The sequence below is a fragment of the Symphalangus syndactylus genome, chromosome 17, assembly GCF_028878055.3.
Source record: "Symphalangus syndactylus isolate Jambi chromosome 17, NHGRI_mSymSyn1-v2.1_pri, whole genome shotgun sequence".
NCBI lineage: Eukaryota > Metazoa > Chordata > Mammalia > Primates > Hylobatidae > Symphalangus > Symphalangus syndactylus.
The window spans coordinates 66,667,549-66,811,727 of NC_072439.2; the positions used below are offsets into that span (position 1 = coordinate 66,667,549).

Below are 144,179 nucleotides of genomic sequence, written 5' to 3' on the forward strand. Positions count from 1 at the left end.
ATTTTGATGTTGACAGGTGTGGACCATCAGGAAACTGCCTCTCCCTGGCACTGCCAAATTATTTTCAGAGAGGTAATTTGATAATTGCCAAACCATCACCTGACATTCTAGTGGGTTGGGAGGGAGCTCTTTCCTGCCCTGCTCATGCCTAACTACCTGTAACAAAATTACTAAACTCAAGAAGGAAAAAGGGGGCATAACTACTGACATTATAGCAAGAAAATAATTAAAAGGAAATACTAAGAACAACTATTTCTCCACTATTTGCCAACCTCTCGATAACCTAGATGAAACGGATAATTTTCTAGAAAGACAAAAGTGACAAAAGCTGACACAAAAAGAAAAAGAAAATCGGAGTAGACCTCGTATTAGTACATTCTCATGCTGCTATTACAGACATAACTGAGATTGGGTAATTTACAAAGGAAAGAAATTTAATTGAGTCGCAGTTCAGCATGGCTGGGGAGGCCTCAGGAAACTTACAGTCATGGTGAAAGGGGATGCAAACACATCCTTCTTCACATGGTGGCAGAAAGAAGTGCCAAGAAAAAGGGGGACAAGCCCCTTATAAAACCATCAAATCTCATGAGAACTCACTCACTATCATGTAGCAGCAGCATGGAAGTAACTGCTCCCATGATTCAATTACCTCTCACTGGGTCCATCCCATGACACATCAGGATTGTGGGAACTGCAAGTCAAGATGAGATTTGGGTGGGTACAGAGCCAAGCCACAACAGACCTATAAGCTGTAACAAGTAAGAAGTAAGATAGTAATAAAAATGTTACCCTCAAAAAAAGCTCAGGCCTAGATGGTTTCATTGGTGAGTTCTACCAAACATTTGAACAAATAATACCAAATCTGCTATAATTTGTGTATTTTTCCATTGCAAACTCACGTTGCAATTTAATTCCCGATATAGCAGTATTGAAGTAGGATCTTTAAGAGGTGATTTGATCATGAAGGCAGAGCTCTCAGAATAGATTAATCTATTTATCAAGTAATGGATTAATGGGTTATCATGGGTGTGAGACTTGTGACTTGATAAGCAGAAGAGAGACAGGAGCTAGCATGCTCAGTCCTCTTCCCACGTGATGCTCTGTGCTACCTCAAAACTTCAGAGTCCCCACCAGAAAGAAGACCCTTAACAATATGCCGCTCATTGATCTTGGAGTTGTCTGCCTCCACAAATGAAAGAAGTAAATTTATTTTCTTTATAAATTACATAGTTTTAGATATTCTGTTATAAACCATGACTAATTTGGGTTTCTCCCAGGAATACGATTGTTTAGCCTCCAATAAACAACCAATGTAGTACACCATATTAATAGAATAAAGAACAGAAACCATATGATAATCTGAGCAGATACAGAAAATGCACTTGAGAAAAATCTCTTAAACTTTTATGGAAAAATACTCAATAAATTAGGAAAAGAAGGGAAATTTGTCAACCTGATAACGGGCATCTACAAAACAAAACAAATGCTAATAATTATCCTACTTAATAATGAAAGTCTGAATATTTTTCCCTTCACAGGAGGAATAAGGCAATGATATACGTTCTTAACCACTTCTATCAATATTGAAATGAAGTAAAATTATCTCTATTTGCCGATGTCATAATCTTTTTTGTAGAAAACGCTATTACTTCCAAGAAAACTGTTGTAACTAATAATATACAAAAATCAATTGTATTCATATACAGTAGCAGTACATAATCTGAAAATGAAATTAAAAGACAACTTATTTTACAGCAGAATTAAAGTGAATAAAATATCTTAGACTAAAATTAACAAAAATAAATTGAAGATTTATATACTGAAAACTACAAAACATTGTTGAAAGAAGTTTAACACTTTTAAATAAGTTGAAATCCATCTTACGTTTATGGACGGGAATGCCTAATATTGTTAAGATGGCAGTACTCCCGCTACTGAGCTAAAGATCAACACATATTCTATCAAATCCCACCTACTATTTTTATAGAATTTTACAAGTTGATTCTCAAATTCATAAAAAAATCAAGAGACACAGAATAGGCAAAACTGTTTTGAAAAAGACCAGAATTGGAGGACTTGTACTTGCTGATTTCAAAACTTAACCACAATGCCAGAGTAATCAAAATAATGTGGTACTATCATAAAGGTGGACATACTGTTCCATTGAATAGAATTGAGAGTTATTAAATAGACCCATTAATTTATGGTCAATTGATATTTAAAATTGTGTTTATAATTCACACATAATAATTGTACATGTTTATGGAGTACAGAGAGATATTTCAATACATATATACATTGTATAGTGATCCAATCAGGATAGTTAGCATGTTCATCACCTCAAACTTTTATTTCTTTGTGGTGGTAACTTTCAAGATCTTCTTTTCTAGCAACCCTGAAACATGCAGTTGATTATTATTGGCTATATTCACTCTACTACCTGATAGTACACTAGAACTTATTCTTCTTATCTAACTGTAAGTTTGTACCTGTTGACCTATCTCCCTTCATACCCCCTTCATTTCTCTCATTCCTAGCCTCTGATACCCACTATGGTACTCTTCATTTTTATGAGATAAGCTTTTTTTTTTGTATTCTCTTAATAAGTGAGATTATCGAGTATTTGTCTTTCTCTGCCTGGTTTATTTTACTTAACATTATGTCCTCCAGGTTCATTCATGTTTTCACAAATGACAGGATTTCATTCTTTTTCATAGCTGAATCATATTCAGTTGCATATATATACCATCTTTTCTTATCCATTCATCCATTATGGCCATATAGGTTGATTCATTCTCTTGGCTATTTTGAATAGTGATGCCATAAACAAAGGGGTATAGATATCTGTTTGACACATTGATTTCAATTTTTTTGGACAACCAGTAGTGAAATTGCCAAATCATTTTGTAGTTCTACTTTTAGTTTTTTAAGGACCTTCCATATTGTTTTCCATAACTGCTATACCAATTTATATTCCCACCAACAATGTAAAACGTCCCTTTATTCTGTATCCTTGCCAGGATTAGTTATTTTTTGTCTTTTTTATAACAGGCATTCTAACTCAGGTGAGATGATATCTCCTTGTGGTTTTCATTTGCATTTTCCTGATGATTAGTAATGTTGGACATTTTGTGATATATCTGCTGGCCATTTGTATGTATTCTTTTAAGAAATGTGTATTCAGGCCTTTTGCTCATTTGTAAATTGGATTATTTGTTGTTTTGGTATTGAATTGTTGGAATTCCTTGTATATTTTGGATGTGGACCTATTGTCAGATGCATAGTTTGCAAATATTTTCCCTCATTTTGGGGAATATCTTTTCAGTTTACTGATTGCTTTCTCTGCTATAGAGATAATTTTTAGTTTGATATAATTATATTTGTCTCTTTTTGCTCCTGTTGGCTGTGCTTTGAAGGTTCTATCCAAAATGTCTCACTCAGACCAATGTCATAAAGTGTTTTTCCTATGTTTCCTTCAAGTAGTTTCATAGTTTAACTCTTTAAGTGTTTAATTATTTTGAGTTCATTTTTATGTATGCAGAGAGATATGAATCTGGTTTTATTCTTCTGCCTGTGGATAGCCAGTGTTCCCACCATTTACTGAAGAGACTGTCTTTTCCTCTGTGTGTGTTCTTGGCACCTTTGCCAAAAATCAGTCGGCTCTAAATGCACAAATTTATTTCCAGACTCTATTCTGGTCCATTGGTCTGTGTGTATTTTTTTTAATGTCAGTACCATGCTATTTTGGTTACTACAGCATTGTAGTATATTTTGAAGTCAGGTTGTGTAATGCCTCTAGCTTTATACTTTTTGCACAAGATTGCTTTGGTTATTGGGGGTCAATTGTGGTTCAATACAAATTTTAGGAATGCTTTATCTATTTCTGTGAAGAAAGTTACTGGTATTTTGATAGAGATTGCATCAAATCTGTAGATCACTTTGGGTAGTATGAATATTTTAACTTATTTTTGTATTCAATTTATAAGCATGGGATATCTTTCCACTTATTTGTGCTTCCTCAATTTTTTTCATCAATGTTTTCTAGTGTTTCTTATACATATTTTCCCCTGCTTGAGTAAACTTATTCCCAGAGGTTTTTTGTTGGTGGTGGTGGTGTGATTTTTATGTGTGTGTGTGTGTGACTATTGTAAATGGGCTTGTTTTCTTTTTTCAGATAGTTCACTATTGGCATATAGATATTCTACTAAATTTTGCATGTTGATTTTGTATCCTGAACCTTAGTGCTCTTATAAAAAGAGACATGAGAGAGTTTGCTTCCTCTCTCTCTGCCATATGAGGATACACAAAGATAATTGTCTGTAAGCCATAAAGACTGCCACCATCAGCACTGGATCTGCTAATGCCTTGATATCAGGCATCCCAGCTTTCAGAACTGTAATAAATAAATGTTTGTTGTTTAAGCCACCCAGTCTATGATAAATTGTTATAGCAGTGCAAGCTAAGACAATTTCCATTAGGAAAATAAAGACAAAATGCACATTTTATACACTTACATTTTTTATTCTCTTTTTCTAATTAAATGTACATACTAAGAAATAATTAAATCTTGAGATAATTGTTGTTACATATGTTAAATCTGCTAAACATTGAGAAAAATATAGTATATAATTTATAATTACATAAAAATTTTATTTAATTTAAAAATCACATATTTAAATTATATCTTAGCTATTTACATACATGTTTAGTAACTAGTTTACAATTGTAGCTGAAACTTAACGAGGTTAAATAAGGCTATTCAAATTTTGTTAAATATGCCTTAAAATTGAATCCAAGTCACATTACTATAATAAAATTAGCATTATCATTGATGTACGCCATGAAATAGCTTTTCAATGTTATGAAAGCTATACTTTGTAGAGTACAAGAACCAAGTGAAGAGGGAAAGTTCTAAGTGCTGTGAAACTTAAATCCTAGTGTTTTTTCCCATTGACAACTAAAATTGATGGTGATCTTCATGACCAGTTGATTTCTATTGGTTCTTCTAGAGTAACATTGTGCGTGGTCAGATCAATATCTAATATCTAAAAAAGTAAAATGATAATTAGTTGTTTAATCGGAACATTTTTCTTAGTTTAATGAATGCTATTTCAAAAAAGTTTTCTAATAAATAGTATATACCTTTATTTTCTTTTATATCTTGAGAAATTTTTACTCTCAGAAAGTTTGCAACCATTTCAGCAACAATTTCACCCAACCTATCCATTTTACCTAAGGTTAAAATAAATCTCAGAAAGGTGAAGTTGCTGTCAAAAGATACTGAAAAACCCAAAACTCTCAGCCAATTTTATTGATTTCTATGACTTTACTCTTTTCACATAATGTCGAAATATGGAGTTATTTATAACTGCACTGCATGAATCTCAATGCGTCCCTTTGTCAAGTATTATCCAGTCATTTTCAGCCAAAGTTTAGTTTAAAAGTGTTATTTTACCTCAATCAAAAAAGATTTTATGATGCTTCATTTATTGCCAATGATTCAATTTTGCATGTGTTACTGTATTTCACTGGAGATAATCTGAAGTAGACTCTAGAGAGATTATTATCTCTGTCATGGAGATTATTAAGTTGCTGTAGTCAAATGATCTTCTGTCGTAGTTTCACGATACGAGGATTTCAGGAGATTTTACCATTGCTGCTTTTTGTCCAATGAACTGACAAGATTTTCTGTGCTTTAGCTCAGAAAGTTTGGATTCAGTCATCAAATACGCAAGAGAAGGGGAGGTGAATCCTTTACTGCCTACCACATACCAGGCCCTTTCATAAGGGCTTTATAAAATTTAATCTTCCTTAAAGCACAGCACATTTGGATTGATTTACCACATTTGATAAATTAATTTTAAAAGTAATAGTTAAATAATTGAGTATTCGTTAGACAGGTTCAAAACAGATCCATCTTATAACAAAACCTAAACTATTTTTTTAACTTAAATGTAGAAAGCAAAAATACACCACATAGATTTTAATACTTTTTACAAAAGTTAGCTGGACATAATTGTTACTAGAAAAATATTTTTACAATTATATTGCTAGAGCAATTAAATAATCTCTTGCATATATTAAAGGACAAGGAGGGTGGAGAAAGAAATTGACCATCTTCTCTTCCTTTTCTATGTGTCTATGAAGGCTTGGAAAACTAATTGCTCATAAATATTGATTTTACTTAAATGCACTTAGAAGGAACTGCCCAGAGTTGTTAGTTAAAGTAAATATATATTTCTTCATCACTGAGGTAATGAAACACTGTCAAATATTTGTTCTCAACACTTAAAATTCTTTGTGAATGTTTTTAAAGAGAATAGAAAAAAATGATTTTTAATGGTTTGTTTTTATGCCACATATTTGATAAAAACGACCTTGAAATAACACACCCAAATATTAAAATATCTTATTTGGCATTGTTTATTTACTTTATTTTTACCATAAAAGTTGTGAGCTTAATTTTCACCATTGTAATAGCAAATAAAAGACAAGATATTATTTAAGCCAAACCATCTTTTCTTTATCTGATTGAACATTGAACTGTGCAAAAAAAATGATTTCTAATTGTGATTGATAACTATTGAGTAGTTATTCTGGGGAATTAATTTCCTTCTTTGGGGACCTAATTTCTTTGTCAGCTACATAAGACTACTGGACTAAATCAGGTATTCTGGAATTTTATAAACCAGTCAAATTTAAAAATAAAAATAAGAGTGTAAGGCACTAAGATATTAACTTTTATTTTAGCGAGGAAGGACATTAAATATGTCAAAGTTGGGAAATTATATTTTATATTTCCCATCCTTGATATAGTTTTAAGAAAAATAGCAAGTTGTAGTGCAAAAGGAGTAGGGAAAACATACATATACATATATATATATATATATATATATATATATATATATATATATATTTTAGGTTCAAGTTAGTCGAACAACTGACAATTTTAGAATTTAAGTTCATCTAAAGTGACTGATTAAAGGCTCTTTGTTTTTATCCAAGTTTAAACAATTAAGGGTGGGTGCACACAAATTTACACAGTTTTAGTAGTGCATAAGTAGGCTTAAACTTAAAATGATCACCTAAAACAGTTAGCTGTTTTCTAGAACATGTGTTTGAAATTCACCTTTGCAAGCCATAAATTCACAGAATTTAGAACTGGAAGGAACTTAAGGGATTGATCATTTACTTGCATTTTTTTATTCAATTGGATAGAATAATAGGCCTAAAATTTTTTGTTCAAAGTAAAGAGCTAAATACTGGCAGCAATGATGCTTTAACACAAGAGTCCTGACTCCTTGTGTAGTATCTGTATCATATGTATCACACTCCTGTATTAATGGTTGCTGACAGTTTTATTAAGTTTGCAAGAATTTTCAAATACATTTTCAAGACATAGTCAATGTGTAAATGCAGATATCTTATTTTTAAAAAGTATTTTCTGAGGCACTTTATCATATAGGGATAACAGTTATTTAAAGTTTTACTTTAATTTTGCTTTGATTGTATCATAATAAGAATAAAATAGATGTCATTAGATTGATTCGTATGACAGTTTACTAAGGATAATAATAAGGAAATAAATATGGAGGCCTAATGAAAAGGAATATATGAAGAATGTCATAATTGACTCATAATTATGTTTCTTACAGATAAGGGATATAAGAAGTCCATGTAGATGTTTTAAATACGTACGCTTTTGAAAAATGTTTTCTTACATTACTTACCGTCTTGGTAGCGTCTTCACTAAAAGGAAGCGAATTTTTATTTCCGTTATACGTTAGAGTAACTGCGTTGACAGTAGTAGTTCCTTTCCCCCATACATGAACGTACCCAAGCCTCGTTTCACTTTTATTTATGTAACCTCTTTTCAATATAGTGCTTGTTATGGTGGTCTATAAATAAAGAAAAAGGAATAACATAAACACTTTATTTGCAAAAGCAATTAAGTCTTTAAAAATATGTCTGTTAACCAAAAATGTATTTCATAGTATAATAAATTGTTTATTTGTGTATTTGATATAAGGTATTTTATATAATAAACATGAATAAAACTTCAAATATTCTTCCTTTTTTCCTATGTATCTATTTATTGAGACAGGGTCTCCTTCTGCCACCCAGGCTCACAAAGTTTGGCTTCAGTCATCAAATATGCAAGAGAAGGGGAGGCGAATCCGTTACTGCCAGGCTGGAGTGCAATGGTGCAGTCATGGCTCACTGCCATCTCGAACTCCTAGATTCCAGCAACCCTCTAGCCTCAGCCTCCTATGTAGCTGGGACTACAGTTGCATGCCACCATACCTGGCTAATGTTTTTATAGAGATGGGGTCCCATTATGTTGTCCAGACAGGTCTTGAACCCCTGGCCTCAAGCAATCCTCCCATGTCAGCCTCCCAATGAACTAGGATTATAGGCATGAGCCACCCCACCCAGCTGTGAACTTCAAATATTCCTTAACAGAATTGCATATAAATAATCTTACATACCTGGTTTAAATTAAATTGTACAGATAAATATAGGTCTCTTTCATAGGTGTCTGTAGACAAAGAAAAAAATGTGATATATTTTTATTTCCAAAGAAGAACCATAGTAAATACCTGTATACTTTGCTTTTCTTTCCCAGTATAAAAAGTAGCAAATAGTATCAAGATGTACCTATTTTTTCTCTAAGCCTATTTAACTAATTCAGATACAATCCAAGGAGCCTTGGAAATGAAGGATGAGTCACCAGGTAAGGTCCTAAGAGGACAAGCTAGGTGGTGTATGTGTGTGTAGGGGTAATGATAAAGCAGTAACAGGTTGAAAATCATTTTCACACACAACACTGGGAAGGTGGCAAGAAGTGCACAAGTAGTGCAAGAATAAACAGAATTCAGTGATGATAGCAACCGACACTTACTTGCCACCTTAGTGACTGACAAAATAATATAAAGGAAAAAAGAACATGGTAGCAACACATTCTAGTGTCATTTGAAAAAACAAATTCAATAGTTGGAGATTGTTACAGGTCAACTAAAATTAAACTGGCAAAATATAGGTTTATAGCCACCTCTTTAAGGTATAATCATTATTTTTTAGTTTTTATTTTTTTGAGACAAAGTCTGGCTCTATTGTCCTGGCTGAAGTGCAGTGACACAATCATGGTTCACTACAGCCTGGACCTCCTGGGCTCAAGCAATCCTCCCACCTCAGCCTCCTGAGTGGCTGGGACTGAGGTCATGTGCTACCATGCCTGGCTTTTTAATTTTTTTTATTTTTGTAGAGGCAGGTTCTCCCTGTTTCCCAGGTTTGTCTTGAACTCCTAGACTCAAGTGATCCTTCTGCCTTAGCCTTCCAAAGAACTGAGATTACAGTCATGAGCCACCATCACCAGTTTAAAGTATAATCTTGCCATATTTAAAACCCATTTTAATGATCATCCTAGAGGTAAAACTCGTTAAGTGCTTACTATTTGCCAAATTCTAAATACTTTATCACTTTACTCTAAAAGATATTTTATTATTATTCCCACTGTATAGAAGAGTAAAGTGACTTTTAAAGCAGTTAAACAAATTGCCAAAAGTAAAAAAACAAAAAAGCTAATTACTGTCAAGGTCTAGAATCAAGCCCAGTTTTCCTTGACTTCTAACATTGTGTTTTTACATAAAAAAACAAATAAGCATACATAAGATAGAAAGAGCAAAGTAGAGACAAATAAAAGAAGTATTGGGATAACATTGAAAAAGCAATATATTTTTATTCCCTTCTCTACTTATACATATCAGGGCTGTATTCATTAACCCACTAAAATTAATTTGCTATTGATTTTACCTATACTAAAATGGATATTCTGCTTAAGAATTTTTTGTGTATACTAATATATGTATGGCTAATTTAATATGTATTACAAGACATATTAATGTCAGTATTCCTTAACCATTTTAGTTCTTATTTTCAAATATACAATTACAACTTAAGTTTTCATGAACAATCTTTTAAGTATAGAATTCTGAGTTAAAAAAGCAAAAGTGACAGCTATTACGAAGATATGGGTAGCTTTGTTGTTTTTAATAAGAGGAAGAAAGATCTCACATACGATCTTGGTCAAGGACACATATATAACTATTTCATTAAGATAAGTAGAAAAATTAACATTTTACTAAGCTATAACTTTATTAATCAAGAATGGTTAAAATTTACTTAATGTTAACAAGTTTTAGGAGAAGTTCATTTTGATTTACCTTTAATTATTTCAAGATAATTTGTTACCACATTATAATATATCACAAAATTTGAACATATTTGTTTAAAAGAAAGACATCATTTCAGATTGGATGTCCATCAACTAGATTGTTGTGTTTGCTGTGAGAGAAAACCTCTTCGGAGATTCTGATCTAACAAATCCAGAGAATAAGTTTTTGCTATATATGGTTTTTGCTGTTAACTCAGGAAATTTCAAGGGACTATTTAAAAATATCTATACTAAATTATACCAAATATACTGATATTGTGAAACATAACAAAATAAGTAGATCCAATTGGCAAAAAACAATTTTTTATACTTGCATGAGGAGATCATAGAGAAATATTTGGATTACGCTCAGGCACTTTCCAGTGATTACAAAAAGTCTGCCATGAAACTTGCATAGGGTAAAGTCCACACCAAATGTTTTCATCGATGCTGCAGTTGGATAGGAGGAGCTGGAGAAAATTCTAAGAGAAGCTTTGTCTACCTAACTGATGAAATGAATTAACTTAATTTGTTAATTATGAGATTCAAAGATCCCAAGTTGCATACTTAAACTCTACACCCCTGGGAAATTGTAGGTAAATTTCCTGCTGGACACAAAGGGAAAGGCTGAAAACTTCATAGACCCTCAGTCATTGCGGTAATGAAGGTCAGAGCTCTAAAAGCAAAGGACTAACTTGTGTTGATATCTTCATTTTCTAAGTCACAAAATGTTAAAAAGAGGGATTTATTTTTCCCAAGAGTCTTGCTCTCTAGCATATAATTCTTATGTCAACTTTATTACACTTATTTACTAATGGATTATCTCTTATGGTTGCAGAATATTAACTATGATTTACCTTAAAGATAAAAGATGCATGTCTTTGCTATTAATGAAAAAACTATTATCTTCGGATAAGTTATTTAAATTGCGGAGAACTGTCAACTTCACACAGATGTCAGTTTTTATGATTAAAGTTTGTGTCAAGAAAACGTTCAGAACGCTCATCTAGTAGTACTGACACTATTAAATGGCAGTCAGTAAACCTATCCTCTATCAGTGTTTACATACAGTATAAAAATATCCTATGGGAGATTTCTGAGTTTCTCCTAAAATTAATGAAACTTGAATGAGTCCTATAATCTGCATTCTTAGCAAGCTGTCCCAGGGGTTTCTGATAACAATTGTTAATGGACTTCACATGGCTAGTTTAGAAGTTTAGTATGGTCTTGAGGAACAGTTGTGAATGGAATAAGCCTAGATCTAAATTAAAATATATCTCCTCATGTAAAAAAAAAATGCTAAAAACTAATAACAAAAACAAGCAAAAAAGCAAAAAGGGTAGATATAAAAACACAGAAACCAAATTTACTTGAGATTGGTTTCTGGACTACCTCCTTGTTGTAGAGGCACCACTTGTACATTTTGGGGGCTCAAAAAGTGATTTCTCAAAATAAAGGTCCCAGAAGCAACACTGGAAGCAAAGTTTCTCTCTGACCTCCTGCCCTGCCCTCCTGTCTCTTCCTCCTTATTCTCTAGTTATAGAAACTAGAATTCCTTTTCCCAAAGGCGAGTCACAGAAACTAGAACCCTTTTCCCCAAAAGCTAGCTATAAAGCCTAGAAATGTTACTCTCTTTTCCTGCTTTTCTGTGTAACAGCTGGCCATGAAGAAGTTAACAACCTCCTTCCAGAGGGGTCTTACCCCATACCTGAGAGGAAGAAATGCTACAATTAATAGGCCAACAAGAATCTGGACAGGCCTTGCTAGATTTCCTCACTCAATCTATTTCCATTAGCTTATACCCTTTTTGTCCAATCACATTTCTACATGGCAGTTCCTGTTTCATTGAACCTAGGAATAAAGCCTGAGAGCATTCTCTGTATCTTTGGGCCTTTATTCTGAAGGTTCCTGTTTTACATAAAACTATGATTACATATGTTTGTTATGCCTTTCTCTTGTTAACTTGTGTTTTGTTATAGAGGTGTTGGCTGTGACCCTTATGATAAATGAGGAAAAGCATCACCCCTTTTTGTCCCTATAGCATCAATATTTTGCACATATAAAAATGTGGTTATTCAGCTAAGTTAACTTTATATATATATGCCAAGTGTCTATTATGTGAATAGCACTGTGCTAGCTTCTGGAAGTACAAAGATAATAGATACATAATTCTGCCCACACAAATTTCTTACCTAGACACTTACCATAGGCATTGACTATATTTAGGATAAGAGAAGTCTTTAAATGTTTTTGACATTGTTTATCTATTTAAGTTGATTCAGTGAATTTAGTAAAATCTTTTAGCCTTGAATAATATTAATAGCTTTGTACTCAGTTTCCAAAGAACAATAATAGATAACATAAAAGTAATGTGATAGAATATGTCATTAATTAAATTTATCTACTAAATCGAGCACTCACCTATACTCTCTCCATCATCCCAAAACAAAGAACCCTGTGCCATCTGATTATCATCTGCAGCAACAATGAGCTTCATGTATTTTTGTCGACTGTAAGAAAGAAAGATATAATTTTACCCATGTCTGTAGAATAGCATATGTCTAGTTGTGATATGACATCCACATAAGGATCTACAGGAACCCAAGCATTAAGGAGTGTGCAAACTGACTTAGACTAAGAAAATTAAAGCATTTCCATTTTTCTAAATTAACAGGAATGATATAAAACAATAAAATTTTCATATTTAGGCCGGGCATGGTGGCTCACACCTGTAATCCCAGCACTTTGGGAGGCCCAAGGCGGGTGGACCATGAGGTCAGGAGTTTGAGACCATCCTACCCAACATAGTGAAACTCCATCTCTACTAAAGTACCAAAAATTAGCCGGGCGTGGTGGCAGATACGTGTAGTCCCAGCCACTTGGGAGGCTGAGGCAGGGCAACTGCTTGAACCCGGGAGGTGGAGGTTCCAGTGAGCCAAGATTGTGCCACTGCACTCCAGCCTGGTGACAGAGCAAGACTCCATAAAAAAAAAAAAAAAATCTTCATATTTAATAGGAAATATCATGCATGTCTTTGGATCTCAAGATTTCATGTAATGTCACAAATCAGAAGTGGCCTCATTGAAAGTAATTAAAACCACATTAATTTTATTCATATATTTACTCATGCTTCTCTTGGGTAATCCTGTCATTAACCATTAAACATGAAACAATTTTAATAGCATTTTTAAATCTTTTATGACTTAAGCCTTCCTCACATTTCCATACATAAATCATGGAGTTATCACTGGTTATAATTAATAAGAATGTATAAAGTAGCCTCCAAGTTCTAAGTTCTATCTTTGTAATATAGAATACCTTTCAATCATGTTCCTGCATAGGGCTATTTGTGAACTAAATGCTTGCTTCTATGTTAAATCTCCAGCAATCTTTGAGAAGCAACTTGATTTGGCAGCCTCATATTGTTTGAAATAATTTACCAGACCAATTGTTTTAGCTGTCTGCCTTTTCTAATCACAAATGTTGAAGAATGTATAGCCATGGAAGTCTCCTAAAATTTCCAGAATCTCTAGGGTTCGAATCTCCACAGTAATTAGATATTTTCAAGTGAAATATATTAACATACCTTACCATGAATATGTATATGAATTTCAGTTCACAGTCACTGGGGTTTAAATATAATTTAGAGACATCAGAAATATGACTTAACCTGCAATTTCCCAACATATACTAAAACTTGTGATTAGAAAGAGTTTTACAACTCTTTCATGTCCTTTGTAGGGACATGGATGAAACTGGAAAACATCATTCTCAGTAAACTATCGCAAGGACAAAAAACCAAACACTGCATGTTCTCACTCATAGGTGGGAATTGAACAATGAGAACTCATGGACACAGGAAGGGGAGCATCACACTCTGGGGACTGTTGTGGGGTGGGCGGAGGGGAGAGGGACAGCATTAGGAGATACACCTAATGCGAAATGACGAGTTAATGGGTGCAGCAAACCAACATGGCGCATGGATACATATGTAACTAACCTGCACATTGTGCACATGTACCCTAAAACCTAAAGTATAATAATAAAATAAAATAAAATAAAATAAAGAAATGAGATACAACCCAGGTATCTCATGGAGGAAACTTAAATGCATATAACTAAGTAAAAAATGTTAAATTGAATGTTACATACTGTATGATTCCAACTATATGACATTCTGGAAAATACAATATTATAGAGATAGTAAAACATCAGTGGTTGCCATGGGTGGAAAGAGCGATGAAGAGGTGGCACACAAAGGATGTTTAGGGCAGTAAAACAATTCTAAATGACACCAGTGGTGGATGCGGGTCATCATACATTTGTTTAAACCCAGAGAATCTACAACATCAACAGTGAACCCTAATGTAAACTGTGGTCTTTGGGTGATAAGTGTTAGTGTAGGTTCAATGATTGTAACAAATGTGCTACTCTTATGGGGGTGTTGAAAATGAGAGAGGCTATGCATTTGTGGGAGAGCAGGGGGTAAATGGGAAATCTCTGGACCTACTCAATTTTGCTGTATAAAACTGCTCTAAAAAATAAGTCTTTGAAAAACAGGTTCATAAATATTTCATGTTTTCATAAAGTGATCTTCATAATACTAGATCTTCCACATGTCAGAAGCAGAAAAGTAGGGTAAAAATCTTGTTGAGGCAGCCATTCAAAATATAAGACATTAATTTGTCATTACTTCTGCATATTATAGACAGAGATCATAAAGTTTTCGTTTATATTTTTATCTGGGAAGCTTTCTTACTTTAAGAGGGAATATCCTGTTGGAAGACAGTTTTCCATGGGTCTCTTGCATTTTTATACGTCATAGGGAGAGGCATTGACAGCCTGTCTTCTGTGCTGTCTTTTCACGGATGTTTTAAAAATGAATTGAGTTCATGTCCTTTGTAGGGACATGGATGAAGCTGGAAACCATCATTCTCAGTAAACTATCACAAGGACAAAAAACCAAACACCGCATGTTCTCACTCATAGGTGGGAATTGAACAATGAGAACACCTGGACACAGGAAGGGGAACATCACACACCGGGGCCTGTTGTGGGGTAGGGGAGGGAGGAGGGATAGCATTAGGAGATATACCTAATGTTAAATGACAAGTTAATGGGTGCAGCACACCAACATGGCACATATATACATATGTAACAAACCTGCACGTTGTGCACATGTACCCTAAAACTTAAAGTATAGTAAAAAAAAAAAAAAAATGAATAGCATTGGACGGCAGGGTTTTTTAAAAAAAATTCTTAATATTTCCTTTTACTATCCAATATGAAAAAGATAATATCTTTTTTTGAAGCAAATAATGGATAGATTTGTTTGTAGTCTTATTAAAGACAGGGTTTTCCTAAACTTGGGGTTCCTTATTTGTGACACAGACCTCTTACATGTGCAACGTCTGCCTGGGTTGCTCCATGTCATCCCCATGGGACTTGGTGGAAAAGAAAACCTGATGCTAAGATAAAGTTCCTGTTTCTTGCTATGCCATAAACCACAAACAGTTTTGTCTCTGACCTGGCATTCATGGTACTGAGGCAGGCTAATGTACTAGCTTGGCGATGGGTTAAAATTTCAAACCCTTTCTATTTCTTAACAATGATAGCATGATGTATCTCAAAATTTAACCTGAGCTTTGTAAACAGTTCATTTACCTGTAAAATGTGTTTTGAGCTGGCTCTTGACATGGTAGGATGTGACCACCACGAACATGTAGGTTTATTGTCTCATAAGAAGCATTAAATGTTTGAAATTGTCCTCTGACACCAATATCTATGCCCTGGAAATGAAAGGGATGGAAAGAAGAACAGGTAGAGTAAGAAGTGGAATCATCAGCAACATTGGTACTTGAGGATATACATTTTAAAAAATCAAAGGATACACTTTTAAATTAAAAAATTAACATTTATTCAGAAAATCTTACTTTGTTTCACTATAGTAACCATTTTATTATATATATATATATATATATATATATATATCTCATAACATGATGTTGTATACCTTAAATACACACAGTGAAATTTATTTCTAAAAAAGCACATCTTTAGAATCTGGTTAAATATAAGTCTTTATGATAGCTTTGAAAATCATTTATAGCATTGTTTTTGTGGTGCTCACATGCCTAAAGTGTGTGGATTTTTGAAAGGTCACAAAAGCTCTGCTTGACTTGCCATGTATATTATTCTTGGAAGGACTGCACTACCTTTAATGATCATTTTACATATCCAATAAAAGACAATTATCTTTTTGTGTGTAATGTGTAATTACCATGTTTATTTGCTAAAATAAATCAATGACTACATAACAAACTGTAGCAGAAGAAATTAACTCTCTTTCACTGTGGATTAATTCAATTCAGGTATAATTTACTAGAAATATGTTACTTTCCACTCTTTTTAAGTAGAAAGTAAATCCAACATACCATTAATGAAAAGGCTAGGGCCAATTACCCATTTCTGTTTAGTCAATTCCCCAGAATTCCTTAAATACTTACTGTATGGTAGTTAAACCAGCGAGCATTGGGGACATAGGCATTTACAGTTTCAACATACTGGAATGTAAATAAATAGCCATTAGTTGTATATAAACCAAAGAAAATTTTGTAAACAAAAATATGTGGTAAGACTTACAGGTTCTAGTACTGGGGTAACCATAAATGCTGGACCCCATAAGAACTGCTTGAATATATCCCAGGTTGGTTTTTCATCAAAGAACCTTGACAAAATGATCACAAATAATTAAATTAAAACAAATAACTTTCTTCTGAATACCATAAAATCATTATTCAAATCACATTTTGTAGTATAGACTTTTGTGGATTAAAATAAAAACAAAACTGTAAAAAAATTAAAAAATATATCAGTTGGAATGTAATAGTACAATGCTCAGCAGTATAATACCTTATGAGTAAATCTAGACTATGACTAAATTTCCTGAGAAAACAGAGAATTGTTATGGACATGTAACATCAACTAAATGAGCAATTACTTTGGAAAGGAACTAATAGAGGTACAAATATTACTTTGCCTAGTATATGATCAACAAGTTAAAAAACATATTAAAAACACTGGAAGAAAATTGTGAGACATACTGTAAGAATTTTAATTCATTAATTTTAAAAAGAGTTTGCTTATCTTACTTAATAAACTCTCTAAATAGTAGATTTACATGTTCCTAAAGGTTCTGTAACATGTTAATGGATTTCTGAATTTGAGGTATAAATGGCTAGGCAAAACAAAGTTTTTTTTGTTTGTTTGTTTTTAAATGGTTTAAGAGCCACTACTAAATGTTCACATTTCTTCTCCAGTTGAAATGAAAAAGAAAAGCTGATTCTTAAAATTTGTTTGTTCTTTTGTTGTGGTTTTGTTTTGCCTTATTAAAAGCTGAGATTAATGATGAATTGGAAAGACGGGCTTACTCCTCCATAAACTCACGAAAGTAGAAACCCAGGTATTCTCAATAGAACAACAGTCTATATAGTTAATAATAATATTTCTGACTAGTGATTCAGCCCAGAGCTGATACTCCATTATCCTGGGAAGCAAATAGGAATAACAAACAGGGGTAAAGTCTGTAAATAAAAAGGAGATCAATAAAATGTTATCAGAAATAAAGAAGGGAATATGGTAGATGATAAATTAATAAAGCAACCAGAACATAATTTGAATCCAGAAAGAATCTTTTGTTGTTGTTTTAGGAAAACTGGATTGCTTATCCTATCATCAAAAGAGAAGGCATACCAATTTACTTCTTATTTTGGTAAATTTACTTTGGGTATTGTTTTAATTTGGGTAAATATTTACCTCTTTTAAATGGGCTTATCAATAGTGAAATCTAACAAATAATCTCAATCAATTACTCTGGTAATATAGGGTGCTCAAAAAGCTAAATATACTGTGATTATTCAGGGATTTTTTGTTTTTATGTTTGATTGCATGCTTTGCTTTTTGTAATATCTACAATAAAAATTTGGTTGTATTCAACTTAATAAAATGGGTGAAAATTTTTGCAAATATGCTCTATGAAATAGAAATTTTAAGATTTGGTCATATATAAGTTTGAGCTTCCTTAAGAGGTGAATCCGAAACAAATTTATAAGGATAATGTTGAAACTGTTCCTGTGTATCTTATTGGGATACATCAAGGAAAAGGTGGAATAGTCTTCAGTAAGACATCTGTATATAGTAGATTTACATAACAGCAGTAAACCTTGATTAATTAAATCATGAGGGGCATTACTTATCTCCCTAGAAATGTTGAGAATACTCAATGTAAGCACACATACAAAGCATGTAGAACAATACCCAGTATACAGTAATTATTCTGAAATAGAATAATTACTTTTTAATAACTAATTAATGTGGTTCATTCTTTAATGGCTTATGCTAGTCTATTTATTAATGGACATATTTGTGTAAATGCTTTATTAATAAAAAATGTATGCTAATATAACAATGGAAAAATTGCCAATCTAAAATATTTTATATTGCACTATAAGAGATCATTGGGTAAATTAAGTGAAAAGTATCTCTCTGTGATAAGAGAAAACAAACTTTGTACTTACTCATGCAAAAGGGGTCGGATAACAGTGCCACCATGAGCATGAATTTCATGCAGTTGTGTGTAGAAATAGGGCAATAAGGTGTATCTAATATTTAGAATATTCCTTGACATTTCAGCAAAAGTTTCATTCCAGGAAGCGGGATCTTGTCTCTGAAACAAAGCAAAATAACATAGTTATAAGCTTTGGTCCTTGTTTAAGTCATAATATTCATATTCATATTTGAAGAACTAAAAAGTAAGAAATGATACTAACTGATTGTCATGTGCCATGTACTTTCTTCCCAAAATCTTACACAATAATATTTCTATCACATGATAAAGAGAAAAGGTACACAATGTTTTAATAAGAGAAATTCAAATTAAATCCATGGCTTGATTTAGTTTAAGTGAACATACCCAAAGAAAAGTTCGCATTTTAATGGATGACAAATATATTTTCAATTAGGTGATAGTCAGTGTTAGAATGATAAGTATAGGAGATAAATGAAATGATAGGCTATCCAAAGTAGATTGAAATAAACCCAGACAAGCAGAGCAAATGATGGTGACCATGCACATTGTGGGTCCTCAGGAGAAATGAACAGATTATGGTACTAAAGAATACTAAAGAATACATAGTACAGATAGAAGAGAAGGCATAAAGTTGAATGACAGGAAATAATGTGCCTGAGTGTGCTCTGGAATGCACACTCCAGCTCAAAAGACCAAAATTTTTAGTCTAAAATTTAGAGTGGAAGATTTAAAGTCTACAAAAAAGTTCTTGCACATATTAGTTAAAAAATAATAGGCAAGAAAAATTATTACTATTTTATATTTTGATTTGCACCAGGGGAATAAGCAAGGCTACCACAAAGCTCGAGGTAACATTTAAATGTTTTTCGTTGACATCAGCATGACTGGGGCCCTTTATAGTTGTGTCATATCGATGATGATTCCAATTTTTCTGTATTTTAGGAGTAAGAAAGTTTGAATGAAAATTTAGTGTCACCGCTGTTATATGCAGTATTAGAATACAGGAAATCTTGAAAGTAAAAATGGTCCAAGAACTGTTAAGCTGTATGTAATCCTATTGCTGGTATTTCCAAAGTTAAATAAGAAGAAAAAAGGCAAAGATCATATCTGTTGCTTATTGACCTCATTAATATGATTTTAGTTTTAACATGTTGATACACAAGCATCTAACTCTAAACCATACAATTCGAGTAAAACATTTCAATAGTTCATTTGTACCAACTCATATTTAAACTTAAGTAGAGCTTTCTATCCTCTAGATTTTTATTTAGAAATACTTCCTCAGTGTTTCCCTCCTTCTGCATTTGAATTTTCCTTAAAAACTCCAACCACATTACAATCATTGGGTATTTTACTTTGTTGCTCCCATGTGGAATTCTCCACACATTTATATTGGTTACTGTTCCCCACACCCATCTCTGCTCTAGTATTCCTTCATTTAATACCTTTCTGAGCACTTTTCCTAAAGCAGAATCTCTATAAAACTCCATCACTTTAGCGTAATCTATTTTCCCTTATAGACATTTATTTGTATCTGACCTATTACATATACAATGGTCTATTATTTATATCCTTTTTTGGAATATATTAATCATTTGAGCAAGGACTTCATAAATATGAAATAGTATACTCTCAATAATGAATCTCTGTCCAAGCTTTCATTGATTCATGCTCTACTTTCCCAATATTACAGCTTTCTAAATTGCATTATTGACAGCAAATTTTCCTGTTGAGATATTACTGTTTCAAGTTATGTCTCTATTGTCCAACTTTCAAATTCTTTCAAAACACGGTTCCATTCTGCCTACAATCTTTGTATTTCAGCATTTTCTAAAATAAATCCTACTCTCTATTTCTACCCAAGTTTCCAGTAGGGGGGGCCATATAGATTTCACAGCACATCATGAGCTCTGCCATTTACTTACTATAGGCAGAATACATCTTTAAAAGACCAGCTCTGTCTTCAATCTTTTCATCATGTGCATTTTTCTAATTTATCATTTTTCTGTATTTCTTCACTGGAAGCATCATGAAATTTAGTGCTTATTTAGATATTGGCTCTAACTGTTCATACTCTTGCATAATTTTTAGTAATGTCTCCCCAGTTACTCAAAAAAAGTTCCTCTAGACAATTTCCTCACTACTACAAAATTATATATAACATCAATAAATATGCCAGCTACCCAAACCATGTACACTAAAGTATAATGAAGCGTAGCCCAAGTAAGAAAATATTGAAAGTAAATGTAGTAATTACATACCCTAGTATTTGCAATGTTGTGATTCCTTGAGTATGGATAAAATGCTCCAAGTTGCATCCAGCGGGTACAGAGATGATATTCTGAGTTGTTGAAAAAACCACAGATGTCTGCTCCAGTCTAAAATATATTGCTATATTTAGTTAAATTTGAATAGTTTATGAATATTTATAAATTATGAAGATAAAAGGAATAAAACTACTTACATATGATATTCCAAAGAGACTAAATTCCATCATACCTGAAAAAGTTAGAAAAAATATCTTAGTAAGTTATTATTTCATGTATTTTAATATTGCTTTTATTTCTATTTATGAAGATGTTCTGTTTTTAATAACCTCCAAACATGAAACATTTCTCAGATTATTAATATAATTATCTCATAATGCTTCTCATAATGCTCACACATTTTGACTTTGTAGAATTTATGATATTTACAAAACTAAGATACTATAAGCTTCCTTGACACTTGCAAGGTAACATATTCAGAGAACAAATATATTATAAACACATTATAGTGTGAGAAGAAAGTGGTGTCCACAGTTTCATTTTTGAAAATAAAGATACTATTTCTGCAGTTATTTAACTATAGGTCTCATTGAACTATAGGTTCAATTTGTTTCAGACTATCATTTGAAACAACTTGAATCATTCTTATTAAACAAATTCTCTAAGGAGTAATCAATTCTATAAAATAGAATGAATGTGATTTCTGAGCTTTTATTTTAAAGGAATATTTCTAAGAATTAATTGTTTTCCTTGAATTTATTTATCCATGGTGAACAAATTTTAAGACTAAACATAGAGCACAAAAGTATTGCCCTATTAAAATGATAATGTCTTATTTAGCATTTATTCAACTATTGTCACAAATTTCTTTCCAAATTTGGTTTGAAATGTTTCTTTTTTTTTTAGCATCTATCAGTGATTTATATTCCCTAGAATCTAGGATCTTTTAAATTTCAGTTTCAGAAGTACATTTGCAGGTGTATTGCTTAGGTAACTTGCTTGTCACAGGGGTTTTGTGTACAGATTATTTTGTCACCCAGATAATAAGCATAGTACTTGACAGGTTGTTACTCAATCCTCACCCTCCTCCCACACTACAACTTCATATAGGCCCTGGTGTCTGTTGTTCCTTTCTTTGTGTCCATGTGTACACAGTGTTTAGCTCCCAGTTATAGGTGAGAACATGTGGTACTTTGTTTTCTGTTCCTCTGTTAGTTTGCTTAAGATAATGGCCTCCAGCTCTATCCATGTCCCTTCAAAGGCCGTGATCTCATTTTTTATGGCTGTATATATTCCTTGGTGTATATGTACCACATTTTCTTTATTCAGTCTACCATTCATGGGCATTTAGGCTGATTCCATGTCTTTGGTGAATAGTGAATTGGTGAATTCCATGTCTTTGGCGAAGAGTGTCTTTTGTGAATAGTGTTGTAATGAACCTTCTTGTGCATGTCTTCATGGTAGGATAATTTCTATTCCTCTGGGTATATAACCACTAATGGGATTTTTGGGTTGAATGGTCATTCTGTTTTTAGCTCTTTGAGGAATCATCATACTGCTTTTCACAATGGTTTAATTAATTTATACTACCAACAACAGTATATGTGTCAACTTTTCTCAACAATCTTGAAAGCATCTGTTATTTTTTGACTTTTTAATAATAGCCATGAAATCTAGAATTTCTATTCATTTCTCTTTATTAGCTCTAGATGTTATCTTTGCCAGCTCCTGCCCTTTTCAGCAAGGAAACTCAGGCCAATAACAATGACACTATTTCCTCAAAATAAACTAGTTGCAGATGATTAGTTTCTACACAGCAGCTTCAATCCAGCTTCCTGGCCCACTGTCTTTTTCTGATGCTATATGTCATAAAGTGTGATGTGAAGAACAAAATTCTGAGGACTTATAAATTTTATGACCTAGCACCAGCAAAAGTGAGTATCTAATAGAAAACAAAAAATAATAATAAATATGGTGACTTTCACTTACCAATGATCGATTTGTCCATGTTGTCCCATCGTGCATAGTTGTCTCCAAGCCAGTGTCCTCCCCATCGTCCACTAGTAGGATACGTGGAACGAGAAATTACAATCCCTCTTTTTCCGGTTGTCTTCTGCAATGCACTAATATAGTAGAGAAGTATTTTTGAGTTTTTACATGAGATATTTTCTCCAAATATATCTACTTATGACTACTTTTGTAAAAAAAAAAATAGTGATTTGTGGTGCTTATATTGTCTCTTATTACAACTGGCTCTTGATAAGTTTGTCTTCTCTCATTAAATTATAAAATCCTCAGAAGCATAAAGGACATCTTTTTCCCTTTCAACATTTACCAGAGTGACATGCAGATATTAAGAGGCCTTTATATATTCCTTCAATGAATACAAGTTAAATCAACTATTAATTGAATGAAATCAACAAATTCATCACATTGAGCTTTTTATTTTACTTTAATGTATTTTTAATAAAGGCTTATACTCTAACTATTCATTGCCCCAACGCCTCTCAACTATAACATATCAACACTTAATGTACATATTACTGTGCAGACAATGCCTACTATCATACTCTTTGCTTTAAAGGTTGAATTTGAAGAGGGCAAAGTATTCTTGGGTCTTAAAACTAAAAAGAATTGCTCAATTTCAAGTGTAGAATCTATTGGAAGTAAGATCTCAACAGAATGGGTTGTGTAAATGAAATCATATGATTTATTTCCCTTCTCAGTCTTTGGAGAATGAATTTAATGACATGCATGTTAAAATATGTTCTAGTTTTAGAAAAAAAAAATTATTTTTATATCATCTTCATCTATTTTCCTCTATCTCCCTTTCTTTTCCCTCTGTCTTTCTCTCTGACTGAACACAGATTACATTATAAGAGTATTAATAACATTTTACTCTAATATTAGTTGGAAATAAAAATTTTATTTTTATATTACTCAAATAATTTGAATATGAATAAGAGCTGCAGAACTATCTTAGAAGAAGATACCACAAATACATAATTAGGCAGACTTCACTGGGCACTAACACATTATCAACAGTATTGAATCATTTCCTTGTTACAGCTAGATCCTACGTTTGTATGCATATAAAGCTCCTTCCATGACACCTTGAGATTCCTAAAATGAAGCGCTATACTTTAATCTTCCTTGCATCCCTTATATCTAATGCAATGCTTGGCATGTAATAGCAGCTCAAGAAAGTTCAGAATTAACAAATGTCTCAAGTCAAAAGTACAGGAAACTAAAAATGTATTAAACAGACATAATATATTGAACCATTGCTTGCTAATAAAGGCAATATTGTGTTAGTTAACTTAAAATTTTCTACTTCTAAATTGTCACTCTTTTAAAAAACCAGTAAAAGAAAATGATCTTCACTGCTTTATTTTTTCATAACAAATATAAAAGGGCCATTTAGGAATATTAATCTTTTAAATATATGTTACATATATTTTGTGAAATTTAATAAGAAATAAATATATAAATATGAAGAGTAATAATTGGTGATAATTCTATAAATCTATATGAAAATGTACTTTTGGAGTTTAATTCATTTGGAAACAAAATTAGTTTAGTTTAATATAAAAATTATTTGCAAGGACAGGGTTGTCAAAAATTCTTCATGTGTTCACATGCAAGAAAATTATGTTTCTGGAGGATTTTTTTTTCTCTATTGTATACTTTACACTTGAAAAAATTCTTTACTGGTGCTTTAAATTAATAGCTGAATATATGCTTATCAGGTTGATAAGGATTCTACATAAAGTAGTTTCACACAATGGGTACAAAGTTACAGTTAAATAGGAAAAATAAATTTAGCAAGATGACCATAGATAATATATTGTATATTTCAGAATAGCTAAAAGAAAGAATTTTAAATCTTCTCACTACAAATAAATGATAAACATCTGAGAAGATAAATAAGCTAATTAGCCTTATTTGATCATTTCACACTGTATAATGTATGAAAACATCACAATGTACTCCATATTTACTATTGTTAATTGTAAATTAAAATAAAACTATAAAATAAATGAAGTATTTTCATAATAATTTTCTCTTAAGGTAATTCTAACCTCTTATATAAGAGGAATCTCCTCTGTAAACCCTCACACAGAATACGTATTTGACGACACTAAAGATATAAAGTTCAAACACGGTAAATATATTCTAATTATTTCCAACAGTGTTTCAATCTTACAAATTGTACAGTCACAATTAACTTAGTTTAACTTATTCTTGAGAAACAACTTTAAGCCAGAAGAGTTTGTTCTTTGTTACCACTTGACATTGGAGAGTTCAGCTTATAGGAAAGAGATATTTTTGTTGTGTGTTTATTATTGCCTACATGAGCATTTTCTTGAAATATATTTTAAAAATCAGAATATATCTTCAATCATTATAAAAAAGTTTTTTATAGAAGTAAAACCAGAAACTCTACATGTATATTACAAAAATGAAATCTGTGAAGAGAATACTAAATTTATAAATTTAAAACATTTTTAATCTTCCTACAATAAATTAATATCTTTATTTTAGTCATAGTTTCTAAAAGAAAATGTTAAATTAATTAATGTGACTATTATCTTTAATTACTGATGAAATCAATTTATAAACATTTTCCAAACACTTCTATCTCATGATTGGACGATGTTCTCATGATTGGATGGTGTTAAATTATTTTAGAATATAGACTGGTGTATAGTAGAGAAAAGAAAGTTATTACAGAATTGTTATCCTCAATTTTATGAAAACAACTCTTTGAAAAATCAAAGATATTTTATTGAATTTTTTTGAAGGCAATATATTTAGTATTATATATTTAGTATTTATTAGAAATATAAATTTTCCCAAGTCACATTTCAAATAGTCACCATTAGATCAGAAAATGTAATATCTGTTTTAATTTTGAAATTGGATAACAAGTATTTTGTAAGCTAAAATATTTTAATTATGTTTTAGTATATAAAAAATTAATGAAACTTGAAATTTCCTTTAGCAAGAAGACGATGTGAAATACTATATCATGGAAAGAGTTTTATAGATTCATATCTCAAATTTTATATTTTGATATAACAACTGTATCAATGTTCTATTCATCTGTATCATTCAGAATCTCATGTCTGGAAGACATGCATTTACTATCTGGTCTGGAGACGAACAGCTGATTAATAGAAAGTTACAGCTATAGCTTAAGTAACTTCTAAATTAGTGAATGAGGTGAGGTATACTGTGTTTGTTTTTTCATAGACTAGTTTTTGTTTATTTAAAAAAAAATACAAGAGACCACTTCCTATAGTTTACAATGCCCCCACTTCAAAAAGGCACTCTTATTTTTCCAGAAAGTTACATTAAATATAATTTTCCAAGTTGCAAATTATCCCAGTTTATAAGAATATCTGCAAAAATAATTTATAACTATTGACTTTTTCCATTCGATTCTATGATTACAAAACTCTTGGGCACTTATTTAAAAATTACATATTAAAACACAACCTAAGCATTCAGAGGGAGTCAAAGATGTTTAATTTTCTAAGTCCTCTCTAATGAATAGTATGTACTAATCCCTAACGTCTTTAAAGCTTTTGGTAAAAATGAAAATATAATATATGTGTAATTACATAATCCTTGAATATTTGTGTGAAATTTGAACCCATAATCTGAAGTAGACTTTTAAATGTATTTCTTTCTACATTTAAAGAATAGGCTTTATTTCAGTACAACATTGAATTTTAAATTACAAGAGATGAGAGCAATTGAAGACTCAAAACTTTTTGTGCGGGATTTCTAAATGAAGCTTTTTTTATTTGCCATTGGTGACCATGATTCTTTGTGTAAAACTATCTGCAATTTCTCAACATGATTAAATCCCATTTCTGAACCCATGCAAGCTATTCTTTTGTTGGGTTTCTTGTTTGTTTCATGTTAAGTGAAAGAGCACAGTAGCAAGAAACAGCTAAATGTCAAATATGTGGCAGTTTGTAAGACAGAAAATAAGTCACTAAAAAACAAAATGCTACGGTCTGTATAACTTGAGAAAAAAACGTGTGTTTATAATTTGTTCAGTTTTCCTCAATGATAAACAGAAAGACTTTACTCTTCATAATTTGCTTAAATGTAACATGTACCTTATTTATAGTGTTCTTTTACATTTGTCAAGATCTTTATACATGTAATTAATTATTTAATCTCTAAAATTTTCCGAGTTCAACAATTTTTTGTAACTGAAAAAATTAAAATATTAAGAAAGTATCTGAAACATATGAAAAATCTAAGACTGTATAAATTAGGCTACTTAATACTTAATCCAATTAATCTACTCAATTTAAGTAATGTCGTTGAAACTTGCACTGAAAAGTTTTATGAACGAGAGCAAAATCAGCACTAATAAGTATATGTATATTGATTTCATTTTCAAGGATATTCCATGGAAGATTGTGCTGACTTCCTCCTCATAATTTTACTTAAAAGTGGAAATGGACCTTACATATGCTTAAATATCTCTGCATATGGACTATTTGGAAATTTACCTGTATCTACCTTGAACTTACCAAAACAACTTTGATACCTGTGATTATAACAGGATAATGATGAATTTATTTAAATTTACTAAGCATCCACAATGTGTCAAGAATCATGTTTGACTCTGTAATGTGCTTCAGAAGTATACTTATTTCCTGTCTTCTGTGGAGAGGAATTTTTTTTTCAATTTTTGTTAAGCTACATAATTTCAACTCAAAGCACATAATTTTTCCCAATAAGATCATCAGCCAACTTTCAATATTTTTGTTCTTTTTAATGTCTACAGTTTTAGTTAAAGTAAATTTAGCTGTGGATAATTATGCCCCAATACTGTGTTCCAGAAGGGTTAATCAAAAGTAACATTTGCCCCAGTGAAAAGGCATTGTTCAATGCCAGTTTGTTCACTCTTAAAATTACTTAGTGTTTTATTTTTGGATTTGGTGAACAAGTAAGTTTTTGGTCATACATTCATCTATTCTCAGTTGATTAAGAGTTAATTGCTCGAAATAAGATAAGTAGGTTTTACTAAGTGAGAAATTTTATCCATACTCTTTACTTCAAAATGCTTTTTATTCTTTTATCAACTTCAGTTATTTGTTAGAACAGAGGTTTTCAAGCCTGTATGGTCATTAGAACTGCCTGGAAAATTTTTAAATAGTCAGATGCTTAAGCTATAAAAGAGACCAATTAAATAATAATTTATTTAAAAATCACAAGCCTTCTGGTAATTGCAAATGAAAAAACATACAACAGATATACAAAATATAAAAAGCAAGAAATCAAATAACACCAGAGAAAAGGGAAATAAGAAGAAATGAAAGAGGAATGAGAAGACCATTAAACAACCAGAAAACAAATAACAAATGGTGGGAGTAAGTCCTTACTTATCACTAATGAAATTGAATATAATTGGATTAAACACTCCAATAAAAAGACACAGAGTGTCTGAACAGATTAAAAATCAAGACTCGATGAAACAGTCAACAAAGTGAAAAGACAAACCACAGAATGGGAGAAAATATTTGCAAAATAATCATTTGACAAGGGATTAATGATCAGAATATATAAGGACCTCAAACAACTCTATAGGAAAAACTTCTAATAATCTGATTTAAAAACGGGCAAAATATTTGAATAGGCATTTCTCAAAAGAAGACATACAAATGGCAATCAGGCGTCTGAAAAGGTGCTCAACATCACTGATCATCAGAGAAATGCAAATCACAACTACAATGAGATATCATCTCACCCTAGTTAAAATGGCTTTTATCCAAAAGAAGCCTGTAACAAATGCTGTTGAAGCTGTGGAGAAAAGGGAATGCTCTTTCACTGTTGGTAACAATGTAAATTCATACAACCACTATGAAGAGCAGTTTGAAGTTTCCCCAAAAACCAAAACCAGAGCTACTATATGATCCAGCAGTCCTGCTGCTGAATATGCATCCAAAACAAAGATATACCAAAATGGTATCTGCCCTCCCATATTTATTACAGCACTGTTCACAATAGCCAAGTTTGGAAGCAACTTTAGTGTCCATCAACAGATGATTAGATAAAGTAAATATGGTACATATATAAAATGGAGTCCTATGCAGCTATAAAAAAGAATAAAATCCTGTCATTTGCAATGACATGTAGGAAACCGGAAGTCATTAAATGTTAAATGAATTAAGTAAGACACAGACAAACTTCATATGTTCTCACTTATTGTGGGTGCTAAAAATTTTAAAAAAGCAAAACATTGAATTCATGTATATAGACAGGAGAAGGATGGTTACCAGAAGCTAGGAAGGGTTGTGTGGGGGTGAGAGGAAAGCAAGTGTTATGGTTTGGCTTTGTGATCCCACCCAAATCTCATCAGGGATTGCAATCCCCACCTGTCAAGGGAGCGACCTGGTGGGAGGTGATTGCATCATGGGGGTGGTTTCCCCTATACTGTTCTTGTAATAGTGAGTTAGTTCTCATGAGAGCTGATGGTTTTAAAGTATGGCAGTTCTCCCATCACTATCTCTGTCTCCTAAAGTCATGTAAGATGCACCTTGCTTCCCCTTCACCTTCTGCCATGATTGTACGTTTCCTGAGGACTCTCCAGCCATGCAGAACTGTGAGTCAATTCAACCGCTTTAAATTGCCCAGTCTTTAAATAAACATCTTTAAATTACCCAGTCTCAGGTAGTATCTTTATGGAAGAGTGAAAATAGACTAATACAGCAGGGATGGTTAATGGGTGCTATATATATAGTTAGAAAGAATGAATAATATACACTATTTGATAGCACAACAGGATGATAGTCAACAATAGTCAATAAGAGTTTAATTGTATACTTTAAAAAAAACCCTAAAAGTGTAATTGTATTGTTTGTAACACAAAGGATAAATCTTGAGGGGATAAATACTTCTGTTTTCTATGACGTGATTACTGTGTATTGCATGCTTGTATCAAAGTATCTCACTTACCCAATATATATACCCACCTACTATGTGCACATGACACTTAAAAAAAATCTAAAACCTAAAAAGAAAATCTCCAAGTGATTATAATGTGTAGTCAAAAGCCAGGGATCTACAACTGCAGTGTCTAATATGGTAGCCACTAATTATCTATTATTTCATATTTAATTATTGTATATTACTTACTTAAAATTAAATAACTTTAAAATTCCACTCTTGAGTCACACCAGACACATTGTTCCATGGCCATATATGGCTGGTGAGTACCACATTGGCACCCAGAATTATAGACAATTTCTATGTATTTATTTATTTTTTCAGATAGGTTCTTGTTTTGTTGCCCAGGCTGGAATGCAGTGGTAGGAGCACAGCTCACTGCAGCCTCAACCTCCTGGGCCCAAGTGATCCTCCCATCTCAGCATGCCAAAGTGTTGAGATTACAAGTATAAGCTACTGTGCCTGGCCAGAAGATTTCAATCATTGCAAAACTTGTATTGGAAAGTGCTAATAAAGAATTGATTTTCAGTGAATGGTCTGTATTCCATCATCATTGGCCTTACATAAAAGTTTGTTAAAAATGCAGATAATCAGTATGATCAATAATATTTGAGAAGTTCATTAAAGTGCTCTAATTTATTAATAATGAATTTATTTATTTTATGTTTTTATTTTTATTTCGAAACAGAGTCTCGCCCTGTTGCTAGGCTGGAGTGCAATGGCACAATCTTGGCTCACCGCAACCTCTGCCGCCCAGGTCCAAGCTATTCTTGTGCCTCAGCCTCTCGAGTAGCTGGGACCACAGCTCTGCACCACCACTCCTGCCTAATTTTTTGTATTTTTAGTAGAGATGGGGTTTCGCCATTTTGGCCAGGCTGATCTTGAACTCCTGGTCTCAAGTGATCCGCCCGCCTCAGCCTCCCAAAGTGCTGGGATTACAGGCGTGAGCCACTGTGCCTGGCCTGACAATGAATTTAAATAACAGATTTAGCCAAATGTTTGATGCTTTATGTCTTAATGATATCAAATTATATGTTATTAATTCATTTATTAATATTAATCCAATATTATTTATTGAGCACCTACAATTGGCCAGGCACTATGCTAGGCACATAGAAACAAAATAAAAATGGTCTAGGATTCATTTTGAAATAGTATAAAAATTAGAATAATAACAATAAAGATATTTAGATAAATTAGATAGAAAGAAACACATTTTTTCTAAATGCTATGAAGGAAGAAGTTACAGAGAACAATTGGGAAGTAAAGAGACGCAAGAGAAGATTGTCAGGACTGTTAAAATGATAGCATTAAATGTAAGATCCAAAGAATAAAAGAGTCAGAGAGGATAATTCAGAACATTGCTTACTCATGAGTAGGTTTCATTTGTGACCATCCATAGAGATTGTGAACATCGTAATGCAAAACTGATGTTCCATCACTAAGAATCTGCTCAGCTTCCATGCAAATTGTTCTGAAATGTAATCCATCGGTTCTTTTTGTGAGTTCTGGAAAGAATCAATGAAAATATATTAATATATTATATAGTGCCGTACAATGAAACGTGTAACTCATAATTATGTATTCCTTGACAAAGAAATTAATCAGTGTTTTATAAAACCTATGTATATTTTAACCATTTGTATACTTTGTGTGAGTTAATTATCAACTTAAAATGGCCTGAAATTGCAACTGAATTACATGAATTAATAAAAACCTGAAAAATAAGTACACTCCTCAATGTCTACTCTTTCTAGTGCATATAGATGGAAAACACTGATTAGAGTTTTATTAAAAATTCACTTGGTATCATAAAGCCCAGAGTTTAAGGGTTAGGCAAATGTTATAACACTGTCTTTTGATCCACATTTTCTCAGTTTAAGATTTTTTTCCAGAGTTTTGCCATCACTTTATATACTAATAGTTTCTGACGTTTTCTGCCTGCATAAGAGAATGATGATGAATATGAAACATCACATTCATCTTCATTTCCTTCTATGTCAAAGGTAAACAGAGAAGTGTTAGTATTCTTTCCCTTATCCTTAGTAAAGAAACACTTGTAAAAACTTCCTTTCAAAATAATTTTATTTTTTCTCTTAAAGAGTATTTAATATTTTTTGAATCTGGGAAAATTATTAAGCAAACCAAAATAACAACTTCAAACAAATCTAGAATTGTGTTAATGTAGATAAAATATATTCCTTGATTTTTTTCTCAAAATAGTGTTAAATAATATTGGTAATGGGTCAAGGTGTGGTCCAGTGTGTGGGTGGGTAGTGAAAATTGGGTATGTGAATCCTATTCCCTACATTCTATATATATCAAACTGATTATATATATATATATTCTATATATAGCTAACTGACATATATCAGTTTATATTATATACCTATTAATATATAATAATAACATGATAATATCAAAGGCATACCAACAATATTGTACCTGGGAAATAAGGTGGATAATTTAGTGTCTGATTTCTGCATTCATTAGTAGTTGTTCCATTTACAAAACTTGATGGCTCATTCATATCCTTAAAAAAAGATGACAGAAAAAGGTAAACAAAAAATAAATTTACAACGTATATTCTGAAAAGAGTTAGTTCAAAAAGTAAGTAGGTTAACATATTTGAACAATGTTATATATACTCACTATTCTAAACAAACAAAATTGTGAAACATCTCAATGATATTAGTTTATCTCATTGTTTGCTTTTTTCAATCAGTTTCCTTTTGAAAAATAAAATGTTCTATTTTCTCTGTATTACGCATTATACCCATAAAAATTGTTTATTTTCATATCTTTAAGACATAGCATTATAATAATATGTGCCCTATCATCTCCTTCCCCTCTACTCCTGCCCTGAGCCTGATATCAATTGCTTTTATTGCTAAAAGTACAAGATATATTAATAGTTTACAAATGCAGATATTTCAAGAAGTATCTCTATTGAGTACATATCTCAGAATCTCAGTAGTCATATTTAAAAGAATCATGATCTAAATAAATAAGTCAGCTACCATTTAAAATGGATTGCCTCCACCTGAAAAAGATAATTTTCTCTGGATCCAGATGTCATTCTCAGGAATATACTTAAGAGAATCCCTTATAGTATACCAATTGATACATCTAATAAACATAGATGTTCCATGAATTTCTTAACAAAATATATGCTTTATACAATCTTATATCTACAAAGTTTCCACATAGTGACAACTGTATAAAGCTTTCTTCAATTTAAAAAATAAGTAAATTAATGCTTTACACTGGAAAAGTCAACAAAGTAAAAAATTTCACCTCCGGAAATTGAAATATATTCTATAAAATTTTCTGTATTAAGCATTTACTTGTGGCAAAGTAAATTATTTTTATGCTATCTCAAAAAATATATTATTAAATATCTTACGACTAACATTTTAAGGTTACATCAAAAAAGAAACTTTAAAAGGCAATGTTACCAAATTTAAGAAATTTTTATTTCTCATACAAAGGACTAATGGTTATTTAAGCCTGAGACTTATTCCTATATTAAATAAAAGTGAAATAAATATTTACAAGGATTTATTAATATATAGAATATTTTGCTTTTTGAATTTTGCAAATTGAAAAAGTCCAGGAAATAGCATCCATACACATAAATTTAATTTTTAAAACTTAACTTTAGCAGTCGTTTGCATAAGAAAGTTCTGTGGGAGAAAAAAGTGGACTAGCTTTCAAATAAAATATTTTGTTGACATTATTTGAGCCAAGTACTAATTTTGCATAATCACTGCACAATAAATAACTTAAAACATAGATTGTTCAAAGCTTACTTACAATCCACAAACCATCAAACTTCATCTTTTCATTGTAAAAGTCCACAATTTCTCTGGCCCACCACTCTGCTGTGGAAGTCCTGAAGAAATCTGGGAACGCTACATGAGCTCTGGAAGCCTGTAAAACCAAAATTTAGGCTCACATGTGGAAAGTCTTAAGAGAGATTATATACATACAAATCTGAATGTATCTGACAGATTCACAAGTCATGTATGACTGATAATGAAGGAAACTGACATCAACCTTAATTACATAAATGTGTGTGGTTTCTTCCTCAACACTTTAATAAAGTAAAGAGGGACATCGGTGGAGATAATAGAGCCATCTTGGAATCCTACGTGAATTATAAAAGAACAGTTCAGAACCCACAAAAGCATTATTTTTAGTGCTTCCTAGAGTAATGGGGAAGCTTTTTTTCTCTGTTACTGCAGAGCCCATACTTCAGGTTTACCTTTGTGAAGCACAATGAAAGAGCAAAGGGCCATAGTATAAAGCCTGTTTTTATATAGCTTTCTCAATTCCCAGAACCATCTCACCACCCTAATCAACTGCTTCTTTTTTTGTCTCTCACATCTAACCCTTCCCATCCCAGCAGAGAAGAGGTGTTTTATTCCAATCTCTACTAAGAATATTCCCTACTTGCCAGTCGAAACAAAAGTTCCAGCGTCAGAGTAACCGTGCGTTAGCAAAAGATTGACCCGCAGCTAAGTTAATTGGGTATGTCTCAAAAAAATGACATGACAACCTGGATGCTTTTTTGGCACATGTTAAGATTCTGTTGTAACTGCCTTAACAGTCTTCTCCATGAACAAGATATCGGAGGACATAAAGAAAATGCAGAGAGTAGGGAATACAGAGATTTACAAAATACGTATGATGGATTTTTTTTTTTTTTTTTTTTTTAAGATAGAGTTTTGCTCTTGTTGCCCAGGGTGGAGTGCAATGGCACGACCTTGGCTCACTGCAACCTCTGTCTCCCAGGCTCAGTGGATTCTCCTGCCTCAGCCTCCAGAGTAGGTGGGATTACAGATGCCCGCCACCACGCCCGGCTAATTTTTTGTATTTTTAGTAGAGACAGGGTTTCACCATGTTGGTCAGGCTTGTCTCAAACTCCTGACCTCAGGTGATCCACACGCCTCGGCCTCCCAAAGTGCTGGGATTACAGGCATGAGCCACCGCGACTGGCCTATGATGAATGTCTTTAAGAGTAGAAAGGGACTTAATTTTATCATCTTACCCATTAATTACATTTTACTCATAAGGACAGAAGGCTTGGTGGGATTATATTGAATATCATCTCCCGCATGATAATTAATAACAAATGGTAGCGCCAGATCTTTTTTATTAATTTTCACTTTTCTGCTCTTTACATAATTCATTTTTTAGTTTAACTTATTCTACTACGTAGCTGCTTCTATCCCTTAAATAAAATCATTGATTATATCCAGAAAATCAATCAGGTACATGTAATCCAACACTGTTGACACCTTTTGTGGAAGAGAATCCCAAGGGATTCTGCATAAGCCATTCTACATAAATTGACACTGTCCTCCAACACCTATATACAAATCCATGCTTTTCTCTCTAATGGTACACAGTATTTCTCAAGAATAGTGGGCAGAACTCAAGTTGAAATAACACATTTTTCCTCAATGACATAGTTCAGTAGGTTCAATTATTTGACTCCGTTTTAGAAGTAGTTTTGGTAAGTTTTAAGCTCCCAAACTTTTCACACTTCCCTAAACTTGTATAATTTAATGATTATAAATTCATCTGGCTAAAAGAAGGATCACCAACTCTTAGTTTTGTTGATAGTTTCTATTTATTTTGTATTTTTCTTTTAATTTTTACTCCTCTAATCTTTATTTTCTTCCCTCTACTAACTTTAAGTTTATTCTTTTTCTCATTCATTGAGAGGTAATGTTAGGTTATTTATTTGAGATTTTTATTATTTTTAATATGGGTGTTTCTTGTTATACACTTCTCTCTTAGTACTGCTTTTGCTGCATCCCAGAAGTTTTGCTATGTTGTATTTTTATTTTTGTTTGTCTAAAGAAATTTTCTAATTCTCTTTTGATCTTTTCATTGTTCCACTGGCTGTTCAAAAGTGTGTTGTTTAATTTCCATGTATTTGTGAATTTACTTATTTCCCCTCTTTTTCTGATTTCTAGTTTAATTACATTGTGGCTGGAAAAGATAAACGGTGTGTTTTCTATCTTCTCACACTTTTTAAGACTTGTCTTGTGACTTAACACGTGATTGCTCTTAGAAAATGTTCTATGGGCACTTGAGAAGAATGTATATATGGCTGCTTTTGGGTGGAAAGTTCTACTTATGTCTGTTAAGTCCAGCTGGCCTACAGTGTTGTTAAAAACTGCTGTTTCTTTGTTGATTTGCTCTATGGTTGTTCTATTTATTATTGAAAGTGTGGTAACAAAGTCTTCAAATATTATTGCACTGCTGCTTCTCATTTCAGTTCTGTTAATGTTTGCTTTAAATATTTAGGTGCTTTCATGTTGGGAGCAAATATTTATAATCATTGTATCTTCTTAATGAATTGGCCCTTTTGTCATTATATAATGACTTCTTTTGTCTTTTTGTGACAGTCATTGACTTAAATTTTATTTTCTCTGATATAACTATAGCCACTCCTGTTTCCTTCTGGTTATCATTTGCATTTAATATCTCATTCATTCATTTTGCTTTCATGAATGAATGTTTAGGATGCTATACTGAGTGAAATAAACCAGTAACAGAAAGACGAATGTCATTTGATTCAACTTACATGAAGTATCTAAAACAGTTAAACTCATAAAAGCATAGGGTAGAATGGTAGTTGCCCAGGACTGTAAGTGGAAGAAAATAAGGGCTTGCTAAGAAATAAGCACAAAAATCTCAATTATGCAAGGTAAATAAATTCTAGAGATCTGCAGCACAACATTGTCCCTACAGTTTACAATGATTTATTATATGAATAAACATTTATTAAGATGGTAGATCTAATGTTAAATGTTATTACTGTAATAATTTTTTGTTGTTGTTGTTTTGTTTTGTTTTGTTTTGTTTGAGATGGAGTCTCGCTCTGTCGCCCAGGCTGGAGTGCAGAGGCACGATCTAGGCTCACTGCAAGCTCCACCTCCTGGGTTAACACCATTCTCCTGCCTCAGCCTTCTGAGTAGCTGGGACTACAGGCTCCCACCACCACGCCTGGTTAATTTCTTTGTATTTTTAGTAGAGATGGAGTTTCACCGTGTTAGCCAGGATGGTCTCAATCTCCTGAGCTCGTGATCCACCCAGCTTTGCCTCCCAAAGTGCTGGGATTACAGGCATGAGCCACCGTGCCAGACCATAATTTTTTAAATAAAAGAATGATTGCTTGGACTAAATAAAGCAAAATATAAAATTGCTTAATAGGCTAACTGATACTTTGTTATTTAGGAAAATTAGGTAAATTTGATCTAAATATGGTCTGATATAGATAACTTAAAATGGTCATCTATTTTTAAAGAAAAGCATTCAAATTTAGTTACTGATTAAAATAATCAAGTCTAAGTTTTGAATTTATTTTCATTGTATAGTTAGCCCATGTAAAACTTACATTAACAGCTTCATCTTCAGTTAGAGTTTTATCTATTGTTATGTTGGGCAAATCTGGCCAAACCTACAAGAGACAAGACGAGGAAAAGCCGATCAAAACATAGTCAGCATGATATGATTGCTATGTAAATGAAGTGTAATGGAGTATTAGAGGCATATTATTAACTCAAAGTCTTCAGATCTGTAATCCCTTCAAATATCATTATTATTGACACACATATCATTTGCAAACTATTCCCATTTTCCATGTTAGTCTACTCTGTAATATGGCAAATACAAAATAGCATTGTCAACCTTTATGGTAGTTAGTGATGTTGAAAATAATACACATAACCAAAAGGTTCTGGTCAAAAACTAATATGAAAAATATAAGTTAAATGTAATGTAATGTAATGTAGTATGTTAGAACTATTTCTAGAATTACTCCAGGGTTAAAAACTAAAAACAATAAATCTTTTTGTTTGAAAGGAAGAAAAGATCTGACTGAATAATGTCATGCTGAGTCAAACATCCCAATGATTTTCAGAATTAGTTCTAAATCCTCCTCTCCCTTCATCCCACCACTATTCCCAGCCTGACCTCATTGCCTACCAACACTTTTTTTCCTTCTACTCTGACCAGAAACACACAAAACAGAGATGAAATTCAGTTTGCTGAAAGCTCTGGAAATTTGGATCTATATTGTAGAAGTTAGAAAGTCATATATAAAAATATAAATAATCCATTAAAAAGGAATTATTTACAAGGGATTAGCTGATGGTAGAGAATAGTGCTCTAAAGGAAGGGGAGAAATGGTAGAAATCTGACAAAATGTGTAGAAATACAGAATGAGGAGAAAGTAGGAAGTTAAAAAGAAAAACCTTGTGGATTAATATGCCTCTCAAGTAGCTGGGGCTACAGGCATGCACCACCATGCCTAGCTAATTTTTAAATTTTTTGTAGATAACAAAATCTCCCTATGTTGCTCAGGGTGATCTCGACCTCCTGGGCTCAAGCAGTCCTCCTACCTCAGCCATTCAAACTGCAAGCATTACACGCATGTGCCACTGTGCCCAGCCCTGTCTATATTCTTCACTCAGCTTTCTCTAATGTTAACATGCTATATAACAATAGTGAACTTATCAAAACCAGGAAATTAATGTTGATACAATACAATCAACATTTATTGAACATGTTTGCATTTCGCAGATTTAATCACTAATGTCTTAATTTTGGCCCAAGATTCAAAAAGCCTCTCACATTTCATTTAATTGTGTCTCTCATCATAGATTTTTTTTATTTTTTTATTTTTTTGAGATGGAGTCTTGCTCTGTCCCCCAAGCTGGAGTTCAGTGGCTCGATCTCGGCTCACTGCAAGCTCCACTTCCAGGGTTCACTCCATTCTCCTGCCTCAGCCTCCCGAGTAGCTGGGACCACAGGCGCCCGCCACCACGCCCATCTAATTTTTTTGTATTTTTAGTAGACACGGGGTTTCACCGCGTTAGCCAGGATGGTCTCGATCTCCTGACCTCATGATCCTCCCCCCTTGGCCTCCCAAAGTGCTGGGATTACAGGCGTGAGCCACCGCGCCCAGCCCTCATCATAGATTTTTTTGAGGGTTTTATCATTGTTCATTCTAGTTTTTACTTTGAGATTTTTTTTCTCGATTGCTTTATATAAAAGCCAATTCAAAATATTTTTGTAATATATTAATATATCAGGTCTGAATATACTTTCTTATATAAAATACAGTGAATTATACTTCATGATCTAAGTTTTAACTAAGTATAGCTGTCAAAACATGTTGTTGCTACTATTAACAATATGTTTTTAAGAGAAGTGAACATTTAAATAACTTGCAGTACAGAATAATGAATAGCCATCTTACTAATGGTAGTTTTATAATAAATTACAAGTGGTACCAATAAATATAATAAAATATATCTTAAAGATGAAACAAATCATATTTGGACATGTGACTTATATGAATTCTTTCTTTGTGTCTAATAATTTGGATTGAACCAAAGACTATACATTATTTTATTAGTTATTAAATCATTACATTTCTGTATAGCTCTCCTGAACATTTTTAACTTTTACTAATTAAATTGAAACTTTCATTGAAATATAATTTTTGTATTTATTCTATTTCAAGATATCGATTTAGTACCTTTGCCCAACAAATGTCAGGAAACTTTCATTGAAATATAATTTTTGTATTTATTCTATTTCAAGCTATCGATTCAGTACCTTTGCCCAACAAATGTCATTGGTGTTTGGCCATTTGACAAAGACATCATTCTGCTGTCCTCTTTCAAATGCAGGGTAAGTCTTTGTTTCATTTCCTGAAATTGCTGGATCCTAAAATTAAAATGAAATATAAACAAGGTACACAGGAAAAAAGCATAACTACTTGGACAGTGATTATGAAGCATAAGTTTTCATTACTACATTATCATAATAATGTGCTCTCACATGAAATGACAAATGATATAAAGATCAGTGTTCTAGCTACATTACCCTCCAAATTTCTTAGAAGGAAATTCTAAGGACTCTTAGAAATGCATCAGCTATCATTTCAAGCAAGATTAGTAGAGGGTTTTATTTTGTTTTTATTTCTATGGTGAGATATCTGGCTACCTAGCTTACTTCCTATAAGATAGTGATAAAAAATTATCCTCACTGAATCACCAATCTGAAGGCAAATTTTTAAATATGAAAAACATCAGAAGCAATCCCAGAGAATGAACTAATAATTGTATAAAAATAGAAAATCTACCATTACATTTTGATAACTCCCATAAATAGAGGCCAATTTGTAACTTGGATGATAACTAGAAAACAGCTTGCCTTTAACTCAGCTTGGTTTTAAATCTCTAGGGATATACCTAAATACAAACGTAGCTGATCACAACCCATACAAATAAAATGAACTGCTAAAGGAAGAGAGTTTTAGATTTGTATTACCCAAAATTATATACTTTCTATTTTGAAACATTCCCCCCCCCTTATTTTAGGTGAATTAATGGAAACAAGAAATAAGACTCAGATAAACTCCAAGTACCGACCAGGATAATAATGTATCTCATTCCTTCTCCTCTTATTTTGTCAACAAACTGAGGAAGGTCCTGGAATGCTTCACCAATTGTAAAGTCTAGCTGCCTTTCCATGTAGTCAATGTCTGTGTACTGAACATCCTGAAATATACAAAAAATCATCACAGTAGGGCAAAAAATACAAAATAGTAAGTGTATCATATTTTATCATACTTATAAAAGTAACAGCCATATGAAAATTTGAGTTCCTCCTCACTAGATCCTAAAAAGAATTAAGTGGTTTAGTGTTCAAGGAATAAAAGTAGCATGTAAAGATGTAAAGTATTCTAAGAACAACTTTCTGTAAATGTTCTGTTTTGTCAACAGTTCAGTTAGTCATTTTGATTTAGAGGTAAAAATTGTTCTAAATTGGTATATATTATGTGATCCTCAAAGGAAACAGAAAGAAACTGAGCAATAGGATTTATGATACTATGAAATTAGGTTAAATGACAAATAGGACTTTTGTACAGTATATACAGAAAGAGATGTTGCTGTTTCTGGGAACTATATAGCAAATATTGGATAATTTCAAATAATTCTAATATTCGCAAAAGGAGTATTACCAATTACATCAATTACTATAATCTTGTTCTTGTAATATCCATCAAAGTCATTTTTAGGATAACAGCCCTGCTTATATAAGCAAGAATTGCTTTAAGATAGGTAATTGCAAGTATGTTTAAACCAACAAATATTTGAATTATATCATGGAATATTCAATTTAAGCCTAAATACAAAATTTGTTAATTATTTTCTATTATTTGACATTATCTCAATTTCTTTTCTATGTGTTATAGAAAGTATGGTCAATAATGTATATCTCCTTTTAAAAGTAAATTTCCACTTGCATGTTTCTGTATTGTCAACATATATAATTAATTTCCTATACTAGTTATTCAGGAACCCTATATTGGACCCTACTATAAATACCAATGTCTTATAATGAGGTTTTTCTGATTTTTCTTAGAATAAACTGTTATATATCAAGCCTTCTATATTTTAATGTTTAGGTATTATCAGCAGCATCCCTAGGATCCCTTAATTTTGCTCAAAAATGAGGAAATTCAGAGATTGATAATTTCTGGATACTTTGGAATATTTAGCTTCCTGAATATTGAGTGAATCTGTATTATATATTACAACTATTATCTATTCCAGGGCAAAAAAAAAATTAGTTCCACCTCCAACTTGTTCTCTGGTTGATGATACAGATTTCTTATCTTATTGACGATACATATTTCTGTGTACTTTAACATGAAGAGAACATAGTGACCGCCTGTACAACCCGGAGTTCGTGAGGGGAAATCAAGTGCACAGTGACTTGTTTAGCACAACAATAGCGTGATATAATTAGGGAGGGAAAAGGAAAAGGAATGGTATTTCTTCCTCTCCTTTATCAGTCTGACAAAGACACTGTATATAAATCTCATATCCAATACATAGGTGCTAGTAAAAAAAAACTAAGCATTATTACCAGCTGCTTAAATTAATTTTAAAGTACACATGTTTAATTATTTCATTCTACTTTTACATATTCCATATTTAACATTGTTTTAAAATTGATATACATACATAGGGGATCTTAGCAGCCACCATAGCGTCATATAATTCCTGAACCTCTGAAGTATTTGCATATCCATAACGACATAATTGGAATCCCAAAGCCCAATAAGCTGGCATGACTGGATAGCCAATTACCTTGAAAAAAAAATTCATGTGTGAACTAGAGGATTACTTTATGCTATAAAAATTTTTAATTTTTTTAAAAGAAATATACAATCATACTTCATGGTATTGCTTTGTTGCAACTTCTGGAGTTGGGCCCAAAAACATATAAAAATCCAAGATTCCTCCAACTGTACGGTAAGTTAGAGCAGGAGTTGGCTGGAATGTAACATCTGGAAATCCAAAATAAGATTCCATTTTTATTTATGTATACTAGTTTATGAAAAAGTCACATAAATAAGAGACATTCAGCAAATGATTGTTTTACCCATTGCATTGCTGTTGAGTAAGAAAACACCATGAGCATTGCCCTCCTCTTCCAGAGCCATGTAATAGGGATGAAATCCATAGGAATTAAGTTTGTACTGAAACATGAAAATTAAACACAATATATTTTAAGTAACAATAGCATGTGAATTTAATCAATGTTATTTTAAAATTTATTATATAATCGAGACTTGATATTTAAATTTCCCTGTTTCCCAACCTTAAACTATGCTTCAGTTAAAATAAATGTGTCCCCCTGGAAAATAATTGTTTAAATTTTTCCTGCTTTCGTGTAGTTTACAAATATGTTTCTATAATATTTGTATATTAATAGAAATTAATATACAAATATGTACATATTTGTATTAACATACAAATATGTAACAACTACAAATGCTTGCACATTAAATGATATAGAATACTATTGCCATTAGAGTAGTTTGGTTTATTTCCAAAGGTTATATGTTTAACTTATCTATAAATTGGTATTTTTTCCATAGTAAAATGTTCTAGAAATGATAAAAGTGATGAATACAATTAAACTGTCCAGAAAATATCTTGTTTATATATTTTATATTTATAAAACATTTAAAGTTTTATATTTATAAAATATTTAATTCATTGTTTCATACTGTAATCATAGTCAGATTTTTTTAGATTATATACTTTTGATTCTTAATATATATAAAATTACCAGTGAAATAGATTTTATAGTAATTTATTTCTAGTAATATACAAAATTACTAGTGAAAGTAATTTTAGATATCAAGAATCAAAAGCATATTAGTCTAATAATATCTGTACAAATGCTGAAGGGATTTTAAGAAATCAGTTTTGGCAAAACGTATTATTTCAAGTTAGTGTTAATAGAAAACAGCCTTCAATAACCTAAGTTTGGAGTATTATGATATAAATGCAAGCTGTTTGAGCACCTAACAATAAAAAATGCTTACAACAGTTCACAGACTTATAGTATGGTACTGAGTATATCCTTTTAAGTATACATCACATGTGAAAAATACAAATAGAATAATTTTTATTAAAATATATTTTTATGATACGTTTGGAATATTATAGATAACATTATTTGTTGTACAGTACATTAAATATTCATAAAATGTGTTGCATTAACAAGGCAAATCTTTGGAAAAAGTGTCATGAGTATATAAAAACACATTGTAAAGATGTAATTAGCAGTTTGGCCACATAAAATTACACAACTGCAACTGTGGGTTATAAAGGGAAAAAAGATCAAATCAGTACCTGAGAAGTAAAAAACAAGCAAGGAAAACTTTAGGCAGTTGTTTTCTAAAAGCTGGAGTAAAGGTAAACTTGACAGGGAATACAGAATCAGCATACTCTTTGTATGCATTTGAAAGAGTTAAGGTATTGAGTCAAAGCTTGGCTTCTCACAGTAGTCAAGCAAATTGTTATCCATCCACTCCTCTACTTCCACCTGTAATTTATGGTGACTTTTTGGGTTTGTTTCTCAGAAAATTGCTATAGCTGCTCTGGAGATCTCTAGCTAATGCCTTTGTCATTACTTCAATCCTAAAGCACAGGCCTATAAAGAAGTGGCTTGGATTCTACTCATGGTCTTAGTTGCCTCGTGGAGTGGTCACATGTTGGTACCTACACCAGGGGGTTGGTCTCTTGTAAACATTCCCCAAGTATTCCAGTTCAGATCTCGCTTAAATGCTGTATGTTCCACTTCCCCAAAACCATATATATATTCTGATGGCAGGCGAGTCGATATTTGAATGAACTGGTCATTAAAAGCAAATCCAGGCAGCCAAGAATCCCAGCTGAAAACAAAAGAAAATAAAGCTATGTCTGTCAAAATATATGCAAAGTAGTATCACAAATAATAATGGTAATTCTTTCTTAGATTATCTAAAAATCAATATTTTTTTCTATATTCCTAATTATACCCAGGTACCAAATGGAAATAGATGATTAATCTAATACATTTTTTCTTTTAGCGAAGTTAAGGAATATGTAAAGTATGTTTCATATACTTACAGGAGAATCATAATATAAATAATATGATTGTACATGTTTTTCTTTAGACAAGTATTCCTTTTAAAAATAAAATTAATATGAAATCATAAATGACTTAGTAATGTGTGACCTAGAAATTAAAAGTTCTCAATTTTCCTGCTCCCTTGAGATAATCACAATACATTTTTTTCTACATATGGAATAAATATAAATCAATATTATAATGAATTTTAAGTTTAACGGATATTCAAATGTTGAACTCTCTCCAATTACTACTCCCAATTGTGTTTTTCTTCCTTTATTTTATGTTCATAAAAATAGCTGTGCATGAAGAAATGTGTTACAAGAAACATATTATTATTCAACTCACTTGCAAGAAGAACATAAAGAGGAAGGAAAGTAACATTGGCAAGGAGAGGAAGCATAAGTATTACAAGTAATCTGGGCATATTTTAACTTTTTATATTTATTATTTTGGAAAACTAATCGAGAATAATGCTTGTTAAATGACAATAAATAATGCCCTTGCACCAGGATATTTTTATAAAATGACTTAGCTTCCCATGTTTTTGAACAAAAATATTGTCATAACAACAAAATTATTAAAATAATCCAGATATAGTTTTAGGTATTATTTGTACATATCTTGACAATACCAGAAAACATCCTGATAACATCATCTAAGGAATGGCATGGCAAACTTAAATTACATAAAAGTATATTTTAATATATTATAGTTTATAGATCTTTTGAATAAAATAAAGACTACAATTTTAAAATTAAATGTATTCATCGTAACATAAAAATATATCTGGACTTACGTGTTGTAACTTATTTTCACTAATACCTGGCAGATAAATTATTAATTCTATCAGATTCAAGCACCAATAAACTATATCAACAGTTTTAATAAAACATTTACTTCACTTGTTTCCAAATACTTATTTTTGCCAACACTCATCATGCTGTTTAAAAGAGGTTTTGGTTTTGGTTCTCAACTTGATTAGAAGAAGAGTCTGATGCTAATAGTGAAATTGAACACCTCCAAAGTGTAGATAAAATTATGGGCCAATCCTTTAAAATAGTCCCATGGACTATGTTTAGCTAGAAATATTAAAATGGGCAAAGTTATTCAACACGACTTAATTTTTTTTGTGTGATGCTACTCTAGGACAGTGAAGGCTGTTAATCATTTTACTTTTCCCTTCCTAAGCTAAAATTAAAATATCCTTTATATCAAATAATTCAATTACTTACATGACTCTTCCACTGCTTCTCCGTCGAATCTGGATGCCAAAAGGATTTTCCTTGATTTCAACATCATAAAGTCTGTCTTCATAAGTACTTACTGGGGTGGTTGGAATGTTTAACGGTACTGGTACTTCATATCTCTTGTTTTGGGGATCATAAATCTATTGAAGATAAGTAGGAAAAAAGTTTACTCTGCTGACATAGCATGTACATATCATGAACTAATTTAAATAATGGCTCAAACAAGAATATTTAGAATTTTTATCCATATAATTTCTAATTCTACATTCATGGTCCACATAACCATATCAATATAGAATTCCACATACACATTTATAATGGGTCCAAACTGAGTACTGCTTTTTTGAACCTTTAAAAAATGTATTGTGATTTGTTTTCTATATAATAAGAAATCAAAACAAAAATTTTAGAGCTAAATATTCTATTGTATAGGTATACCAAAATTATTTCATGGTTAAAAACAGAAGTTGTTTCAATATTTTTTGTCATACATATGATTATACAATAAACCCTAATGCTAATTTATGTTTATTTATGATTTTATTTCTTCAGCACATTTCTTAAATACCACTAGGGTCTGAGTATACTTACCGTTTTAGGGTCTTTGATAACTATTGACAAACTGCTTTCCAGAATTTGTTTACTGATTAATATTCTCACCAAAATGTGTACTCTAATGCTAATTTATGTTAAATTAAGAGCATTTATTTTTCGTTGTTAATCATTTCATTTCTTACTTATGAGGTTTCATCTTTTTCTACATTATTATTCAGCATTTATGTTCCACTGTACTTTAAATTGCATTTTGCTCCTGGAATTTTTAATGAGTGTAATTATGTTGATATTTTAGTTTCTTCTGTTAAATGTCTTCTTATGAGAGGTCTTGATATTTTTTCTTGATTACATGAGTTGAAATTGCTTTCCCTACGTCACATCTTTATCAGATATTTACCCACTTTTGTCCTCTAATTGTTTATAGTGTTTTTTGATGTGAAAACATATTTTATTTTTATGTTAGAAAATGTGTAGATTTTTACCTATGTCACTTATGCCTTTTTATCTGTGGCTTGAAAGGCCTTTGCTAGCCAGATACAAAATAAATATGCAGCTAAATTTGTTTTAGGCTTATGTTTAGTTTTCACATGGAACTCATTCTAAATTTTATTTTATCATATGATTAAAAACAGACATTTTTCTATATAAATTATTAAATAACCTACCTCTTCATTATTAATTTGCGAACCTTTCTTCACACACACACATCTTCTATGCTTTTGTGCCATCACACACACACACACACACACACAATCGTCTATGCTTTTGTGCCATCACACACACACACACACACACACACAAACAATCTTTCATGCTTTTGTGCCATCTTGTTTCAATAAACAATCAGGCAATGCTATCTCCAGTTCCACACTGTTTTAATTATATGAATTTTTATTCTTTACCCCTTGCTGAATTTTAACAATTGCAAGGTGTTTATTTTTTCAGACAAACTTAAAAGTTATTTTATGAAGTCTCAAAAGATATTTCACTAAGATTTATATGAAAATACTTTAAAAGCAGCAACTGAGCTAAAGTGAATTAACATTTAAAATATTGTTTACACTTATTTTTAATTTTAAAACACTTAATATGAACATTTTTAATAGTTTTTCTCCTTATAGATAGTCCACTTAGTCCTATAGTTTTTGATGATTTATTATTTGATTTTTTCATCTGAGTTTGCGAATGAGATTTGTTGTCATTTCTGCTTCTAAATAGTGAGCAATAATGTACAAGAAAATATCCTTGGAAATATAATTTTACATCTAGTTATTTTGTTGATATTTTAAATTTCTAATACTATTCTTAATGGATTCCTCTGGATTCCTAAGTTAAAAAAAAGGTATCTCTAAAAGTTGAATGAAATTATTGCTTTGGTATGTCTTATTGCATTGGCCCGAAAATTAAGACCACAACTAATAATAGAAACAGTAGGCATCCAATTTTGTTTATTTTAATGACACTATTAGCATAGTTTGATAATAAATGACTTATGTGTTTTGCAAGAATTTAAATTTATTTTTAAAATCGTCTTTGTATTTATCACAAAGTTAGCAAGAATGAGCAGTTTCATTTATTGGGCACCTAGCTATGAGTTGTGTAGGAAAAAATATTTTTATAGAATCAAAATATTATCAAATATGTTAATAACCTTTAATATTACATTAAATATCAATCACAGGATTATTCAAAATCTCGTCTCAAGAGATGAGTTAAGCTTTTGGGTAGTTTATATCAAGCATACCTTAAACTGCAACATATCATTTTTGTGATATTTCACCTCCACGCGAAGAGTTGAGATGGGGTCAGAAGGTAACTTTATTCTGGCATTTGCAGTATTTAGTTGGAGGTCAGCTGTTATACCCATTGATGAATAGCGAGCTGAGTTGACTGAATAAGAGTTATCTTGTCTGGGAAAGTAACACTCAGGTGCTTTGGATAGAGAACCCTGAAAACACAATTCACGTTCATTGCCAGAAATTACAAGCCTCGTAATATTTGACTCTTTAAAATTATACTGATGTTTAGTCACACATTGTATGATTTACAAGTTTCATTAATACAAAAATGAAATAACAGTTATAACACAAAATATATTTTATGCGATTTAGGATCCCATGTACTAAAATTTTATACAAAATATTTACATTTACACTCTAGAGAAAGAACAGTAGAGCAGAAGGATCAAATGTCATACATTTTTTAACTCAAAAAATAGCATTAAATTGTGTTGTCTGCAAAAGCAAGTCTATTACTAATAAATTTTGATTCCATGTTTGTTCTTACTCTTCATATTGATTGTTGATTATTGTGTATAAAATGGCATTATAACATGCCTCTGAAGGGCAAGTTCTAGAGTCCTTTTACTTATAATGAAACTCTCAATCCTTCTCTTTTTAACTTGTTCTTATACTGGCCAATTACATCCTGACCTGGACTTGAAATAGGAACCCTGGCCAAGAATCAGAGTTGATTGGTTTAACATAGAAGTGAGAGATAAAACCTAAGAAAAAGAATTATAAACTGTGGCAATGATGGCTGGTTGCCTTACCACAATCCATTCTCCCTATCTTCCTTGTTTATTAAATTATTATATTTTGCAGAGAAATATTATATTTATTTACATTTCCAATTTCCTTTTAAAGAAGTTGTGTAAGTCCTCATAAAAGCTCTTTAAAAGAAAGGGGCCTAAGCTGACTAAATTGAGATACTCTGTTTGACTCATCTTCTTGAGGGTGTACTGTCTGGCTTCTATCTAAAGTGAAAAATTTCATCTGTGTATCCTATCCCAGGCCTCCTTACCTATAAAAATATTTCTCCCTCAAATCTCCACCCTCTGTCTTGCATCAATAATATTTCATTCATTATGTTATTTTTAACAGCATAAACTGATTTTATTTCTCTCATTTTTTTAAAGTAAATGTTACCTCAGTAACTTCTCTGACTACTGTTCTATTTTTTCTGCTTTCTTTACAACAAAACATAGAAGTGTTCATCATACTCACTATCTCTAATTTGTCCCTTGATTTTCTCTTGAACTCACTCTAACCAGGCTTTCATCCCTAGTACTAAATCTAATGTTTGCATGTCAAATTTACCAAAGACATCCATGTTGCCAAATCCACATGTCAGTTTCCAGTCCTTATCTTACTGACAAACAATTTGCATAGTTGATCATTTCTTCCATTCTAAATGCTTTGCTCAATTGGCTTCCAGGACCCAGCATGTTATTTCCAACCCAATACTTGAGCTGTTCTTTCTAAGCCTCCTTTGTCATTTCCTCCTTGGCTAAAGTTTGTAATCGCCCAGGGTTTAGTCTTTGAACACTTCTCATCTATTTAAGCTTACTTCATTGATGATATCATCTTACCACATGGCCTTAAACACAGAAATGAAAGTCTCAGCAATAGAATCATACAGGCAGAGGAAAGAACTTCAGAGCTTGAAGATGAGGTTTTTAAATTAACTGAATCCAATAAAGACAAAGAAAAAAGAAGAAGACAATATGAACACAGCCTGCAAGAAGTCTGGGATTATGTTAAATGACCAAACCTAAGAATAGCTACTGTTCCTGAGGAAGAAGGGAAATCTAAAAATTTGGAAAACATATTTGAGGGAATAATCAAGGAAAACTTCCCTGGCCTTGCTAGAGACCTAGACATCCAAATACAAGAGAGCTCAAAGAACACCTGGGATATTCATCGCAAAATGATCATTGCCTAGACACATTGTTGTCAGGTTATCTAAAGTTAAGACGAAGGAAAAAATCTTAAGAACTGTGAGGCAAAAGCACCAGGTAACCTATAAAAGAAAACAGCAGATTTCTCAGCAGAAACCCTACAAGCTAGAAGGGATTGGCGCTCTATCTTCAGCCTCCTTAAACAAAACAATTATCAGCCAAGACTTTTGTATCCAGAGAAACTAAGGTTCATAAATGAAGGAAAGATATAACCTTTTTCAGACAAACAAATGCTGAGAGAATTGTCCACTACCAGAATCAGTCCTACAGAAACTGCTAAAAGGAGCTCTAAATCTTGAAACAAATCCTAGAAATATATCAAAACAGAACCTCTTTAAAGCATAAATCTCACAGGACCTATAAAACATAATAAAAAAAAACAAGGTATACAGGAAACAAATAGCACAATAAATGGAATGGTACCTTACATCTCAATACTGACATTGAAAGTAAATGGCCTAAAATGCTCCACTTTAAGGACACAGAATTACAGAATGGATAACTGTTCACCAATCAACTATCTGCTGCCTCCAAGAGACTCACCTAACACATAAGGACTCACATAAACTCAAGATAAGGGCGTAGAAGAAAACATTCCATTCAAATGAACACTGAAAGCCAGCAGGAGTAGCTATTTTTGTATCAGACAAAACAAACTTTAAAGCAACAGCAGTTAAAAAAGGCAAAGATGGACATTATACAATGATAAAAGGCCTTGTCCAACAGGAAAATATCACAATCCTAAATATATATGCACCTAACACTGGAGGTCCCAAATTTATAAAACAATTACTAATAGACCTAAGAATTGAGAGAGTCAGCAACACAGTAATAGTGGAGGATTTCAATACTCCACTGACAGTACTAGACAGATCATCAAGCTGGAAAGTCAACAAAGTAAAAATGGATTTAAACCATACCCCAGAAAAAATGGACTTAACAGATATTTACAGAACATTCTACCTAACAACCACAGAAGATACATTCTATTCATCAGAACATGGAACTTTCTCCAAGATAGACTGTATGATAGGGCACAATAAATTTAAGAAATTTGAAATTATATCCAGCACTCTCTGAGACCACACTAAAATAAAACTGGAAATCAACTCTGAAAGGAACCTTCAAAACCATGCAAATACACGCAAATTAAATAATATGCTCCTGAATGATCATTGGGTCAAAAATAAAATCAAGATGAAAATTTAAAAAGTCTTCTAACTGAATGACAATAGTGACACAGCCTATCAAAACCTCGGGGATACAACATACACAGTACTAAGAAGAAAGTTCATAGCCCTAAATGCCTACACCAAAAAGTCTGAAAGAGCACACATAGACAATATAAGGTCACACTTCAAGGAACTAGAGAAACAAGAACAAACCAAACCAAAACTCAGAAGAAGAAAGGAAATAACGAAGATCGGAGCATAACTAAATGAAATTGAAACAAAAAAATACAAAAGACAACTGAAACAAAAATCTAGTTCTTTAAAAATATAAATAAAATTGATAGATCATTAGCAAGACTGATCAAGAAAAGGAGAAATTCCAAAAAAGCTCAATTAGAAATGACATGCAAGATACTACAACTGACACCACAGAAATACAAAAGATCATTCAAGGCTACTATAAACACCTTTACACACATAAATTAGACGACCTAGAAGAGATGGATAAATTCCTGGAATGACACAACCTTAAATCAGGAAGAATTAGATAACCTGAGCAGATCAATAACAAGAAGTGAGATTAAAATGGTAATAAAAATTACCAACAAAAAAAATGTCCAGGACCACATGGATTCATAGCAGAATTTTACCAGACATTCAAAGAATAATTGGTACCAATCTATTGACATTATTCCACAAGAAAGAGAAAGAGGGAATCCCCCCTAAATTGTTCTATGAAGCCAGTATCACCCTAATACCAAAACCAGGAAAGGACAACCAAAAAAGAAAACTACAGACCAATATCCCTGAGGAACATAGATGCAAGAATCCTTAACAAAATCCTGGCTAACCAAATTCAACAACATATCAAAAAGATAGCCCAACATGACAAAGTGGGTTTCATACTAGGCATACAGGGATGGTTTCACATATGCAAGTCAATAAATGTGATACACCACATAAACAGAATTAAAAACAAAAATCATGGGATCATCTCAATAGACACAGAAAAACATTTTAAACATCCAGCATTCAGCAAAATTGGCAAACAAGGGACATACTTCAATGTAATAAAAACCATCTATGACAAACCCACAGCCAACATAATACCGAATGGGGAAAAGTTGAAAGCATTCTCTCTGAGAACTGGAACAAGACAAAGATGGCCATTCTCACTTATTTTCAACATAGTACTGGAAGTCCTAGCCAGAGCAATCAGACAAGAGAAAGAAAGAAATGGCATCCAAATCAGTAAAGGGGAAGTCAAACTGTCGCTCTTTGCTGATATGATTGTTTACCTAGAAGACCCTAAAGACTCCTCCAAAAAGCTCCTAGAACTGATAAAATAGTTCAGCAAGTTTGTCGATACAAAATTAATGTACAGAAATCCATAGCTCTTTTTTAAACCAAAAACAAGCAAGCTGAGAATCAAATAAAAAACTCAACCTCTTTTACAATAACTGCAGAAAATAAAATAAACTAAAATACTTAGGAGTATACCTAACCAAGGATGTGAAAGACCTCTACAAGGAAAACTGCAAACACTACTGAAAGAAATCATAGATGACACAGATGGAAACACATCCCATGCTCATGGAGGGATAGAAAGAATATTGTGAAAATGACCATACTGCCAAAACAATATACAGATTCAATGCAATTCTCATCAAAACACCATCATTATTCTTCACCAAACTGGAAAAAACAATCCTAAAATTCATATGAAACCAAAAAAGACCATGCATAGCAAAAGTGAGAATAAGCAAAAAGAACAAATCTGGAGACATCATATTACTTAGTTTCAAACTATACTATAAAGCCATAGTCACCAAAATAGCATGGTACTGTATAAAAATAATCACATAGACCAATGGAACAGAATAGAGAACCCAGAATTAAACCTTGATACTTAAAGCCACCTGATCTTCGATAAAGCAGACAAAAACATGAAGTGGGGAAAGGACATCCTATTCAACAAATGGCGCAACGATTATTGGCAAGCCACATGCAGGAGTATAAAACTGGATTCTCATCTCTCACCTTATACAAAATTCAACTCAAGATGGATTAAGGACTTAAATCTAAGACCAGAAAATACAAAAATTCTAGAAGATAGCATTCTAGAAATTGGCTCAGGCAAGGATTTGATGACCAAAAAAAAACCGCAAATCCAATAAAAACAAAGACAAACATCTGGGACTTAATTAAACTAAGAGCTTTTGCAGAGCAAAAGGAACAGTCAGCAGAGTAAACAGACAACCCACAGAGTGGGAGAAAATCTTCACCATCTATACATCTGACAAAGAACAAATATCCAGAATCTACAACAAACTCAAATAATTTAGCAGGAAAAAACTAACAATCCCTTCAAAAAGTGGACTAAAGGCATGAATAGACAAATCTCAAAAGAAAAGATGAACAAATGGCCAACAAACATATGAAAAAATGATCAGCGTCACTAATGACCAGGTAAATGTAAATTAAAACAACAGTGTGATACCACCTTACTCCTTCAAGAATGGCCATAATCAAAAAATTAAAAAAAAATAGATGTTGGCGTGGATTCAGTGAAAAGGGGACACTTCTACACTGATGATGGGAATGTAAACTAGTACAACCACTATGGAAAACAGTGTGGAGATTCCTTAAAGAATTAAAAGCAGAACTACTATTTGATCCAGCAATCCCACTACTGGGTATCTACCCAGAGGAAAATACGTAATTATACAAAAAAGATACTTGCACGTGCATGTTTATAGCAGCACAATTGCAATCGCAAAAATGTGGAACCAAACCAAATGTTCACCAATCAATGAGTGGATAAAAAAACTGTGGTGTATACATATACATATATATATATATATATGTAGATATGTAACATTAGCATTATATATAATGTTATATATATAATTATATATAAAACACTAAAATTATTTAATAGGAAAGATAAAATTTCATGTTTTCATGTTTAGAAGATATTTATTCTTTAGTAAAATGAATTGTTCCCACCTGTCCTTTATATTTGTTTTGATAAAGTTAGCATACTTTGAATGCAAAGAGGAATGGATGTGGATTTGGCTGAAAAGAGGCAACTTGAAGAGAAGGTTTAGAGAAGTGAACCTCACTATTTGACTTTTATTGATTTTAGAATCTTCTCCTCACTTTTTCTGTTCTTATATTCTTCTCTATTCTTCACTAGTGATACAGATTATGTTGCTTTAACAATTAATGGAGAGAAATTGAGATAATTTCTCTGGAGGCAGAGATTCTATGCATCTCTTTATACAAATGTAAATGTCTCTGGGAAATTGCTGACAAATATGTCTTGACTTGCCTCAATGATATAACAAATGCATTTAATTATTTGGTTATATTAAATAAACATATTTGTTGACAAAACTCAATGACGTAACGAAAAGCCCAGAATTTGAAAAACAGGCATAGCAAGAGGGAATGTTTTACAATGTCTTTCCTGTGACATTGGTAAAAACACCTGCCATCCTCAGCCATCATCATTTTGTCAAAATGAAAGCCAAAATAACTGGCCAGAGATTATCATCCTTAGTGGAAGAGAAGTAGCCCATTACTCAACATCATATGTCTTAATAACTTGAGACAATGCTTTCAAAATAGTGTCCACTACTGGCATATCTTACCCAAATGAGCAAATCAGCTACAGTCAACACCAAGTAGAGTGTAACTCTCAGACAGAGTATTATTTTATTAAGTAAAGTTACACTATCCAAAGTGCCTGGAAAGCAATTTACACATCAATTCAGCCTGGCATTTACTAAGATATGTCTTTGGATAACTAATTAAGATAAAAGTGAATTGCCTGTCAGAGATGCTAACTTCAAATTCCAAATGATTATCTAATTGAATTTAGTTTATATGCTGCAGATTTAAAATTATAATATGTAAATTTGCATCAAAATGCTTATGTGAAAACCATATCATGAGTAATAATTAAAATTATTATTACCGTTCGCCATACACAGCCACGTTGTAAGCATTTTTGTTCAGTCGCCAAATCTGCATCTGGATAACAATTAAATGTTTCATTTTCCGAGAAAATTTGATTCCATTCAACACTAAAGTTTCTTCCAAGATTAAGGCTGAGACCTGCAATTAGGAGAACCTTTGAAGACAAAAAAAAAAACAAAAAAACGCAAACAAACAAAAACATTAAACACTGTATCTGATCACTGGATGATTTAAAAAAATATTTTACATTTCACAAAAAGTGGCAACGATGGCAATTCTTCAAATTAAATCATTAATAGTTTTGATAAAATACTTGAAAAACAGAAAATATATATGCAATATATATGTGTGTATTTATGTATATACATACATATATGTACACATGTCACACACATAGAATTGTGTCTATAATTGGGATGTCAAAATTATGTTTGATTATTGCTTATATACCTTGGGAATAATGTGAGCAAGATTTATCCCACACCTAGATTTTCATCGGCATAGCTTACCTTTTGATACCCACCAAACATAGTTGCAAAACTTTACTTTAAGGAATGAAAATTCATACAAAGATCAATCTATGCACAGCAGAATTATGAAGGTATACACAGCAGAATTATGAAGATTATATATATAATATATATATTTATAAGCATAAAGTGGACATACAAATAGCCACAGATAGACCTTTATATTGCATACATAACCAATACAATTATTTTTTGTTATTCTCTCTTTTAATCTCTATTAGAGTCATAAAGTTCAAATAAGCTTGTATTACTTAATTTATATCAATTTATTCTTATAGTGCTAGGAAATATAAATCATAATATGCCTACTAAATAAAAAATAATTGACCAGTACATATTTTCTGAAAATTAATAGTTGAAAAGCCCTGGGCCAGAGATCTATGAGTTGGACAAAAATATTATAAGACAATGTTCTATATCTTAAATAATTTAGAAATTATTTATGGTAATATTACTAATAATTTAGTATTATATAAATGGAGAAAAGGTAAATGACAAAAATAATTGCTTTCTTGTTTTTAAATATTACAGTCTCATTTTAATACGTCAATCTACTACCCAAAGCAACATTATGATTGAAATATTACATTTTGCAAATGAGAAAGCTAAAATAATGAGAGATTTATTTAGTGTGTTTAGAAGCAGAGTTAGCAGAGCTGGAATCTGTGCATCCAATAACAGTGCATCCAATTTTGTTATTCTTTTCCCCTTTATACTACAACTGTAAAAAGAGACAAAAATCACAACATAAGGAAGGCTTTCTACAGGAGAAGGCAAGTGTAAACACAAAATTAAAGTCAGAAAAGTACAAGATATATTTTGAGGACAATGAGACCTCACTAAAAAAGAAACAGGAGAAAGACTAAAGAAATGAACTAAATCAATATGTTGAAGAGTCTAAAGCAGCTAAAACATTTGGGATTTTCTTTTGTGTGCAATAGGTAGGTTAGAGTTCAGATTTGAAGAATTTTTATGGAAAATATTAGAAAGGCCTATATAATTAGAATGCATGAGAAAATGAAATGTATAGAGAGAAATAGCAAGGAATTCCCTTCATATTGATATCTAAATACAAATTGGATCGACATAAATTGGAATATTGTTCAGAAAAAGTGAAGAAAAAAATGAAGGGAGGAAGGAAGCAAGGAAGGGAAGAAAGGAAGACACATTGTGAGGAGAAATAGGATAAGTGCCTGAATGGTTATATAATGTTAAATGTGAGATTATATGATAGCTAAAATATTTTAAAAGATTGTAATTACCTGGTTAGAAGCATCGTAAGTGAAATTGGAATGAGCGCTCACTGGTTGATTATTTTCCGCCACTCTAACTTCTGTAACAGTGTCTGTCAACCCAAGGATTTTTACAGTCTGAAATGCTAAGGTAGTTCCTTCCTGATATGATGAATGCGTGCACACAATATCTAATTTGTTCTAGGAAAAAATAGTGTAAGATATTATGTATTAGGTCATCAGATACAAACCTGAAATAACAATACTGATATGAAATAGAAAAAAAGGTCATCATCTATATCTCTATCCCCACCAGCTCTCCTCATCCAAGTATCACATAGAAATATACTCATTAATAACTATTTTCATTTTTATGTATATGCCAGAAAATTTTATTTTCAGAGATAACCTTAATTATTCATAAGCAACACATATATACTCATTCTTATTCTAACCCTAACATTGATGAAGAATAATTTAGCTTTGCTAAAAAAGAACGTATGAAAAAACCCAATATGTATGAAAAAATCATTCCTATTAACTAATCAAAATTTAATAAACCAAAATCCACACCAATTATTACTGTGACTAATTCATTAAAACATTTTCAAATATGTTGAAATTGTTTTCCTAGGGCATGTTGCCTAAAAACAAACATAACATGTCAAGAAGTCAAAAGGTTTCTTTGCATCAATTACATGGCCTCAAACTTTATAAAATTTTAAGGTAACAATTTGTTTAGAATTTAACAATTTAAATATAACAATGTAATTGAACAATTTATTTCATTACATTCCCTTAAAATCTGTAGGCAATGTAAACACCTTTTCCAAAAAATTCATCATAAAAGAATAACCTAGGTATGAACAAATTATACGTTTAACTATATGTACAAAGAGAGTGCTTACATTAGAAACTGAAAACGTATATAATATGTAGTTGTCATTTTGTATGGTATCTGAAATAAAAAATACCGTGATCAGTACAAAATGCAGTGTTAAATTCTCTGCTCTGGTTTTACACTTATATAACACTTAAGAAATTTGAACAAATTAGATTCTGTTTATTAATGAAGCATCCCAAACAGATTTTCTTTTTAAATTTTTTAATTGTCTCTAAATAATATAATAATGGTATTTTATTTTCACAGCAAGTAGAGATAATGAATACATATTTGCCTTGTTTACTTTTTCAAAGACTACCAAGATTTTTCTGGAAATTAAGAGAAAGCAAAACGTACAGTAAATAATATATAATTGAAAATGTATTATTTTGAATGATATTCTCTCCCTTGTAAACCTCATAACAGTAAATTTTTCTTCGGAAGGCATGGCATACTATAACATATTTTGCATCTTTTTGTTTATTTTTTTCTATTATTTTTGTATTCAAGGAAAAAATAAATCTGGAGACATGTTGAAGATTGAAATAAACTTTAATCTGTAATTTAAATAAACTTTAATGAGGAAAATGGGTGAATACAATGATTCTGTACCATATAGGTAATGCAACTTTTATTCAACATATCTCTTTAAAAGAAAAACTGAAGATAAGCACTGAAATGGTTTGTCATAAACAGTGTTAAAATATAAAGAGAATCCTAGGATTCATATAATATACTTTCCATAACATTAATTTTCTTAAAATTTTAGTCCTAGGAAACAAAATTATATTCAGAACCTGAACTGAAGATCACTTTACTGTCTCCATGTTTGCTTACAAATCCATTAATCAGAATTCTGGTTTTCTTTTACTTTTTAAATGCACATAGCTACATAGGTATCATATTAGATAACTGATTGAATTATATTATTCATATGCTTAACTACTTATATGAAAGTAAGCGGCCGGGCACGGTGGCTCACGCCTGTAATCCCAGCACTTTGGGAGGCTGAGGCGGGCGGATCACGAGGTCAGGAGATCGAGACCATCCTGGCCAACATGGTGAAACCCCATCTCTACTAAAAATAGAAAAAATTAGCTGGGCGTGGTGGCAGGCGCCTGTAGTCCCAGCTACTCGGGAGGCTGAGGCAGGAGAATGGCGTGAACCCGGGAGGCGGAGCTTGCAGTGAGCCGAGATTGCGCCACTGCACTCCAGCCTGGGAGACAGAGCAAGACTCTGTCTCAAAAAAAAAAAAAAAAAAAAGAAAAAAAGAAAAAAAAAAAGAAAGTAAGCTGTTCATATGCATCTCTAGCAGTAGACAGTATGTTATTGGAATGTTTATATAATTTGAATAATAAGAGCAATCTTATAATTGCACCACACATGCTATCGATGGAGGTGTGATCTCAACAACATTGTTTGATTGATGACTACAAATAATGTAAGTTCAGCTGAAATCCACTTTTACAAAACTTCTATGTAGTAAGTTTTGGCTTACTACATAAGCCAGAGAATAGGTTTGGAATCTAATCTCACAGGAGAGCTCACCCTAGTGTGCTTACACCCCAGGGTATTTAAGAAAGAGCAAGAAGGTTGGTGTGCTAAAATTGAATGAGAAATAGAAAGCAATACAGGATAATATGTTTGTGTGTGTGTGTGCGTGCGTGTGTGTGTGCGCATGCACGTGTGCACATGTTAAAGCACAAATAATAAGCTCTCTAGGTCTCAATAAAACTCTGTCTCCTAACTGAGTAAAATGGAGGATCATTAGAAGGTTTTGAGAAGAGATGCAATTACTGGAATCACCTTTTAAAATTATTACTCTACCTGCTGGATTGTAATAAAATTTAAAAAGGGGTTAAAAAGAGCTACAGGCCAGTTAGGAAGTTATTGCCCTAAATTAACATGAAAGATGGTGGTGACAGTGGGGGAACTGATGAGAGGCTGCAGATCAAAGTAGAACCAATGAAATCCTTAGGTTGTGAGAGAGAATAGCCCATTCCAAGGTGCTGGCATCTGTAGCAATGAAGTTACCATTAACTGAGAAAGGGAACACCATAGATGGAGTAGATATATGGTGGTAAGATCCAAGTTCTATCTTGGCAGATTATGTTTTAGATTTTTATTAGACAAACAGAGAAGTACATAGAAGACTGGTTTGGAGATATAAATTTGAAAGTCAGGTAAATGGTATGAAAGACTACATTTATCAAGGAAAGGACTACCGGTAAAGAATAATAATAATTAAAAGACAGAATATTTATAATTAATAGCTGTTAATGATACAAGTAATTCATAGCTTGCTTTGAGAAAATCACCCAGAGAATAGATCTTTCCTTAGAATGAGTTTGATTGCTAATACATTGATATAATGCCATAAATAAATGTAATTTATTTAAATGAATGTTAACTGAGGGTGAATTTAAGTCTTAGGAGAGAATTATAGAATCCTGTGGTAATTTTTAAATATACACATTTTCAAAAATAAATAAATAAATATTCACATGCTTCATATACACTTAAAGGCATTTAGGATAGTCTTTTTCTTCCTGTTGTCCTTCCTGTATTTATCTGTAACTCTTTAAAATTTGTACAAGCATATTCCTTAATATACCTGAGTAGTTAATTAAAATAGAAGATAAACTATAATTTTTTATACTCATATATAAAACACATACCTAACAGCCCTCTATTAGAAGAAACGAGATTTTTCTAAAAAGTTTCTAAAAATGTATAAGGAAAATTGTAAGTGAATGGTTAAATACAAATAGACAAACTTACTATGGCATAAGAAATACCATAGCATAAAATTACTTTTAAACATTTTGTTTGGTATACTGAATTCCCAAGTTTGGAGCTCAAGAAATTCAATTAAAGATAATAAGGAAAATAAATTGTAAACAATTGATACGATGACATTCTTACCTCAAATAATTTGACATTAAATAACTAAATATTTAAATGTTGGTTTTATTTTCTGTTTACAGTAACAAAATTTTAGTTATAATCACTACCTTACTTTAAAACAGTTGAAAATATAATGCAATTTGTATATCTGAGAATGTATTGACTATTTTAATCTAAAAGATAGATTAAAAAGTCTTGCCAAAGACTTACAACAAACAAAAGCACAAAACTGGATATTTTAGTTAAATATAGATAAAGCAAATAACAATGTTAAAAGTTTTAAAGTAGCCTAAAAGCCTGCAACAGATAAAACACATTAGGAATTAAAAATAAAAAATTGTGGTATTTTAAAAATGATACAACCTGTATCCATAAAGCCAAAACTTCCCATTATCAAAATGAACATTCAAAGCATATCGCTTTCAGACTTACCTTTAGTTTCTCCATCATCCCAGAAAAAGTCTCCTTCAGCTGTGTTGCTTTCACCTAATGCGACTATAAGTCCTAGAGGATTCTTACGGCTGTTAAGAAAAATTAGGTGCATATATGATTAAAAATAAATCCATAATAATACAATATCCTATAAATAAGTCCACTCCCACCTGTCTGTTTTATGGGCCCTGAATTCAGTAAGGACATTGAAATCAATAAATTTTTATTTATATGTATTAATAATTTACCGATATCAATGTTCTTATGTGAATACTGAAATAATTTATACATGTAGAAAATGAGTCAAAAGAATAAATGTAATAATGCAATAATGGATTTTTTGAAGGCTGAGATACTTGCAAAATTGAAATAATGTAATATTTTAATTCAAACAAGAAAAATTAAATGTGTCTCATTAAGGCTCAACTCAACCTGTATAACCCTAAATCTCAATGTATTAAGTCTACATCTTATAAGCAAGAAAATAAAAAATATGATTAAAATTAAAAAAATATTTAGTGGAATCTGTAAGAATCTTATAAATGAAATGATTATAACAGGAGAAATGAGATGTAGTCAAGAAATATGTTTTTTTTTTTTTTTTTTAGTTAAATTTTACCAGGCGTCTCCTGGACTGTATAGGATGTATTCCTTCCAGTATGCATTTACCAAAGTGTTTGTTGCTGTTGATCATTACAGCTCTCATGTATAACAATTTTTTGAGAACATACTCGTGAATCAGTTACATTATACTAGTCCATTCTAGAATGCCAAAACAGTTAAATTACTAATTACTAATGCATATCGCTAACATACTACATACAAGAAAAGAATAAATAATATAATTTCAGATATTCTTAATGTTATGAAGAAAATACAGTAGGGTAAGGAATAAAGAGTAACTTCCTATTGGGTTGTGGCAGAATAGGGAAAAGTATGTGAATTCAATACGGCACTTTCTGTGCTCTTTGTACTCAGAATGAATATGTGAAATGGAGCACCAGCATTTTCAAGTTTCTTTTATTTTTAGAAAACATTTCTGAGATTTACACTTAGTGAGCAATTTAGTTTCTCTCTCGCTCTTTACCTAACATGAAATATACAGTTCATTTATGAACTTAAAACATTTTAGCAGAAAGAAATACATTGGGATTTATTTATGTATGGAAATTAAAATATGTAAAAATTAACAAATACTTTACTCAATTATATAACAAATATTCACATTTTGTATAGTTATTAAGAATCAAATATTATCTTTAATTATGCTAATGTGAGTAAATTTTTGATACAGGAAGTTAACTTCCAAGTAAATTAGAAATTTTGAAAATCAAGATATTTATAATAATATAAATAATTTCATTCTTTTTATAACTACGATGGTTATAGTTCATTATTACCTCTGTATGTCAAATATCGTCCAGTGAAGAAACTAAATATTATCTCTAATTCTTAATGCAAATATGGAATATTAAAATTTGAATTTTATTTTAGATTTCAATTAATGATTTTTCATTTTACCTTGCTGTTGTTGTTACATCTGGTTCTTGAATGGGGATGATATAACCTCCTCTAAGATGTAATCCTATTTTGTCTGCTGGAAGATACATATCAACACGTTGTTTCCTCCATGGCCTTTTTGCACCCTAATAATTGGAAGATTAAAAACATTCTTAATATTATTGAAGACTTTAAACTCTATTTCACAAGAATTAAAAGGTATGCATGGAAGCAATTTTTATTATGAGCAATTTATGTCATCCAAATGAACACGAATATATTGTTTTCCAACTTTAGGATAATTTTTTTTCAGTATGCTGAATAAAGCAGAGGAAAAATAAGTTCACTTTCTCAAAAATAAAAAAAATCAACAAAAAGAGACTCATTTTCTTTCTACAATAATTAACAGTACTTTAATGAGCTTTTATATTCCTTGTTTTGGTTTAAACTTAACTATGCCTTTAGGAAGGATTTTCTTAAAATCATTATTTCTGCAAAAATAAAGGGTATGCTTAGCCAATATAAGTGATAGGCAAAATAATATCATTTAAAATAAATATTGCGGGCCGGGCGCAGTGGCTCATGCCTGTAATTCCAGCACTTTGGGAGGCTGAGGTGGGCAGATCACAAGGTCAGGAGATCGAGACCATCCTGGCCAACATGGTGAAACTCCATCTCTACTAAAAAAAAAATACAAAAAACAAAATAAAATAAAATAAAATAAATATTGCTCAAAAGGTCTTGTTCAATTGAAAAAATGGATGGTGTATTTGAGTACTGTTATTTTGCCTTTTCAAGGATGAAATAAAAGCCTTTTTCAAATATTTGAATATACCATATAAAAACAAATATATAAGATTAGCTCAGCACTCAAGTCTTCTGGCAATAAGATAAATATGTAAAATAGGGAAAAGCATTAAAATAAGTTGCCACTCCTTCCTAAATTACTGCTAACCTTTTATTTCCAAAATTTAAAAATAAATAATATATTTTTATGCTAAATAATATAACTTCATATTAGAGTCTAGCTCATGTGCAACAAAGGGTATACTTACACAAATTTTAACACATTTTTAAAGTTTGAAATTATTATTTTTTTTAGTAATAACAGAAATTCTAAAAATATGTATGCTATGTAGTTAAGTTTCTATGGAATTAAGTTTCTATGTAGAAATGTTTGAAAATATAATACTTGTGAGTCCTTTAGTATGTTAAGGTTACTTACAGATTCATAATCATACCAAATAGCATCAGGGATGTAGGCACTCACAGTATCTGCTCCCTAAAATAAAGATAATATGTATTTTTTAATTTCAATTTTTAACAGAGAGGATCTTATCAAATATTAAGTTGGGTTTTCATAGTCAAAGGAAAAGAACTTTATGTTGTTACACTCCAATATTTCCTATAGATAATAATCAAAGGGCTATTTTATTAGCTTTAGATAATATACTGTAAAACTTACAAAAACAAAGAGGTAAATAAAAAAAGTAATTTAGATAGCAATTAAAATAATGTATGCATATATGTATATTGTTATAAACCACATGGTCATTGTGAATGTGAATATGTTTATTTCTGTATACCTCAATGGACACATACACCTTTTAAAAATGGGTAATAATTACCAACTCACTCCAGTGTTTCTCCAACATTTTCATCTGATCAGTGAGTTTTCCAGTTCCTCTTTATTTACAATTGAGCAAAATGTCAGTGTATACGTCTACTTAAATGAGAGCTCTTTGTTATTATGATTTGATTTTGATTTGATAATACAGTTTTTTTTTCAGAGCAATAACTTCATATAATTTTCTTGTCCCCAGTTAGATATTACATATTTGGTAAGCATAGATCTACTTAATATTTCTATAACTTTTTGAAATTTGTTTCACATCGTAGAATTCCAACTTCATATTTATCAGCTTGAAACAGTCCACTGAGTAACATCTATTATTCAGATGTTTTGTAATGTAGGGTCGATTTAGTTACACAAAGTTTAAACAATAAGGTTATTAAACCTATAGAGCATACCTGTTTTAGAACAGGAGTAATCAGTAATGCGGGGCCCCACAAAAACTCAGTGTCCTCAATCCAGCTGTTTGTATCCTCATAAAACCTAAGAACAATGACAATGTTTAAAGTATAATAATGAAAAAATTAGTTTATCCAAATTACTGGTTCAGTTTATCCTTTCAGTTTTTTCCTGGGAATTGTTATTATCTTGAATTGTGCTTGTTTCAGATGACATTTTGAATCCATAGTTCTTACATCCTTTATTGTTCATCTGGCACTCAAGAAGGAAGGGAGGAAGGGAAGAAGGAAGAAGGGGGGAGTAGAAGAGGGAGAAAGGAAAAGGAAGAAATGAAGGAAAGAAGGAGGGGAGGGAGGATAGGAGGAAGGGATGGGAACAGAGGGAAGGAAAGTAGAAAGTGGGTAGGGAAGGGAAGAAGGAAGGAAGAAAAGAGAGAAAGAAAATTAGTTCATCTCATACTCAGAAAAAATCTATCATAGATGACAAGGTTACTTTTTATTTATACAAAAACTCTTCTGTTTAATTATTTTCTCCTATAAGATAGGTTCATAAAGTATAGGAAATCTTTCATATTCTACTTTCTTCACTTAAAGCTTTTTCGTGGTAAACTCTAGTTTTTACCTGAATTTAAAAGGATCTTTAAGTCATCACAGAAAAGCCCTGATCTGGTCAAAGATATATGCAAAAGTAAGCACAATTTCCCTTTTTTGTAAGTATTACACTCTACTCTTGATCTATATTTAGTTTATTGTTTGAATATTTAGTTGATGTATTTTTAATAATTCTACCCTTAATCTCTTTACTGATAAAATATCCTATTTTATATATCTTTTCCTTGTAAGTTCTATTTAATTCTCTCATTTCTATCTAAACATTGTCCAATTAAATATATTTACTGGCATCATTATATAGCTCTTCAAATCATTTATACAAATGTAAAAACAAGCAGCAGAAATTTAATTGATATCTTGATTTATCTCCGTTAATCTTTTCTGTATAAGTTTGAACATACTTTAAAAGGTGTTATTAAATTATTGTACATAGTACTCACTCATGAAGAACTGGTCTTGCTACTGTTTCTCCAAACACATGGGCTTTATAAAACAGAGTGTAGAGGAAAGGTAATAAGGTGTAGCGAATAGTTAAATAGTGCCTTGATGAATTAACCAAAAGCGAATTCTGCCCAAAAAATGCAGGATCCTGATGCTGTGAGATAGAAAGAGAAATTAAAATAAGAAAGCTAAAATAAGAGTGAAAATTAAAGTAGGAGCATTTTAATCTGCTTTTTAAAGCAAACTACATAAATTTCAGCTTGTTTAGGAGAAACTAAAATTATTCCTATTTCATCATCAAAGTGTCTGAATGACTATTTCTAGGTTTTGTTATATGTTTTAATTAAACTTAATTTTGAAGTGGACATTTCAACATATTTCAAGTGTTGCCACAGAAAAAATAATTTTTTTTTAACAAAATAGAATTTTTATCTTGTAAATCAATGTTTCATGCTTCCTTGCACCCACAGCCTTTATCATGGAATATTGTAATCCCTATCAGTGAAGGTAGAGCATACCTACCCACGCTTTGACGTGGCGTTCAGTCATGCAAACTACTCTGGCCAATACGATGTTATTATATGTGACACATTAAAGCAGAGGCTTGAAATGGGCTTGCCTAAGGACTTACTGTTTTATGCCATTGCTATTAGAATTATCACAGGTAGGTTGCTGGCTCAGGAACACAGGGAACAGAGTTACCTGGACAGCCTGTAGATTTACAATTTGAAGTGCAGCCTCTCTACTGAGCTCAGGTGAGATAAGTGGCTCCTTCAACCAAGTAACACTGATATGGACAAGCCTGTTTAGACCTCTTGCTTTGGGTAACAATATTAACTGAAGACCTCAACTACTGTCTCCCTGAATCCACTATTAAGTTGCACTGAAAACTATGTTTCCCAGTGCTGCTCCCAGCCTTGAATGAGCACAGTAAGAACACCATGCAGGCTCATTCCTGGGAGATTCGAGAAAGATCAATGGTCAACTTTCCCTGAAGGACTCCCCACTCACTTGACTGAAACTTGGTTAGAACTAGGCTGCAATTCGGGATTCTCCCTACCAAACCACCTTCCTTCCCTTCATCTTCATCAAGTTCAGACCTGAACAGTGTTCTGCAGGCTCTCCTCATTTTCTCATGCCCACTCCCTTTATCATTCACATTATTTCACCAATAAATTTCAAAATTTATTTCTGTCTTATCATCAGCATTTTGGAGAATACAAATGAACGTAGAGTGTTGTGTAATTTCTATCAAAATCTCCCACGGACACACATTTCCTGAAAGTATCATTTCGGTGTATTAGGAAGAAACTAATCTCCAATTGGTACCTTAATTATTTTCGATTATGCCTCCTTCCAAGCTGAGCTCAGTAGTTGTCCCTCTTCTCAAAAACAATATAAGCCCTGTATGCAACCAGTGTGTGAGCATTGAATGGTTTCTTAATTGACTTAATGGTTTAACTGAATTTTACTATTCTCTCTGAAAAACATGCCTATGATCGTGAGCCCACAGTATGCTGAGTTCCCAGGGCTGGTATACTAGCTTTGTATTGTCTTGCACTTCTGCTTCTACCAGTCCAAAACTGTGTTTTAAAAGTGTTAGTTTTGTTTTTGTTTCTATGCCAGTTCTATTTATTATTGAAAGATGCTGGACTCTAATTGTTTTGTGCGTATCTTTAAATTCTTGTTTTGCATGAACTAAACAAAAACTCAAAATCCATGACAGTATATTATAACTGTTCTTTGTATAAAAGTTACCTGGAACTTACATTGTTAGAATCCAATAATTCATACTCTAAAAGCTTTGGCTCTACTTTAAAATACCGGTAAATTAATATACTTGTACAGTGTATGCGTTAGTCTCAACTAAAATATTTGTGCTGTGAATACATTTCATTTCATGATTTCCTTATTTGACCGTTTTTTAAAAAATGTAAAAATATACAAAATGTGTATAGGACTTGAGAGAGGGACTTCTAACAATGCTTTATAAATTATGCTACAATCTTTCAGACCATATACTCTGTGGTTTAATTTAAGAACATTAATAAAAATTATGATTGTGTTTTATTTCACAACACGGAGAACAAGAGGCACTTACTTCATATCCGTCAGAATTATGGTTTCTGGAAAATGGATAAAATGCCCCAAGTTGCATCCATCTTCTGCAAAGTTCTTCCGTGGTTTCAGCCACAAATCCACAGATATCTGCTCCAACCTAAATAACAAATATATTTACTATTTATAATGCTAAGATTCTCAAATTTGCCTAGAGCATCACACTGTATGCCTCAACTGATTAATGTGCGTTATATACAATTTGTTTTACTCCTTTTATATACGCTTCCTTAAACCAATTTATTTTCCATTTTTGCTCCATCTTTGTCTCTAGTTGCATTATTTTACAGGTTCTTTCCTTCACTGGCCCTTTATGCATTTTCTTATCCTTTTGTATTTACATTTTACTCATTTTTTATTTTGATGTTCTCATTAATTCATTGTAAAAGATGAAATTATTGTATGAAAATATATTGCTTCTTAATTCCAAACTGAACTTCTTTGGTTTGATTTTTCTTATTTATAATATAATATGTAACTGTAGGAATAAAATAACAAACTGTGACCATGTGCTCATGTTGAGCTTTGAAATTAATTATTCCAAATAAAATTGAGCGTTGCCCAATGTGTACCCATATAAGACTGCATTATCCTTATTCAAGGACCCTCCAGAAAATACTATCCTGAATTTAGTACACATTTTCTCTACTTTTGAAATTTTAAACATTTTTTTTCTGTTCTTACGGTTTATATTCTAAACAAAATATTATCTTTTAAAACTAAACTGATAATCTAGTATTTTAAATAGACAGACTTCTGACATTTATTTTTATAACCAATATATTTGAACTTTTCTTCACCATCCTATTTTTTCTTTATATATTTTATATAAGCTTTTCTGTGCTGTTTATATTTGTTTTCCTCAATTATCTTGATTTCATTGAATTTTATTAGTTCTATATTCCCACTTTAATGGTCTGAAAATTATAGATACCATCTGTAGTCTTATTTTCCTCATAAATTCCATAAAAATCAAAAACTGAATTATTTCTGTAACGTGCCTTTTGATCATTTTACTAAAATTCATAAGATTACATTAAAAATTAATGTAATTGTTGCTTTTATGAGTAACACTGTATGAAACTGTCTTACCAAAGGTATTCCAAACAAACCAAACTCCAGCATTCCAGTTATAGACCATTCCATTTGTTCCCATGAAGCAGTATTGTCTCCTAACCAATGTGCAGCATGTCTTCCAGATCCAGCAAATGTTGAGCGGGTAAGAATGAAGCTTCTCTTATTAGGAAAAACTTTTTCTACAGCTCTAAAAATACAACCAAATTAATAAATAAAATTTATGTTTAAAAATAAAGTTGGTATTTAAATTCTAAAATTTCATAATTCCAAAGCCATGTGATATAGTTTGGCTGTGTCCCCACCCAAATCTCATCTTGAATTGTAACTTCCACAATTCCCACATGTTGTGGGAGATACCCGATGGGAGGTGATTGAATTATGGGGGCGGGTCTTTCCCTTTCTTGTGATAGTTAATGAGTCTCATGAAATCTGTTGGTTTTAAAGAAATGGGGGATTCCCTGCACAAGCTCTCTCTTTGCCTGCTGCCATCCACCTAAGATGTTACTTGCTCCTCCTTGTTTTCCGCCATGATTGTGAGGCCCCCTCAGCCATTTCGAACTGTAAATCCAATAAACCTTCTTCTTTTGTAAATTGCCCAGTATCAGGTATATCTTATCAGTAGCATGAAAATGGACTAATACACCATGCCATAATATTTATAATAATTATGTCACAATTTTATATCAATTTTGTATTTCGCTGTTAATATTTACTTACTTAAATATATTCTGGTAAAATACAGTGAAAGGGAATTTTTAGAAATCACCAAATTTTGAATGACTCCAATCATCCTTTACCAAATTAAATAAACACATGCATTTGGTATCCACTCAACACTTGGTTTTGAAATATACTATTAAAAGTAATTGAATTCCCTTATAAATAGAAAATATTATACCTGAACTTGAATTAAATACACTTTTTGTAGCGCGGTGACTCCAATTATATATTCATTTCTACATTTTCAAATATTAGCAGGCAAGATTGGGCTAAAACTTACGTATTTAAGAGAATTTATTTATTTATTTTTAAGTTTCTAGAAGTTAACCACTGTCCACAACTACAAGTATCACTCATGTTACCCAACTATTACTGATAACATTTTCATAATTGGAAACAATTAGGAAATGTGTAACTATATTCTCAAGTGCTTTTCCATGTTATAATCTTTATTACATTGAAACATAGCCTGTTTTTTCTTTCCTAAGATATATTAACTTAAACACTGTTACATGTAATACTCTATTGAGTTTACAAAGTAAATTAAACTAACACCATGAAGACAGTGGTTAAGAGTTCTGGTATCAGTATGATTTAGGACCAGAAAAATACAAATTTGAATAAACAATCACACCTGTTTAATTATGAGAAAATCATAAGTATATTGAGAACAATATTTGGTTTATTGACTATTATATCATGGGACCATAAACAATGCTTGAAAATTAGCAGATAATGAACATATGATTGTTTTCTTCTTTTGTTTTATATCATATTTTATAAAAACATATTAGAAAATTACTTAGAAAGATATTAATTAGAAATCTACATTTTAATTAAAATATTTCTTTTTGAAAAATAGTTAAAGATCTGTTCTTGGGGCAATATTTTCCCAGGCCAATTGTGAGATGCAAGCTGAAAACACAGTTATATTCAGAAATGGTAAAATTTTTAACGATAATTTAAATCTAGGAATCAAAAAAAGGGTCTCAGTTAAATATATATACACATACATTTATGTATATATTTATATATATAAAAAGGGTCTCAATTAAATATATATACATATATAAATATATATACATATGTATGTAAATATATACATATAATATATATTATATGTATATAAATATATATACATATGTATGTAAATATATATATGCACCCATTTATATATATATATATGTATATATATATATATAGAGAGAGAGAGAGAGAATCATTCTTTTTTTTTTTTGGAGACTGAGTCTAGTTCTGTCACCCAGGCTGGAGTGTAGTGGCACAATCTCGGCTCACTGCAACATCTGCCTCCTGGGTTCAAACTATTCTTCTGCCTCAGCCTCCCAAGTAACTGGGATTACAGGTGCCTGCCACCTCGCCCAGATAGATTTGTATTTTTAATAGAGACTGGGTTTCACCATGTTGGCCAGGCTGGTCTCAAACTCCTGACTTCAGGTGTTCTGCCTGCCTCGGCCTCCCAATGTGCTGGGGTTACATGCGTGAGCCACTGCACCCAGCCTACCATGTCATTCTTAATAAATGAGTCCCAAATTCATGAATATTAGTAACAGAACTGATATTTTGAATGCCATAACTTTTTAGCTGGCATAAAATGTTATCTTTCTTTTTTTTAACTTTGCTATTTCCTAACTATTAATACATTGATAAATTATCAAAAACATTTTTAAGCAATAAATATGAAAGAAGTCTTTGAATGAAATTGCACTTACTGCTCTGTGGCTATAGCCATGCTGTACCCATAGAGGCTATGAACATCATACTCTTTCCCCCAGTTCTGCACAGCATCCATGCAAATTGTTTTGGAATACATGAGTTTGTCAAGAATGTCTTTGAGAAAATACATAAGAAACATTTCTTATATTTTTCCATTATAAACGTTATAATATATATTTTCCATTATAAATGTTATATCCCTTTTCTTTTCTGCTACGAAATTCCATATTTGGTCAAAAATAATGAAAAAGGACAATTCAATTAAACCTAATTAGGTCCTCATCTTTCACTCCTGCTAAACTTAGATTAACTATTAGATTTATGTTTACACTGGTAAATACTCTGTTTCCTAACTTCAATAACAAATAATTTAATTTTAAAAATAACCCTTAGCAATATAGAAATATACCTATACCCAACTATATTGTACATCATATATTTATGGACCAATTTTAAAGCCTTATACTAGATTAGTCTATTTAAATATAATCCTAGGCAGAAAATATTTGGCTGAAGAAAAAATAAACAAATTGATTTTATGGTTTTAAAACTATACCAAAAATTGTAATTTAGAAATACATGTTAGAAATTACCAGTCAACTAGAAAATTATTCTCAATTAAAACAGTAAATAGATAACCAGATAAATTTTACCTGGAGTAAAAGGTGGATAATTCAATTTGTTGACATTACATCCTTTTGTTGAACCTTGAATAAAGCTGGAAACTTCATTCATGTCCTGAATGGATACAAAATGAAGAATAGCAGATTTTACATAATTATAAATCCTATTAGCAGAAACTCTCTAGTTGTTGGAGAATGTTTTATATAAGATAACCATAATGCTCGTTAATTCCTAGAAGATAAATATAAGCTACCAACCTAAAAATAAACAGAATGTCTATATCAGATAAGTATCTTAGATGGGGTAAAGAGATTTTAAACAATCAAAATGTAGTTCATGTATCTAGTTTTGATTATATATATATATTACATTAATTATAAGTCTTAAGTCATTTCTAAATAGCTGTTAGTCTTCTCATTATGAGTCCATTAATATACACATTCCTTGCATATTCATTGATTCAATATATTTTGTTTCATTTAATCTTTATCTAGTTTCTATGATGTGCTAAGCACATTGCTAGCAGCAAAATTTGCCTACCAACAGCTCCTATACACTCATAAAAGAATGAAAGTTTTAAAAAGGCAAATAGCCTTTAGTATTTTAATTAAAATAGTTATAGCTTCACAGAATCTCTGAAACATTCAGAGAACCCCAGGTAAGCACAATCACACTCTGAGAACCAAGACTTAAACCACTCTTGAAGAAATAGTGGTGGGATATTACGTTCATGGATTTTATAGCCATTTTAACATAGGCCCCAATCTCGTCCCACTACCTACTAGCTATGTAACCATAACCCAGTTAAGTCTTTGCACTAAAAAAGATTAAATTTTATAAAATCATATATCACAGCACATATACTCAAGAAATATGCATTCCGTCTTTCTTCTCTGCAAACTGTGTCGAGGACTTCCATAAGCCTCATTTTTCACATCTCTATAACAGTCTCCTTTCACATAAAGGCATCACATTTAGTCACATCCTTGTCTGTGTTACTTTTATTTCCCTCAGAAAAAGTAGATTTTCTTAATTACATTTCCTTTTCCCCATCCACATCATGCCCATATTTTAAGACTCACTGCTTTTCACCTTCTTGAATCCTTCCCCTCTTATTTCAGCTTTCAATCCTCCCTTTAACCTTAACAATGCTATATTAACTTTGCAATCATTAAACCTATCTTTCATACTGCTTTCTGAGACTTCCCAAATAGATAATATTTATCAACAGGTTAGAAAAGATCTGAGACTGATGGTCTCACTTAAAGACACTAATACAATAATTTTTAAAAAACATGTAATGGTGAATCATTTGTATTGTAGTCATTTGTTTCATAAAATTATAACTATAACTAGACATACTTATTTAGTTTGCAAAAGCTTCCCTAAATACTGAGTTCCTCTGACCCAAGCACACTCAATATGATTATTCATCTCTATTATTCTCAAAACATTCTCATAAAAGTTTCTAACTATGGATATAAAAAGAAGCTAAGGAAATTTGATACATGGAATTGAAATGATAAATTAATGGTGCTCAAGGGAAAAAAGAATAGATTTGTTATCATGACACATTTAATCAGTATATATTTCCACTTCCCAAATGTTTTCAGAGTAAGCAGAAATGAGAGAAATTAATATAGTTATTCCAAAGTACAAAAATATCTAAAGCTACATTGAGTTATTTTTTTGAAATTGTCTGGAATGTTATATTCAATTTTGTTTCCTGTGTCCAGTAGAAATTAATAATGGTATACCATAGTTATACAGCAAATAAGTGTAGGTAAACTATGTTTTTCTTCATGATTCCACCAATAACATTAAATTTTTAAAAAACTGCTATTGAAATGTATAATTTGGGAATAGTGAGCTGCATTATTTTAAATTTTAAAAGCGTCTTTTTCTAAACAATTTTAACATCCAAGTATATAATATAGTTGAGGAATTGCAAGGGAAAAACACTCAACTATGATATTAATATCATTTCTATTTGAGTTAAATATGTGTAAATTTGCCATAAATTTCACAAAATCTTTCATCACTGAAAGTAAACATTATTACGTAATTTAAGGATAAACACATTTTTAGAAAAAAATTTAGTTTTACTGAAAATAATTTTAAAAATATTTAAAAGTTTTATTGTATGACTATTTTAACATGATTGAATCAGAATGTGATTATTTTTCCAGCTCACAATAAAAGGGAAAATAGTTTCTTGAACCAAGAATATAAATTACTAAACTACTGAGGCAAAAAATTTTTTTCATAATTTTAACCATATTTTACATAAAACATGACATTTAATATTTTAGTAACCTTCCTTAAATATGTCTAAAGTATGTCTATATAGCAAGATTGTATTAAATTAAACTTACTACCCATATTTTAAAAGAATTTATCTATTGTAGTGTTTTTTAAGTGGCATTTTGAAAATTATAAAAGCATTTTAATTCTCTAACTTATCCAAATGATTTAAGTGAAACTACAGTTATTTAATATCATATACCAGTGCATTAAATTAAGATTTTTAATATTACAACTAGTAGATTTGGAACATTGTAGTCATGAGGCAAAAGCCTCAGTGGATTGATAGTAATAAGAACATCTAAAGATATGTAGGTATCATTCAAATCATCTTAAGTCTATTAAAAACTATTTTTTGAGGCCGAGACGGGTGGATCACTTGAGTCCAGGAGTTCCAGACCAGCCTGGCCAACAATGCAAAACCCCGTCTCTACTAAAAATACAAAAATTAGCTGGGCGTGGTGAAGTGCACCTGTAATCCCAACTCCTTGGGAGGCTGAGGCAGGGAGAATCTTTTGAATCTGGGTGGCGGAGGTTGCACTGAGCAAAGATAGCGCCACTGCACTACAGCCTGGGTGACAGAGCAAGACTTAAGTCTCAAAAAAAAAAAAAAAAAAAAATCGTCAACTTTGTTTCTGAGAATGTACCTCAAGCTACTTTAAAATTCCTAAAAATTGTGATAGTGATCTGACGGCATTTTATACTCACATTTAAACTAAATCTAAATAAATACAGTCCTGTTTTTAAAAGAATTTATAAAAGAATTTCATTTTTATAAGATTCCCATGAAATGTAGAAAGAATATAACCAACTAAGCTTCTAGTTATTTGGATATGTAAACTTATTGGGACATATCTTCTTAATAAAATTTATGTTTCCAAATACTATATATTAAATTATTCAGTTTTTTCATTGAACAATTTCGCTGATTAGATTTTTAAGAATAGAACTAAAATAACAACATGATATCAAAATATGTATATGTATTCAAAAATGGAAATGGCATTTTAATTTTTAACATATTGACCAACACTTTTGTTTTGAAATCATAGCTTTGGTTTTAATTATACTAAGTACAGTAGGCTTTTGTTTCTCAACTGTTAGGGAATTATTTCATAAATGATGTAAAAAAGAGAATTCAAATTTATTATATTTTATACACAAAAACTATACTTCAATGACAATTAAGCTCACATCATTTCCCAAAGTGATTTTAATATTTAAACCTAAAATTCACAAATATTAGCATGGAAACTAAATTATAAATCTAGTACATTATAAAACTATTTTTATACTTGACATAAATATAAAAGCTTATCAGTTGAATAACAACTTGTTTTAGCTGGATCAGAAACAATAATCTGAAGAAAGTGAAATAATTAGATAAACCACTTAGCAGTGTAATATGGCAAGTATTTAAGTAATAGCTAAAAGTAGAATATCTACTGTTTATCCATGATATGCATTAGTTCACTGATGTTCACTGATCTTTGAAATTATACTGCTTTTTATGTTGTGTTTTTTGTTTGTTTGTTTAAGGCTTAGTTACAATGCTTCTGTGGCAGTGTTGGAAATACTCTGCCTTTCTCAAATAACCTTCTATCCCACACTTTGGAGGTGAATTAGGAATTTCAGTTTTCAATGAATGCAAGAAATGCAATATTCTGTCTTTTTATAACACAATCAGGCTCTGTCTCACTATTCCTACAGTATTATTTATACTTGTAACCTTGCCGTAATCAAAGTGGCTCCTAACTAGGAAAAAAATAAAAGACTAAAGAAACTTTCAGTACAGGTTAAATAATATAAGAACTAGAATTTAAAATAAAGCTCAAGATCACAGTAAAATTTTTTTATTTCTACCAATTGCTAGTTATTAGTGGTGTGATATCATCGATTTTATGTTAAATAATGGAAGTCTTTTCATCTTCATTTTGTTACTGTCATCATAAGAATTCTAAAGATTATGCTAATCCTTTACGCAAATCCATGTTGTCAGCAGAAAACATAATTTTTCCATCTTTGTATTCCCAACAACATATCTGATAGATATATGGTGCAAAATAAATATTTACTAACTAAATGGTTGATTGAGTTAATAAATAAGTGAATAATTAGAATAATGATTGAATCAATAATGAGCACTTAAGGAAAATAGAGATGGTGTGGACCTAAAAACCAAAGAAAATACAGTCATCCCTAGTGTGTCCATTATGTATTTTTTCCAAATTCTATGCAGTTGTAATTTAGTTTCCATCCCCAGCAGCAGGCCATCAATAACTACAGATACACAACTTTATTTAAAGAAACTCTTAAACACTTGTATTTTTTTTTTCTTTTTTGAGACAGAGTTTCACCCTTGTTGCCCAGGCTAGAATGCAGTGGCACCATCTTGGCTCACTGCAACCTCCACCTCCCAGGTTCAAGCAATTCTTCTGCCTCAGTCTCCAGTGTAGATGGGATTACAGGCATGTGCCACCAAGCCTGGCTAAGTTTTGTATTTTTAGCAGAGACGGGTTTTCACCATGTTGGTCAGGCTGGTCTCGAACTCCTGACCTCAAATGATTGGCTCATCTCAGCTCCCAAAGTGCTGGGATTACATGCATGAGCCACCACGCACGACTGTATTTTTCTTTAATAAGTTTATGAGCAAACTAGGATTTTGTTTGTTGCTTTTTTGAGATACAGTAATACTTAACCTATTGCCAATTTTTATTTGTTCTTTTCCATAGGTTACTAAAGAGAAGTCTCTAAAGGACAGGGGCTTATTCAGATCATATTGCTGCTGTTGCTTGACTGTGATAAACTTTAATAAATATTTTGTTAATTGCACTGCAATAGGCTTATCACCAAATCTTATTAACTAATTTTCAGGTAAATGATTAGTCATAAATGAACAAAACCTTGGATATGGAAATAAAATTTATTCTATAAAGTGTATTGCTAAAAAAGAAAAACCTTGATTGGCATTTTTTGTTTTGTTTTTTTTTTCTTACTTATGCACATGATGGGTATATTTATACATTCTAGGAAAAAACATTATAGTAGCTTTAAATTTTATGTTGAATACATCAGAAAAAAATGTATTTTGTTGACTTAGTGATTTTTACAGATAAATAATTTTATGGTCTTTGACCAAAATCATTGGTTTAAAATAGCTACTTACAATCCAAAGTCCATCATATTGCACTTCTTGATGGAAAATACTGCATTCATTTGCCCACCAATCAATGCAGTTTGGATTAGTGAAATCAGGGTATACTGTTAATCCTGGCCATACCTAGAAGAACAGATCATTCACATATATACATAAAAAATAGAAAAATAAATAAATGGAATTTCAAATTAATGAAGTTAAGAATAGTAAAAAAATTAAAGTTATTCGGCTTCTTTAGGTGTATGTGACTCATATATAAATTTACAAGAATATCATGACTATTTAAAATGCATTTAAAGAAGAGCAGTAAAAAAAAAGGTGAAATCATGAAGCATTTCGGAAGAGAAAAATTATCAGAACATGGTATAAGGCTGCTATTTTGACTGTAAATTTGTTTTTGAGCATCCTTGTAGGATAGCTTAATAAATACACAATAAATATTCGATATAATATATTTTATATCCCACAAAAGAAAGCACATTAGCTTATTTCCAAAGGTTTATGCCTCCAAGCAATTTTAAAAAATGTCTTTTATGTTTATTTGTATGAATAAACATGAATATGATACATACTGGGCACTATTTCAAGTACTTCCATAATTACTAACATATAATCTTCATTAGAATTTTTGAAAGCAGGTACTATTTTTATCACCACTTAACAGATGAGGTAGGTACTGTAATTAAAGTCGTTTTGCAGATTAGAGAAGTGATGCCCAGAGAAGTTAAGTAAGTTGTTCAAAGTCAAACCACTAATAACAGGTACAGCAGCAATTTAAACCCAAACAGTCTTACAGCTGAGTCCATGCTGTTAAACACTATGTGTATTATGCTGTCTTCTTCTGATTTAGGCTTCTTGAAATTATTTTACATTATTTGACTTATGACTTACAATAATCACATTAGGCAAGGAGAATTTAATTTCAGATAAATTGAGATAAATTATATTGTTTTGTATCCAAATATTTCAAATTGGCTGTCTGATCCATAAGGAACAAAGCTGATGTTAACATGTATTCTGTGAAATATTAATTAAGGGTAGGAAACTGTGTGGGCTTTCTTTTTTTTTACAAAAGGAGTTCATCATTATTTAAAAGACTTTCACTAGAAACTTTAAGTTGGATGAATGTGATAAGAATGAAACTTACGGCAGAGAGACAGAGCAAAATGGCTGAAAAGAAGCTTCCAGTGACCATTCCCCCCTGCAGAAGCATCAAATTGAACAACTACCCATACACAAAAAAAGCACCTTCCTAAGAACCAAATTCAGGTGAGTGATCACAGTACCTGATTTTAGCATCATATCAAGGCAAGAATCATTGAAGAGGGTAGGAAAGAGAGTCTTGGATTGCATATACCACCCCTCTCACATTCCCTAACGGTGCCCATGGTGCATGGAGGGAGAATCTGTGCACTTTGTGAAGGGAGAGCAAAGTGATTGTGGTCCTTTGCATTGGAACTCAGTGTTGGCCTGACACAGCAGAAAGTACAAAGGGGCAGAAATCAGCCTACACCCATAGATGGAGCATTTAGAACAGCCCTAGCCATAGCCTATGAGTCTGCAAGAGCCATGGCATTATTGGGCTTGAGGTGCCTCCTAAAGCAGATACAGCTGCAGTTAACAAAGACTTAGATCACAGAACCCAAGTCCCTTAGAATACCTGGAAAGCCTATCAATAAGGATGGGCAAAAACAAGCCTAGACTGTGAAGACTACAATAAATACCTAATTCTTCAATGCCCAGACATTGACAAACATCCACAAGCATCAAGACCATCCAGGAAAACATGAACCCACAAAACGAACTAAGTAAGTTACCAGAGACCAATCCTGGAGTGACAGAGATATGCAAACTTTCAGACAGAAAATTTGAAATAGCTGTTTTGGGGAAATTCAGTGAAATCCAGGATAACATGGACGAGTTCAGGGTTCTATGAGATAAATTTAATGAAAAGATTGAAATAATTTAAAAGAATCAAGCAGAAACTCGAGCTGAAAACTGCAATGGACATACTGAAGAATGCATGAGAGTCTTTTGATAGTAGAATTGATCAAGCAGAAGAAAGAATTAGTGAGCTCGAAGACAAGCTATTTGAAAATACACAGAGACAAAAGAAAAAATGAATAAAAAACAATGAAGCATGGCTACAAGATGTAGCAAACAGTCTCAAAAGTGCAAATCTGAGTTATTGGCCTTAAAGAGGAAGTAGAGAGAGAGAGAGATAGAAAGTATACTGAAAGGGAAAATGACAGGAAACATCCCAAACTTAGAGAAATATATCAATATTGAAGTACAAGAAAGATATAGAACACCAAGCAGATTTAACCCATAAGAGACTACCTCAAGATATTTAATAATTAAATTCCCAAAGGTCAAGGGTAAAGAAAGAATGAAAAAAGCAGCAGGATAAAGGAGACAAATACAAAGGATCTCCAATATATCTGACAGCAGACTTTTCAGTGTAACTTTACAGGCCAGGAGAGAGTGGCATGACATAATTAAAATGCTATACAGAAAAAAAAAAAGAAAAAAAAAACTTTTATCTTAGTACAGTATATCCAGTGAAAATATCCTTCAAACATGGAAAAGAAATATAGCCTTTCTCAAGCAAAAAAGCTGAGGGATTTCATCAACATCAGACAAGTCCTATAAGATATGCTAAAGAGAATTCTTTGTACAGCATTGTACAGATCATCCAGACAGACAGAAAATCAGCAAAGAAACATTGTCTTTAATCTTTAGTATAAACTGAGTGGACCTCATAGATTTTTACAGAATATCGTATCCAATGGCTACAGACATTCTCCTCTTCAGCACATGAATTATTCTCAAGGGTAGACAAATGTCAAGCCAAAAAACAAGTCTTAAAATATATTTTTTAAAAAATTGAAATCGGCTGGGCGCGGTGGCTCACGCTTGTAATCCCAGCACTTTGGGAGGCCAAGGCGGGTGGATCACGAGGTCAGGAGATCGAGACCACGGTGAAACCCCGTCTCTACTAAAAACACAAAAAAATTAGCCGGGCGTGGTGGCGGGCGCCTGTAGTCCCAGCTACTCGGAGAGGCTGAGGCAGGAGACTGGCGTGAACCCGGGAGGCAGAGCTTGCAGTGAGCCGAGATTGCGCCACTGCACTCCAGCCTGGGTGACAGAGAGAGACTCCGTCTCAAAAAAAAAAAAAAAATTGAAATCATATCAAGTATTTTCTTCCACCACAATGGAATAAAATTAGAAATAAATAACAAGAATAACTTTGAAAGCTATATGAAAATATGAAAATTAAACAATATGCTCCTGAATGACCATTGGCTCAATGAATAAATTTAGGAAAAAATTGTACAAATGTTTTTAAAACAAATGATAATGGAAACACAACGTACCAAAATCTATGGGATAAAATGAAAGCAGTGCTAAGTGGAAAAATTATAGCAGTAAGTATCTATATCAAAAAAGTTGAAAAACTTTAAATAAACAACCTAGTCATACGTCTTAAAGAACTAGAAACGCAAGAGCAAATCAAACCCTAAATTAGTAGAAGAAAAGAAAAAATGATCAGAGAAGAAATACATGAAATTGAAAAAAAAAAACCGTACAAAACATCAACGAAATGAAAAGTTGATTTTTTGAAAATATAAACAAAATCAACTAACCTTTAGCTAGACTAAGAATAAAATCAGGCCCAAATAAATAAAATCGGTGATTGAAAAGGAGACATTACAACAGATAACGTAGAAATGCAAATAATTTTTAGAGGCTACTATGAGCAGCTATATGCCAATAAATTGGAAAACCCAGAAGAAATGCATAAATTCCTAAACACATACAATCTACTAAGATCAAACCATAAAGAAATTTATCTGGTATATCTTTACATTTTGCATGACTTCTTATAAGAACTGTTTTATAAATTCTTGGAATATTTTCTTTGTCTAATATCTTTCTCCACAATTAAAATATAAAATTCAGACTTCAAAGCAGACACACACACACACACACACACACACATATGCACATCCACAGAAACTTTATTGTTTTAGAGAAGAAAATTTGAGCAGCACAATTTTAATAAACATATTTTACCTCTCCAATAATTGGTGTACTTCCATCTGACTCATTTATCCACACATGTTGTGCATTTCCCCTCTCATAGGTTGCATATGTTGTTCCATTGGCACGTCGACCTATGGAAATTGCAGGGTCCTAATAATAGAAAGAAGAAACTATGCAAAATCTATTAACTTACACATGTGTAAACACTAAAAATGTCTTAATGTATAATTGATTATTACCAAGATGATGACATATTTCTGTCCATTGTTATGCAAATCTTGCACAAATTGAGGGAGTCCGTTAAATGCAACTTCATCATAAGTAAAGTCTTTCTTGTCTTCCATGTAGTCAATATCAGTGACCTGTGTATCCTGAAAGTCAGAAGATTGTATTTCAATATATAGTACTGAAAGAGCTCTCTACTCAGGTCAATCTTTCATATTATAAACATAACCCTTAAAAAATAAATGAACGTCCATCCTTTCCATTTCACTAAAGAAGCAATTGTATTGTTTGTAAACTGGTTTTTCTAATTATTAAGTACAAAAGCATTAAGTGATTATTCATATTTGTCAGTGATAATGACTAGAATGCATTGTTTTTATATACGTGGATTTCAATGTACAAAAATCAAACATACATTTCAGAAAATTTTTAAAAAATACATAGATTCTAAAATTAAAGTCTATTTTAAAAACTAAATATGATTTTGTTTACAGTGGAATATGTATTTTTGTCTAGTATAACTAACAATTGATTCTTCAAAAGCATACATTTGTAATTTCAGGGGGCAAGGGCATTACATATGAGATAAAATATACTTTACAATTAAAAGGCAGCCTCGTAATTATATTATATAATGTATACAGTAGATATTCCTGACAATTTCCTACAGTTATTATTATGTGACAATATTTAGCTTGATATATATTCCCACGAACCCTTCATTGTACTTACAAATGGTATGCCAGCTTCCCGGTTTCTCCTTACCACTTCTTTCACTACATCTAGTGACTTATAATTCCAGCGACTTAGTTGGAATCCAAGACTCCAATATGCTGGCATTGCTGGTAGTCCAACAAGCTTAAAGCAAATGAGCATGTAATTAGTTTGAATAGAAATAAATATATTTAGCATTAATAACCAAGGTTAGTGTGCCTCTTATTTTCTTATATATCTAAAATTCATTTAAGTTTATATAATTTAAACAAACATTTAGTGTTACCTGGATTCGAAACAATTTTCTATTCTATTTGAATGTGTTATGAAATTTTTAACAAGTTTATGTCTTGTACTTCATGTTTTAGTTTGTGTTTAAAAATTAGAAAGTGCAGCATATCAGAAAGTAGCATTTGCCAAGATATGTTTTGTCTATTGTAGAAAGTTAAATAATATAAGAAAAGCAACAAATAAATAGTAAAAGGGAAAATTTTCCACCACACTCCTATTTTCTATTACAAGTCACCATATAAGAAAAACAGGCCGGGCGCGGTGGCTCACGCCTGTAATCCCAGCACTTTGGGACGCCGAGGCGGGTGGATCACGAGGTCAGGAGATCACGACCACGGTGAAACCCCGTCTCTACTAAAAATACAAAAAAAAATTAGCAGGGCGCTGTGGCGGGCGCCTGTAGTCCCAGCTACTCCGGAGGCTGAGTCAGGAAAATGGCGTGAACCTGGGAGGCGGAGCTTGCAGTGAGCCCAGATCGCGCCACTGCACCCCAGCCTGGGCGACAGAGCAAGACTCCGTCTTAAAAATGAAAAAAAAAAAAAAAAAAAGAAAAACAGAAAAGATGTTTAAAAGTACAGAATTTCTGTTTCCTTACATTTTGGCAGTTATCTATCTCCTGGTTTGCAAAAATGTTAATAAAATATATGTTCTGCAATGCTCCCACCCAGTTATCGCATAGGCTCTTTCTTATTCACATGCAGTGCCTCAGCTTCATTTCTTCCTCCTGGGGACAAATAGATCGCCATCTCTTCCTATTTCTGTAATGGCCCAAGCAATCTCAGTGCAAGAGAATATCAGTGTCACATTACAACAGATGATATAATTTTGCACATGGAAATTTGGATGTAACGTGTTTTTTTTTCACTAAAAACTGAGTATTAGGTTATATATGATGCATAATCATGCTTGACATAATAAATTTTCTTTGCTTTAGGCTTTTATATATATTATATATCGATATATATTATATATATGTATATTGGATCCATGATTTCTCCATGATGTATATGTAAAAAGCTACTGGGTAACAATCAAAAAGAAATTAATTACTCATGTTGGGTTATTGTTTTGTATTCAAATGAAATACTAAACTTATTTCAAACTTGATATCAAATAAACCTGATATCAAATAAAGCTCTCAAGAATTAGTATGTTTTAAACTATACTCCTAAACACCGTATGTTCCATAGAATTAAAGATTTAGACATGTGATTGAAATTTCTTCTCATATATGTGTGAAGAATCAACATATATGTTGACATAAATTTTTTCTCATATATATGTGAAGAATCAACATATATGTAACAATATTGTTTTTGAAATAGTTTGACATTCTGCTGACTTTACTTAACATGTGGGAAATAGCTATGGCAACTGATGTTTGACAATTGGAATGTCAAAGAGTATTGTTTCTCTCTCTTGTTCATGTGATAACCACACACAAAGCCTAGAACTATAATTATGATTTTATGTTACAGATACTGTAAATTTTGTGTGCTTCTTTTCTAAATTTTACATTTATAAACAGAAATTTGGGAATGATTAGACATTGTAAATGATTAAACTGCAAAAATCCTTAGCTGCTCTCATTTCAGCTTTTTGGATCCTAATTTAAAATTTTTTTATAGTAATCAATTCTCTTTTGAGATCATTTTTGCAAATGGGAATTTTATGTCAAAAGGTATATCAAGAAAATACGATTTTTAAAATAGGCATAATCTTAAATTTTTATACCAATGAAAATAATTTTCTTTTCCATTATAGCAACAGGAATCATATATATCAACTGTTAGAAGAGAGAAATTACATGAAAGTTTTAGAATCATCTTCAGTGTAGGTCCTGGGTTCCCCACCTCTCTAAAGCCCATATTGGGCTCAGGTATACAAGATGTTACTTAATATGTAAATAAGAGTTGCTTAGATAGTAACTTGAGATGTGAAGTTTCAGGCTGGGTTTCAAACTCAACTTTCTGAAGTCCCCAGGATAAGAGCCGATTTTCCTGGAGTTTACCTGCTATGAATTTTTAGCTAGATTCATTGGTCTTCTCACAACTCAGTTACCTCTAGGATTTTGACCAAAAGGATATATGACCTATACATTTATTGCCTATCCTCAATGTTAAATAAGATAGTTCCTTTTGCTTTATTCCATCAGATAAAGTAATGAATAAGTAAATATTTAATATTCAACATCTCGGTGAAATCCAATTCTTGAACTCAGCTGCCTAGAAGTAAGAAATTTTGAATTCAGAAACATAGACACTTGAGTATATGTAGAGTTCATTGTATAGGGGGAAAAATCATCTTAAATATGATAAGATTTTCGAAAACATTTAGCTAAGAGGCCCCTACTATGTAAAATAAAGTCATCTAAATATGTGGTCATGTTAGATGAAATAAAAGTATGCAGAAAAAATTTTATAAAATAGACCTGAAACACACCTGTTGATACTGTTGAACTACTTGTTCTGGCGTATCTCCTAGAAAGATGTAAAAATCCAGAATGCCACCGGTAACTCTATATGTTACTATTGGAGTAGGCTGGATAAAAATCTCTGCAAAACAAAATTGGTGAACTTATATGTAATTAGTGAAAGGGATTATAGCAATTAATTGCAAAGTCCATTTAAATTAATTTGTATTAGCTACATTATTTTACAATATTTTTAAATAATTAAGAAATAATGAAATATTGAATGCAGGAATAACATAGGAAAAAAGTAAAACGCCAACATGTCTGAGGCCTATAATAAAATATCCCAGCTATTTTCTTTCACAGATGGTGGCAAAAGCTCCCCTGGATATGGCGCTGTAAAGAGTTAGTTGCAAAGGATTAGTTCTCTGACAACCGAAAGATTTTTCTCTAAAACTGCATTTTTAGTTAGTCATTTAAATTGAAGATTATCTGAAAGATCATATTATCACATATTAATTGCTAAAAGATAAAGTGTCAAAAGTTTTAACTTAACTTTTCTAAATGTAAGACACAGTAACTGACTGGATAACCATGTAATAAACTGATCCTGGCTGAAATGTGATTAATTTCTTTAATTTTTTGTTATCACCAATTCACCTATTAGATATTACACTCATAATATTAAAAAATAAAATACTACATTATATGAATTATGATAAACTAAAAAAATACTCTTTTTTCTATTTCCATAGACATCTTTTTTGTTTTCATTTGTAGTGGCATGTTTACTTATCTCGACAAATGAGATTGTGGGAATGAAAAGGCAAATTGGCATGGATGTGTTTCAATATTCCTTTGAAAGGAAAATAGAGTGCCTGAATGCCACAACATAGCATACTCTCCCCAAAATAGATGCACTGGCATGCAAAAATTGATTTTGTCTTTAATTTCAAAATCTTCATATAATAATTTCACATGTTAATATTAACTATAATAGAGTTTACTCTCACACACAATATGCATGGTTGAAATAAAGAGAGCAGTTAAAACATTTCGAGTGAAATGTATAAATATATTATCAAATAAATTATTCTTACCCATTGCATTGCTATTCATTAAAAAAACACCGAATGACTTTCCAGATGTATCTTCAATACACATAAAGAATGTTTGATGGCCATATAAATTATTATTATTCTATAAGGCAAGAATTTGAAAATATGATTTTCAAATATATTTAAAACAAAAAGATTGTATATTTTATATGCTCTTCATGAATTAATATGTTGCTATAATTTACTTCTCCTGTTTCCACACTAATTATCTTCACTATATGTACCAATGAAACATTATAGGTAAAACAAAAAACTTCAATCTTTTTAACATTATTAATATTGTAATGTATAAAATATATAACATATATTATACTATTAATATATTACGTAACTGTCCTGTTTATTTTAATTACATTAATTTTAATAACTTATGCCCAGGTGGGTGGATCACGAGATCAGGAGATCGAAACCATCCTGGCTAACAGGATGAAACTCTGTCTCTACTAAAAATACAAAAAATTAGCTGGGGGTGGTGACACACACCTGTAATCCCAGCTACTCAGGAGGCTCAGGCAGAAGAATCGCTTGAACCCAAGAGGCGGAGGTCACAGTGAGTTGAGATAGCATCACTGCACTCCAGCCTAGGTGACAGAGCGAGACTCCATCTCAAAAATAAATAAATAAAATAAAAAATAAAAATAAGTAAAAATAATAACTTAGTCATGATAAGGTAATGGCATGTTTATCAATTAGGCCCATGTATGCCCAAGGTACTGCAGGAGCTTCCAAAATGATATGTACCCTCATAAAAATTTAGTAGCCTGTTTCTTGAGAGCTGATGAGGAGCTGACATGATAGAGACAAACTGGAAATACACTGATATGATGAAAGGAAAAAGACTTCCTGACTAATTGGATATGGACTTTTAAAGGAAAGGATGTATGGAAATTAGCTCTGACAGTCTCACTCTGGTGTTGATTATAGATAGTGATGCTGCGAACAGAGATTAGTAAAATTTATTAATAATGCTGTACCAAATGAAACTCTTTAAAACAACTACTCACTGGTTTGTTTTTGATATAGAAATAGCATTGCCATTTAAAAAGCAATAACTGACAAACATTTGACCCAAATCAATCATGAATCAAAAATATTTTTTAAAGGTATGATGTTTGGTCTCAAAAATCTCACATTTTTGAGCAACAAACATAAAAACAAACATATACAGGAATAATACACTAATAGGATTATTATACTAAGTCAAGTATAAAGATAAAGACTAAGTCCTTATGGGAGAGTTTGGGAGAAGTTCTTATGAGATAAAATTTTCGTTGAGTGCTGAATGATATATGAGTGATAAAGAACATTAAGTTTCAGTACTTACCAAAAAAAAACTGCAAAGATTTGAAGTTATGGAAAACGACAACATATATTATAGAACAGTAAGAGGGCCAGAGATGCATGAGATAATATCTGGTAGCTAGGCAGACATTGTATTATATGAAGCATGTAAAACAGTGTTTGGAATTATTCTAGTGCAATGGCTAGCCATTGATGGATATAAGTACAAGGTGAGTGAAAAAGGAATAATAAAATGCTATCATGAAAGTCAAAATAAAACATTTATAAATTGGAAATCCTGTGAAAACCTTAACAAAATCTGTTAGTCACTGAGTCAATTTAGAACCTATCTGTTGTCCCTCCCAAGCTAAACAAGCTTCTGTATTGGTATCAGTGACATTCAAACAGTGTAGTTGACCAGTTAAAATAAATGCTGTTTTCAAATATGCTAAGATTATCATCTGCTGCAATATAATGATTTTATTTATAACAAGAAAAATAATTTCTTACATCACCAGGAAGTTGGTCTCGAGTAAAAATTGGCCATGTTTTCCAGGATAAATCGTGACGAAATCTCTTATGAACCTGTTCTCCAATACCATAAATATAATCACTTGGAAGACGGGTTGAGATCTGTAAGTACTGGTCAGAGTACACTAAGGGACCAATGCTGGTGTCAAACCTGCACCATAAAAGAAATAAAGAAATAATCTAATATATACACATATATATATACACATATATACACATATATATATACACATATACACACATATATATACATATATATATACATATATACATATATACACATATACACATATACACATATACACATATATACATATATACATATATATACACATGTATATACATATATATACATATATATGTATATATGTATATACATATATATACATGTGTATATATATATGTATATACATATATACATGTGTATATATATATGTATATACATATATACATGTGTATATATATATGTGTATACACATATATATATATACATGTATACATATACATGTATATATATATAAAATGTTCTACCAGATACAGGTTTATGTTAACATCATCCAGAATATTTCATTTTAAACATGCCAGTGGTTAGCTTTGGTCACTTCTTAGAAACACACAAAATACTCCATAAAAGAAATTTGTTCGCTGCATCAACACAATTTTTGCCAATATCTTTCACATCCATTTCTTCCTTTACTTTTCATCACAAGTTCAAAGCATAAACTACCATTATCAATCACATTTCAAAGATGACACAAACTGGGATAATTAATTGATGTTTTTAGGGGTCACAAACTGGTAGGCAGGAGAGCCAAGTTTCAAATCCAATTCTGCTTGCTCTAGGTACTAGATTTTAAAATACAGTATTTTACTGGCTTCCACACTTAAAAATTAAGTTTGAAAGCATTTTTCCCCCAAAAGTTTTACGCTTTATGCAGATGAAATATGTACTACAAGAAATGCTAAATGATGTTTATGATTTGTATGCTTTTACTTTTATTGACAATCAGTCATTGTATATACAGTCAGCCTTCCATATCTGTGAGTTCTGAATTCATGGATTCAACCAACCAGGGATGGAAACTATTTGAGGGGAAAGAAAAGAATGGTGCATCTATACTGAACATATAAAGACTTATTTTTCTTGTCATTCTGCACTAAACAATATAGTATAACAACTCTTTACACATAATTTACATTGTATTCATTATTATAAGTAATCTAGAAATTATTTAAGTATATAAGAGGATGTGCATAGTTTATATGCAAATACTACACAATTTTATATAAAGAACTTGACCTTCCATGGATTTTGGTATACTCAGAGGCGGAGCAGGGGTTATCCTGAAAGCAGTCTCCCATGGATACTGAGGGAGGTCTGTATTAATTGGATACAATATGATGTTTTGATGTACATTATTTGATGATAAAACTAATTAACATATCCACCACATCACCAACTTTTTACCACAAACGTGTAGAATTTATAGTAGTCTCTTAGTACTTTTGCGATATACATTAAATTATTATTTTATTATTAACTATAGTCATCATGTTGATTGGTCTCAAAAACATGTTGTTTCTGTCTAATCCTTTGACCAACATCTCCCCCATTCTCCTCCACTCCCAGCCTCTGGAAACCATAGTTCTACTTTCTGCTTCTATGATTTCAACATGTTTTAGATTCAACATATAAGGGAGATCATACAGTATTTGTCTTTTTGTGCCTGGCTTATTTCACATGGCATTTAATATTTTTATGATTTAACACAAAGTCATTAACAAAAGTACTAAAATACATTTAATAAGAGTAATTGCTGAGATTTAATCTTTACAATTGCTTTATTAACAATTCTTGGGGATACAAGAGCATTTATCTTGAAACCATTCATAGGAAATTACCACATCTCTTGCACCTGCACCCCTCATACAATCATAATGAAGGTGTTCAGTCTATATTGGATTCTACATATATATAAATTATTTTAATATTACTATGGGAAATAACTCCTCTTTGGTCTTTGAATAGTAACTGTCTGATTCTACAAATTATCAACAAAATACGATAAATATGGAGGGGAAAGACACAAGAGCTATTCTAGGTATGTACAAATATATGGAAGGCTAGCGTTGCATTAATGAAGCTCTCCACCTTCATCTTTGTTCAACCTTTATTTGTAGATTCTAATTTATGTTCCAGTATATTTCAGCCACAAGAAACCAAACTCCTTTATCACCATAATTTTTATAAACCTATCCACCTACCCTCTTTTGGGAGGAAATTTATTTCTACTGAAAATGTCATGAAATTAAGACTTTCCAATTCTATAATAATAGAATAAACTTATATAATTGTAAAATAATATACTTACAAAGTTTTACCATTGCTTTTCCTAATAACTTGGATGCTAAATGGGTTTTGGGTAACCGTCACATCATACAATGTATCAGAAACTGTGGGTCCAGTAAACTCTTTTACATACTGATGAGGAACTTCATATCTTCTATTATTTGGATCAGTAATCTGTAAAGATTTAAGCAAGGTAGCATTACTTGATTCTAAACTATTAAATGCAAGTTCCAAATAAAAAATAACGTGGTGATTAGTTTCACAGAAGAGTATTAATCAATTCATAACCTTAATTTTAACATTTTTGAATGGCTATGCACAGATAAAGTGTATAAATTTTAAAGAAATGCATAGAATTAGTTGGTTATGAAGTATTATGTATAAAATTAAGTACAGATTTTTATTGACTGATATAAAAATGACAGTATTACCAAATATTGATTACGGAATATTAGACTTCTGTGAATTTAATCAATCTCAACGCTTTTCAGTGTTTGGGTCCTTATATAACTATATAAAGATAAGAATCTTATCCATAAAGATAAGAAATTTTGTTTAAAAAATTTTGGAGAAACTAAAAAGAAGCACTGAAATAAAGCTGAATCACTGAGAAAAAGAAAAATTTAGTTCCAGTGAAATTATTGCTAAAAAGGTGATATACAAAGAATTTGGTGCTGTTTTTACTTCCAAATCCAAAATATTTATACTAGTAAACTACATGCTAAAAAAAAAAGAAGAATCATAGTTTTTAAAATCACGAATGAAGTTTATAATCAGTGAAAGTATTATGTTGCATGTATACAATACTAACACTTTTCTCAAATTAAATTTTACATTAATCTTCTATCATAGCCTGTAGTTTAAATAATAAAAATTTTCAAATGTTTCTTGAGAATGTTTATTTCCTTCAAGGCATTGAGCTAAATATTTTACATGAACGATATTATTTAAAGCCTCCAAAAATAAGTGCAGAGCACACTATTATTATTCGTATGTTATATTTGCATAAACAATCTGAGAGAAGTGCAGTGTAATTAATCCTTTGCCTTAGAATAAATATTTCTCAAGAGAGAAAATGTATTTGTAGGACGAAAAGTGTGTTCATCAAATGTCTCACTGAAAGCCCCAACTCCCGGGTTCTTGCCATTCTCCTGCCTCAGCCTCCCGAGTAGCTGGGATTACAGGCGCCCGCCACCACGCCTGGCTAATTTTTCGTATTTTTAATAGAGACGGAGTTTCACCCTGTTAGGCAGGATGGTCTCCATCTCCTGACCTCGTGATCCGACCACTTCGGCTTCCCAAAGTGCTGGGATTACAGGCGTGAGCCATCGCGCCCAGCCCATCAAATGTCTTTTGGTATTAAATCTTCGGAAACCTTAAAAACCGAACCTTGAACCGGAAACGATTGGGTGTCTGATTTTGAGTTGTGAAGAGAACACTGTTGATGTCATTTCCAAATAGTGTAGGTGAAGGTATCCTGTTTAATCTGGCTTCAACTCCTTAAAGAATAAAAAAAGCTGCCATGAGTGACTTGATTTATAATGTTAACAATTATTAAATATATTTATGTTATTGTATTTACCACAAATGAGTACTTTTTAAATTTGTTACAATCATGCAACAATAAGGAATTTGAACATTCGCAGGAACATATTTCTTATTTGATTCTATTTAAGGTATTTTTCCACGTTTTCGCTCCAGTTAGAATATATCATATTGAATCATTATGACAGAGGACTTCTTACCAATACTTGTTGTTGTTATTCCTTGAACATTATAACCATGATTATCAACGAAGAAGCACCAAGGAATAAGAGAGTCATTCCATGGGCTCCAGCAGCAGCCTCTCTGTGCACAAATTCCCTGATAAAATATTTTTAAAGGAATTATATCATTAGTACTATCATCAGATGTCCCAGTCTCTATTTTTCCAGTGAATGAATATTTTTAAGTAATCTAATTTTTTCAAATGTATAATATGCCAAAATAGCATTTGCTCTTTTGTTTCTTTTACCTGGAAGAAATACAAGTATTTAATAAATTGAATTAATTACACTGTGTCAGAAATTTATGACCTGAGATGTGATTATTAAAATCACGTATCTATACAAATTTTTGTAAGCTCACGTATTTTAAAGGAACCTGATCTCTAAATAATTGTAATTTATTCTGTTGTCATGGTATTGACATGGAAGAACTGAAATATTTATTTTATACTAATTATGTATCAAGCTGAAACTTAGAGTAGGAGGATGAAAATATGGCCCTGAATTTAAACCCACTTAAAATGTGTAAGGGATTTAATTCTACCTACTTACTAGTTCAATATTTAATTATTTAAACGATTTTTACTAGTTTATGTGCCAGGTATCACAAGTAGTTGCTGCAATTGCATTCAATTAATAAAGCAAAATACTGAATTCTCAGTAATTTTATTAACCATATGGAAATACTATGTGAAGTGAAAGAAAAATTATAAATGCTTATTTATAAATAGTTTAGCAAAATAGTGATGCTATGCATGAACAGCAGTATAATTATAAATCTATGTAAATTTAATAGTGTGACACATTTTCATAATTTAAAAAATTGTAGGATTTTCCCCTTTGCTTACTTTCCATGAAAATAAGTTTTTAAAAGCCTCCATTTTAATCAGCTGAAAGTGTGCACTAACCTTTCTCCTATTTTATCCTCAAATTAAAATGGTATCAGATACACACGCACAAGTAGATAATATATATAGTATATGTACTATATATTTATATATTTTATATAATATTTAAATAGATAAGTATATGTGATATATGTATATTTATTATATATAAAACATATTTTATATATTTATTTATATATTAAAGTATATATTATATATAAAATATATATTATATAAAATACACATATCTTTATTTTTATGTATAATAAATATACATATAGGATTATATACATATATAATTATATATAATATATTTATTTATTATATATACAAAATATCTCTAAACACCATATATATATATATATGTGTGTGTTCGGGTATACATTTATATATTTATACCCAAACACACATACACACATATACATTGCAAACTGGGGTACAATTGGATCTAATAACCTATTAGAGCCTAAAGTGTGTGCAACTTTTGATCTGGCAATTTTATCTCCAGTTATCTAAACTATAGAAATACTCTTAGCAATACAAAGAGACAATTCTACAAAAAAAATTATTTACAGCAGTCTCTATGAAAGATTTGTATATAAAAGTCTAAATACATTTATATAAATACTTCTATAAACACATAAAGGTGCTAAGTTTAAAAAATAAAATGAAAGAAATAAGCACACTATAATCACAATTTAAGTAATTAAAAAATATATAGTAAAATAGGCTTAACGTTAATTTCCTGAAAATATGCCATATTAGTTTCCTATGTCTTTCATAACAACCATGGAAAAGGTGACTTAAAGCAACAGAAATTTACTCTCTCACCGTACTGAAGGTTATAAGTCCTAATTCAAGGTGTCAGCAGAGCCATGCTGCCTCCAAAGGCTTCACAAAATAACTCTCCCTTGTCTCTCTCTAGCTTCTAGTGGCTCCTGGCAATCCTTGGCGTTCCTTGGCTTATAGGTGCATTTTTCCAATTTCTGCTTCCATTTCACATGGCTTTCTTCCCTGTCTGTCTCTGTGTGTGGTTCCTTCCTCTTATAAGGACATTAGTCATTCGACACAGGGCCCAACTTAATTCACTACGACTACATCTTAACTAATTGCTTCTGGGAAACTATATTCCCAGATGAGGTCATATTCTGCGACTCCAAGTAGACACGAATTTTTGGAAAACATTATTTAACCTACTACATATACACACCAATATATTAATTAAAAATGTATATCCCTGTTGTTGCTTTCAAAATATTAGTAATTTTAGTTTATCTTGTGAAGATTTTGATGCTTGTTATTTATGTTTAGTTGTTCTTCCTATTTTTCAGGGTTTTAGGCATTTTCCTCATTATTTTTAATTTCTCATCTAATTATTTTCCTTTTGCCTTCATTTGACACAAACTCTAGCAAATAAAAGTATAATAAATATATCATATTTTAACATATTTTATCATATATATGTATATACAATTAGAAGTGATTATATATATTAAATGTAATATAATTTCATATGTAATAATATATAATGTGTATTCAATATATAGATATGTATATTCACTGTATTATGCCCCCAAAATTCATATGTTGAAGCTCTAACCCCCAATGTGGAGGTTTTTGGAGATAGGTCCTTTCAGGGGTTAATTAAGTTTAAATAAGGATATAAGGGTGGGGCCCTAATTCATTAGGACTGCTGTCCTTATAAGAAGAGAAAAAGACAGCAAAGATCTCTTTCTCTCTGTGCACGAAGAAGAAATACTATGTGAGGACAAAATGAGAAGGCAGCTGTCTACAAGCGAGGAAGAGAGGTCTCATTAGAAACCAACCTTGATGACACCTTGATCTTGGACATCTAGCCTCCAAGACTGTGAGAAAATAATTGATATTGTTTAAGCTACCCATTCTGTGGAATTTTGTTATGGCAGCCTGAGCTAATGCACTTTGCATGGAATTATGGCTGTTTCATAGGTAACCATTTGATTATTCTGTATTTTGTCATCATTGTGCAATAAGTAAACATGCCCTTTCTAATATACAATAAACATGCCATTTCTAGTATACAATAATTTATACAGTAAGCTTAATATAACCAATTTTCCAATATTTAACAATCATGATCTATCCTCATGTATATGAAAACCTAAGATAAATCTTTTTTTTTAATTAAGGAAATTTTTAGAAAACCATGACTTTAACCAACTTCAATCTCTACCACTGCATTTGGAACAAATAATATGTAGTCAGATGGAATGCTTCTCGTATTTAAAAGAGTAAGTGTATATATTTAAGACGATAAATAATTGCTTTAGTTGATCCATTAAGATGGTGGAAAATTAACATTTGAAGTATTTTAAAGAATCTTTAAGGTATTTAATGAAAATTATTATTAAAGATGCATAACTATAAATAAAAACAACAAAATAAAACCCTGAGTGACAGTTTGAATAAAAATCATATTTGAAAATTGCAACATCTCCTAAAGCAGAAAAAGGCAAATATTTAGGCCCGTTTTCTAATTTCAGGTAGATTTCATTTTTCATTCCTTTATTATTTATTTTTTAAATCCATTTCCTATAACAAAAATGCTACCTTGAAAATTCATCTACTTAGAAAATTATGACATGCTAGTTAAAGAACAGTGACTACTGAGTTTGTGAAACATGAGCTCACATTGAAATTTGCATACCACTGTTCTAATTCCAGTTTTGCCTGTAAACTAGCAAAATGACACTGGAATATTAATTTAGCCTTGAAAAACAGTTTAAGCTTCCATATAAATCCAAAACTTTATGAATAAGATACCATTTAAATGATAATCTCTTTAAAATCATTTTGTTAAGTTGCACTTTTCCTAGTTAAAAATGTCAAGAAAACACTCAAATTCATTTGAGATATACTAAGTTAAACTTTTAAAACTGTAAGTTGTCTTTTTATAAATAACAAGCATAAATATATTGGCTGAAGTTTAACTTGCTTACTTCACAAATATAGTTTATTTCACACTGAAAACATTCTTCAGCAATCTAACAGTTTAAGTTGACACTAAAGACTAATATTAGGCAAGAAAACTGTAAACCATTGACTTTCAAATGTTGTTTCCCTATAAGATCTTCAAAACCCATATTGTTCCTAATAGAATTCAATGTTCAGTTTCAATCATTTCTCTCTCTCTCTCTCTCTCTTTCTCTTTCCCTCTCTCTCTTTCTCTTTCCCTCTCTCTCTCTCTCTCTTTCGAGACGGAGTCTCGCTCTGTCACCCAGGCTGGAGTACAGTGACACGATCTCGGCCCACTGCAAGCTCAGCCTAAGAAGATTAAGTAAAGAGAATGTCTGGCCACTTTCCTCAGTGTATCTCAGTAAATACTATGTTATTTAGCTCTTCTATCAGTAGGTAAGCTATAGGACCTATTATTTGTAATGTTACTCAAAGGAAAATCTCATCCCTTTCAAATTTTTTTCAAATTAATTAGAAAATTATATGCTTACTGTGATGTAGGGAAGACAGAATAGGGACAAAATAAATTTTATAGTTTATTCAGTTAATTTGTGTGTGGTAAGGTGGAGTGGAGAAGGTGAAATTTGTAATTGCATATCATATTTGCAAATACAAATATTTGCAAAACGTCAATATATAGAGTCAGCCCTCTGCATCTGTGGATACAGCAAACTGTGGATCAAAAATATTTCAAGGAACAAAAAATATCAACATGGTAATAAAAATAATGTAAATAAAAAACAATACATTATAACAATTATTTGTATAGCATTTACATGGTATCAGAGTTATAAATACTCTACAGATGATTTAAAGTATACAGGAAAATGTGCATAAGTTTTATGCAAATACTGCCATTTTATATAAGAGATTTCAACATCTGCAGATGTTGGTATCCTCAGAAGTCCTGAAACCAATTCCCCGAGGATACCCATGAAGGACTGTACATATACACCCACACACATTGACCTTTATTACCGCACAGATTTGTGGGGAAAAAAAAGGAAGAGTGAACTTGGGTTACGTGAATCCAATTGGTTACTCCTAATTTTCTCCATTTTCTCTTCCTCACTTCTAATTGCTAAATTAAAAACAATTAATAATTTTCATAAAATGAGTATCATTTTATTTTCCACAGATACTTCTTAATGCTATCATTACAAATACTCTGTTGGAACATACATACTCTCTCTTAAATGTTCTATATTATCAAAGGTATACTTTCTTCAAGAAGTAGATTTGAGATGACAGAATTTCATGAAGATTTATAAAATTATTGATAACTTGTTAAATATGGATGAATATTAACTTGTTGATTTAAATTGAGCAGAGATAAAGGAAAGCAAGCTCAGTAACTTCTGTTATCTATCATTTTTAATAGGGAGCTATAATAAAATGATAAATGCAGCCTAATTTATGCCTAGATCTTTATTAAATAAGATTGATCCAATATTCAGCAATTATCTTAACATAATAATGTATATATTCATTAAAAATATTAAAGACTTTTGCTGCAGACCTCTGTTGGGAATTGTTCTGGAATGCAGTTTATTCTCACATTGACAGGATCATTTAACACATTTGGACATTTTCCTGAATCAGGATTTGTAGTCACACCAGTAGTAGCTGGAGTTGAAGTAGAATCACTAATTTCTGGGGGAGGAAAAAACTCAATAAAATAAAACATGACATTAAATTAATTTTCTCAGATTTTTCAAGTAATAAGTACGTTTGAAAGAATGCATGAATTCATATAAAATGAAAATTTTCAAATAAATGTTGCATTTAAAAAGACCCACAAATTCAAGCACTAGTCATCAAAAGGAAAAGATCCAATCATACTTTTAAAATTGACAGTGTAGAATCCTATTCACTGTTTCTTTAGAAATACAAAATATATTTACAAAAGGACATGGTGTAGATTCAAAAGGTAACAAAATATACATTCATACTGTATTTACAATTTGTATTTTATAGCTGAAGAAAGAAGATGGAGCAATATGAGTTATGAAAAACTTATAGAGAAGGTGAGAAGAAATTGGAGAAGAGGAAAGTAGGTGAAATTAAGTACTTGCAAGCAAATAATTTGATAGGTAAAGTAGAGAAAGCTAGAATAGCAAAGAATGGTGGATACCAACTCCATATAAATAACATTCCAGCAATGAGATATCATTAAAATATATTGCTTCATAATACAGTAAGCTCTCAGTTTCTGGAAGTAGGTAAAACAAAAGATTAATAGGAATAGGAAATGCTAACTATAGAAGATAATGTGTAGCATCCTTTACAATGCTGATTTGCTCAAGAGAGAATAATGAAGAAAGAGATTCAGCATTCCGTATGTACCAACTCTAAATTAGAATTAAAATATTCAGAAAAAGATAATTAAACTATCCAAGTCTTTTTTCAACTTTCCTCTACCTGCCTTTCTCATACAACCTCTCTCTCTCCATAAAATAAAATCTAACCAGAACAAAGAATATTTGCTAAAATCCTTATTTCCTTTGCAAGTGTGTGAAGGCTGGAGCAAAAACCCAGGTTTTCACACTAATGAGATGATGCTCACGCCAGTAGGCGATTATTCCACCTTACATTAACGATTTGATCCCTTTGCCTCTTTGCTCTTTGTCAAGTAGCTAGGGAAGTCAATTAATGTCAAAGCACATGGATTCCTTAATTACAATAGCTCATCATTGAAATAAATGGAATATAATGCATAGAAAAAGTTGAAGTAATTGCGTAACTTACCCTGGATTTTTCTATGAGTGTTTCATCTTACACAGATTATTTTTTAAAACCTATAACTATTGTGGAGTAACTTCCTCCTAACTTCACGATAATGTAGACATGCTTTTAATATACTACTTACCATCGACGGCAGGTGTCTTAGTTGCTAAAACAACAACTAAGGCGATAGCTATTATAGTAATTATGACAAAGAGGACAATCAGAGAGATTTCTAATCCACTAAATTTCTTTCTTGCCATCTAAAAACAGAAAAGAATATATATTTAAAATGTAAAATATATAAATATAATAAACCACCAACAATTCTCGTGAAATTACATACATTCTTTTTTTTACTAGGTACAATGCAGAGTTGCAGACAGCACTTACATAACATCCTAAATTAAGCACTTAATAATATATTAAGCATATACTTAGTAACCTGAAACTTATACTGATATAAAATGTAAGCAACACATGCAATTTAAAGTAAAAGGAATGAATTACTGATGCACATTACAGTAGTAGTACACTAAGATGAAAATACAGATGGAAAAAAATATCTTCAAGTAGGTGTGTCTTGCCTTCTCATTTAGAGCATTTTGCAAGGCAAAGGCTTCCACTTGCACTGTTTCTCAATTCTCACAACAATTCTATGAAGGAAATAGTTATTCACATTTTACTAATTAGGAACTTTAAGCTTAAGAGAGAATAAGTAATATTTCAAAGTTAAAACTTCAGTTTTTTTCTTGAACTCTCATCTCTCTAATTCCAACACTGCTTTCCACAATAATATTGTCAAAAGAACACAAATACATATATTTGATAGAATAGTATATATTTGGGAGTTGCTACTCTGTTTAAAAATCTTTTGACTTTTCACCAAGTTCCTCCATCAAACAGCAGCAAATGAGATATACAAAACTCTCATATCAAAAATACATATTTATTATTAGATGACATTACACTTTTGAGGTAGCATATAGAAGATACTCAAATGTACACTGGAAAGAACACATCTCCAATAATTATCTGAAAGCATATTTGTTTAATTTTGACCACATATATCTTATTTTTCTTAGTTCTCAAGTTTCCATGGATTATCTGTATTCTATGATTTTAGTATAAATCTTAATTCAAAGACATATACCAAAGTAGAACTTAGAATTTCTACAGTAAATGCTTTAATGAATTACTGGGTTTAAAATCTTTTTTTTTTTTTTTTTTTTTTTTTTTGGTCTCACAATGGTCCCTGTTCTGTAACTATGTCAACTCACGTACCAAGTTGTCCCAACCTAATCACCTTTTTTCCCTTCTTGCATATGTTTTACAACATTCAATCATTCAATAAATCCATTTGACCTTATCTTCAAAGTATTTTTAGAATTATGCCTTCATTTTATCCCCAGCACCACAGCATAATTTTTAGATAGCGCATTGCCTTCATACCTGCTGTTCAATTTCAATCCCTCCCCATCCACTCTTCTAGGTGAATTCTAAATTCTGCTCAATTCAAATGCCATGGTGAGTTCCTTACTACTCTGAGGCACAGTTAATCTAGCCTTTCTTCATTTACCACAGCGTATTAAATGTCCATTGCAATTATTTATGTATATGTCAATTTCCTCAATTAGATCGTTACATTCTTGTTAGCAAAAATTATAAAAGTAGTCAGAGACTAATATTAAGTAAGCAAAAACTTAATTTTTTAGTATAGCTTATGAATGAATATCTGCAGATTAGGATTTATTCTTAGTATATAATTTTCTGTTACAGATATGTAAGCTGTTTATTGCATCAGTAATCTTCAAACAAAATGAATGTAATCTAAACAGAGCAACAGGTAACATACAAAGCTGTTCGAAAAATGAAGCCCAGTTGCGTGATGTTATGTTGAGAAATGACAGTTACATTTAGTATTCAACTTTAAATAAGTGTAAATCTCATTTGAAGTGATAACCTACTTTGCTACCAAGAAGTCAATAATGAGAACTGTGCTTTCCTTTTTGACAAGAGAAGTCTTAAAAAATGCATTTTTGTCATGAAACAAACTCTCCTTTGTCTAGAAAAATTAAAACAAAATTTAAAACAATTGCTTAAAATTACTGTGATAAAAAATATGATCCCTGTAATTTTGGATTACAGTAATTTTAAGCAACTCTTCTTGGAAAATATATATTGATACCCTTTCTCTGCATATTTATTATGAAGATGAATAATACTTTATTGTATAACAACTTGATGAATGATCTTTAAAAGGTCAGCTAAGAAACAGTAATGTTTTATAAATGTAGCATTCTATTCTATATAGATTTTCTTAAAATATATTTAAGCATACTTTATTATTCATCTATTTTTCAAAATCTTAATCAATACTTATTTTCTTTCATATAGAGTCATTAAACAAAACTTGCTATGATTCCACCTAAGTCTTACAAAAGTTATAATGAAGAGTTGGGCCAAAAAAAATCCTGTATTAAAAAAAATTAGAAATATTTTTTCCTGTTTAATACAAGGTACTACATATTTTAAAAGGCAACTTAAAATATATGATATTGCTATTTTAACCCAGTGCAGATAGACAGGAATACTGCTAACACAAATTAAGAAAAAATATAATTAGTTGAAAACATAAAAATAACAAAAAACATATGAGCCATAGACTTACCTTATTTCATAGCCTGTTCTGTTTGCTATGTTGTACCAGACTTGGATAAGGCTGCCAAAATAACGATCAAGGAAAGTTGCTTAGGTATATATTGACCTACTCATAAAGTTTTATTGCACCCTCACCAGCCTATCAGTATTTAATAATCTTCTGCTCAACATGCAATTGTTAAAAGCCTTAACCCTGAAAGTAGTTTACATAAATGTTTCTCTCTGGGAATCTAAGTTAATTAGTAATTGTACTGTCAGATAGTCTTTGATTTCTCAAAGCTGTGAACTATTAATATCTTAAGAACATAAAAGTAGTTCTTTCTGTTTTTTTCTCTTTTGAAAATTACATTTATTTTATATTTGGATTTTGTTATAATAACTATTTTGTCTCATGTGCAATTTAGATCCTCACTGGAAAGTAGAAACATATTTGAAAGACAGAATCTGTAAAAAATTTTCAGGGTATAACAATTAGAAGATAATATTTCATAAAAAGCAATGATTAAATAAAAATTATTCCCTGTATCTTGTCTTTGATCTTAAGGTTGAAAAAGAGACCAAATCCTTAAGTATAAAACATAAAGTAGAGGTGTACAGATCACTAATTTAGAGATAAAATCAACATTTTTATCTATTTATTTACCATAGACAGCACTCATTGAATTATAAAAAATCATATTGTAAACCTTCTCATTTCATGTATTAAAATGTATACAATTAATTACACTACTGGTTTAAGCTAGCATAATGTTTAAAAGCAATGGATTTGATATAATAAATTTGAATATAAATGCTGGCTGTACTATGCTTACCTGAGAAATTGTGGGCAAAATACTACCTATAAAATCACTAAGAGAATTATATGAGCTAATATTGCTTAATTATTATTGACCCCAATTTGGCTCTGAAATTGTCAGAGTCTAAGCCTTGCATACCATCTGGACACTACCATTTCAACAAAATATATATTAAAATAATGCGTTTGCATAAAGTAGAGCAATTAGTTTTTGAAGCAAACTAAATATGAGTCTAAAAAGAAAATTTTAAAAAATTATGCATAAGCAAAATGATCCCCAAATTGAGTTGGATAGTCAGTAGGCAGGATAAGTTATGAACACCAAAAGTGAATCGTAACCGGTGATTGACACCTAGTGTAATTAGAACAGATTAATGTTCAACTACTCTCTTTATGGAGTATTATGTACTTTGTCTCTGAAACGTGCATGTCAGAATTTCAAACATATGGTAGTTAAATCATGGACGTCTAAAGCAGTTAAATCATGGACGTCAAATATGCACTTTAGGTTAAAAGTTACATGGTTTAATATACTAGTTTCATATGTTACTTGCCACCAGGATGCAACAAGAAGACAAAACTCGAATTTTCACAGTGATAATACAGAGATACTTCAAAATATTAAATAATAAAAAATGTTCTGCTTCTTTTAGAGGCTTGTGAAAAAACTAGAAAGAAAACAGCCACATGACAAGAGAAGAAGGAATGGAAGAAGGCTCCAGGAGGTGTTGAATTTGTTTGAGTTCTTTCTCCTAGAAGACAGAAGCAGGTGCAATAGAACACAAATATAAAAAGGGAAGCCAAGGTTCCTGCCTGGGTCGTAAAAAATATTGGATACAAAAGATTTTAGAAGAAGAAGGAGAAGACAAAGTCAGGGGCAGGACACCAGAACCATCAGAAAGACCAAAAGATGGAGAGTTACGTGAAGAGCTTCCAGAAAATAGGACATATACAAGTGCTGGTATTCCAGTCTTACACACAGATGCATAGATAAATAAATAATAGCACACATTTGCTAATAAATAGCACAGATAACTTTATAGATATATCTGTAGATGTAACAATTCTTAGAAGCTTCATACCCAAATTTCCAGATATCTTCAACAGTCTAAAGTAGAACTCTTTATCAGTTCCATCAAGACCATTCTTTATCTAGCTGTATCACAATTGATATCTCTACATCTCCCCAAGCAATGTGAGCTCAAGACTTTTAATTCCTTTTTGTTAAGCGTTATACATTGACACTTAATTCTGCAAGTGCTCTTCCTCAATGTTTCATACGTAATTCTATTTACTTACTGCTACTGGTGTAACAATTACATTATTGTAATTGTTTCCTAACTGGTCTCCCAAACTCCAGTTATTCAACTTTTCTCTTTTCTCTAAAATAAATCCACCCACCTCTCACCATAAAATAATTCAACTCATTATATTCCCAGTGCATTAGTCCAATGATACTTAATGCCTAGAGGTGGAGAACCAAATTTCTTAACCTTATATTTGAAACCCTATACCTTTCATATTTGCCATTTCATCTCCCCTGCTTTTCCCTTCATAACAATGTGTTTCACGCTTGTAGTATAGTGCTGTCTTAGCTGGTCTCATATTAAAGCTATCCATAATTGCTTCAATTGGTCATGTGAGACTGGAAATGCAGAGAGAGCCAGGACAATGCTTTCCTTGCCTTTACTTAATTCAAAATGCTTTTCAGGATGTTTTATATGGAGTAGAATATAGCAGTGACTGCTACTTGTATATGCATATCAATTCTCCCTTATCAAAGCTCACCAGTCAAAGTCTATCCAGAACACAAATGTGGTCAAACAAGGAAGAGCAGGGTGTCTTAGTAACAGGAAGTTGGAAGAGGCTTATTATAGGATTTAGACTTGTGTTGTATGGCTATAGAGGCTAGGGAAAGGAAGGCTAGCTTTGAATCGAATAATGTCCAGAAGTAAGAGCAATTCAGTAACATAGTTGCCAGGTATCATAATCTTTGTTCAGGACATTGGAGGAACAAAATCATGCTAGGGATAGATCATTGGTAATAAAACAGCAACATACTGAAAAGTCAATTTTTGCAGCTACAATATGGCCTTGATAAAAACATGGTTTATTATAATTTGACCATTAACAGAGCTAATTTTTCATTTTCTCTCTTTTCTTTCTTTTAGTGATAGAACCACCTAAATTTAATCGGGTATGTGGCTGTCCAGACTGTGCTATAAAACCCTTCATGCTGCTAATTTTGTGTATGCAGATAAATTCTAGTCAATGGGATGAAACCTGATTTCATGCATGTGACTTCCATAGTACATTTTTGTAAAAGAAGAAACAGCTTTCTCTCCCTCATCCTTTACTTCATTCTATGAACCAAACACATATGTATTTCTGTAAGTCAGCTTTGACCATGTATTTCCTAGGAGATAGTGGAGTGAAAAGTTAGAAGGCTCATAAGATTCCATGACAACTTTGTGGAACATAGCTACCTATCTACCCTAGATCGTTCACCTTCGTCTGAATAGTAAATGAAAAAGAAATAATCTATCTTCTTTTACCCAGTGAACATTTGAATCCTTTCATTAGAGTAGCTTGTTTCACACTCATCTAATAACATATGACAAGATATTGGCCATTGAATTATGAATTCTAACAATAAAATGTTAAGTACCTCTACTATGGATCTAGAGGTTCTTAGTTGGATTATGTGCATTATCTATTGCCTTCTTTGGCTTTCCATTATGTAACTTGCCAAGTATTTTTATGAATCAGGAAACTATTTGCATAGATACACTGCATAAACATGTAAGACTAAGAAGAAATAATAAAAACCAAAAACCTTAAAAGGATTATAATATCATTATAGATAATTGTAAAATGAAAAGGAGTTTCACTCATGCTTTGCTGTTTGATGACGAAAGTTTTGTTTGTGTTGTCAAATCTGCATTTTTGAAATGTGAACTGTGGACTTGGATGGTGCTATGGTCTGAAGGTTTACCTCCCCTCCAAATTCATATGCTGAAATTCCAACCCTAAAGATGATGCTATTAGGAATTGGGGCTTTGGGGAGGTGATTAGGTCATTGAGATGGAGCTCTTGTGAATGAAAATAGTGCTTTTCTATAAAAAGGCCCCAAAAAGAACCTATGCCCCTTCCACCTTGTGAAGTCACAACATGAACACACCATCTATAAACCAAGGATATGGGTCCTTACCAGACATCAAATCTGGCAGCATATTGATCTTGGATTTCTCAATACCCATAATTGCGGGAATTAAATTTCTATTGTTTACAAACCATCAAGTTGATGGTATTTTGTTACAGAAACCCAGACAGACTAAGATAGATGGAGAAGAGCTGGTTCATTTCAAATATAAGTTCTTGGAGAACTTCCTTCGAGTTATATTTAAAAACTGTTCTTTAATCTTCACTGAAGCAAATTGACAAAACAAATTGCTACCTAGTAAATTTCAGTCATTTGATATGTAAAAAAATTTTTTCTGTATAATATTATCCATGCTATGAAATACACAAAAATTAACAACTAATAAAAATGAATGTCTGAGAATATTTATAATTATCAGTATAAATATTATAAATATAATTGAAAATACATTTTTTTCCTGAAATATTCCAGTCCTAAAATATTCAACTTGTTAATAATTTTCTTTTTCCTACTTCCATATTTTATTCTAGGAAATTTATTACAGAAAATATCACTTTTGGAATATGAAATATTTGTTCACATATTGGAAACAGCTATTCTAAAAAGACTAGGGACAAGAAATTTAAACAGGACATGATTTCTCTGTAATGGTTATTAACTTATACATTCCTGAAATAGAAGTTTCACAAATAACAGTAAACATAAATAAAAATAAAGTGAGGCAACTCTAAAATTAATCCGCTCTCCTTAGAGCACTGTGAGGTTTACCTACTTTTAATTAAATATTTGACAGAAACTTATGGCCATATTTCTTTGGCAAATAAATTGAGAATCCTAAAACCAGCTTAGAAACTTGTTTTTTCTTCAAATTTCTCTAAGGTTATTGCTATACTATTAAAGTTAATTGGTAAAACTTCATAGACCTGGGTGTTCACCAGACTCTCTCAAACTGATTTTTAATTTTTAAAAACTAATTTTAATTTAATGAAGGTTTTAACAATGATAGTAAGTTATTGATGAAACAGGGGTTAAACATTTACTTTCTCTTTTCTTCACACATAAAACCTAATTGGAATAATATTTGTTAATTAACTAGCAGTTACTAAGAGTACATTTGAAATCAATTCAAGTATAAATTTTTTGAAAGTAATGAAGCAGTCTCTATGAATAAGCATCTCCAAGATGTGGACCTTTCTAAGTCTTCAATCAAGATTACAGCAATCATCTTCCAAAACTCCTTTTTGTATTCATCCATATAATGAATTATTTCTAGAAACATAAGTTTTTGGGCACAAAATATGAGTTCAATTGCTCATTTGACTCAAATGTTTTCTAAGCCAATGGCCACCAACATAATCAAGAAATGCTGTTCAGCTCTAATATTCACATTTACCACATGGTGAGATTTTTATGACCATTCTAACCTATCAGTATGTTATGTAATGCCATTATCTGTGTTAGGGAGAATAAATGAAAGAATAATATTCCCTTTCTACAATCACTGCCTCATAAACAATGTGTGCACTTCTAGTGGGTGCAAAAGTTTCAATTTATTAAACTCTTTATGAAAAAATTGGAAAACTGTTCAATTAAAATGAGAGAATAAGCCATAATGAAGACATTTTATGTTGTTAAAAAACTTCTTTGATGTTGTCAGAATATATAAGACAAATGTTACAATACTAGCATTGTAATTATTTTCTCCAGAATATGCAAAGTTCTATTGCTACAATATGACATCAGACTAATAATTGGGGTTCATTTTAGGTTTACCCTGTAGTACTCAAATTATATTAAAAGAAATCCTGGCCAGGCGTGGTGATTCACCCCTGTAATCCCAGCACATTAGGAGGCCGAGGTGGGAGGATCACTTGAGTTCAGGAGTTCGAGACCAGCCGAGTCAACATGGTGAAACCATGTCTCTACTAAAAGTACAGAAATTAGCAGGGAATGGTGGTGCACACCTGTAATCCCAGCTACTTGAGAGGCTGAGGCAGGAGAATTGCTTGAACCCAGGAAGCAGAGGTTGCAGTGAGCTGAGATTGTACCACTGCACTCCAGCCTGGGGCAACAAAGCGAGACTCCATCTCAAAAAAAAGCAAATCATAATTGAGAAAAAAATCCATGTTACATGTCACCCATAATACATGAACCTAATGAATATTTTCACTGTTACCCAACAAAAGATCCTAGAAACATCTAATGCTGTGCTTTGGATAGGAACTAGGTTGCTGGCACAAAACTGAAAACACCACATCAAGACATGCTTTAAAGAGAATAATACGTCAGCATCTTTCACAAATACAGAATTGTTAGGACTTTCTACTTTTTTTGTTAGGTTAATTTGGCAACAGGATTTTTCAAAAAGTAGTTTATTTATGCTTCAAAATGTCTAGATTCTGCCTTCTGCACAGAATTTAGAAAGCTGGAAAGGTCATAAGGCTACAACATTTATTTGAATACTCTTCAAAATACAACTTTTCTTGAACCCATTTGGCAGTTGGAGTTACAGTAAAACTATTAACTCAAAATCTAAATAAATCCAGAAGAACTCAAAGAGTTACAGGATATTAGCTCTTGTGTTCTTGAAGCAGATGGACATTAATGCCATGAAAGCGAGTAAGGAGAATGCCACTGAATCTGTAATGAATTGCTAAAGCTGAGTGTGGGCAATCATGAGAGTGTGGAAACTCTGGCAGCCAAAGGCACAGGGGAATTTGCAGCCACTCACAAGTTCTCATGCATAGAACTGCAGTCTGGCTGGAGAGTTTTGTGAATCCCTCCCTTATGAGACAGTTTCAGTGGAAATATATGACTGCTGTGGCAAGAAAAGTACAATATCCCACATGCTCCCCCACAGAGCAAAAGCCTTAGGATGCTGGGAAAAGGTACAAATCTGGTGTCCTTAGGACACAGGTGAAGACCTGAAGCTAGGGGAATGAAATAGAAACAAACAAACAAATACACACACACAAAAAAACAAAACCAAAAAACTGTCTTGGAGAATGGGTAGAAACATGTTTTGGACCTGGACCACTAGGAGGGTCTCCCCCCCACGCACTTGAGACCCAGGGTCACAGCACCTGCTATAATAGAGGCCAAACTAGAACAGAGAATGACACCCCTATCAAACCAGATAAAGAGCATTGAGAAACAGGGAACAGTAGTCTACTGTCAAGGGAATGGTCAAGAGCATGGAAAGAAATATTCTCTGAGGCACAGAGGAAAATATATGACCTAAAGCCAAGGGTCAGCAGATATCAAGAAAAACACACTCTGCAAGCAAACCATCCTTACAACCACCCCTGCTTCAATCTTAAGGGGATTCCATAGATATTTGAACCTTATAGTTCAATTAGGGTACCCATAGCAACAACAATATCCAAACCCAGTTTAGCTCCTAACTAGACTGACACAACATTCCACAATAAAGGCCTAGCAAAGGCAAAAATGTAACCATTTCCAGGCGTAAGTATTATACTATTTACCTCAGGCTCCACTGTCCTACAAAAGACATCCCAGTTTAATTTTACTATCAGATTTATATTAATTATCCAACCATGCTAAATAATGTGTGCCCATAAAAACATGGATGGTATAGTATCCTCCTTTATTTACCTTATTCAGTAAACAAAATAGTGATGGCACATTAGCTGATTAAAATGTACTGAGGCAAATTTTTGGTGATGCAATGAGATACGTACATTCTATGAAGTTTTAATGCCAGAAGGTATACTACAGGATAAATGCTAATCCATGCTTATTTATGTATATATGTAGGAATTACAATTCTTCATGCAAACTATTTTTACTTAAGACAATAAAAAACTCATATGTATGTAAAATTAAAATAAAAAATAAAGGGCCAGGAACAGTGGCTCACACCTGTAATCCCAGCACTTTGGAAGGCTGAGGAAGGTGGATCACCTGAGGTCAGGAGTTCAAGACTCCCCTGGAGAATATGGCAAAACCTTGTCTCTACTAAAAATACAAAAATTAGTTGGGCGTGGTGGCACATGCCTGTAATCCCAGCTACTCTGGAAGCTGAGGCAGAAGAATGCATTGAACTCAGGAGGCTAAGGTTGCAGTGAGCCCAGATCATGCCACTGCCCTCCAGCCTGGGTGACAAGAGCAAAACTCCATCTCAAAAAATAAATAGGCCAGATGTGGTGGCTCACACCTGGAATCCCAGCACTTTAGGAGGCCGAGGAGGACGGATCACGAGGTAAGGAGTTCGAGACCAGCCTGGCTAATATGGTGAAACCCCGTCTCTACTGAAAACACAAAAATTAGCTAGGCGTGGTGGTGTACTCCTGTAGTCCCAGGTACTCAGGAGGCTGAGGCAGGAGAATTGCTTGAACCTGGGAGGTGGAGGTTGCAGTGAGCCTAGATTGTGCCACTGCACTCCAGCCTGGGCGACAGAGTGAAGACTCTGTCTCAATAAATAAATAAATAAATAAATAAATACATTTAAAAAATAAAACAACATGGGTCAAATTGCTGGTAGCATTAAAATTCAGAATTTAGAACCTGAACTGAATATAAACATTTTAAATGGTTTTTTAAACTTTTTAACATGGTCTACCAATTTTTGACTAAATTATTTAGAAAAATATATTAAGAAAATGGACAAATATTCCTATACATAAATACTAAGAACTAAACTTTAACTATGATTGGGATTCAGGTTGTATTGCTATTTACTATAATATCAATATTGTTTTGAGAATTAAATTTTAGCTAACATTATCAAGCTAAAAACAATATTTTTGACCATCAACTTAGAAATGAGACCTTTGACCCACATTCAAATGAACTTTTTTACCTCCCAAATTTGCTGTCTTGGTTTTAACTTTTTACGGCCTTTTCTTTTTTTTTTTTTTTTTTTTTATTAAATTGGTATATTCATCTTCTTTGAAGAATACTGTTATGGCTGTCTTTAGTTTTCATACTGGCAAATTTAAATCAGGAGATACAAAAGAAAAACAGAGATGTCCTTCTAGAATTCAGAAGGAGGTGATAAAGATATAAAACTAACGAGAGAGCAAATATTAATAGAAACAGGAGAGATTACACTATTGGTTTATAAGTAAAAATAAAGATGTTGGGAGAGAGGGTTAAGAAGTCACGACCCAAATGCCTCACTGAGGTGACATTTATGTTATGACCAGAATGACTTTAGAGAGCCAACCCTATACAATTCTGGAAACAGTGTCAAAGAGAAGCCACCCCTGTTGCAGACACTCACAACTGGAAGTGAATCTGCCAGAAGTGAATAAGGGGCCAGTGTGGCTGTAGAGATTCTGAGGGTGGGGAGCAGGAGCAGAGAGAGGAAGGATCCTGGGCCCTGGGAGATGAGGTTAGCGATCTGCTCTTCTTTGACAACATCACCCCAAAGCTTAGCATTTTAAACAACTACTTAATATTTCACAATTTGTATGGACCGGAATCTGAGCACCGCTTAGCTGGGTGCCTTTCCTCAGGGTCTCTGATGAGGCTGGGACTGTGGTCTCAAATGAACCTAGATTGGACGAGCTTCAGTTCATGTGGGTATTCCAGGATTCAGGGTGGACTGAATTGCTCTCTGCCTGAGTTCCTCCCTGTCTGTTGGCCTAGGCACTCTCTCCGTTCTCTGGCATGTAAGCATCTACACAGGGCACCTTATAACATTGGAGCTCACGTCCTCAGTTTGAAAAATACAACAGAGAGGCACAGAGAGAAACAAGAGAGAGAGAGACAGAGACAAACACAGAGACTGAGGAATTTTAACTTTCAATGTAATGGTATTAGGAGATGGGAGTTAATTAGGACCTGAGGGTAGAGCCTTTATAATTAGAATTACTGCGTTTATTTAAAAAAAAAAAAAAAAAAAAGAGAGAGAGAGAGAGAACCCCCCAACTACCGTCTCTGCCAGTGAGCATACAATCTGAAGTCTGCGGTCTGCAACTCAGAAGACAGTCCTCACCAGAGCCTGACCGTGCTGCCACCGTGATCTCTAACTTCCAGGCTCTAGAACTGTGAGAAACAAAATTGTGTTGTTTACTAAAATATACATATATATTGTTTCATATGTAAAAATTTTAAACATAAATGAAAGGAAATTTTCAACCATTGATGTACACTTATAATGAGGCCACAAAGAAAAACGTACGTATAAGTATACATAATTACATATGTGACATATGCATTCAATGTAATGTTATTGTATAATACAGAATATATGTAATAATTATAATCATATGTGTTATATATATAATCAGTTATATAATTTAAAATTTATAATATGTAACTAATATGTATGTAGTTATATAAATAAATTTATGCATTTAAAACAGATTTACATAGCTGACTATATTTTGATTATATATACTATCAATGTGATTATACAGCTTATATAAAATATATAATGTGATTATATAATGTATACATAATTATATAAAATTTTGTATATTTATTATATATTTAATTTGCAAAGACCATGTGAAATTTTCACTTCATGTAACATAGTTTTAATTTTCTTAATTTTTTAAAGTTTAACTTTTTTTGTAGTTGTTGGTTCATTGCCTCAGTGTCATATTTACAAAGTCTTTGACTAACCCATGGCGACTTAATTTTTATTAACAGTGTAAAATCTGGGAAGACTTATTTTTTGCATATGGATGTACGGTTTTTCCAGTGCCATTCATTAGAAACCAATCTCTTCTTTCTCGATTGAATAACTTTCACACCTATGTTTAAAATATATTGTCTATATAAGTGTGGGTCCATTTCTAGACTCTATTCTGTTCCAAAGATCTATGTCTAGCATTTCTCAAATACTACACTATTTACTGTTTTAGAGTAATCCTTGAAAACTGGTAGAGTTCATCCTCTAGCTTTGTTCTTTTTCAAAATTGCTTTACTTATTTGAATTATATATATATATATATACACACATTTTAGAATCAGTTTGGACATTTCTACCAAAAATTTCTGCTGAGATTTTACTTGTGATAGCCTTGAATTTATAGATCAGTTTCGAGATATTACATCATAACAGTATTGAGTCTTTCAATCCATCAACATGGCATAGCTTCCCATATATTTAGGCTCTCTGATTTCTTCATTTAGAAGTTTTCAGCATGCAGATCTTGTTTATATTTTTTTTTAAAGTTACACCTTAATGTTTCTATGCTTTATGGTGCTAGTGTAAAAAATTTCTTGTATTAAATTTTAAGCGTTAATTATAGAAATATGAATGATTTCTGTATGTTGATCTTGTATCTTGCAATTTTGCTAAACTCACGGAGTTCTTGTACCATTATTGATATCATTGAGACTTTTACATCAATGACCACGTTGTCTGCTTATAGAGTAAGTTTTATTTCTTCTTTAAAAATGCTTGCGTCTTTTATTCTTTTCCTTGTTTTATTGCACTGAGACCTCAAAAACAATGTTAAATAGGGGTGATGTGACTAATCATTTTTGCCTTGTTCCTGATCACAGAGGAATCCTACAATCATTCACTATTTTAAATAATGTTATTTATAGGGTTTTTCTTTGTAGATACTCTTGATCAGGTTGAAAAAGTTACCTTTCTTGTTTGCCTAAATGGATGCTAATTTTTACTTAAAGCTTTTCAGCTTGTATAAAGATGATCAAATTGCTTTTCTTTCTGTTAAACTGGTGAATTTCCTTGATTAGTTTATAATGTTAGAAAAAGTCTTGCATTTATAGAATAAATTCTTCATGATCATATGTATTACATGTATTATTATATATTTATCATAATCATATGTATTATTATATGTATTTTTATACGTGGTTCGTATGTATTATTATAATACATATGGTTGGTTTTATTTTCTAGTATATTCTTGGGCTTTCATGTGTCTCTGTTCATGAGGATACTGGTCTCTAATTACGTAGTCTGGTTTGATATCTGTGTAAAGCCGACCTCATACAATAAACAAGGAAGTGCTTCCTCCTCTTCTATAATCTTCCTCCTCTTCAGTATTTATAAAGCATTAGCATTATTTCTTTCTTAAATGTTTGTTAGAATTTATCAGTGAAATAATCTGATCATGGGGGCTTCTTTTCAGCTATATATTTATCTATAAATTATTTTTTCATAGATATTATAGTCTAGTAGCTTATTTAGAATGTAAGATCAGACGTCATCATCCAATATAATGTAAAAGAGAAGAAATTTGAATTCACTAAATTCTGAGTGGAATTTTTTTTTCATCAATGTGGTTTAGACTCATTAAAGACTGCATTCACATCTGAGCAACTAGAGTAGTAGTAACAAATTTACCAAGTGTTTGATTAAGTAAATTGATCATCACAATTTAAAGTAAAACCGCATAAGTTAAATTATGCATAGAGATACTGAAAAGATATTTAATAAGACTATGAAAAAAACATTAATTTTTAATTTTCCACATAAATGAAGGTTATTCAAAATCAAAATTATTGCTTTATTTTATATATATATATATATATATATTCAATTTTATGGATGTAAATTTACATAGCTTTGCTTTTTCCTGGGCAACTACCATTTATTGTGGGGTGAAAGGTACCTAAAATGTAAAACGTAAAAAAGGTTAACCATAAGTTAAATATTTTCTGTTAAAAAAAGGAAAAGTCAAATAAATACTAGGCAGGTAATTCAGTTCAGGTAAATAGAGTAGGTTAATAATACCACCATCAATGCAGTTAAAATATTTTGGTAGATCAGTTTTGCTTCAAGATAAAACAGAAGCACCTTGATTTCAGCCCTGGAGTCTGATTTTATAAAGAGTCATAAAATAAGTAGAGAGGCAACTTCTAGAAATTCTTTTTTAAATCACACTTTTCTTTCTTTACAATTTGTCACATATTTGTCATATTAATGACACCACAAAGCCCCTCAAAACCGGCAACTATATCTTAAATGCATCCCTTATTTCTCTAAATTAGAATAAATATTTAATTAAGTAAATTGAAGTGAGAAAGAAAATCAAATTTTTTTTTAGTTTTCAAATACTTTATAGACAAAGTGCAATTTTTGTCACAAATACATTATGATTTTCAAGAGACCTTCAGTTCTGAAAGCTAATTGCTATGAGATAGATTTTGTACTTTAAATGTATTTATTCATCAATATTTAGCAACATTTATCAGACATTGTTTTAGGCACAAAGGATAAATAGCAAAAATGACAATACTTTGCTTTACACAATTAAGTGCAGAAGACAGTGAGACAAAGAGTGGATAAAATACAGTAATATTTAACTCTAATATCCCAAAGACTTAGTACATAAACATCTCAAATCCAATTCTTTCCACCTCTCACTGTGCTTTGTTTATGTTATTTTCATTTTATTTTGTTTTTGGTTACAGCCTTTAATAAGTACGAAGGAATTTGTCAGAAACCAAAAGAGCTTGCATCCTCATTTCTTTCTTTTTTTTTTTTTTTTTCTGGGATCCCTTTTATTTATACTTTAAGTTCTGGGGTATTCGTGCAGAATGTGCCGTTTTGTTACATAGGTATACACGTGCCATGGTGGTTTGCTGAACCCATCAACCTGTCACCTACATTAGGTATTTCTACTAATGCTATCCCTCCCCTAGCCCCTTACCCCCCAACAGGCCCTGGTGTGTCATGCTCCCCTCCCTGTGTCCATGTGTTCTAATTGTTCAACTCCCACTTACGAGTGAGAACATGTGGTGTTTGGTTTTCTATTCTTGTGTTAGTTTGCTGAGAATGATGGTTCCCAGCTTCATCCATGTCCCTGCAAAGGACATGAACTCATCCTTTTTTATGGCTGCATAGTATTTTATGGTGTATATGTGCCACATTTTCTTTATCCAGTCTATCATTGTTGAACATTTGGGTTGGTCCCAAGTCTTTGCTATTGTGAATAGTGCTTCAATTTGACCCAGCAATCTCATTACTGGGTATATACCCAAAGGATTAAAAATCATCCTACCATAAAGACACATGTATATGTATGTTTATTACATCCTCATTTCTAATACTAAAAATAAATCAACATAAATATTGTATGTTTATTTAAATTTTATCTTTGTGTAAATAGTTCATTGAGTTTAAACCACAAATTCAGTTCTTCCTATCTGAGATTATGTTTTCTTGTCTTTTGATACATTTGATAATGTATTTAAATATAACACATTTGATAATGTATTTTAAAAAGTAAAGTGCTTTAAGATCAAATAAGATTGGGTCTGATTATCACTGGTAGTCACAGTGCTTTCCAGAATGAAAGTCTTTGCTTTTGCAGATGGTTATTGATTTTTGCATTGATTTTTTTTATTTTGATACTTTATCCTCTTAATTTCTGAGATCTGATGCTCTGTATGAATAAGTAAGAAAAAAATGGGTGCTTCTTATTTTCTCCTTATTTTATACTTGTACAATAATTGTAACAGAATAAGATCATGGGGTTTTGTGTTTGAAGTTTTGCCTGTGTTTGTTTTTTTTTTCTATAAGTTCATATTTTATTCACTTAAGTTATTGTAATTGAAGTATTTCTTTAAGACAATAAACATGAAATAGCCTGTAATTCACTATATGATTTTTTATGTCTTTAATTTTTTATCATGTTTTCATTTCTCATAGTGAATGACATGCCTGACACATGTAAGGTGGTAAATATTAGACAGAGTTACTTAGTAAACCTGAACAAAACAAACCTTCCTAAAATCTGCTGATGTTAGGAAGGTTACCCTATCAAATCAGTGAGGGGAAATTTATTTCTCTTACTTAGCTTAAACTATTTGGACAGGCTGCTATTATAAGAAATGTAAATTTAAAATTTTAGAAGTAATTTCACTTGAAACTTCAATAGATTTACAGGAATTATATTTCATCCAGCACAGCACTGATATTTAAAGTCTGAACTCCTTAAAGATCAAGTCTAATGCCCTCACTATAATGAAGACTTTTTTTAACTCCTCCACCCCACTTGATTTACCCTAGCTAACAGCAATTTTATCTCTGAAACCCCATGATGGTACATTAGACTCCTCTTATCTCCCTTTTCCTGTTTTATAAATATTTGTGTATATTTGCCAACCATCTTAATAACACTCTTTCAGTGTTCCAAACATCACTCAATGTGTTAGCAAGTAATCCTTCTTGTTTACATATGATTACCTCAGTGAATAACAAAAAGAACTTATAGTTTGCTTAAATATAAACAACATCATAAAATAGATTAACATTTGAAATGAGTGTATGAGAAAAGGAGAGAGAGAAAAAAAGAAAGATGATAGAAAACATGAAATATGATTAGAAGAAACCAGAATTGATGATAACACAAATATTGATGATGTAATTTCCTCAATATTCAAACAGATCATAACAAATTTTGTTTTATGCTCTCTAGTAGTCTCTGCCAAATGAGTCAGACTTAGTTACGTAATTTCCAGTGTTCATAAATAAAATCAAGCCAGTTGTCCACAAAGCTCACATCAGTTTCTGATACTGAGAGTGTTAATATATTTATCTCATGGGTCTTGGTGTATAGGGTACAGGAAAGTAAAGGGTATCACCTCACCTTGTTACAGTGTCTAAGGTAGTAAGTTTCATCCATTTGTCCTCTCAATATAGGCCCAAACAAAAATGGGTCAGATATGGTTGGCTGTGTCCCCACCCAAACCTCACAATGAATTATGATAATGCCCATGTATCAAGGTCAGGGCCTGGTGGAGATAATTGAATCATGGAGGTGGTTTCCACCATACTGTTCTCATGGTAGTGAATAAGTCTCATGAGATCTGATGGTTTGATAAATGGAATTTCCCCTGCACAAACTCTCTTTCTGTCACCACATAAGACATGACTATGCTCCTCATTTGCCTTCTGCCATGATTGTGAGGCCTCCCTAGCCATGTGGAACTGTGAGCCATTAAATCTCTTACCTTTATAAATTACTGTGTCTCAGGGTATGTCTCTGTTAGCAGTGTGAGGACAGACTAATAAAGGGTCTATTCAGGGAGGTAGTTCAGTATAATCAATTTTATGGTCAAAACCATGGCATTTTATGATTAAATTTCTGCTTATCTTGCTTAATCCAAGTATAGATAGTAGAATGCTTAACCTTCCCGTTTTCAATTTTTTATTCTCCTACACGTTCTCCTGTATACTGGCACCACAAACTACCTTCATATTCCAATCTAGACTTCTAGACATCAGCAGATGAAAAAATATTCTAAGCAATTACAAATTGAGCAACTCAATGCTACCTAACAACTGTGGAGTAATCTTTGTGAAACTACTATATTTGAATATTTTCTTGAATTTTTCTCATACTTTTAAAATGGAAAATAAAGTGCAAGTTTTAATATCAGTGATCACAAAGTAGAGGTTTCATATAGTTAGGACATTTAATTGGGATAGTCCAATTAGGACTATTTGGAAAAAAAAAAAGATATCCTTAGACGTGATTAAAGCTGAAAAAATATTCCTCAATCTAAGGCTCAATGAATTTAAGTAAACTAATAATGATTTGAAATGTGAAAAAAATATGCATGAAATCCCAGAAATACATATTATGGTATTAAAAAAGAAAGATACAATTTGGGATCATTTAATATGTTTTATATCTCCGGAAACATAAAAGGTTTAATCCAGAAGACTAACTGTATTATTCACTATCAGGACTACATTGTGTTTGTTGCTCTCTGGTCTCCAAAGTGAAAGATGAATAAATTTGAGTAGCAACAATTCAACTGTATGCTCAAGGAGGTTCAGTGTGTGTGTGTGTGTGTGTGTGCATGTGTGTGTGTGTGTGTGCGCGCACATGTGTGCAAGTACTTGAGCTATAAATGTAAATATTATCCATTACCCTTTTAGTCTTATTTTCTCCTTCCTTAAAAAAGGTATTTTTGAAAAACAGAAAAAAGAATACTAGAAAAGAAATTTATGAGAATGTATATATTAAGTTTATGAGATGAGGAAAATTATTAAAATAACATATTAAGACAAGTATCTTCAATATCAGAAGAAGTAATATAGAGAATTTGGATTACACTTGAAAGTAGTTAAAGATATTAAGAGACATGGTATAACTAAAATAATAATAATAAATGATGAGTCCATCCTAGCTTTTTGGTGGTTTAAAATATATTTAGGTGTACAGCATAAACGTAAAATTATTTGTGCAATTTTAGAGCAAAAAATTACTAGTGAATAAAGCATTTGATTATATAGATCCTTATAATATTTACATCTTGAATGCACAACTTATCTTAAAGAGAAAGCATCTGATATGACTATCTCTAATCATAATCGATTGCTGATTAATAATCTGTAAGAAAATGAAATCATTTGCATCAGATAAAACTTTCTGTCATGAACTGGCAATAAAAAATTTATAAATATATTTTCTTTTTCTTGTCTTTCTTTTTTTTTATTTTTGAGACGGAGTCACTCTCTGTCTCCCAGAATGGAGTGCAGTGGTGTGATCTCAGCTTGTTCCGCCTCCTGGGTTCACGCCATTCTCCTGCCTCAGTCTCCTGAGTAGCTGGGCCTACAGGCGCCCGCCACCAAGCGCGGTTAATTTTTTATATTTTTAGTAGAGACGGGGTTTCACCGTGTTAACCAGGATGGTCTCGATCTCCTGACCTCGTGATCCACCCGCCTCTGCCTCCCAAAGTGCTAGGATTACAGGCGTGAGCCACCGCGCCCGGCCTATAAATATATTTTCAGTTATAACTTAAGGTGATGAAAAACATTACATTTTCTTTTATCTACAATTTATCTTTACTTTTGTTTTTTACTTTATATTTTTTACTTTACCCAGGATATTTTTAGAAAGTGTACATTACCAGAAAATAAAGATACTTTACTGCTTCTCAAAGATTGGTTATACCAAATGGATAAAGTATTTGGGAACGAAAAATTCCATTAGAAAAGATGTAGCCAGCTGATTCATAAATGAAGCATTTCTTTTTACCAGTATATTAGCTAAAATGAAATTAGATTTATATTTGTGTTTTTCAGATAGGATTTCATGGAAACAACATTTGCCTTTTAAAAGTGGAATCTTTTATCATAATTATGAAGGGAATATTGAGCATGTCTTAAAAGAACAGCAAAAATAACACGGTTTATTGAATTTAAAATTACTTTAGACCTCTGTATTTTCTTAAAATCCTACCCCTCAGAGAATTTTTTCTTTAATTGTTGTATGCATGCTGAAAACTACTAAATTTGTTTTTCTAATTTTTCTTCTTATCAAAACTACTGTCCCAAACTTTCTATTGTACTTTTTTGTCTAGTATCACCTTCTTACCTAAACTACAATATGCTTAACAAAATGCCACACATTTTTACTTGAATGTGCTTCTACGTTTCAAAGTCGACAGTTCTGAAACCAAATTCAGTATTCTTTTTCTCAACTTGCTCCTAAAATGTTTCAAGACCTTTTTGGTGCCACTATTTCTAAAGTAACCATCCTCAATAGCTATCTAACATCTTTTATTAGATAGGTGAATTCATGTCAGATCTGATCATCTCAGTTCTTAAGTTTCTCCCCTTCTCAGAATTTCTATAGAATTTTAAAAATACATTTAATACTAGGTAATTTTGTTTTGTTTTGTTCCCTAATGGTTTTATGTATGTGGACTTAGCTATGAACATTATGTGCTAAATGTCTTACCTAAATAACTTTTAATCTTAACAAAATTGTTAAGTATAACCCATAATTCCCATTTTACAGACAGTTCGATGAGATTGAGAATAATAATATGCCTATTTCAAAGTTACACAGAACTTTGGTTTAATTCTACTCTGATGTATAATTTGTAAAATTTTCTATAATCATATTTTCTCCTAATATATCATGGAATGTTTTATTTTTCCTGAAAATAAAGCAGATAATGAATGGCTGTTGGTAGATTAGTAAAGAAAATCAGTCTTGCAAAAAAGAAGCTATTCCTTTTTATTGCTGTTGTTGTTTGTTTTGTTTTGTTGTTGTTGCTGTTTGAGACAGAGTGTTACTCCATCACCCAGGCTGGAGTGCAGTGGTGCGATATCAGCTCACTGCAACCTCTGCCTCCCGGGTGCAAGTGATTCTCCTCACCCTCCCGAGTAGCTGGGATTACAGGTGCCCACCACCACTCCCAGCTAATTTTTGTATTTTTACTAGAGATGAGGTTTCTCCATGTTGGCCAGGCTGGTCTCAAACTCCTGACCGCAAACAGTCCACCCGCTTCTGTCTCCCAAAGTGCTAGGATTACAGGTATGAGCCACCATGCCTGACCCTTGAAACTATTCTATTTGATGATAAATAAAGCAACACCATTCTGAGGGAATAAAATCGTTGTCTATATTGGAATATATTCTAGGTTATTTATAGACACAATTAAAACCCACTGAATCATAGACAATAAACACAAAGTAATAAAACATAAAATCAAAAGGCTGACTGCCAAATGTCACCATAAGAAAAGATAAGACAAAATATTTAAAGTGTTAAAAAGGACATCTTTGATTAGTTTTAAATTTTGTATAATGCCTCTTGTATATTATTACTAGTTAATGTCGTTAATTGTAGTGAAGCATCAAGCTCAGAAAACACTGAAGTTTGTTCAAGATATTCTCTTTTATCTTCAATAGAGATTGGCTAAATGAAAATCATAGTTATAAAATCTCAAAAATCTTTCCTATTAATGGAAAGATCCCAGACATGGGAAACAAGGACTGTCTCTCATGATAAAAGGGAGCATAGAGTCTTTTTCCTTGCTCTCAGCGCAACATTAACTGCCAGAGATAATTCACTGGGAAGCAGCGAAGTTGTGGGTCCAGCAGTGCTGATAGACTCCTAAGAAGATCATTCTCAGGGCATCATCATAGCTGTGTCTGGCACTACCTAGCATCCTTTTGTTTCTACCCATTTTCTGAATGTTTTGTTGATACTAAGAGATGAAGTCTGGTCCCTGGTTAAAAAAAAAAAAAAAAAAAGCCATGCAAAAATTAGGTTTATGATCTCAGTGAGCATCCATATCTCCTGAACATAAACAATAGAGGAAACAAAGAATTACTAGAACATCTCCTCAAAATATTTCAGAATGAATAATTATTCAGTTCACATAATGATGTTCAGAACACACTCCAATTTCTGAGTCTCTTTAGAATTTTAAAATGTCACACAATTTGTTTATCATGTAACAATATGTATTTATTTTAAATTAGTGATATCCACATAGAGAAACAGTCCTTTACACAACATGTAGTTAAACAGAACATTCTGTCCTTGGCAATTTCCAGTGACGGCCTCCAGTCACCTGGGCAACCATGGTGTCTAATAGCTCACCTAGAGCAATTAAGCCACAATCCAGATGAAGGGGCATGAAAAGGTTTAGCTTTTAACCTCCCAGTTCATCAGAAACTCAGAGCAGCATCAGTGAACACAAATATACCTCCATTGAGGAGGAAGCTTACAAATAAGAAATTCTATACACCTGTATCAATCAGCAGTTCAGGGGGATTAGCAGTTCCATAAACAGCTCATTTCACATTATTGCCATGTCCCTTCAGTCTGCTTCTCAATCCCCTGCCTTACTTCATTTTTTCCACTTCTACTTGTTAGTCAAGGTGTTTATTTAAAAAAAAATTTGATATAAAGCTTATTTTCCTTAACCTTGGAATATAGACAGAAATTTAAAAGTTTGTCTCTGGAGCTGCATCACAGTTTTATTTGAGAAGAACTATAGACTAATGTGACCTAATTATCTTTGTGGTTCTAAAGTGCCTGTACTTCATAAGCAATTAAAGGAAGAATGCTAAAATCATGCAACTTTAAAACTGAGTCTATTGATAAGAATTGTATTTCCTAACATTCCATAATTAAGTTGAAGTTGAAGAAATATAATAATTAAAATGTAAGATAACAGCATGCTAACAATTATGACACTGTGAAATAATGATCAGTTTATTTGGTTGTATCTGCAATTACAATCTAGTTGTTTATTTACCTAATTTTTAATCAGTTAGGATCTATATGTGAGCATGGGCCATGTGTGTGTGTAGCTTAGTATCTGTGCTACTCCTCAATAACAGAGATCATTATATAAACATTTTTAAATTGATGAAATTCTTATTCAACAGGACTATCACATTCATAAACGTGCAAATTTGAAAGTGTTTAATGTGAAAATTCAATTGAACTTTTTCTTTAGATATAAAGGAAAACAAAATCTAAAATCAAAAAATTTTTGAAAATGTCTTTTTATGTTAATTTTGTCAGCCTACGAAAACAACTTTTTCATTCTGCTTTATTGGTATGGTAATGATATTTTGAGAAGTCTGCGACTCCATGTACATAATAGAAGGAATAATGGTCTACTATTTGTTATACCTCACTTGATTTTGAACTATTATTCAGTAGTTTTATTTCATTCCCGAAAGTTAAAACAATTTTCTGTTTCAGTCTTGCTAAATGAGAAAAAATAAAAAGGTAGAACAAAAGAGAAAAAGCAAAACAAACAAAAGGAAAGAGAAAGAAAGGAAAGAAAAGAAAATGAAGAAAAATAGACAATATATTTATATGTGTCTTCTTATCTAGTTAAATGATGCTCCCATCAAATTATTTAAACCAATGAAATATTCAAATAATTATCTATCTCTCCCCCAAATCCTTAAGGGATAATATTCTTCAAATTTAAAGTATGAAGCTCTCTATTGCTCTCCAATTGCAGATAATTAATTGACTGAAATTGTATTCAATTACCTACTACAACTTTCTTCTGAAAACATTCTTACTTTGCTTGAAAAGCAAGCATCTGATTTTGATCAGCTGTAATTATCATCTTACAAGAGGAGTAAGATTAATGAATGACTATATAGTCTTTTATGTCATTAACTTGTTGATTCCTTGTAGGATATTTCAGAGAATATGATTCAATATTATTGGGAATTTCTCATAAACATAATTTTTACATAGAAATCAAAAGCTATTAATGAAGAAGAAAATGAGAAGATAAAAAGAGTGATTGCAAGGACAAATCTCACTGAACTTAAAGTTTACAAAGTGCATATTTAAATGATAGAAATAAAGGGCAAAAACAAAAACACATAGATGAGTCACATGAGTTTTTAAGATAACTATGTGGACTCATAATGTTCTAAATTAGAAGTTTGTGAAAATTACTGAGACCCATAAACTACATTGGGACTGAAAAATGAATAAAGTATTGTTCTTTTTGACAAATGGTAAAATAATATTATATGTAATATTATATGACAGACAGTACTTTATTCCTTTTGTAGGGGATTATCTTCTTTGGTAAATAAAATAACTTTCTCATTAAAATAGTACAGTGGAAGAATAAATCTCAAGATAGCTGAAGATACACAAGAGTGTCTGGCTTCTATCGTATGGGATTAAATCTCATGTTCTGGATTAGCTGTACCTCAGATTACTTCAAAATTATAGAAAAAACTGCTAATTTCTCATTGTAGAAAGATAAATAGATGGAGCTATCAAAATGAGTAAATATTTCTTCTTTCAAAGAAAGAACTAAAACTGAGTCTATGAATCAAATACTATTGACTTTGCATGTTGATCCAGCTTAAAATTTTTTAACTGTTTAGGAGCATTTCAGTGATTCTTTGTTCAAACTGATTTAATGAGGGAAAAATCTGGAATATATTATTTTGAGAATATTAAAATAATTTGTGATAATTTGATGTCAGAAAAGTATCTTTGTTGGATTCATCAAGCCATTTATGAATAGCATCAATTCCTTTTAAACAATGTTTTTAAGTGGGTTGAGTGAGAGAATCAGAAAGAATTCAAGTATCCACATATAAGCAATTAAAAATGTATCTGGCGATAATTTTATGGGCAATATGAAAAGTATAATATGTGACAATAAAATTAGGGATTCCATAACCATTAGAAGAGCTATACTTAAAGTGAGTGAGTTTCTAAGCTCACGACAGCCTGAAAGGTACTATAACGAAATTTATAAATAACATGAAATTGTGATTTCATAAATACATTTTATATAAAATGATCCAAATAAGAATTGTGTACTTCAGACAGAAAGTGTAATAAAATTTGATAATATCTTCTGTATCTATTCTGCTTTTTGCACTAAAGCCCTTTTGTCCTTTTTGTTTCGCCCAGATATGCATCACTTCCTACCTGCATTCTTACAGGCTCATAACTGGTCTCTCTGATCTTGTAAGCTGACTCCTCTCCATTTCCCTTGATACTGAAATTATTTTTCCAAGATTTACTACAGCAAATAAGCACATGAAAAGATGCTTGACATCAGTGGTCATTAAAAAGCTGCAAATTAAAGCTACCATGAGATACTAACACAAACCTTTTAGAATGTGTAAAATGAAAAAAAACTCACCATAACTGGTGATAGTAAGGACATGGAAGAATTGGACTCTGTACAATCACTTGGGGAAATAGTTTAGAATTTTTTTAAAATTAAAACATACAAGTAACGTGTTACCAAGCCATTCTACTCCTAGATATTTACCCAAAGGAAATGAAAGCACAGATCTCTATAAATACTTGTAAATAAATGTTTGTACCAGTTTTGTTTCTAGTGGCTAAATACTAGAAACAACCTAAATATCCATCAACAAGTGAATTGATAACACATTGTGTTATATCCATACAATGGAATACATCTTAGTGAAAAAAGAAGAAGAAAAAGCTCAATGAACTCTGAATTGACTTGTAAGGATCAAAATACACCATGCTAAAATATGCCATGTTGGCATAACAATTATTTTAAGCAGGAGGCAAATGAGAATCAGCAGATACAGAAAACAGTTTTCTCAGAGCTTCTCTTATCTGACTAAAATTAGAAACTTCTGAAAAATGAGGACTGCCATAAATATCCTATCTCAGGGAAGTTCTATGGCCATACAGCAGAAAGTCAGTGCCGTACGGACCTTCACAGATAATCTAATTAGTTTCCATTCCATCTCCCCATATATTACTATTTACCGTCCCACAGTTTATTTTCCTTGAAATCATAAACTTCCTTTTCTCTAAAAACTTACCATTCTTTTGTTAAGTTGGTATGTAAGGCCAAGTTCCAGCCAATCCTTTCGATTACTTATCTTTTAATGCTACCATAATGCATGTTAATTTTTTTTTGTTTTTCTCCTGTCAATCTGCCCTTTCTTAATCAAATTTACAGGGCCCCCAGTGAAGAACTTAAAAATGAATAGAGAGAACAGAATTTTTCCTTCCCAATATATTCACAGCATGGATTAAACAAAAATGAATATATACAGTATGGTTCAATTTATATAAAATACTAGAAAATGAAAACTAATCTTTAGTGACAGAAAGTAGATCATTTTTTGCTAGAGCAAAGGGTGCTAAGGAGAAGGGTAGGAGAAAGTGTGAAAGATTATAGAAGTATATAAGGAAGTTTTGGGGTGATAGGAGTGTTCTTTTTTTGGTTGTGGTGATATATTCATGGGTATATGTATACATCAAAACTTATTAAATTGTATAATAAATATATTATCTGTTACATGTAAGTTATATCTACATACATCTGCTAAAAGTAAAATAAAAAGAAGAAACAGTAATAAAAGCCAGTCCTCTAAATTGCAAATCCATGGGAAATTTGAGACTTTCAACATGTTGTTACAAAAAACGGGCCGGGCGCGGTGGCTCACGCTTGTAATCCCAGCACTTTGGGAGGCCGAGGCGGGCGGATCACGAGCTCAGGAGATCGAGACCACGGTGAAACCCCGTCTCTACTAAAAATACAAAAAAAAATTAGCCGGGCGTGGTGGTGGGCGCCTGTAGTCCCAGCTACTCGGAGAGGCTGAGGCAGGAGAATGGCATGAACCCGGGAGGCGGAGTTTGCAGTGAGCCGAGATTGTGCCACTGCACTCCAGCCTGGGTGACAGAGCAAGACTCCGTCTCAAAAAAAAAAAAAAAAAAAAAAAAAAACGAAAATAAAAATTATCCAGGACATTATCAACACAGTTAAACACTGTTAATTAGGCCTACTAATGTAAGCACTTAGATGGAAGAAAGAAAACAAAGTTATTAGCATGGGAAAAGATTCTACTGAGATGTTAACTGTAGATAAAATGAATATATACATGAAAAATACAAGGAAATCAAGGAAAACATATAGAAACAAAAAAAAATAGTGATAGTTGAATACAATGCTAATAAAATATTAATAGTAATTTTAGAAAATATAATGGGAATATAAATTCCTATAAATATTTAGAAAAGATTCTTCATTATAAAACCAAATTCAAAATAAAGTGAAGTAGCTTGTAGGACGTGACTTAAGAAAACTTTAGTACTATTCTCAAAGACATATAAGAAAACATGAATATGATAGTATTTTTTGGTGGCAAATTTTATTAAATATATATCTTTAATATATACTATATAACCTGAATAAGCTAAGCTACCTTGGTGCTGGCAGCAGCATAGAGTTGTATTTAATACACACACACAGACATACTCACATAATCATACACACAATCATATATATATACACACAAAATTACACATACACACACTGAGAATTCCAACTTCAGAACTTTTGAAGATTGAGAGATTAATGAGAGAATTATTTTCCTCAACACACACAAAATGTCCTAAAAATACGATTTAACCATTTATTCTCCATATCACAAAACAGCTGTTTCCACTCACCACCTGGTCCCATTTTCTTTTCTAGGTCTGCATCCCAATACCAATCTGCTCTTTGGAACACCTCTTCAGCTGTCAAACCACTTTTGCTCAAAGATTGACCCAATTCGCTTTGTCTGTCAAATTTACCTGTGCTAAATCCAGATTCCAGAGAACTTGAAACTGCTAGTAAGAATGGGGTGCCCAGAACTCTCTCAGAATTATCTTCCCTCCTCATCCAGGAGTATATGTTTTTTGTTTTGTTCTGTGTGTGTGTGTGTGTGTGTGTGTGTGTGGTGAGTTTGGAATACTCTAGTCTAATTTTTATTCCAGTATATACATCTTACAAAAGTGTAAAGGCACAAGTTAAATAACATAAAAAACTAGATAAAAATAAAAAATATTTACAATGCATATATGATGCAATATTTTATTCACATTAAAAATATAACAAAATGTAATGTTAGACAATATTGTACATTGTGTAAATTTTATAGCATACTTATGTTTTTATTATGTTAAACAACGCTAAGCCAAAGGAAACTAAAACTGCTCAACAAAACATAAACAACATAAAACTAAAGCAAATAGGTGAAGATAAGGAATATGGAGTGTTCACTTAATATTTGTTTTCCTGGCTACTGTAGGCCATTAGATAGTCATCTGTGTCGTGATCAAATGCATCTGTTTCTAGGCTTCCAAAGTTCTGGGAAGTCCTGGGCTCTCATATATTTTATCCCATGATTAAAGACACTCTCAAGAGTTGGAAAACTAGTGAATAGTTGGTAATCCTGTTTGTAAATCTTGCCAAGCTGGAGGCAGATTCGGAGAAACACAAAAGATCCTACTAGGACTTAGGTTCTGGCCTTCAAGAAGGCCCCGTAACTGGGAGTGATTAACACAGGAACAGAAAACCTAATATCACATGTTCTCACTTAAAAGTGGAGCTAAATATTGAACACACATAGACATAAACATGGGAACAATAGACACAGCAGTGTCCTAGAAGGGGGAAGGAGGGAGATAGATGTGGGTCTAAAAAACTACCTATTAGGTACTATGCTCACTACCTGTGTGATGGGATCTGTTCCCTAAACCTCAAAATTATGCAATATTCCCATGTAACAAACCTGCACATGTACCCCCTGCAACTAAAACAAAAGTTGGGATTTTAAAAATTAGAAAACAAACAGAGGAGAAAAATAAGTGGCTACCATGGCAATATTAAGGAAGCACAATCAAATTTTAATTTCATAGTAGAGTTGTCAGTGTTAACCTGGAGAACCAAGTAACATAGATGTCATTGAGTCCCTTGATATCAGATTCTCAAAAATCACAATTCTAGCAAATATGAATAAGTGAATATGATATTCTAATGCAAAAATTATACTTTGTTTCTACATCAAAAGATTCAATGTTATAAAGATATTGATTCTTTCTGAATTAACCAGAAAAATCAATATAATCCCATTTAAACAAATTTTTAAGCTGGTTAAATGATACCAAAGTGTAACACTGAGATTTTCTGGTGTTTCCACAGCCACGCTCTATTACATAGGTAGAAATTTGGGGAATGTTAATATTTCTTCAAAGCCTGTAATATTACTAAACTCAAAATACAAAACAACATAGATCAAAGTATAATGCTGAATGAGAAATAACAGATACATATTCTAAACCTTCCTTTAAGTTACCATATGTGTTATCTAAGACTTCCTTTAATTTTCCATAGGTTTAAGTAAAATGATACAGATATGGTATGAACAAGGCACATGTTCGCCTGTTATAGCATTCTTTTCATCTGATAACTTTGAATTGCAGATAAAAATCAGTTTATTATTGTCAGAAAGTTTAACTTAACACTGTATTGAAATAAAATAATTTGCATTTGATATGGATCTTCCAATGTCAATGCATTCAACTACTTGAGAAAATATTTTGCTCCTACCTTCTCTTTGCAAAAATTAAATAGCAATAAAATATTTTCAAGGGGTAATTTATATTTGAAATGAAATAAATACAAATGCATACAAATTCTGATTCAAAACCATTTTTTTGCTACTTTAAAATGCAGAATTCTACTATCTTACTCAATATGATTACAATTATTGGAGCATTGTGGTGGTGTCATAGTTCAACTAAATGGACAGAAACTACTAAATCCTCTTCTGTGCAGAAGTAGAATACTCCTCAGGTAGGATATCTCTTAATTTTTAAATGTGCTCCACTTCATTAACACATGTAGTGTTTTATTTATAACAAACAAGATAGATGATTATATTTCCAAGAAATTACTTGAGAATTCAAGTATAAACTGAAATCCGGAACTTTTAGGAAGTTCATTTTTAAGAATATTTACTGAGCGCCTACTTTGTTTTAGACAATTTGTTAAAGACTTAACATGAATTATTTAATGAAAGTTTCACAACATCCTCCGGGTTTAGGCTCTATTGTTGTCTCCAGATTACAGAGACCAAGTTTATATTACAGATAGTAAGAAGTTAGGTATTTTTTTTATAGATGTATTACCCTGATCTCCTATGCTTGCTTCCTGTATTAGCTGGATCAGTGGTCCTCAAATATCTTACTTTCAGGACTTCACTATGCTCTTATCAGGTAGTGAAGTACCTAAAGAGGTTTTATTTATGTGGATATTATAAATCAATATTTACCATATTTGACATTAAAATGAGAATTTAAAATATTGTGTCATTTAAAAGCATTGATAATAGCCCATCACACATTAAAATAAATATTTCCTGGAAAAATGCTTTCAAAAAATTTAAAAATGAGGAAAATTTTATTGCTTTGCATTTTGGCAAATCTCTTTAATATTTGGCTTACTAAACAATACCTGGCTTCTCATATTTATTCCTGTTATTAATTTATTACATTACACATTGTATACACTTATGAAAAATTGAGAACAAAAAAAAGCAAATAATATCTTTGTATTATTATGAAAACAGTTTTGAACTGAGGAGTTCCTGATTGGTTCTTGAGACCCTAGAAATCCCTCAACTACACTTGAAGAACCACTGTGCTAGGGCATCAGAAGTACCTAGGATACACCTGGGTGTATCAACCTGTTACAGATAATTCTAATTTATTCCACAGTTATAAACAGACATTTAAAAAATACCATAAAATTTTTATGAACATGTAAGAGATAATAAGTTAAACAAAATTCTGACAATTCTTCACAAATTGCAATCTGTTAATAAAAGCAGTTATTTTTCATAACATTTTATTATTAGTAGTAGTATAGTATTCTTACCCTGTAACCTAGTATGATCACAAAACATGGTTTTAGGAAGAGAGCAAAAGGAAGCTATTGAATGATGAATGTATATATTGCATTTCTTCTTTCATTTGGCAAACAGCTGCTATGTACAAAGCGTGATGCTAGGTGGCAAGGATTAAATAGAACTGAATCTGTTTAAAAATATTAAGAAATGCTTTCCAGAAAGTTAGAAAGAATAAATTATAGCTGAATAACCAAAATTGCCTGGTAGAATCAGAGGTAGGTTTGCAAACTGATGCTGGAGAGCCTAATGTTAAGAAAATAAGCTTACTAGTGAAGTTTTCAAAGTTTTCATACTAGTTAGTAAAATATTTCTAAGTTATCTTATTGTGATGAGAGAAATTTCTGTATCACACCAAGCTGTTAAAAAGTGAAGTATGATGCTAGTTAGTAAACAATGCCTTTCTCATAGTAACCAACAGATTTGGCAAAACTTTTCACTGATTGTAGAGTAAGTAATGAACGTGGACCATGCTTTAGATAGGAAGAAGGAAGTTACTTCCTTTTCTGTTCTTCAATAATAAAGGAATGGAAACTCTAAAGAAAATTATTGCATTAAGCCTAAAACCTAAAGTCTAACCTACCTACACTTATTTAATTATAATTTGCAGCATATTGTTTATAAGAATGAAATATTTTAATAAGATAATGTGTCTTCAACCTTGTTTATTTGATTGTATATGAAAAACAAATATTGACCATTATAATTCAGAAAATTATATATGCCTAAGAGAAAAAAGCATAATTGTCCTGCTATGACTGTTGGTACACTATATTACAACTAAATATTTTAAGTTCATGCATTTTAGTACAATATAACATTTTGAAAAGACATTTGTAATTTTTATAACTAACTTCCTACTAAGAAAAGAAGGAAAGATAGAATACAAATTGGCTTACAACGCAAAGTTCACTGTGATAAGAGGATCAAGGTACAATAATAACTTTTCCTCCAATAAATTATCTGTTTTATTGCAATTATATTTGATGAAAATATTTGAACACAAAGTCCAGTTTTCAACGAATTTTGAAGCATACATTTTTTAAATTAAAATACAAATATTTTAACATTCTTTAAATGTGTTCTAAAATGACTTCATTTACTCATTCAGCTCTTTATTGAGATCCTGCTATTTGCAATGCCCTTTTCAGCTACTAGGTCTAAATCAGTAGGAAGAAAAAAGTATAAGGACAAAAATAGGTCTGTCCTTATACTTGGAGCCTAAATTCTAATGGGAAAGTAATAGACAACCAACAATTAACCTATTAAATAAGTATATTATACACCGTGTTAGAACACAGGAAGAGCTATGTAGAGAAATGAGTAAGAAGGTGATTGCATGTGCCAGGGGATAGCATTATTACAACATTTCGTATTTTTAAAATTAACACATACGAAAATTGCCTTTTATTTGTGTATGCTTTTCTGAGTTTATTTAGCACAGGTATAGATTTCTGTAACCACAACTGCAATCAAGATAAGAACAATTCCATCAACCTCAAAAAACTCTTTTGTGCTGCTCCTTTGTCATTAAATCTCTCCCTAGCCCTAAACCTTGACCAATGACGATCTGTTTTTAATCTTTATAGTGTTGTATTTTCAAGAATGCCATTTAAATTAAATCATTCACTAGGTAGCCTTTAACACTGCCATTTTTGGCAGGGCATGGTGGCTTACACCTGTAATCCTAACACTTTGGGAGGACAAGGTGGGAGGATCACCTGAGTTCTGGAGGTAGAGGCTGCAGTCAGACAGTCGTGATAGCACTGCTACACTCCAGCCTGGGTGTCACTGAAACCCTGTCTCAAAAAATTAAAAAAATAAAACTAGCATCTTTTACCCAGCATATAATAACTTTGAGATTTATTCAAATTGTTGCATATACCAATACTCTATTCGTTTGTATTGCTAAGTAATATTCCATTGTAAATAATGTACCACAGTTTATCCATTCACCTGTTGAATCAGGTTTTGGCAATTATAAACAGAATTTCTATTAATATTTGTGCTCAAGTTTTTTGGGCTAATGTTAAGTTCTCATGTATCTAAGATAAATATATGGTAGTGGAACTCCTGGGTTTTATGGTAAATGTATGTTTCAATTTAGAAGAAATTGTCAAACTATTTTCCAAAATGGCTTTAACATTTAGCATTCCCACTAGAAATGTTCCTTTGCTTATTCATAAAAATTTTAGAATTAGTTTGTTTATAATAACAGAAATACTGCTGGGATGTTAATTGTAATTTCACTAAATCTCTATGTCCTTTTGGGGAGATTTGTCATAAATACTAAGTTGAGTACATGAAAAATCCAGTCCATGCACACAGTATGTCTCTCCAAGCATTTAGGTTTCTTTCATTTCGTTATTATTTCATAGTGTATACAAATATATGTTTTACATGTTTTCTTAGAGCTGTGCCTTAGTATTTCATTTCTTAAAGTTATTGTAATTTGTATTGAATTTTTGTCTGTTAACCCTGTATGCTGTATCCTTGATAAATTCACTGATTTGTTCCAGGAGTTTGTTGCTTGTTTGTTTTTGTTTGGCTTTAGATTCTGTATCATTCAGAGTTTTCCATAGAAACAAAATAACTAGAAAATATACAGAGAGAGATCCATGAGAGTGGCTCATGTGATGATGGAAGGTGGCAATTCCAAAATTTGCAGGACAGGCCAGCAGACTGGAAATTTGGGGGCAGGAGTTGATGATGCAGTCTTGAGGAAAAACTTCTTTTTCCTCAGCGAAACCTCAGTTTACTTTTAACACCTTTAAGATGACTGAATGAGGCCCATACACATTATCAAGAAAGATCTCCCTAAATTTAAGTAAACTGATTGTAGATATTAACCGCATCTACAAAACACCTTTACTATAAGATCTATATTAGTTTTTAAGTTAGGTACAAATCTATTTAGCCTAGCTAAGCGTACACATAAAACTAACCAACACAGATTCTTTGGGATTTTCTAGGTGGATAATAATATATCATCTATAAATAAGGCAGTTATATTCCTCTTTTTCCCATCCATATAGCTTTTTATTCCTGTATCTACCGTACTGGTCAGAACTTCCATAACAATGTTAAATAAGAATGATCAGAGTACCTGTTCTTCCTTGTTATTTATCTAACATAGAAAACATTTAATCTTTCAACATTAGGGTGATGTCAGCTGTAGAATCTTAGGTTGAGAAAGTTTCCTTCTATTGCAAATTTGTTGAGAGATTTTTATTATAAATAGATAGGGAATTATAAAATGCACTTTATATGATCATGTTATGGGTTATTGACATTTGAATATTGAATCAGCCTTGCATCCCTGAGATAAATCCTACTTTGATGTAGAGTTTTGAGGTTTTTGTATTTGTTTAGTGTATTCATTGATAGATTCAAATTTCCAACATTTTATTGAGGATTTATTTCTCTGTTCATAGATACTAGTCTTACATTTATTTTCTTTTCTTCTTCAAAATTATAAATTGATATTATTTTATTTAAAAAATATTTTATTTTAAGTTCCAGGGTACATGTGCAGGATATGCAGGTTTGTTACACAGGAAAACATGTACCATGGTACTTTGCTGCACCTATCAACCCATTACCGCAGTATTAAGCCCACAGGCTTTGGCTATTTTTCCTGATGTTTTCACAACCTGCTGACAGGCCCCAGTGTGTGTTGTTCCCTTTGCTGTGTCCATGTGTTCTCATTGTTCAGCTCCCACTTCAGTGTGAGAACATGCAGTGTTTGGTTCCTTGTTCCCCCTCAACCTTATGCTGAGGATAATGGCTTTCAGCTTCATTCGTGTCCCTGCAAAGGACATGATCTTATTCGTTTTTATGGCTGTATAGTATTCCATGGTGTATATGTACCACATTTTCTTTATCCAGTCTACCATTTATGGGCATTTGGGTTGATTCCATGTCTTTGCTATTGTGAATGCGGCTGCAATAAACATACACGTGCATGTACCTTTATAATAGAATGATTTAAATTCCCTTGGGTATATACCCAGTAATGGGATTGCTGAGTCAAATGGTATTTCTGTCTTTAGATCTTTGAAGAATCGCCACACTGTCTTTCACAATGGTTGAACTAATTTAGTCTCCCACCACCAGCTGGTCTCATAAAAAAATTAGGGAATAATTATTTCTATGATTTTTCTGGTATCATTAATATTTCTGATTGCTGTGTGGTGGTATCTCATTGTGGTTTTGATTTGCATTTCTCTTATGATCAGTGATGTTGAACTTTTTTTCGTATGTTTGTTGGCTGCATAAATGTCTTCTTTTGAGAAGTATAGGTCCTGTCCTTTGCTCACTTTTTAATGGGGTTGTGTGTGTGTTTTTCTTATAAATGTGTTTAAGTTTCTTATAGACACTGGATTTTAGACCTTTGTCAGATGAATAGATGGCAAAAATTTTCTCCCATTCTAGAGGTTGTCAGTTCTGATAATAGTTTCTTTTGCTGTGCAGAAGCCCATTAGTTTAATAGATCCCATTTGTCAATTTTTTCTTTTGTTGCAATTGCTTGTGGTATTTTTGTCATGAATCTTTGCCTGTGCCTGTGTCCTGAATGGTATTGCCTAGGTTTTCTTCTAGAGTACTTACAGTTTTGGGTTTCACATTGAAGTCTTTAATCCATCTTAATTTACTTTTTGGATAATTGATAAGGAAGGGGACTAGTTTCAATTTTCTGCAAACAGCCAGCCAGTTCTTCCAGCACCATTTATTAAATAGGGAATCCTTTCTCCATTGCTTGTTTTTGTCAGGTTTGTCAAAGATAAGATGTTGTAGATGTGTGGTCTTATTCCTTAGTTCTCTATTCTGTTCCATTGGTCTATGTGTCTGTTTTTTGTACCAGTTCCGTGCTATTTTGATTATTGTAGGCTTGAAGAATAGCTTGAAGTTGGGTAGCGTAATGCCTCCAGCTCTATTCTTTTTGCTTAGGATTGTCTTGGCTATCTGGACTCTTTTTTGTTTACACGTGAATTTTAAAATAGTTTTTTTTTTCTAATTCTGTGAAGAACGTCAGTGGTAGTTTAATGAGAATAGCACTGAATCTATAAATTGCTTTGGATAGTATGGCCATTTTTACAATATTGATTCTTCCTATCCATGAGCATGGAATGCTTTTCCATTTGTTTGTGTCCTCTCTGATTTCCCTGAGAAGTGGTTTATAGTTCTCCTTGAAGCAGTCCTTTGCTTTTCTTGTTAGCCGTATTCCTAGGTATTTTATTCTCTTTGTAGGAAGGGTTGAAAAGGAGGGACTCCTCCCTAACTCATTTTATGAGGCCAGCATCTTCCTGATACCAAAACCTGGCAGAGATATAACAACAAAAAATAAAACTTCAGGCCAATATCCCTGATGAACATTAATGCAAAAATCCTCAGTAAAATATTGGCAAACAGAATCCAGCAGCACATCAAAAAGCTAATCCACCATGATCAAATAGGCTTCATACCCAGGATGCAAGGCTGGTTCAACATAATCAAATCCATAAACCTAATCCATCACATAAACAGAACTAAAGACAAAAAAACACACGATTATCTCAATTTATGCAGAAAAGGCCTTTGATAGAATTCAACATCAATTTATGTTAAAAACTCTCAGTAAACAAGGTACTGAAGGAACATGCCTCAAAATAATAAGAGCCATTTATGACAAACTGACACTCAACATCATACTGAATGGGCTAAAGCTGGAAGCATTCCCCCTTGAAAACTGGTAAAAGACAAGGATGCCTTCTCTCACCACTCCTATTCAACATAGTACTGGAAGTTCTATCCAGGGAAATCAGGCAAGAGAAAGAAATATATGGGATTCAAATTAAAAGTTAGGAAGTCAAATTGTCTTTGTTTGACAATATCTAGAAAACCCCATTGTCTCAGTCCAAAAGTTTCTTATGTGGTTTATTATCTTGTACTATATTCATTTGGTTTCACCATTAGGATCATGCTGGTCTCATAAAAAAATTAGGGAATAATTATTACTATGATTTTTCTGGAATAAACGATTGATAGAATTCACCAGTTTAAATATCTAGGACTATAAAATTTTCTTGTGAATGATTATTTACAATCCCAATATCTTAAGTAGTAAAAGTGTAGAATTATTTTGCTTATGCATTTCATCAGTGGGGAGGTGGTAAGCATTTCATGGTTTTGTTGCATTCCATTTAAATATTCTAATTTATATGCATACAATTGTTATAACATTCCCTTACTATGCTTTTAATGTCTATGGAATTTGTAGTGACATCCTGTCTTCCATTTCTAGTATTAGTAATTTGTGTTTTATCTCTCTTTTTTTAAAATATGAAAAATAGACTAGTGTTTGACCATCTGTATATCATTCCATGTTCGCATACTCTCTTATTTAATTATTGCAAAACTATTTTAAGTAGGTAATACTATCTTTTTGTTGCAAACAAATAAAATGTTGATTTGGAGAGGGTTATATTATTTTCTTAAAATAAACTGGCTATAACTTGAAGATCGATGTTTAAAGTCAAGTCATGTATGTGGATATATTCTGAAAAATGTGTCATCAGGTGATTTCATTGTTGTGTTGACATCATAGAGTGTACTTACACAAACCTAGGTCATATAGCCTTACAAAAATCTAATCTAGCACATATAGGCTATATAGCATACTATATTGCTCTTAGACTACAAACCTGTACATCATGTTACTATACTGAATGGCATAGGCAACTATAACAAAATAGTAAATATTTGTGTATCTAAACATAGAAAAGATACAATAAAATAATGTATAAAATATTTTTTAAAATGGTCATGTGTCTAGGGCACCTACAATAAATGGAGCTCGTAGGACTGGAAGTTGTTCTGGGTGAATCAATGAGTGAGTGGTGACTGAATGTGAAGGCCTAGGACATTGTTGTACACTATTGTAAACTCTATAAACACTGTGCACTTAGGCTACACTAAACTTGTAAAAAAAAAAAAAAAAACTTTCTTCAATAATAGATTTACCTCAGCTTACTGTAACATTTTTACTTTATAAACAAAATTTTTTTTAAAATGATAACTTTTGTAATAACACTTAGTTTAAAACACAATCTACAGTTACACAAAAATATTTTCTTTGTTTATATCCTTATTCTATAAGCTTTCTTCTATGTTTTAACTTTTATTTTAAGTTCAGGGGTACATGTACAGGTTTATTATTTAGGTAAATTCGTGTCATGGGGATTTGTTGTACAGATTATTTCGTTATCCAGGTATTAAACATAGTATTCATTAGTTATTTTTCTTTATCATCTCTCTCCTCCACTCCACTCTCCTATAGCCCCCAGTGTCTGTTGTCCCCCTCTATATGTCCATGTGTTTTCATCATTTAGCTCTCACTTGTAAGTGAGAGTATGCAGTATTTGACTTTCTGTTCCTGTGTTAGTTTGCTACAGAAAATGGCCTCCACCTCCATCCATATCCCTGCAAAGTACATGATCTCATTTTTCATGGCTGCATAGTATTCCATGGTACATATGTACCACATTTTCTTTATCCAGTCTACCATTGATGGGCATTTAGGTTGATTCCATGTATTTGCTATTGTGAATAGGACTGCAATGAACATATGCTTGCATGTGTGTTTATGTTGAATGATTTATATTCCTTTGGGATATACCCAGTAATGGAATTTCTTGGTCTAATGGTCGTTTTGTTTTTAGGTCTTTGAGAAATGGTCACACTGTTTTCCACAATTATTGAACTAATTCACCGCCACACTAACAGTGTATAAGTATTTATTTTTCTCCACAACCTTGCCAGCACCTATTATTTTTTGACTTTTCAGTAATAGCCATTCTCACTGGTGAGAGATGGTATCTCCATATGGTATTTATTTGCGTTTTCCTAATGATCAGTGAAACTGAACTGTTTTTCATCTGCTTGTTGGTTGTATGTATCTCTTCTTTTGAAAAAGTGTCTGTTTATGTACTTTGCCTACTTTTTAATGGGATTGTTTGTTTTTTATTCTTGTAAATTTAGTTAAGTTTCTCATAGATTCTGGATAATAAACCTTTGTCAGATGGATAGATTGCAAAAATTCACTCCCATTCTGTAGGTTTTCTGTTCACTCTGATGATGGTTTCTTTTGCTTTGCAGAAGCTCTTTCATTTTAATTTGATCCTATTTGTCAATTTTGGCTTTTGTTGCAATTGCTTTTGGCATCTTTAGCACGAAATTTTGTCTGTTTCTATGTCCAGAATGGTATATTGCCTAGGTTGTATTGCAGGATTTGTATAGTTTTGAGTTGTATATTTAAGTTTTTAATCTATCTTGAGTTGATGGTTGTATATGGTGTAAGGAAGGAATCCGGTTACAATCTTCAGCATATGGCAAGCCAGTTTTCCCAGCACTATTTGTTGAAGAAGGAGTGCTTTCCCTATTGCTGATTTTTGTCAGCTTTGTTGAAGGTAAGATTGTTGTAGTTTTGTGACCTTATTTATGGGTTATCTATTCTGATCCATTGGTCTATGTGTCTGTGTTTATACCAGTACCATGCTGTTTTGTTTACTGTGGCCCTGCAGAAAGTTTAAAGTTGGGTAGCATGATGCCTCCAGGTTTGTTCTTTTTGCTTAGGATTGTCTTGGTTATCCAGGCCCTTTGTTGGTTTTATATGAATTTTAAAATAGTTTGTCCTACTTCTGTGATTAATGTCAATGGTAGTTTATGGGAATATCATTGAATCTATAAATTACTTTGAGCAGTATAACCATTTTCACAATATATTGATTCTTCCTATCCATTGTGTTTCCATTTGTTTCTGACCACTCTGATTCCTTTGAACAGTGATTTGTAGTTCTTGTAGAGATCTATCACCTCCCTGGTTATCTGTATTCATAGGTATTTCATTCTTTTGGATCTTGGCTTGACTGTTGTTGTTTTATAGGAATGCAAGTATAATAGTGATTTTTGTCCATCTGTTTTGTATCTTGAGACTCTGAAGTTGTTTACCAGCTTAAGGAGTTTTGTGCCAAGACTATGAAGTTTTCTAGATATAGGACTTTGTCATCTGCAAACAGGGATACTTTCACTTCCTCTCTTTCTATTTGGATGCCCTATATTTCTTTCTCTTGCACTGGCCAGGACTTCCAATACTATGTTGAATAGGAGTGGTGAGAGAGAGAGCATCCTTCCCTTGTGCTGGTTTTCAAGGGGAATGCTTCTAGTTTGGGCCCATTCAGCATGATGTTGACTGTGGATTTGTCATTGATGGCTCTTATTACTTTGAGATATGTTCCTTTAATACCCAGTTTATTGAGAGCTTTTAACATGAAAGTGTGTTTGAATTTTATCAAAAGCATTTTCTACATCTACTGAATCACGTGGGTTTAGTCTTTAGTTCTGTTCATGTGATGGATTACGTTTATGGATTTGCATATGTTGAACCAGCCTTGCATCCCGGGTATGAAGCCTGCTTGATCTTGGTAGATAAGCTTTTTGATATGCTGCTGGATTTAGTTTGTCAGTATTTTGTTGAGTATTTTTGCTTTGATTTTCATCAGGGATGTTGGCTTGAAATTTTCTATTTTTGTTGTTTCTCTGTCAGGTTTTGGTATCAGGGTAATGCTGACCTCATAGAATGAGTTAGGAAGGAGTTCCTCCTACTCAATTTTTTGGAATAGTTTCAGCAGGAGTGCTACCAGCTCTTCTTTGTACATATAGTAGAATATGGCTGTGGATCCTTGTGGTCCCATGCTTTTTGTTGTTGGTGGTGGTGGTAGGATATTTATTACTGATTCAATTTCGGAGCTCATTATTCATCTGTTCTGGGATCCAATTTATTCCTGGTTGAGTCTCGGAAGAATGTATGTGTCTAGGAGTTTATCAGTTTCTTCTAGATTTTCTACTTTATGTGCATAGAAGTATTCATAATAATATCTGATGGTTATTTGTATTTCTGTTGGGCCGAAGCAATATTCCCTTAGTCATTTCTAAATGTGTTTATTTGAATCTTCTTCCATTTCTTCTTTATTAGTCTAGCTGCAGTCTATCTATTTTATTAATTTTTTGAAAGTAACAACTTCTGGATTTGTTGATCTTTTGAATAATTTTTTGTATTTCAGTCTCCTTCAGTTCAGCTCTTATTTTGGTTATTTCTTGTCTTCTGCTAGCTTTGGGGCTGGTTTGCTCTTTCTACTCTAATTCTTTTAGTTGTGATGTTAGGTTATTAAATTAAGGTCTTTCTAACTTTTTGATATGGGTACTAAGTGCTAGGGATTTCCCTCTTAACATTGCCTTAACTGTGCCCCAGATATTCTATTATGTTTTATCTTCATTCTAATTAGTTTTAAAGAGCTTCTTGATGTCTGCCTTAATTTCATTATTTATCCAAAAGTCATTCAAGAACCGATTATTCAATTTCCATGTAATTGTATGGTTTTAAGTAGTGTTCTTGGTCTTGATCTCTAATTTTATTGTGCTGTGGTTTAAGAGCGATTTTTATTATTTGAATTATTTTGCATTTGGTGAGGAGTGTTATAGATCCAAATATTTGGTCAATTTTAGAATACGTGCCTCATGGCAATGAGAAGAATGTATATTCTGTTTTTATGGCATGGAAAGCACTGCAGATGTCTATCAGGTCCATTTGATCAAATTTTGAGTCAGGTACTGAGTATCTTTGTTAATTTTCTGCTTTAATAATCTGTCTAATACTCAGAGGGGTGTTGATGTCTCTCACGATTGTTGTGTGGGAGCCTATGTCCCTTTGAAGGTCTCTAAGAACTTGCTTTATCAATCCAGGTGCTCCTGTTTTAGGTTCATATACATTTAGAATAGTTAGGTCTTGTTGAATTGAACCTTTACCATTATGTAATGCCCTTCTTTGATCTTTTCTTATCTTTGTTGGTTTAGAGACTGCTTTGCCTGAAAAAAATATTGTAACCCGTGTTTTTTTTTTTCTGTTTTCCATTTGCTTGGTAGACTTTTCTCCAACCATTTGTTTTGAGACTAAAGGTGTCGTTGCATGTGAGATGCATATCTTGAAGACAGCATATCAATGGGTGTTGGATCTTTATTCAGCTGCTATTCTGTGCCTTTTAACTGGGGCATTTATCTTGTTTCCATTCAATGTTAATATTGATATGTATAGATTTGGTTCTGTCATCATGATGTTGGCTAGTTATTAGGCAGACTTGTTTGTGCATTTGCTTTATAGTGGCACTGGTCTGCACAGTTAAGTGTGTTTTTGTACTGGCTCATAACGCTCTTTCCTTTCCATATTTCGTGTTTCTTTCAGTAGTTCTTGTAGGCAGGTCTGGTGGTAACAAATTCCCTCAGCATTTACTTTTCTGAAAGGATCTTATTTCTTCTTTGCTTATGAAGCTTAATTTGGCGGGATATGAAATTCTTGGTTGGAACATCTTTCAATTAAGAATGTTGAATATTTGCCCCCAAATCTCTTCTGGCTTCTATAGTTTCTGCTGAGAGGTCTGCTGTTAGTCTGATGGGCTCCCCTTGGTAGGTAGTCTGACCTTTCTGTCTAGTTGTCTTTAATATTATTAATTTCATGTCAATCTTAGAGAATCTTATGAGTATATGTGTTGGAGACGATTTTCCTGTGGAGTATCTTACTTGGGTTCTCTGCATTTTCAGAATTTGAATGTTGGCCTCTAGCTAGGTTGGGAGAAATTGTCATGGATGATATTCTGAAATTTGTTTTTCAAGTTTCTTTCATTCTCTCCATCTCTTTCAGAGACATTAATGAGTCATAGATTCAGGTTCTTTACATAATGCAATATTTCTTGGAGATTTTGTTCATTCCATTTTGTTCTTTTTTTCCTATTTTCTTCTGACTTTCATATTTCAGAAAGCCAGTTTTCTAGCAACCTCCTCCTCCTGGATTCAAGCTATTCTCCTGCCTCAGCCTCTCAAGTAGTTGGGATTACATGCAATCACAAACATGCCCAGCTAATTTTTTATTTTTAGTAATGACAAGGTTTCACCATGTTGGCCAGGCTGGTCTTGGACTCCTGACCGCAAGTGGTCCACCTGCCTTGGCCTCCCAAAGTGCTAGGACTATAGGCATGAGCCACCATGCCTGGCTTCTCTATGACTTTTCAAAAAATTTTTTCAAGTGCTGTAGTGAGAAGGTGGAAAAGCACAGAACAAAAATTTTGACATGAAACTGACTGAACAATCAATTAAGATAGCTCATTACCTTTGGACCAGCCTTTTTTCTATTTTTAATTTTATTTTTACCTTTAAAACTTTTTGTTTGAAAGCTGAAACACAAACCCACACGTTGTTCTATGCCTACACATGGTCAGAATCATCAATTTCATTGTCTTCTACCTCTACATCTTGTCCCACTGGAAGGTCTATAAGGGCAATAACACCCATGGAGCTGTCATCTCCTATGATAACAGTGCCTTCTTCTGGAATACCTATTAAAGACCTACCTGAGGCTCTTCTTGAGGAAGTTTCACTCTTTTCAGAAATATCTTCATTGTTTACTTGGTTTGTTTCTCTTTTTCATTGTAGCTTTGTTTACAATCAGGTAATACAACATAAACATTATTCTTTGTTAATGAAAACCTTTGGATGTTATGGTATGTTTTCACAATTTTAGGGAGCTTGATGAGATCTGCACACACTTTCATAAATTCTTAGCTGTGAATTTTCATGGAGGTTCATGAAGTCATGGATGAACCTCCTGAGTGTCTTCCTCCAGACACTTCACGTACTCCTTCGTGACATCACCAAGTCTAAGCAATGTTCTTGATATACTTATAGATGTAATCCTTCCAGAATTCTATCAATATCTTCTCAGTATCCCCCTCTGTTGCAGCAATAGCCTGGGCAATGTTCTTCTCAGATGTTAGACCTTAAAAGCTGCTGTATGGTCAACAAATATATGGAAAAAAATGCTCACCATCACTAATTATCAGAGAAATGCAAACAAAGCCACAAAACATTTCACAGTAGTCATAATGGCTATTATTAAAAAGTCAAAAAACAGAGAATGGCAAACCTGCAGAGAAAGGGAATGCTTATACACTGTTGGTGGGAATGTAAATTATTTCAGACTGATGAAAGCAGTCTGGAGATTTCTCAAAGAACTTTGTAAGACAGAGCCATCATTTAACCCAGAAATCCCATTACTGGGTATATACCCAAAAGAAAATATATCATTATATCCAGAAGGTACATATACTTCTATATTCAATGCTGCAATATTCAGAGTAGCAAAGAGACACGGCATCAACCTAGGTGCCCATCAGTGGTGGATTGAATAAAGAAAATGTGATATGTATGGCCCGGTGCAGTGGCTCACTCCTGTAGTCCCAGAACTTTAGGAGGCAGAGGCAGGCAGATCGCAAGGTTAGGAGATCGAGACCATTCTGGCTAACATGGTGAAACCCCGTCTCTACTAAAAATACAAAAAATTAGCCAGGTGTGGCAGCAGGTGCCTGTAGTGCCAGCTACTCGGGAGGCTGAGGCAGGAGAATGGCATGAACCCAGGAGGTGGAGCTTGCAGTGAGCCGAGATTGCACCACTGCACTCCAGCCTGGGAGACAGAGTGACCGTCTCAGAAAGAAAAAAAAAAATGAAAAGAAAAGGAAAGAAAGAAAATGTGATACGTATACACCATGGATAACTCAGCAGCCATAAAAAATGAAATCATACCATCTACAGCTGGAGACCATAATCCTAAGCAAATTAATTCAGGAACAGAAAACCAAATACCGCATG

The 144,179-nt window shown here is 32.0% G+C and overlaps 1 protein-coding gene and 1 long non-coding RNA gene across 2 annotated transcripts; one reads left to right on the top strand and one right to left on the bottom strand.

Annotated features, from left to right (window-relative positions):
• Window positions 1-4,505: 4,505 nt before the first annotated feature.
• SI (sucrase-isomaltase) lies at window positions 4,506-99,154 on the bottom strand. Its single transcript, XM_063620425.1, has 47 exons — window positions 99,037-99,154; window positions 97,687-97,820; window positions 92,266-92,383; window positions 91,910-92,019; window positions 90,543-90,694; window positions 88,150-88,321; window positions 86,341-86,440; window positions 85,270-85,382; window positions 82,555-82,680; window positions 81,837-81,968; window positions 81,628-81,747; window positions 77,560-77,673; window positions 72,119-72,203; window positions 71,462-71,579; window positions 69,027-69,198; window positions 67,918-68,034; window positions 65,816-65,970; window positions 64,764-64,848; window positions 63,958-64,014; window positions 62,754-62,878; window positions 61,233-61,321; window positions 57,919-57,968; window positions 57,041-57,211; window positions 55,247-55,402; window positions 48,098-48,301; window positions 45,784-45,938; window positions 44,162-44,330; window positions 42,527-42,623; window positions 42,319-42,431; window positions 42,106-42,231; window positions 40,504-40,632; window positions 39,686-39,796; window positions 37,458-37,520; window positions 33,860-33,976; window positions 32,489-32,576; window positions 31,413-31,551; window positions 23,057-23,190; window positions 21,265-21,299; window positions 21,062-21,178; window positions 18,790-18,938; window positions 16,856-16,940; window positions 16,720-16,776; window positions 15,878-16,002; window positions 12,635-12,723; window positions 8,490-8,539; window positions 7,731-7,898; window positions 4,506-5,045 (listed from the first exon to the last, which is right to left on the bottom strand). The coding sequence occupies exons 1-47, from the start codon at window positions 99,152-99,154 to the stop codon at window positions 4,977-4,979; spliced, it is 5,478 nt and encodes a 1,825-aa protein (XP_063476495.1). The 3' UTR covers window positions 4,506-4,976.
• A 1,516-nt stretch (window positions 99,155-100,670) lies between these two features.
• LOC134732954 (uncharacterized) lies at window positions 100,671-103,371 on the top strand. The gene is made up of 2 exons (XR_010116493.1): window positions 100,671-100,737; window positions 103,002-103,371. It is a non-coding gene; the product is annotated as an uncharacterized lncRNA (long non-coding RNA).
• The last annotated feature ends 40,808 nt before the right edge of the window (window positions 103,372-144,179 follow it).

Coding starts and splice junctions, on each gene's coding strand:
- SI (XM_063620425.1), bottom strand. CDS start 99,154: ATGGCAAGAAAGAAATTTAGTGGATTAGAAATCTCTCTGATTGTCCTC. Junction 64,849..65,815: donor GCAAGACCAGTTCTTCATGA/GTGAGTACTATG, acceptor CATTGTTCTTAG/GTTTTATGAGGATACAAACA. Junction 5,046..7,730: donor GTGAAGACGCTACCAAGACG/GTAAGTAATGTA, acceptor TTACTTTTTTAG/ATATTAGATATTGATCTGAC.